The 121,992-nt window shown below is 35.9% G+C and overlaps 16 protein-coding genes, 4 long non-coding RNA genes and 1 other non-coding gene across 41 annotated transcripts in view; 12 read left to right on the top strand and 9 right to left on the bottom strand.

Annotated features, from left to right (window-relative positions):
• Positions 1-1,685: 1,685 nt before the first annotated feature.
• On the top strand, positions 1,686-5,797 carry LOC7458627 (adenylate kinase 1, chloroplastic). 2 transcript variants are annotated; one of them, XM_024609671.2, is made up of 5 exons: positions 1,686-2,116; positions 2,431-2,571; positions 2,803-3,075; positions 4,535-4,705; positions 5,603-5,797. In XM_024609671.2, the coding sequence occupies exons 1-4, from the start codon at positions 1,787-1,789 to the stop codon at positions 4,673-4,675; spliced, it is 885 nt and encodes a 294-aa protein (XP_024465439.1). In that variant the 5' UTR covers positions 1,686-1,786; the 3' UTR covers positions 4,676-4,705; positions 5,603-5,797. The 2 variants fall into 2 exon arrangements, with proteins under 2 accessions (XP_024465439.1, XP_024465438.1); XM_024609670.2 differs by having other exon boundaries at positions 5,545-5,797.
• Positions 5,798-10,221: 4,424 nt separating this feature from the next.
• On the top strand, positions 10,222-18,436 carry LOC7458626 (two-component response regulator-like PRR37). 7 transcript variants are annotated; one of them, XM_024609954.2, is made up of 11 exons: positions 10,222-10,341; positions 11,532-11,579; positions 11,679-12,036; positions 14,262-14,423; positions 14,532-14,665; positions 14,999-15,160; positions 16,012-16,192; positions 16,288-16,732; positions 16,820-17,142; positions 17,287-17,576; positions 17,973-18,436. In XM_024609954.2, the coding sequence occupies exons 3-11, from the start codon at positions 11,694-11,696 to the stop codon at positions 18,078-18,080; spliced, it is 2,148 nt and encodes a 715-aa protein (XP_024465722.2). In that variant the 5' UTR covers positions 10,222-10,341; positions 11,532-11,579; positions 11,679-11,693; the 3' UTR covers positions 18,081-18,436. The 7 variants fall into 7 exon arrangements, with proteins under 7 accessions (XP_024465722.2, XP_002315312.3, XP_002316333.2 ...); XM_024609949.2 differs by adding an exon at positions 10,649-10,684 and having other exon boundaries at positions 10,260-10,341; positions 16,820-17,576; XM_052456847.1 differs by adding an exon at positions 10,649-10,718 and having other exon boundaries at positions 10,265-10,341; positions 16,820-17,576.
• A 4,973-nt stretch (positions 18,437-23,409) lies between these two features.
• On the top strand, positions 23,410-28,301 carry LOC7489617 (probable serine/threonine-protein kinase PBL7). Of its 2 annotated transcripts, none has more exons than XM_002316296.4 (5): positions 23,410-23,618; positions 24,708-24,898; positions 25,955-26,144; positions 26,393-26,784; positions 27,602-28,301. In XM_002316296.4, the coding sequence occupies exons 1-5, from the start codon at positions 23,537-23,539 to the stop codon at positions 27,863-27,865; spliced, it is 1,119 nt and encodes a 372-aa protein (XP_002316332.2). In that variant the 5' UTR covers positions 23,410-23,536; the 3' UTR covers positions 27,866-28,301. The 2 variants fall into 2 exon arrangements, with proteins under 2 accessions (XP_002316332.2, XP_052312806.1); XM_052456846.1 differs by lacking the exon at positions 23,410-23,618 and adding an exon at positions 23,909-24,061.
• Positions 28,302-29,015: 714 nt separating this feature from the next.
• On the bottom strand, positions 29,016-38,177 carry LOC7458625 (uncharacterized). Its single transcript, XM_024609552.2, has 18 exons — positions 37,782-38,177; positions 37,078-37,147; positions 36,162-36,779; positions 35,900-36,076; positions 35,686-35,799; positions 34,905-34,963; positions 34,611-34,677; positions 34,434-34,485; positions 34,262-34,354; positions 34,015-34,098; positions 33,495-33,898; positions 32,610-32,671; positions 31,712-31,781; positions 31,288-31,368; positions 31,074-31,175; positions 30,414-30,538; positions 29,889-30,006; positions 29,016-29,420 (listed from the first exon to the last, which is right to left on the bottom strand). The coding sequence occupies exons 1-18, from the start codon at positions 37,832-37,834 to the stop codon at positions 29,310-29,312; spliced, it is 2,460 nt and encodes an 819-aa protein (XP_024465320.2). The 5' UTR covers positions 37,835-38,177; the 3' UTR covers positions 29,016-29,309.
• Positions 31,894-32,603, bottom strand: LOC112328797 (uncharacterized). The gene is made up of 2 exons (XR_002983973.2): positions 32,361-32,603; positions 31,894-32,281 (listed from the first exon to the last, which is right to left on the bottom strand). It is a non-coding gene; the product is annotated as an uncharacterized LOC112328797 (long non-coding RNA).
• Positions 38,178-38,248: 71 nt separating the features above from the next.
• Positions 38,249-46,633, top strand: LOC7489616 (CDP-diacylglycerol--glycerol-3-phosphate 3-phosphatidyltransferase 2). The gene is made up of 8 exons (XM_002316295.4): positions 38,249-38,293; positions 43,722-44,268; positions 44,670-44,767; positions 44,861-44,911; positions 45,014-45,127; positions 45,602-45,658; positions 45,790-45,875; positions 46,010-46,633. Exons 1-8 carry the CDS (start codon positions 38,249-38,251, stop codon positions 46,128-46,130), a joined length of 1,119 nt encoding a protein of 372 aa, XP_002316331.2. The 3' UTR covers positions 46,131-46,633.
• On the bottom strand, positions 46,543-50,017 carry LOC7489615 (protein IN2-1 homolog B). Its single transcript, XM_024610459.2, has 8 exons — positions 49,845-50,017; positions 49,191-49,265; positions 48,925-49,042; positions 48,752-48,850; positions 48,570-48,669; positions 48,153-48,259; positions 47,802-47,882; positions 46,543-47,259 (listed from the first exon to the last, which is right to left on the bottom strand). Exons 1-6 carry the CDS (start codon positions 49,877-49,879, stop codon positions 48,231-48,233), a joined length of 456 nt encoding a protein of 151 aa, XP_024466227.1. The 5' UTR covers positions 49,880-50,017; the 3' UTR covers positions 46,543-47,259; positions 47,802-47,882; positions 48,153-48,230.
• Positions 50,018-50,791: 774 nt separating this feature from the next.
• LOC7458624 (probable protein phosphatase 2C 38) lies at positions 50,792-54,855 on the bottom strand. 4 transcript variants are annotated; one of them, XM_024610457.2, is made up of 6 exons: positions 54,498-54,855; positions 54,198-54,307; positions 53,226-53,714; positions 51,945-52,327; positions 51,576-51,812; positions 50,792-51,413 (listed from the first exon to the last, which is right to left on the bottom strand). In XM_024610457.2, exons 3-6 carry the CDS (start codon positions 53,548-53,550, stop codon positions 51,183-51,185), a joined length of 1,176 nt encoding a protein of 391 aa, XP_024466225.2. In that variant the 5' UTR covers positions 53,551-53,714; positions 54,198-54,307; positions 54,498-54,855; the 3' UTR covers positions 50,792-51,182. The 4 variants fall into 4 exon arrangements, with proteins under 4 accessions (XP_024466225.2, XP_024466224.2, XP_006378750.3 ...); XM_024610456.2 differs by having other exon boundaries at positions 54,244-54,307; XM_006378688.3 differs by having other exon boundaries at positions 51,945-52,312; positions 54,244-54,307; positions 54,498-54,853.
• Positions 54,856-55,687: 832 nt separating this feature from the next.
• LOC7458623 (deaminated glutathione amidase, chloroplastic/cytosolic) lies at positions 55,688-59,273 on the top strand. Its single transcript, XM_002316294.4, has 9 exons — positions 55,688-56,006; positions 56,132-56,268; positions 56,428-56,556; positions 56,749-56,807; positions 57,240-57,352; positions 57,439-57,531; positions 57,617-57,719; positions 57,970-58,052; positions 58,785-59,273. Exons 1-9 carry the CDS (start codon positions 55,779-55,781, stop codon positions 58,824-58,826), a joined length of 987 nt encoding a protein of 328 aa, XP_002316330.2. The 5' UTR covers positions 55,688-55,778; the 3' UTR covers positions 58,827-59,273.
• A 2,690-nt stretch (positions 59,274-61,963) lies between these two features.
• Positions 61,964-65,045, top strand: LOC7458622 (uncharacterized). The gene is made up of 9 exons (XM_024609754.2): positions 61,964-62,171; positions 62,529-62,610; positions 62,717-62,839; positions 62,928-62,982; positions 63,101-63,232; positions 63,363-63,974; positions 64,081-64,227; positions 64,346-64,396; positions 64,482-65,045. Exons 2-9 carry the CDS (start codon positions 62,531-62,533, stop codon positions 64,941-64,943), a joined length of 1,662 nt encoding a protein of 553 aa, XP_024465522.1. The 5' UTR covers positions 61,964-62,171; positions 62,529-62,530; the 3' UTR covers positions 64,944-65,045.
• Positions 65,046-66,148: 1,103 nt separating this feature from the next.
• Positions 66,149-66,703, top strand: LOC7489614 (embryo-specific protein ATS3A). Its single transcript, XM_002316292.3, has one exon. The coding sequence runs from the start codon at positions 66,149-66,151 to the stop codon at positions 66,701-66,703; it is 555 nt and encodes a 184-aa protein (XP_002316328.1).
• A 1,101-nt stretch (positions 66,704-67,804) lies between these two features.
• On the bottom strand, positions 67,805-74,439 carry LOC7458621 (uncharacterized). Of its 5 annotated transcripts, XM_024611032.2 has the most exons (6): positions 74,218-74,439; positions 73,931-73,994; positions 71,944-72,415; positions 69,821-71,789; positions 69,438-69,644; positions 67,805-68,369 (listed from the first exon to the last, which is right to left on the bottom strand). In XM_024611032.2, the coding sequence occupies exons 3-6, from the start codon at positions 72,312-72,314 to the stop codon at positions 68,052-68,054; spliced, it is 2,865 nt and encodes a 954-aa protein (XP_024466800.1). In that variant the 5' UTR covers positions 72,315-72,415; positions 73,931-73,994; positions 74,218-74,439; the 3' UTR covers positions 67,805-68,051. The 5 variants fall into 5 exon arrangements, with proteins under 5 accessions (XP_024466800.1, XP_002315264.3, XP_024466802.1 ...); XM_002315228.4 differs by lacking the exon at positions 73,931-73,994; XM_024611034.2 differs by lacking the exon at positions 73,931-73,994 and having other exon boundaries at positions 69,821-71,786.
• A 2,601-nt stretch (positions 74,440-77,040) lies between these two features.
• LOC127905908 (uncharacterized) lies at positions 77,041-79,865 on the top strand. Its single transcript, XR_008060445.1, has 3 exons — positions 77,041-78,153; positions 78,526-78,836; positions 79,584-79,865. It is a non-coding gene; the product is annotated as an uncharacterized LOC127905908 (long non-coding RNA).
• On the bottom strand, positions 77,553-80,966 carry LOC127905909 (uncharacterized). The gene is made up of 3 exons (XR_008060446.1): positions 80,857-80,966; positions 79,872-80,242; positions 77,553-77,635 (listed from the first exon to the last, which is right to left on the bottom strand). It is a non-coding gene; the product is annotated as an uncharacterized LOC127905909 (long non-coding RNA).
• Positions 80,967-84,641: 3,675 nt separating this feature from the next.
• Positions 84,642-91,288, bottom strand: LOC127905907 (uncharacterized). The gene is made up of 2 exons (XR_008060444.1): positions 91,139-91,288; positions 84,642-84,810 (listed from the first exon to the last, which is right to left on the bottom strand). It is a non-coding gene; the product is annotated as an uncharacterized LOC127905907 (long non-coding RNA).
• Positions 90,258-91,415, top strand: LOC7458619 (histone H4). 2 transcript variants are annotated; one of them, XM_052456843.1, is made up of 2 exons: positions 90,258-90,403; positions 90,901-91,415. In XM_052456843.1, the coding sequence occupies exon 2, from the start codon at positions 90,924-90,926 to the stop codon at positions 91,233-91,235; it is 312 nt and encodes a 103-aa protein (XP_052312803.1). In that variant the 5' UTR covers positions 90,258-90,403; positions 90,901-90,923; the 3' UTR covers positions 91,236-91,415. The 2 variants fall into 2 exon arrangements, with proteins under 2 accessions (XP_052312803.1, XP_052312804.1); XM_052456844.1 differs by having other exon boundaries at positions 90,261-90,403; positions 90,914-91,415.
• Positions 91,416-92,800: 1,385 nt separating this feature from the next.
• LOC7458618 (uncharacterized) lies at positions 92,801-99,740 on the top strand. The gene is made up of 4 exons (XM_002316289.4): positions 92,801-93,060; positions 93,967-94,028; positions 94,125-96,715; positions 96,820-99,740. The coding sequence occupies exons 2-4, from the start codon at positions 94,005-94,007 to the stop codon at positions 98,156-98,158; spliced, it is 3,954 nt and encodes a 1,317-aa protein (XP_002316325.1). The 5' UTR covers positions 92,801-93,060; positions 93,967-94,004; the 3' UTR covers positions 98,159-99,740.
• A 3,097-nt stretch (positions 99,741-102,837) lies between these two features.
• Positions 102,838-113,713, top strand: LOC7489613 (SAC3 family protein A). Of its 5 annotated transcripts, none has more exons than XM_052456842.1 (15): positions 102,842-103,190; positions 103,291-103,368; positions 103,821-104,244; positions 104,275-104,816; positions 106,727-107,158; positions 108,060-108,161; positions 109,018-109,115; positions 109,268-109,430; positions 109,574-110,065; positions 110,669-110,809; positions 110,900-110,959; positions 111,703-111,833; positions 112,099-112,232; positions 112,312-112,544; positions 113,198-113,713. In XM_052456842.1, exons 2-15 carry the CDS (start codon positions 103,303-103,305, stop codon positions 113,297-113,299), a joined length of 3,120 nt encoding a protein of 1,039 aa, XP_052312802.1. In that variant the 5' UTR covers positions 102,842-103,190; positions 103,291-103,302; the 3' UTR covers positions 113,300-113,713. The 5 variants fall into 5 exon arrangements, with proteins under 5 accessions (XP_024465848.2, XP_052312802.1, XP_024465847.2 ...); XM_024610079.2 differs by having other exon boundaries at positions 103,821-104,816; positions 106,727-106,795; positions 106,919-107,158; XM_002316288.4 differs by having other exon boundaries at positions 103,303-103,368; positions 103,821-104,816.
• A 1,734-nt stretch (positions 113,714-115,447) lies between these two features.
• LOC7489612 (uncharacterized) lies at positions 115,448-116,494 on the bottom strand. The gene has a single exon (XM_024610112.2). The coding sequence runs from the start codon at positions 116,206-116,208 to the stop codon at positions 115,633-115,635; it is 576 nt and encodes a 191-aa protein (XP_024465880.1). The 5' UTR covers positions 116,209-116,494; the 3' UTR covers positions 115,448-115,632.
• A 1,014-nt stretch (positions 116,495-117,508) lies between these two features.
• On the top strand, positions 117,509-117,704 carry LOC112329044 (U2 spliceosomal RNA). The gene has a single exon (XR_002984540.2). It is a non-coding gene; the product is annotated as a U2 spliceosomal RNA (small nuclear RNA).
• Positions 117,705-120,667: 2,963 nt separating this feature from the next.
• Positions 120,668-121,992, bottom strand: part of LOC7489611 (ABC transporter G family member 6) — a 2,958-nt gene continuing 1,633 nt past the window's right edge. The window contains exon 1 of the mRNA XM_024609534.2: positions 120,668-121,992. This exon is cut by the window's right edge and continues 1,633 nt beyond it. Coding sequence (XP_024465302.2) covers positions 121,081-121,992 — 912 coding nt within the window. The 3' untranslated portion in view covers positions 120,668-121,080.

Genomic DNA, 121,992 nt, shown 5'->3' with positions numbered 1-121,992 from the left:
TAGATAATGGCAGAATCATTTGGAAACTTGCGCGGCGTGGCTTGCCTCCTTGATTCGAAAGAAAGAACCTCTGGGATCGTGTTGTTTTGATGGGAAACAAATTTTGTTAGTTTACAAAGCAGAGTGTTTTTTAAAAATTATTTTTTGTTTGAAAAATGTATTAATATTTTTTTATAGAAATATTTTATTTTTTTTATATTAATACATTAAAATTATTTAAAAATATCAATTTTAAATTTTTTTAAAGTACATTTATTTTAAAACAGATTAAAAAAAAACTCACCTATGACCTAAGATTATAACCAAATCTAGAGCAATATTGTTTTCAACAAGCTATTTTTCATGATCATGATCATTAGCATCTAGAATGCCTTTTTCTTCTTTCATGGAAAATAACATGAAAAAATCTTATTTTGTTTTTTTTCTTAATCTGTTTTAAAATAGTTGTAACTCTTGGAAACCAAAATATAATAAAATAATGATCACTTGATATTTATATCGATAATTTCAAGACTCGTGAGATGAATTACGATGAACACAAACTAACTTAAATATCTATATTAATTAAAAAATAAATTGAAAAAGCTATCAGAAGATTGAAGCATTTACTGAATTGAGAACATAAATTCAGAAAAAAAACTAGAAACAGTGTACGTAAAAGCTAAGCTGGAATTATTTTATTTGTTTTCAACAAGCTATTTTTCATGATCATGATCATGATCATTAGCATCTAGAATGCCTTTTTCTTCTTTCATTGAAAATAACATGAAAAAATAGGGCTCATCTCAATTCTCAAGCCACGATATTTCTTTACTACCGAATTTCAAACCTCCATTGATGTATCCTGTCGGAGCTGCCCCCCTTCTTTGTTAAGTTAACACTTTCTCTGTTGACCAGGTGGATTGCTAAGTTATAGCAGAAAATTTAGCAGCATAAAGCTGTCCCTGGGCCACCCTCAGAGTGGATTTCCCTCTCAAGTTCCAAATACTGAAATTTTATGTCTAGAGGAGCAATTATCTATTTCTGTACTGTACTCTGTGCTCTCCCTTTCATATCAATGAGATTCATTTACAAGATTTGCTTGCAAATTTCAGTTGAATTTTAGAGAAGGAAGAACTGTGTGTCTCTGAACCTGGCAAGGTTTGAAACTTCAAACCTGTACGTCCTGAGATGCTCCTTCTTGGCTCTTGCATGCTTGGACACGTTATGGGCTTGTGTTGATTATATGTTTTGTAACCCGATAGGATATTTTAAGAAATTCTTGTTTTTTTTAAAAAAATAAAATTTTATTATTTTTTTAAAATTTTATTATTATTTGTGAATGGATAATAAATAATTTTGTATTAACTAGTTTATATAAATGCCAACCTTAGTGTATCGAGCACATTATTTATCAAGTTCAGGGTATTTTACATGTGATGTAACATAATTAAAACTTGCTATTTAAAACCATATTAAAAAAAAATATTTTAAAAAAATAACCTCACTCCCAACGTGTACATCTTCTAAACTTAAATTAATCTCTACATTGGATTTTAGTCGGATTAAAAGAATAATTAAAAAAAAAAAAAACTAATAAGCATCCCAGCACACTCCTGAACCCCTTCGTGACGGAATTTCAACGTCAACTTTAAAATCACGTGCTGTCTCTCTCTTCACTTCGAGGACAGTATAAAAACCTCAAGTCCCCCGCCCCCAGCCTATCATCAATCAAACACAGAGCCTCCTCCTGCTTTCCACTCGCCCCCTTTCGCTCTCTGTTTCCAAAAAAACAGCCGATCTATCCATGGCAGTTCTTTTAAGAAACCCTAAAACCATAACAAGAACAACAACATGTTCAATAAAACCACTCTCTTCCTGTATTTCTCGAAGTTTTTCCTCAACTACGTTGAATTCCGAAACTGACCTCAAAGTACCTTCTTTTTTTTCTTGCATTTCCCCCCCTCTCCGTCAAGAACCTAAGGACAGAAATGTACAATGGGTGTTTCTTGGCTGTCCTGGTGTAGGTAAAGGCACCTATGCTTCCCGGCTTTCCAATCTTCTCGGTATTCCTCACATCGCCACCGGTGATCTGGTCCGCGAGGAGCTCAATTCCTCTGGCACACTTTCCTCCCAGGTACTCAATCTTGGAGTATTGAATTTCCGTGTCTCTTACTTTTTTCTTGAACTCTGAATCTTTGCAGTTGAAATTTGCATCGTAACTTTATTAATTTTGCCAGAACTGAATTGCATTGTTAAGTTTATTGATTCTGTTAAGGACTGCGTTTTTGTGGAGATTGTGACATCGACTGTGACATCGACTGTTTGATATTTTTGTTCTTAATGGGGAAAAATCCCAGGTACTATCACGGTTGGGCCCCACATGATGGGACTGCATTTGTGTTGAGCTGATAGTGCGGGTGTGGTTTTCTGTTTGTTGTTGTACTGCAGCTTAAGGAGATTGTGAATCAAGGGAAATTGGTTTCTGATGAGATTATTATAAGCTTATTGTCGAAACGTCTTGAAGCTGGAGAAGCTAAGGGTGAGTCTGGTTTCATTCTTGATGGTTTCCCTCGAACTATTAGACAAGCGGTGAGTTAATTGTTATTTTCTATAGTTCTGTTGGCAGTTGTCTATATACTCTCATTAATATTGAAACTGGTAAAACAAGCCTAGTTGTAAATGATTAGCTGGTTGAGCGCTTTGAGGTTTCTCATTTGCATCATTTGAGTTAGTTCGTTATGTTAAGTACTTCATTTCCTTATTCACGTCCCTTTTAGACAATATAATCTATCTGATGTTCATGTTCTGTTCATACTACAGGAAATTTTAGAGGGAGTAACAGACATTGACTTGGTGGTGAACCTAAAGCTTCGAGAAGAAGCTCTGCTTGCAAAATGCCTTGGGAGAAGGATTTGTAGTCAGTGTGGAGGAAATTACAACATTGCTTCCATTGACATCAAGGGTGAGAATGGGAAGCCTGGAATTTACATGGCTCCACTTCCAGCTCCTCCACAATGTGTACCGAACCTTATCCAACGAGCTGATGATACCAAAGAAGTTGTGAAGGAGCGACTTCGTATTTACAATGAAATGGTATTACTCATCTTTCATCTTTCTTATTTGTTTTATTGTTTTAATCTAATCATCATATGAACTTGTGCACATAATTGTGAAGTTCTATGGCAAGCCATCTGCTGACTGGCCACGTGTAATATGTAGGATATCATCTTCTTTTGAAGTTTGTTGTCCCAGATGATTATGCTTTATAACCTTTGTATGATACCTAATTGTGTATTCAGAAAAAAAGTGAAATGTAACTTTCTGTCTACTTGTTTAGACCACTGAAAAATATGCAGATGCTTGATATGTCTATTATGATTTCTTTCTAGGTGCTTTGCTTTTGGAGAGATTATCAGTGCACTTGTATAGAAGTCACAAAAAAATGGTCGTATTATTACAAATGAATTTGTAAGAAATAGTTGACACGTGTTTTCACTAGAAGAACACAAACTTTTTACTGGCATGCAATAAATGAACCCGGTCTACATGCTGATATCCACTCAAAATATATGGCTGACTTACATTCGTAGAAGACATGTCATGCTAGCCCTTGTTTCTCACCTGCAGTCAAATCACTTTACTTGCACTCAAACAACATTGCATCTTTAATTATAGAGTGCCCTACATCTGTCTACTCTTGCACTTCAAAGCGCTCCAGTCTTTCTCTCGTGTTTTATGTTGCTCTGAACAACCTCAAGGCACCTCGTTGCAGCTTCTCTCTTCTACACTTCCATCATCTAAATATCCAAGCAATTAATTTTTTCCATGACTGCAACTGTTATGATTTTTATGTTCTTTCACTGTGACAAACACGAAGGACATGAGTGCAGGAGCAATTTTTATTGGAATTCTATGGTACCGTGTCCAAGTGGAGTTTTCATTTCCATTAATATATACACAGTCATGAACTCTATGGCTAGTCTTGTAGTTAATATTTTTGTAGTTTTTTATTGTTATTGTCCTCATTGTCAGTATAATCCAGATGATCCTAAGGTGTACTTTTTTGCATCTCAGCAGTGGTTTACACTTACGAGAATTAAAAAAAAAAAAAAAAAAAAAAGGAGGGAAAGAAATAGTGGTTTATCTTGATATACCTCGTGGGAGAAGGCAGGGATCACAGTTTGGTGTTCCTGAGATGCATGTACAGTGTAGTTGGGTACATTTGATTTCAAATGCATTGTGTTCTATTTTAAATGTATTTCCATTCTCAACAGATAAATTCGAGAAATTTCTTATCAATACATAGATGCCATGCCGCATGTTTCCTCTATTCCCTCCACCTCCCTTTATCGTTTCTTTTGAAGTGGTAAATAGGAATCCAAATGTTGTCTTGGAATTGGAATATTGGGCGGAGAAGTGCACACTCATAATAATGGGACCATTAACTTCTGGCATAAAGTATTTCTTTTTAATTATTTTGACATAACAGCTGTAATTGTTGTTTGTACAGCAATTACTGACCTGCCATCTGCAAACTGTCTTTTTCCTGCAGAGTCGACCTGTTGAGGAGTTCTACCGCAATCGTGGGAAGTTGTTGGAGTTTGATCTTCCTGGAGGAATTCCAGAATCCTGGCCAAAGCTGCTGGAAGCTCTGAATCTTGACCACGAGGATAAATGCACTGCAGCAGCATGAACTCCTGTAGTTCTGTAAGATATTCTCAAGGTAAGTTAGGTCATTCTTTGCAAGCGGGAGACTGCATGCATATTATTTAGATAAAGGGGGTTAGCAGTTATATTAAATAAACAAGCGCAAACTATTTTCAATATATTTTATTGTTTGGAGAGCAAGGAGGCCTTGTGCACTGCTGGTGATGTTATTTGTTTGTTAGATAGATTGGTTTGTAATGATTAGATAGTGGACAAATGTCAGTGCCATTCAATTTTGCTGTAACATTTGGTTATGAAGTTTGTTTTCTAGGGTTCTTTGAACAGAAAGAGCAAACAATAGAGGGAGTTGAATAAACAGCACTATATGACACGGAAATACTGTGTTCTAGTTTTGTTTAGACTCGAGCACCTTTCCTTCTTGTTGTTACATTAACTATTGTGAGATGCTGCCTGCTATTGCTGTTTCTTGCATGTGTTGAGACCGGATAAGTAGTTGGAGTTCCCATGGTTAACCTTGTCCTTACAATATACTTGTTACACAAAACACCAACACTCTTGTTCACTTTCTGAATGTTTAAGAAATAAAATGCTCACCTAACTCCTTAGCTTCTGATCCATCGACATGCTTTTTTCTCATCTTCTCACAGTTTGTATTTCTCGATATGATGGCTCACTCCTTTCAGGTCAACGTGAAGCATCCTAAATTATGTTCTCTACATGTTTGCTTCTATTCTGTTCGGGGTTTTTTTTTTCCATGTGAATTGTTTTGCCTTTTCTTTACAGATATAATTTCTATAAAACACCCCTTATATGTTAATAATTGTGCCACCAATATGTTCCTACCTGGGGCTTTAAGGATTTCTTTTGACTGATTTAATTTTCGTTAATGTTCAGGTGGTTTCTATGTTGAGGATGAATTATATACAGTATTATGATTTAGTTTCCCGTTTAGGTATTCCAAGTCTCTTCCTCCTTTCTACCACTGGTGGAAGGATGACGCAAAAATAAAGCTGGATGGAGCCAGATTATCGCCATGGTAACGTGTGCTAGGATATTGTAAATGTTCAACAGGAGGATCAAAATCCATTACATCAAATGTTCTGAATCAGATAAAAACTTTATAGAGTCATTTTGGGTTGGATGCCTAGATTTTGCTGTCTTCGTTCGGTGAACCGAGTGTTTTCTCAGTTATCACACCGTTGACCAGATGCCAAATTCTTTGGGGATAGGTTGCCTATCAGAAACTAGGAGATAATTTTTTGTTTGATTCAATTTTTATAAAAAAAAAAAAACTAAACTGGTTTTAAAAAAAAAAACTGAAACCGAACCGGTTCAAACCGATCGGTTTTGGTTTTGGTTCAGTATTTATTAAAAAAAATAATCAAACCGGTTTTTTAAAAAAACAATTGAAACTGAACCGGAACCGGTTCAAACTGATTGGTTTTGATTTGGTTATTTAAGAACAAAAACTGGTTCAAACCGGTTTGATTTGGTTTTTTCTGATTTGGCTCGGGTTTTTTCCTGTTTTGCTCGATTTGTTTTTGGTTTGGCCCGGTTTTTTCTGGTTTTTTCGGTTTTAGGCTTATAAAACCGAATCGGTTGGTTTTTAAAAATTCTAATTGGTTTTTTTTACCGGTTTGATTTTTTTTGTTATTTTTTTCTGATTTTTTTGGTTTTTTAGTTTTTTTTCTTCACCCGTGAGAAACTCATTTTGCAATCAGATTATAAGGCCTCGGTCCATACTCGTTAAAAAGCCCTTGGACCCACGAAAGTTCCCTTCTGCTATCGACCCAATGCCGAAAACAAACTGTGCCCGCACTTTTCTCTCTGGATTGCTTAATCGAAGAGGCCCATTTAGCGTATCCCGTTTTTCACTCCCCTTTGCGGCGTTGCCTCGTCCTAGCTTGAGCGGTCTCGGGAAGGGGAGAGAAAAAAATCAAAAGCCAACGAGAGAAGTGAACAAGGGCATTGGATTAGTGCCAGTGTCAAAAAATTAAAGATGAAGTTTTAGAGTTGTAGAAGTACAGCAAAGCTAAGAATAATAAAAATGGCTACTCTAGTCCCAGCTGGACTGGCGTGAAAGAAAATCTTAGTGTTTTGCAAGGAACGAGCTTGAACTAGACAAATTTAGATTGGATCAAAACATTATAAATTAGAGTTTAATTTTTTTCAAGTATTTATAGGATTTTTTTCACATGATTAATTTGAGGCTCGCGTCATGGTATTGTATTGTTTTTTACATGTTTTTTTTATATATTATATTTATTAAAAATAATATAGATATTAATTTTGAATCGGGTGTAGATAGATTCTAATTTGATTTATTTAATAAATGACTTAATCATATCGAGGTGGTGATTGGTTTCATCTCATTGTAATTTAATCAATTATCATAATTATATCATAATTTGATTGAATTATGCTCAAGAGCCGATCTGTTGACAACCCTGTTAACTAATTAAAAAAAAACTAAAACTCATTGAATTTTTATCATGGACCCTCTCGTATTTTATTATAAATTCACATAATAAAATTACCATTTTATCTTTACCAGTGCAAAATTTATAAATTTGTCAGGGGTGAAACGATATTTTTCATGGGATTAAATTATCAATTTAGGGTTTACATAGTATCTAGGTTTTTTTGCTTAACTTCACAATAAATTTACTAAGCTATGTTTAAAAGCTAAATTAAACGAACCTGATGGCCAGGGGCTTTTCAATATTTTTTTGCACGATAAGATACCAAAATTACCCTTAAAATTAAGTTTTTGTAACGATACGATGAAGTGTTTGATGTTTTCATCCTTTATTGTGAATTTTTCAGCAACTAGCAAATTGATTCGAGAATATTTAAATTTTTTAATTAAAATACAATATTATTTTAGATAAAAAAAAATTATTGACACATGTAGTGCTTCCAACAACTGCAAACCACATTTCAAGATGCCTTTCTAGATGTCTCGCCACCCTTTTTATCATGTTGTGGTGCGTGTTACCATTGCCTACACGGCACGGTGAAGCTCCAACAATATATTTTTCCTTTTTTCTCATTTCATGATCTTGAAAAGCATGTTGTCCTTGTAATGGTTCAAAACAGTGTGGTAATTTGTTAATTTTATTATTTTTTATTCTTATTCTCTTGATTGTATTATATTTGATTCATTTATTTTTAAATTTCATTTCTTGACATTTGATTTTTACATAAAATTTGATCGTTATTTTTTTTATCATTGTTTTTTTATATTGTTTTTTCAATATCACCCCTCTTTTGTTTTTTATACTAGTTTTGGTGTTCTGACTCTTCAATCCTTTTTTTTTAATCCATTTTTGCTTTTTTTTTCAATTTACCCGTCATCATTTGGTTAACTGAGAGCATGACTTTATGGTTTTTTTGAGCTGGTTCAATTTGATTTTATGACTCGTGTTATGGTTTTGTGAGATTAGACTAGGTTGAATTCAGTCCTTTTTAAGTTTTTTTTATAGATTGATTTCTTTTTAATTTTATCATTCAACATTGTGTTGATTAAAATTTGCATTCGTTGTTTTTTCACCTTCCTTTTCATGGTTTTATCTAGAGCTTATGTCACGAGTAATGAATTTGATGAGTTTATAAGATTTGACTCATGTTACGAGTAATGAATTTGATGAGTTTATAAGATTTGACTCATGTTTTTTTTTTTTACATTGCTTTTTCTTAAGTTTTATTTTCTGTTCACTTACACACCCTTAACACCCGATTCACCCGAGAATCAAGCTTTTTGATATTATTCGATTTGTATTATATGGAATTATTTTGATCTCATAACTAAGTTGCAAACTTGTCTTGCTGGCTCGTATAGACTCGAATCGGGTTTTTTTCTTTTTATTTTTAATTTTATCACTCGACATTTTATTTGTTAGAAATTAAAATTCATACTTTTTTAAATTTTCTTTCCATGCAATTATTCTATTCTCATTTATTTTTTTATTTGTTAACGATAAGACCACAAGGATTTTTCAAGAATACTAAAAATATATATTTCCACGGTATTGACAGGAGCCTCTTTTTTTTTTTTTGCATTAAATCATTATCAGTTTTTTTGTTTTATTTATTGTTAATACTTTTTTTTCTAATCATATTATTAAATTAAGACTTCTATCAAACTCATTTAAATCAAATAACTCATACATGGCCTTCACATCTTTTTTATATCAGAAAAAAAAAATTTATCTCAGCGCGCGGTGTAACGCATGCGCACTGATCTATCTAATTCGCTGCAAATTATTTTCGGTCCAGTGATACTGGATTTTGCTGCTCCCCACTAAGTCAACTCCAAAACCAGGGCGAACATTTCAGAGACCAAGTTACAACCTCGGCCCAGCCCCATATTCCTTAAACCCTGAACCCGATAACCCGACACTTTATGATGATGTCATCGAAGATATTTTCTTGCTCGCGTGCCTCCTCCTTTTCTCTCTCCTCGAAAAAATCAGCCGTCACTAAGGATACTTCCGTCAACACGGAACGCTCGCGTCCTCCCAAATGCAAGAACATCTTTAACTCGCTGCACACCGCGCCACGTTTCATCATATGATCTACCAGATCCTGTCAACATCTCATCACCCCCTCCATTCGCAGTCATCAACGCTCCATGTCAGCGAATGAATTCCTCTGCCCAGATACGCGGGCGCATTCGATTTTTATTTCTACACCACAATGGAGCCTCATCCAAATTCTCCACCAGTCACTCTCAGGTGATTGCAAAATATAAATATATATAAATAAATTCTAGTGCTTCCGAGGGTTAAATAACTCAATCCCTATTTTAAATTCTATTATTAGCCTTGTTCGTAGAAACAATTTAAATTGATAGAATACACAGCCGATGTTATATTTCAATATATTGATGTTAGAAATATTTTTTAAAAATAAAAAAATATTATTTTAAAAAACAAATACTTTAAAAAACAACATTTATTAAACTCTAAAAAAAAATCTTAAAATTATAATATAATTTTTTTTAAAAATTAAAACAAAGTCAGCTATGGTCTCAGAATAGATGGAACTCTATCTCCATCAAAATCTATAATATTTAGTTCAATATAACTTAGAAAAACACAGATATTGAACTCTATTTAATTTGTAATTATTAGTCCCCACGTTACTCTCTCAAGTTCGAATAACAAAATGCATGTGAGGATTAATTACGTGGAAACTTGATAAATTAATATTCTTAATTAAATAATATTTTTTCATCCTGATTTAACTTTAAAGTTTAAATAACATATTGATTAATTAATAAATCTTTATGATCCCAGTATATCAATTGTTAGAGATTTAACTGTATTTTATCAATGCAATTATTTCTTTAGTATATGATTTTTATCCACGCCAGCAATTGGCGTACCAATAAAAATGTACACAGAAGGATCACCCTAGATCCCCGTATCGCGAGAAGTTGACTCGCAGCGCGGCTTTTTGATCTCATGCCACCTCAGAAATCAGATTCCCACGTGGTATTAACATGGCAGGGCTGCGAGCCTGCGAGCCTTCATTTTGTCCACGTCATCGAGAGAGAAAACTGGAGTATAATAATATATCTCTTCTAATGTGTTTGCCCCCAGCAATATCTGTGTTTTATTTATCTTTTCTCAACCAGTCAAGCCGTTTCTTCTTCTTTTCAGATTTGGTGAGTGAAACCCTAGAAAGGTAATGTATTCGCTTTATCAGTCTCTAATATGTGTTTTAAACACTTGAATTTTTTAATTCTGATAACTGGACCGAGAGGGAGAATGGATTTTAAAAGGTAAAATCATTATTTTCTTTTATTGTTTGATACGCTGGAGAGCTGTAGCTCAATTTTTCCTGGAAAATGAAATGAACTGTATTGTTTTCTCGAGAAAATCTGGAGTTTAATTGATTTATTTTTTTCAATTTTCATTTTTTTTTGTTGTGAAAATTTTGAAATTGTACTGCCCTGTGAACTTACTAACTTATCGTCTGCTTGGTTGCTTAGAAAACCGAAGAAAGAAGCTTGTTTTGAATTATTGAGGTTTGCTTCGAAGAAATGAAGTACTACTTTTCTTGTAAATTTTTGAATTCATGCTTTTTTTTTGTTTACCTGGTCAGAATTTGGTAGATTTGATCTCTGTTACAATAGTATGTTTGGTTTTTGAGAAAATTGAAATGAAGGAAGAAGAGAAGTATGGAAACTCAGGGACTCAAGAAGTTTGGATAGTAAGGGGCAAAAAACTAGCTTGGATTTTTTGTATATGGTTCGAATTCACAATAAAAACCCAGAGAGAAAAAAAGTAAAGTCACATAGGTTTATTAGAGTTTGTTGGATTATTCTGGAGTAATTGTTCTTGCTTTGATTGGGCCATGTGGATAAAAAATTAAAGATCTAGCTTTGTTTTATTGCTGTATGAAGTAAATTGTATTTCATGTCCATTTCTTGGATTCTTTTATTGCTTTTTATAGTCTGATTTTTTATTTCGAGCGAGCGATGGGAGACATCAATAATTGTTCCATGTTGCAGGTTTGTCTGCTTGCCTTAAAATTATGAAAAACAAAACTTTGACTCTTTATCCTTTTTTTCTTCTTCTCATTTTCAAGAATGAGTTTCAAATCTTATCTTTGATGTATTCAGTGTCTGTAGAAAAATAAAATGTTTTAACTTTGCCAAGCTAAATACTTGGAAACCTTGTGTTCAATTTAATGATTTCACCACTCAAACCATTAAACTTAATTTGTCTTTTTTCCATAATTTCTCTGCCACCGATGTGTAAGATATTGCTAAGCTATCAACATCTTTGAGCATTCAATGCACATCATACTGTATTTCGGGGATTCTGGTTTTGTTTATTACATCTGATGTGTAACTTGTATATCTTGTGTAGGACTTGCTGAGCTATTGTGTTTGCTGTAGTTACCATCTCGGAGATAATGTAATTTGCAATCCATCTTGCAGAATTAGGAATATTTTCTCACCTACTCAGTCCAGTGTGTTTCTCATTAATGTCCTTGAATCTGATTAATGTCAACAGTTCAAATGAATAAGAATGCTCTCAATGAACAACGGGTTTGCGGAGCAAAATCATATTGTAGAAGATGAGCAGAAGAAAATAAGGGACGGGATCATGGGTGAGGACCAGGAGCTCTCAGAGGAAGGTGAGTCCCAGATTAATGAGGATGAAAAAGATGTGAATGATAAGGGCATGGAATCGCTTCAGGTCCTGACCGATGCACAGGTTGTTATTCAGAGCCAACACCAACAGTCTCAAGGGCCTTTGGTTCACTGGGAGAGGTTCCTGCCTCGTCGGTCTCTAAAGGTTCTGCTTGTGGAAAATGATGATTCAACTCGCCATGTTGTCAGTGCGTTGCTTCGAAATTGCGGCTACGAAGGTAAAAAATTATGCTGTCAACTCATTTGCTTAAGAGCTAGCTTGATCTGCGATCTAAAGTAGATACTTTATATCATGTAAAGAGAATGGTGCATGAGCTAGAAAGTATTGTCATTACTTTGATCAGAGAATCAGGACCTAAACTTTATATGAAAAAAAAGAAGATGCATGCGGTAATGATATCTTTTTATATTGTAGAATCCTTTGTGCAATTTCAGTCAAGTGTCTTTTTTTAACTACTCCATTCTATTGAGGTGTGTTAGAATAGGAAGTCTGATGAGTGATGCCCTGAGATGCACAAGAAACTGAAGATCCCTTTTATTTCAAATCAAGAACATGAAAATATGCAAGTGATGGCAATTGTGAAGAAACTGTCTATCTAGCTCTCACTCCTGATTATTAAATATTTGAAGATCATTCGAATATTCAAGATTATTCATTTATATAATATCTCGTTTGTCATTAGGGTTTTCATTTTTCATTTTTTCAGTTAAAATGGCTTTGTTTAGGAACTTATTCTAGTGGTGCTGACTTTCTCCCTGTACCATTTCAAAGAAAAGCAAGTCCACCTTGAGAGGAGTAGAAAGAAGAGTAATGGTTCCAGTTCCTATTCTGTATTAGGTTTGATGATTACTTATGAGAGTCCATATTTTTTCTGGAGTCGCATTTTTTGACGATTGGACTTTAGATTTAGTTACTCCTTATCTTGACTGTTCTATTTTTCTTCCTCTGGTTTTCTCCTCCACTTTCATCTCTGTTCTCTTTCCTTCCCCAATCTCTTCTCATCGTGCCACATCCCCGGGGTAGATCAGCTGTTATCAATCAATCCAGATTAATTTGCATCTCTTGCGCTCCCTCATAATGTACTTTGATTTCTCATATTTTGCAAAATAGAAGTCCCATCCAGGTGCCTAATTTCAAATTTCTTAAGATATGAACAAAAACCTCAAAGCATGCATGGATTGGCTAGCAATGAGAATTGAACTAATCATCCTCATTGCTTCTTCCAAGCTTGTTTTCAGTTCACTGGCAGTTTTAGAAGCCTTTCGTCCTAACTTTTCACTCTCCTAAAAGGAACCAACACAAACTTTCTTTGGGAAATAAAGATGCATTCCTCATCCATCTTGTATGTGTTTGTTTAAGGACAACCAACTAATATGATCATTCTTTCAGAATGATATTCATGCCTCTCTCTTCTTGAGGAGAACAAGATTTTTGCCTATTGTTAGAGAATAATATAAATCATATTTTGGAACTTCACATAACAGCTTAAATTATTGGGCTGAGATGGTTTTTTGACATGGTATCAGAGTCTTGATAACCAAGTGGTCACGAGTTCAAATCTCATCATTCCTATTTATTCGATAAAAATTAAGCATAAGATAGTGTGAGCCTGTGCAACTTTTAAGCCCAAAGGGTGTTCACTTGAGGGGGTGTGTTAGAGAATAAACACCTATTAATGTAAATCATATCTTGAAACCTCACCTAACAGCTTACGTTATTGGGTTGAGATGGTTTTTTGACACCTATTAATAAACACCTCAACTCAAGGACTCATTAATCATGATTCTCAAGCTTCTGATTAGAGATAGGGTTACATAGAGTTTGATAGAGGTCTTTACCTAAAGAATCTTCTTTTTTTTTGGGTTACCCAAGCTTTTTTTTTGGGAGGAGGACTTGGCACCATTGAACCACAAGGCTCAATGGCATCCTTTAAGGATCTAAAATTTGAGAAAGTTGGGTTCTTTTTCTGACATTTCCCCATCATTCCTTTGATTCTATCAAGATGATTTTTATACTATTTCCAAAAAACCTGGTTTTCACTTCGGGATTTAAATGGCAACAGATCTGGTAGTTTATAACTTGGTTTGATACGAGAGTTCGAGACGAGTTGGATTTTTTTCTTTATTTTTTATATATTTATGTGCTGTAAAGTTATCATGCATGATAAAATATAATTATGCAATGGTCAATCTCTCTCTCTCTTCTTTTTTTTCCCTTCATTTATTTAATGTAACTTTTTAGTTATGGCTCTTAGATGTAATATATAAGTAATGATTGGTAATTTGATAAACGCTGTAATTTCTCAGGGAAGTGACAGATAATGTAAATTACTCTCTTTAATTACTCCAACAAATGCCTAGAACTTTCTCCTCTTTGTTTCTGTTCTTCCTATTTATAAAGCTAACAATCACTCTCTCTCTCTCTCTGTATTTTTATTTTTAGCTACTGCTGTAGCAAATGGTCTACAAGCTTGGAAGCTGTTACAAGATCTGACAAATCACATTGATCTTGTTTTAACTGAGGTGGCTATGCCTTGTTTATCAGGCATTGGCCTTTTAAGCAACATTATGAGCCACAAAACTTGCAGGAATATTCCTGTAATTAGTGAGTGTGCTTCTACTATTTTGTTCTTTTGAAACTGACACTGTTTTACGACTTTCAACTTAACAAATTGATGCTTTTAACTGTTACACCTGTTGACCTTCTGTGCAGTGATGTCATCTCATGATTCCATGAATGTAGTCTTTAGGTGTTTGTCAAAGGGTGCAGTTGACTTTTTAGTGAAGCCTATTCGAAAAAATGAGCTTAAAATCCTTTGGCAACATGTTTGGAGGAGGTGCCACAGCGTGAGTTGCTAACTTATGCCATTTTGTGTAACAAACAATAACTTGGACCAATTTTTGGACCTCAACTTCAGGTCTGCCATATATATTTATATATATAGATGCATTTGCATGTCAATTGTTGAGAAATTCAAGCTTGAAAGGAAGATGTCAATTTTGCTAGGAGCACCACCATGGATTCAAATTTCAACTATTTACATCGTGGGAGCTTTGTATGGATTTTTGTTGGCCTTTTCTGTCTTCACCATAATATTTACCACTCCGGTGATATAGGATCACAGAAAAGTGTAAAGTTTTGAAATTCTGTTTTGCTTTTTTTTATTCATCATTCATCAGGCTAGTGGTAGCGGGAGTGAGAGTGCTGTACGGATTCAAAAATCCTTGAAGTCAAAAGGTGCTGATGAGTCCGATAATGATACTGACAGCAATGATGACGATGACATTGGAAGCATTGGTTTGAATGCAAGGGATGGAAGTGACAACGGAAGTGGTACCCAGGTATTTTTTTTTTATGAACAAGCTTATACTTTGATATTTATGAAGGGAAAAAAGAAAAGTACATTGATATTAATAGAGTAGTGGGTAATAATGGTATTCCTTGTACTTTGGGGACCACAATTTTTTTATGCCAGTTAAAAATGGGAATTAATAATTAGAAACTATTAAAGATACCACTGCAAATCCACCTGTCAGCGATTATATAATGGAATGCCGTACCTAGCCATATTCAATACTTTTATTTGCAATCAAGCAAGAGTTAGAATATTCAAGTAAAAAATTTGCCTCCTGTCTTATGCTGAAGAACTTCAGCATTTTCAGTCTTTCCATAATCAAACTTCAGTAACCCTAGAATTGAGGTGCAATATATACAAGTACAAGCTGGGCTTATGATCTTTTCCCAGTGTCTTGTTATCATGTTAATATCTCAGCATTTTGCAACTAACTAAGGGGATAGCCCATAAACTAATGTACAGGGATTAAGATGGCGGGATTGGAAAAGTACATGATGGTGTTATTTGTCAGCATAAGCACTAGATAAATAGTTAAACAAAAAAACCATAGATAAAACAGAATGGCCAAAAAGATTCCATATAGCGAGCACAATTTCATCAAAGACTGCACGATTCTGTATCTTTCCTGTGTTTGTCAGTGGGTTTGTTAATGTGCATGTGCACAGACGAGCATCTGTTTTATGTGTGTATAGACAGATAATGTATGGAAAGGTACTTTTTGGAAAGGTACTTTTTGCTAGGAAAGGTACCTTAACATATTAATGTTAACACATGGCAGATTTCTAACAGAATGCCGCATCCTGTAACAAAGATTCCATATTAACTCTGTCTTTGCAGAGTTCCTGGACAAAGAGGGCCGTTGAAGTTGACAGTCCCAAACCAATGTTACCGTGGGACCAATTAGCTGATCCTCCTGATAGCACATTCGCCCAGGTTATTCACTCAAGGTCTGAGGCATGTGACAACTGGGTGCCCCTGGCTACAACGAAGAAGTTTGGAAAGCAGGATGATGAACTTGGTATGTATGGCTTTTTGAACTTTCATTCATTGATACCCCCTATCTCCCTCCTTTTCTTGACCTTTGGTTGAAATAATACTGCAATGAATTCTTAGATAACTTTGTTATGGGCAAGGACTTGGAGATAGGAGTACCTAGAATTCCAAATTTGCAGCATAAAGATCTAAGCAAAGAGGTACTGACCAACATAGCAGGGAATAATGGAGAGAAATTTCGTGAAATAAAATCAGAACAGGACAGTGGGCATTTAGAGAAAGGACAACTGGAGCTCAACAGTGAAAAACACAATACAGAATTGAGAAACCAAGGCAATGATCTCAAGGGTGTCAGCACAAACATTACTAATCCTCAGATTGAAAGTGAAGTCGTAGACATCTCAAACAGTCTCTCTTCTAACAAAAAGAATGAGGTCATCTATGAGACCAAGGAGATGCCTTCTCTTGAACTGGTTTTGAAAAGGCTGAGAGATACTGGAGATGCTTGGGCCAGTGCCAATGACCGAAATGTGTTGAGACATTCAGACCTTTCAGCATTCTCAAGGTAGGATAAATTTGGATTCTGACCATATCCATTCTTTGGTCCTTCAATGGAGGTACATCCTAAAGTTGAATCTTCATTACTATGCAGGTATAATTCTGCTTCAACCGCTTATCAGGCTCCAACAGGGAATGTAGGTAGCTGTTCTCTGCTTGATAAATGTTCAGAAGCAGCAAAAACAGAATCAATGCAAAATCTTCAATCCAACTCAAATAGCACACCTCGCAATCTATGTTCCAATGGAAGTAGTAATAACAATGATGTGGGCACTACAACTAATAATGCTTTCGCCAAACCTTTGGTAATCAGAGACAAGCCAACACCAAAATCTACAGTTAAATGCCTCCATCCTTCTTCTGCCTTCCAGCCAGTGCAGAATGACCAGACACTTCATGCTCAGCCTGTAATACAGGGTAAGGGTGATGCTCCAATCGCTAACACAATTCTGGCTCAATCAAGAGGCATGAACCAGCAAGGCCAAGTGCAACACCATCGTCACTGTGTTCATAACATGCCCCTCACCATCCGCAATGATTTGTCTTTGAAAAATATGGCAGCTGCAGGTCCCCGATGTGGGTCATCTAACATGTTGAGCACACCCATGGAAGGAAATGCTGGTAATTACAGTATGAATGGGAGCAATGGCCAAAATGAGAGCTGCATTGCTTTGAATCCCAGAGGAATAAACTTGGAGAGCAATAGTGGGGCAGCTGGAAAAGACGAAAATCCTGGTACAGGTGATGAAAGTGGGAGCAGGAGCGGAGGCGGTCAAAATTGCTTTGCACTGAGAGAGGCTGCATTGAACAAATTCCGCCAGAAGAGGAAGGAGAGATGCTTTGAGAAGAAGGTAGAACTGAAATTGCATCATAATTAGATACAAGCTTAGAACTCATTTATTTTCTCTTAAAGGACTTTTGGTGAAAAGAGTCCTAGCATGTAGATAATCTTAGTAAAAGATGGATAATTTGAACTTTGTGAGACATCCAAAGACTAAAAATCTCTCAATTATTTACTTATTTGTGCATGGATAAACACCCAACACCAAGATCAATCACCAAGGACTTGTGACTTATCAAGCATCAGACATTTTCTTTACTAGTATTAGCATTGAAAACATTAATTATCCCAACAGTCATCTAAGTAAATTTGTGAAACTAAGAATAAAGCATCTATTATGATGTTACCTGTTGTTTCTATATTGCAGTATTTAAAGTTTACCTTGTATTTACATAATCTTTTCTAGGTTCGATACCAGAGTAGGAAGAAGCTGGCAGAACACAGACCCCGTGTCCGAGGACAATTTGTGCGACAAGTACCATTTGAACATAAAGATGAGGATGCACAGAGCTAATCTGACCTGTTACCAGCTTGTGCCTTGGGAATTTTGTGCTTGAGATCGGTTGGATTATGCTTGGCAGGAAAAATTACAGAACCACTGTTATCAAAGACAAATTATTAACTGTGTAAAGAGCTGTTCAGAAGGACATCTTGGACTATTCTATGATTGTGGACTAATATACATGTTACTGCCACGGACTACTACAACTAGATAGAAGGTAACCCTTCACAGGGTAGCCTTCTCCAATAAATGAGCTGTTCAATCTGTGTTGTATTGTAGTTTACAGGACTGCCTGAAACTTGAAAGGTTATCATTTGTTCTCCTTGTATGGATTCTGTTCTCTAATTATAACGCCTCTGTTCTCACTTTGTTTCTTCTGTTATCATAAACAAGGAATCCAACGTGATGATTGCTCGGGGTCGGTAGACCATGAATGCTTGAACAGGCCCCGTAATCAAATTATCGGTGACTCCTGGAACTGAATCATCGGCTACCCTAGCAAGGTGGTGAGTAGACCATTGCAAATGAGGCAAAAACTCGTGATGAATTGATGATACCGCAAAAGCACTCCATAAACTATATTTTTTACCGAGGATATTTTCCCTTGAGGCCTACACGTTATGTAAACCCATGAATTCATTAAGCAAGAATTCCAAGACGGTTGTCAAACCTAGACAAGCTCAAGGCTATTAGTTCAACCTCCGAATCAAAGTTTAGTTATAGAAAAAAAAAAGCAAATAAAAATTCGAAGGAAGAGATTTGGCTTCTCTCTTTATGTTAAGATTCTTTTTCTGCCAGTTATCGTTGTCGAGTAAGATTATTGCTGCAAGGTATCATAACAGTACTTTCTTTCAGGGCAAGTTCGAACTTCGAAGCCCCAGCGAGACATCTGCAGGAACATGTCAGTACATAATTTTGTTCTAACGATGATCAAGTACTTCAGTTCTGACTTCTGAGATGAAGATAAAAAACCACTGAACCTGTACATCACAAGTATTCCCAATTCTATTTGTTTTGAGCTGGGTTTTGAAATGCTCATCAAACAAGACGAAAAACGATGGTTGCAAATTGACGCTGAAGATAAATCAGGAAATTCTATTCAGGAAAAAAAAGGAAATCTCTTATCATTCTTTTTGGAAGATCACATTTTTCTTGTAATTTTCATCACTGGACACATGCCTCCTCTCCACATGAAAAAATATGCAGCCTTTGCACAGTTCCGATAACTAGAAATCTTTGCTGCCTTCACAAAAGGTAAGCGTCGATCCAAACACGGCGAGTTTGGCTCCTTAAGTTTGAGTACCGGGATGGAAGTAGTCAACACTATTTTCCTTGGCCATGAAGTGGAAATTGCTTATCTTGTTCTTTGAGCTCCCCCTCTCATTGCACATTCCCCTGTTCAAAACTGTCAACTGCAGCAAAATAAAATTATGATAAAATTTGTGAAACGGGAGCAATTAGTCACAGCATCAGATTTAAGCTTTTAGCTTGCAGTCTCAAAACCATTATGTCAAAGCAAAGGGGAAGTTTTCAGTTTGAGATGATGCTACCCAGTTCCATGACCGTTAGCTCTTTGCAATTTTATTGGTGGAACTAACAAGCCCTTCTTTTCTGTGTGTTGCAGCTATATTTTTTTATGTGCCCAAATTAGAGCCATGAGCCATTTGGCACCAGCTGGCACTCTCATTATCACTCTGGGTCCGTTATTTTAAAAGAAAGTCAAAACTTTAAAAACGACAAAGCCCCCATGCCCCCTCCCAATTTAAATAAATGACACTTTGTTTTCTGCCGTTTGATCAATCATCATGCCATCATCTCAGAACAATCAGTTTTACAAAAACAATATCAATTTTCTTAACGGTATTAAAATTCAAGTTCTCGTTGATTGAGCCCAAACAAATTACTCGCATTGTATCCCTAATAAATAAAAAAAGTGATTTCTTCTTAGATTTCTACTAAAAAATTGTAACTTGAAATGCACGAAAAATCTCATGGTATTTAAGTTGTGGTTACTAAATATTTATAAATATAAAAAGAAAATTTAAAAAAAAAAACATATTCGATCCCATGAAGAAATAAAAAAAATCTTTTTTCTTATTTTCTTTTTTTATCTCTCTATTTTATTAAAAAAATATTATAAATATTCAATAATTACAATATTCACGGTAAAATTCATTCATTAAAGTAAACAAGAAAATCAATTTTAAGACAGTTATTTGATTTGACAAATGGGTAAAGGGGGGTACTTTTAGTGTTGTCTAATACGATGAATTACGGCTTTCACTGTTTATGTTTTTCACGAACTTGGATATTGACATTGTGTTGCCCGTTAATTTTTTTAAATGTTTTTTATTTTAAAATATATTAATATAATATTTTTAAAAAAATTTATTTTTGATATTTAGTATATCAAAACACTTCAACAAGAATATATAAAAAATAATTTTAAGTAAAAAAAAAGTGATTTCTTCTTAAATTTCTACTAAAAAATTGTAACTTGAAATGCATGAAAAGTCTCATGGTATTTAAGTTATAATTACTAAATATTTATAAATACAAAGAGAAGAGAAAAAATCATATTCAATCTCGTAAAACAAATTCTTTTTTTTATTATTATTTTCTCTATTTTATTAAAAAGTATTATAAATATTCAATAATTACAATATTCACGGTAAAATTCATGGGAATACACGTCCATTAAAGTCAACAAGAAAATCAATTTTAAGACAGTTATTTGATTAGACAAATCGGTCAAAGATTATATGTCTGAAACGGAGGCTCACTTTTGATGTTGTATAATACGATGAAGTACAGCTTTTACTGTTTACGTTTTCCATAAACTTAGATACTGTTTAATACTGTTGTATCAATTATTTTTAAAAATGTTTTTTATTTTAAAATATATTAAATTAATATTTTTATATTAACCAATAAAAAAATACAGAAAAAATAATTTAAAAAAAAACATGCTCAGCTGCTGAAACAAACGGGATCCTAGTGTGGAAAAATAATGTAAATAGCTAAGCAAACTAGTTATTTATCAAATATCTGTATGTTTTTTTTTTCCAGCCGGGCAAGTTCATTAACTTAATGAAAAATCCTCCCCTAAAACATGGTTTGCAAAAGTAGCTTTTTCAAACCCTCGATTCTGCCGCCAAAATGCCACTGGCAAAGGATGTTTCAAAAAACCACGCTATTATTTTCCACCTGGAAACATACCGGGTGGAGTAGAGCAGGTGAAGTGGAGTTTTTTTTGTTTTTTCAAAGGAGAGCCCTGAATCCAAGAAGAAAAAACAAGAGAGGAGATGGATATAGAGAGGTCATAGATATGTTGATTTTCAAGTATTTTTTATTTTGAAAAATATTAAAATTATTATTTTATTTTGATATTAAAAGATCAAAATTATAAAAATTATATAAAAATATTAATATTTTAAAAAAACATAAAAAAACAAATTTACCTCACTTCCACACATGTCACCAGTGTATTCAAAATTAGTTGATTTTGGTTGCTGTTTTTTTATAAAGACTACCGGCTTAACTTGGTTGAAAAAAACAAGTTAACCTTGAGAAGGATGTTTTAACTAGTAAGGCCGAGTTAACTTTATAGAGGTCACCAGTTTGAGTCTCACAAACTTCAAAGCCACTGGAAGTTTACATAGTCATTAACTTCATGACCCATGTGATTAATCGAGATGCGTGCAAGTTAACTCGAACATCTACATTAATAATAATAAAAACAAGTTTGGTCCAGAGTTTTGTGAATCCATACCACGATTGACAGGGGCATCCTTGTCTTTCGGCAGGGATTGGTTTCCTTTTGGCAAGGATTAGGTATGGCCCAAAAACAAAACAAAAAAGTGAGTAATTTAGCTCATAGCGATAAAGGAAAAACTAAAAAGGGGGCACAGAACGGGATTTGCGCCGGGAGAAGTATGCTATGGATATTTATAAATTGGTCCAAACAAGTCAAAGGATGATCTTCTAGTGTTATGAGCATCGAGAAGGCAAATGATAATGTTGAATCCTTGAGGTGTTTGCTCATATCATGAGTATTTTTGCCTTTTGCATCATTATTTTTTCATTTCAGATTTGAAAATAATTGCATTTTATTGGTTACTTGATCTGACAAGTTATTTCAAATTTGAAAATTTATGATGATGAGTGAGTAAATAATTGCATCTTGTCAATTTCTTTTTAAACCTATTTTTTTTAAAAAAATTATAAGTTAAGATATTTTTTCACTTTCGATGAATCATGAATTTTATTATTATTTTTTATTTATAACTATTTTTTTATTTATAAACATGAGCCTAAAAATAACCAATAGCGTATCATTAATTATTCCCTTGATGACCATAAAAAATTTCAACTTCCTATACCAGCTTAATAAATTTAGAAAAAGTAATAAATTATTGACTCTTAAAATTTGAATTCAAAGGGGAAAAAAAAATAAAGAAAGAAAAGGAAACAAACAATATTCCAGTGAATCCCTTTAAACTACGATAAGTCTCTCTCAGATCCTAGCATGATTCAAAACTGCAGTTGTCATGTGAGTATATAGTTGTCTTGCTATGTTGCTTGCCCTTGGAATTAATTCCATATGAAGAGGTGGGTATTGTACACTATCTGCACGACACCGTTTAAAGGGAAAGTATTCCTCGCTCGAGCTGGTGCTCACAATACCATTTATCAATCACATGGCAACAACGCACTGAAATCATTGGGTTAGGTGTACAACGTTGGAATTATTGTAAGCAACTCGCAGTTCTGGAAGCTTGAGTTTTGTTTTAAACACCAACAACATGTTACTCGGTTGTGTGGTTTTCTCACGGGGGGTGAGAAATTAAAAAAAGAAAGAAAAAAGGATGAGCATTCCACCGTGCAGCTTGGTATTAGAAATGAGTAAAATTACATCCATGCCCAAGTAGTTAACAGTACGTTTACAAGCCAATAGTAATTTAGTTTTTTCAATAAAAAACAAATCGACGTGGCAACTATTATTTTATAATTTATTAAACATCTAATATTCTTGAAACCTACACGTAACCACTTTCACCTGTCATTAACATATCAGTTTATACGAATCTTTAATATAACTTTATTGTATATAAATAATTTTCCATGTCTAATTTTAAAATATCATGTATTTATGATACAGCCATCAATGCTACACATCCCTATAGCACCCATGATAGTCAATTTCCTCAATTAAAAACAAAATGTAAAATGAGGGAATTTGAGAGAATATAGAAAGTTTGAGTTACCATTCATAAATTGGCAAGACAGAAGGACGCAGCTGCAAAAAGACACAGGAATGAAATGATATATACCAGAATAACCCTCTCTCTGAACTAAAGACATAAGCACACTCTCTCTCTATCCCAAGCGGTGTTTGGTCTGCTTCCGCCCCCCCTCTCTCTCTGCGAGGTAATACTCGTTGCAGTGAGAGAGAAAGAGGGACTAAAATGGGTTGCTTTTCTTGTGCTGGAAAGTCCAGAAAAAATGGCAGTAACAAGAAGCCTGATGATCAGATCCCGTCATCTTCAGGTATTTCAATGAAAGACACCATAAAGCTTGAAAGTTTAGATTATTTTTTTTTGTCATATGCCCAGTATCAAGTTAATAATCTTGGACTGATTTTCATGCATTTTTGTTGCCATGAAAAATGATTTGAATTGATTAAAGGTACGCCGTTTGCATAATTGTGTGAAGCAATCTTTTACGGGTTTGGAATAATGTATTGATCTGGATTGGTCACGGAGGATAAGATTTGAGATTGATGTTTCTCTGTGGCACATGTTTAGCTCTTGTTTAGACTAATGTGGTTTATTTCGAAGCCTAATCGAATGATAATGACTTTGTGGGCATGACGAGTTTCCATAATTACAAGTAGTGTAAACCAGCTTAAAATGATTGTTAGTACTACCGGGATCGATTCAGCAACGATTTACCTTAAACAGTTGCTCGTAGCGTCAAATTCAAGAAATCAGGTAATTAATGAAGCTGAATTTTATTAATACCTCTTGCCTTTGCCACCTTGATTGTAAATTATGTATTAATTAAAGTTTTGTTGGATTTGTAATTTTCCGAGTTGGTTCAATCACTTATCCATGTTTTTTTTTTATATTTTGAAATCCTCATTTTTAAGAAGTTAATCACACTTTTGTTCCATGCTAATTGTAAAAGGTAGGTTAATTAACATTACAGTGGTTGTACAGGTGTATACTTCTTTTTTCTTTTTCTTTTTTATTCCTGCATGCTTGAATAAAAGGCAAGTCATCTTAATGTCGAGGTCAAATTTCCTTAAAAGAACTCGTCAGCATCCACTTAGTTCAGAAACTGTTTACAGTTCCGTTATAGTTGGATAACTGGTGTTGCATACGGAAGCAATGCGCAATACTTGTAATGGAGCTCGATCGTTTTCTTGTCTTGTATGACTGGGAAAATCCAAGCTCAGATCCTTTTTGAATGCCTGTTTTGTCTTTTGCGATTCTTCATTTTCTTTCTAAACTCTTAATGACGCGATGAAATGTTATCAATTGTCAAGAATCCTTTATGTTTGCTGATGTAATAGTATGTACCATATCTTGCTCTTCTACATTCAATAAAAAAAAAATCATATTGATTGCATTCCAGATAAAACAAAGTCAAATATGGCACTGGATGTGAAGGAGGCTTCTAAGGATGGAAGCTCTGAATACATTGCAGCACATACATTCACATTTCGCGAACTGGCAAATGCAACAAAGAACTTCAGGGCAGATTGTCTTTTGGGTGAAGGAGGTTTTGGCAGAGTATATAAAGGGAGATTGGAGAGTACCAATCAGGTTGGTTGAACTTATTGGATTCTAGCAGTCATGAAAATTTTTCCAGTTCTGCCAAAACCAGTGTTATTTTATAGAAAGTTCCTCAGAACATGTTTTAAAAACAATAGTAGTAGTAGACAAAAGGCATTGAGAGTGCATTTTAAGCAATGGAAAAAAAAATACTAAGGGCAAAGAACAAAAAAGGAGAAACAAGCACTGATACTGCTTAGAAGAGAAAGCAAACCATACCTGGCCAAGACTAAAGTTGCAGCTTCACATGTTATTTTGAACTGCCTTGCATCTCATGCCATGATCATTGTTGCCTGGAACGAATAACAGTTCTGCCTTGTCGCTACTTTGTTCATGCCATGATGGTCACCTTACCCCACCAGTGTCCTGCCCCACTGTCACTTTGCCTGTATTGTGATCAATCTCCAGCCACTGTTGTCACCACCATCAGAACTCAAGTACCAGAACCTCACATTACAACCATTGCACAGGGCCCTCAATCACCCAGCAAATCCCCACATGTTCATCTATGTCCGCTTCCACCTTGCCACTGGATCTTGAAAGTCAAAACCTACAGCAGAATCTCTGCTGCCCCTTCCACTAATCTAGGAGATCATTGTTGCAAGCTTATTAAAGGCATTCTAGGTAGCATGCATTGCTTCTTAATGTATACTTGATCTCCACTGGTGGTTTCTTTTTTATCCAAAACATTTATCTATAATGTAAAGCAAACAGGAAGGTAACTGGAAATAAAAGCAACATCTACAGACAAGTTTTTCTTTGTAGTCTTCATTATTTTGGAAGGCATAAAAGTGCCCAAAGAAATATGGGAATTATAAGGTGCATGTTTCACCAAAAGGGAAAGTTTGTGAAGAACTCCCTGCAAAAGCAGCGTGCTTTTAACTGGAGTAAAAGTTAAATATACTTCTTTTCTGCTGTGTTTGTTCTTTGTTTAGCTCAAAATAATCTCTTAACTGTTAGCATTTAATCTCTTTTTAATGCATTCAGTTTTGACCGTTTGCAACAGGGTTGTGGTAAGACCTTAACCATGTCCTTTGGATAGTGTAGGTTGTAGCTATCAAGCAACTTGATCGTAATGGGCTGCAAGGGAATAGAGAGTTCCTTGTTGAAGTATTGATGTTGAGCCTACTCCACCATCCAAATCTCGTTAACTTGATTGGCTATTGTGCTGATGGAGATCAAAGACTTTTGGTTTATGAATACATGCCATTAGGATCCCTGGAAGACCATCTACATGGTATGGTACCAAATCTTTGATTTCTAGATAATTAGGCTGCAAAAAAGTTTAGGGTTTTTGTCTGTCCATTACATATCCTGTTAAACAGTCGAATGAGATTGATGGCAGGTGAGGTGCAGAAACTACATGGTTGCAGCGAAGATATCTGTTCTAGATTCACATTTCTTGTTTAATCACTGCAGTGGCTTGATATAGATTTCATGTAGCAAAGCTTCAGCAATTTTCCTTCTTATATGCTTATATTTCAGACCTGCCACCTGATAAAAAACGACTTGACTGGAATACAAGAATGAAAGTAGCTGCTGGTGCTGCGAAAGGCTTGGAGTATTTGCATGACAGTGCTAACCCCCCTGTTATATACCGTGATTTGAAATGCTCAAACATTTTACTTGGTGAAGGTTATCATCCCAAACTATCTGATTTTGGCTTGGCGAAATTGGGTCCTGTTGGTGACGAGACTCATGTATCCACCAGAGTGATGGGAACCTATGGATATTGTGCACCTGAATATGCAATGACAGGTCAGCTTACTCTGAAATCAGATGTTTATAGCTTTGGTGTTGTTCTCCTTGAGATTATTACTGGGAGGAAAGCTATTGATAATTCAAGAGCCGCTGGGGAGCATAACTTGGTTGCATGGGTAAGAAAGCTATCCATGTCCTCCTGCACTGATATTCTCATCCTTCCTGTATAGATGCCTCACTTAAATAAATACGTGGTGCAGCAACCATGAATCCATGTACCTTTGGTCTTCTTCTTCTTCTTCTCCTTATTTTTTTTTTTTTTGGTTTTTTGAGTCCAGGATTATATGACGAGAACTGCTGCCGAATGCCGATCCTTAGGCTTAGGGCCTAAACCATACCCATACCCAAAACCAATTCTTTACCCATATTTTATCCCTTATAAGAAATTTGAATATCTATACTCTATGATATCCATTCCAATATTCCTCACGCAAATACTATGCATTACTCAACATAAAATAAAAAATAATATATACTTATAGCAATGGGGATCTAATAAATATTATACATGTGTATAATGTTAATATTGGGGTATGTGTATATTATACTGAATTGAAAAACTATAATTATTTTACATTATATATATATTTTGGGCTGGGTTTGATAATATCTATAACCTATCCTTTATCCACATGGAAAGAATTTTAGATATCCATGTCTGATTCAAAATAGCAACTATCCATAAAAATTCTACCCATTTAGATGGGTGGATATCCATCGAATTTGGATGAAATTGTTATCCCTAGGATCCATACGCTTCACACAATAAACTTAGTCAGTGTTTCATATTTAGCTAGTCAGTATTATTTCTGCATTGCAGATTTGCTATGCTGTTGCTGTCACACCAGCTAGTTAGGAACTGATCACCAAGAATACAAGTTCTTGTCATGAAGCTACTTAAGTGTATCCTATCTAATTCGTCCCGTGTTGCAGGCACGACCGTTATTTAAAGATCGGAGAAAATTTGCGCAGATGGCTGACCCATTACTCCAAGGCCACTATCCAATGAGGGGCTTGTATCAAGCTCTTGCTGTTGCTGCAATGTGTGTTCAAGAACAGCCTAATATGCGACCCCTTATAGCTGATGTAGTCACAGCACTTTCTTATCTTGCTTCCCAGAATTATGATCCAGAGACCCAGCCAGTCCAGGGCTCTCGCACAGGCCCTTCTACTCCTGGAACTAGAAGGGAACAATGAAGTGGTAGGGTAGAGATTTAGCAGGAACAGTTGTCTAAGGATGGTTCAAACCTTGGAAACCAATTTTAGACTGCTATCTCCCTGCAAACCGCGGGAACACAGGATGATTCACCCGAACAAATTTCTATCCATGATTCAGATATCAGAGGATTAGATATGCAGTTGTTGGCTGCGTTTGCAATGGCTCTTGTCGATCAAATTCTGCACCAGTCCAGGTGTAGCGGTGCCAGACACAAATGCTGCAATAGAAAATTCTTCTTCCTCCTTTTTGTAAGTTCGTTTCGGCCTTACGATTATCATTATTTTTTCCCAGTCTTCTACCCCTTCCTTTACAAAAATTTTTCATGTCCAATTGAGCTTTGGGCCTTGTATCTAATTCTCATTCTTAATAGAAACTCGTGCAGCCTTGATATAAGTCTGCTCTAGTTGCTTGGAATTGCTCCTTGCCTATGTTTTTTTTATGCATACATCCTCCTGATTTGCCCAAAATCTTTGGAATTGATCCATCTCTCAGGGGTGACTTCTTTTGGATCTGGCACTTTGAGCATGTGGTTTTGGAATATGGGCGTGACGGGCTAACAGGAAAATACAATATGTAAGTCCAACTTAGCAAGGTTCTGATCATATTTTTTGGAGGAATCGCCTCTCCCGCCTGCCATAACTTGAGTTTCCCCGCTCTTCTTTTGAACACAAGCAATCCCCCATGCAATCCGGCTCTTTTTTTTTACTCTTATCAACTCCAGTGTTCCTTCTCTATAACAAAACCGAATCCTAACTCCTAACCTTTCCTCTGGATGTCAGAACACCTCAGTCGTGAAATTGTCCTAAAACGAAAGCTGGACCCTTACCCAACCTTCATTCATTTTCTGTCAATAGCCATGGGCTTGGACCTCTATACTTTATGAAGAACAAACAAAATAAAGCAACAAAAGAAAGTCAGGGAACAAAGATATCTGGATCCAAAGTCTTGTATAAGACATTATCTGATGACTTGGAACTGGCGTGCGAGCTTATTTGGCGCACCTTTTGAGTTTGTTTGTTTATCAGTAAAACATGCCATACACTCGAGTAAACAAGGAATTTTCGGCTTAGCTCAAGAATGCTTTAAAAAATATTGCATAGTTGTAGCAACTGACACGTTTCCTTCATATTTCACCAAAATGAACTTTTTTTACTGCCAGCCAACCAACCAATGTAAGATTTATACAATTGTTTCACCAATGATACCACGTTTCTTCTTACATTCTCTTCGCCTCTAAACTAATGTTATTGTTTAATGAGCAAATAATTAATGGAAATGGGCTCTACAATGGCTGTAAAAACAAAGACAGATACTAATCTACACCCTGCCTGAGAACTTGCATTCGCACACAAAAAATATCTACCAACCCAACAAGCAGGAGATTTCAAGATCTACCTATCATTATAGTAAATCTGCAATTCTCTATTCCTTGTCGTGTGCTGAAATGCCATTAGTTTCCTGCTCAACACTTGGATTCTGCACCTCATTCGAAGGCTTATCATCACTTGCATCCTCAACAGTAGCGGGTTTCCCCTGTTGGGTTCAATTCGAATCAGCAACGTTAACTTTTGTTTCATGAGAAAAAATAGCAACTTTAGTTAAAAACAGCCAACAGATGACTCTCTCAGAAAATAAATACAAGGCCAGGCACTATGGTCCACAACACTAAAACACAAAAAAAAGATGCTGGTAATTAGCTCCACCAGGCAATATTTTAGCCATGGTAAAAAAAGACAGTTGAAACAAATACACAGACGTGGGTAAACCCTCTTGGGGGTATCACACCAGAGATCTAAGAGAGATCCTGCAGGGGCTAGGCAACTAACTCTCCTTTTTACTCCACCATTTGACAAAGAAAACAAAGCAGAGTAACAAATAATCAGAATGACTGAGGGCATTCCCAAACAGACACATTATAATCCTATTTACCTGTACACTGCAATGTGTAGATGATGAAAGCATTCATGAATTTAAGGGAGCAATAAAACAATGAAATTGAACCTTGTTTCGGTCACGCCATCCAAGTCCAAACGGCCGAGCCAGTAAACCAATCTTTCTCGCAGGTATATCTTGTGCAGGCTCTTGATTTCCACGTGTTTGTGAATCTAGATGTGAAGATCTACAAAGAAAATTTATGTTTCTTATAAGCACCAATATCATCCAAGTAGGTAAAATATGCATGTAAAACAGACATTACTTCATGCATGGAATAAGCCACATACAGTGCTGCTCATGAATGCATGCCAAACCCTGGGGATGAACAGGGAGATGATAAGATTCAAATAGAGCTTATTTGTCAGCATTGAAAAAGCACCTCTTTAGCATTAGAACAACCTGCTCATCCCATTATGTTCATTCCACCCCACTCCATTTTAGCATATACCAAACCAAACCCAGTGACAAATCAAAGTAAACATTACCCAATACAATTCAAGGAATGGTGGAGGATTAAACCCTGTAAACAAGAAAACTAGGACAGCACAAAGGTATGAGAAACTTTTGGCACTAGTAAAATTGACTACACACCGTGGAGAAGGTTGTGCTTTAAGTTGACCAGATTGATACTGCAAGGTGGCCTCCAACATTGATTCTGCCATAACCATTCGTTTCTCCATTTCAGCAAGTGACGCAAGGGCCTGTTCATACTTTTCCTGCATATATATAGTTGTTGGAGTGAATAGTGAAAGGAAGAGACATAGAATGTCAAGATGAGAACAGATCAATTAAAGAGTGCATCAAGGGCTCTGGTGCGCTTCTTGGTGGAGAGGGAGCACAACTACTCAATAGGGCAAGGTATTATGGTAGAAAGGATATTCTCAATCATATCAAGAGTGTTCTACATCTATTCTAACATATAGAAAGAGTGATGTTCCTACTTTTATGCAAAATTCTAACTTAAACCTTCATATAAAAGCACTACCTTCCAGAACTGGGGTAGAAAAGGATTCATCACAAGTTCCTAATAGTTGATACAACAATAAATTTGATATAATTGCATTATTTATGAGTTCTAGCTCCAATGAACATAAATGAGTCAAGCATTGACTAGCATAATCGGTATGTTCGACCTGCAAAAATGCAGGTCAGGAACATCACACACATCATCTTAGAACTGTTAAGACTTTTATTTGAATGCAAATTACATATAAAATATGAAATTAAAGAATAGAGCAAGAAATTATAAACCTGAAGCACTTGAGCAGCAAATCTCTGTGCTGATGCATCTTGCTCAGCATATATGCGAGCATCTTCGGTTACCTTTTGCTCTTGTTCCACCCGCATTAAGACCTACATAAGTTGAAAGTGAGCTAGTATCAAGAAAAGAACAATCCAAGATTAGAGAGAAGAGAAGATGCAATCTTCCCAAAATGAATTGATTGACCGCGAAGCAAAAAATAACCTGCAGCATGGCATTTTCTTGTTCCTGCTTATCAGCAAGAGCCCTCCGCAGCTCAGAAACTTCTTGGTCTAACTGCTCAACCTGAAGATCAGAAGAAGATCAGAATGTAATACAACATATAATCAAGGCTAGCCAGAAAGGACTCATCCGGCTTAATAACTGATTAACTGCATATTGCATAAAATTGCAGCCTAATGTCCAATCCAACACTAACCACTGCATGATCATAATTTACCCTATTACTACCATCATTCATGGGGAATAGGCATAAAATGAAGCAGATTCTAACTACAATGTGAAATCGCTTGAGAAGGGAACTAAAAATAATGCAGAATAACTGTGGTTTTTGTGTAATTTCAAGTCCCTGGGCCTTGCAAGAAGATCAACCATTTCTCATTTAAAGAAGAAGAAAGTCTGGACATACCCTAGCACTCAATTGCCGCCGATTATCCTGCTTGACCATCTCCATCAAAGCTGTCTCCAACTCCTCAGCTCTAACAAAGAATTGAAATTAACAGAATTAAATGCAATATTATTGGAAAACAATTTGACTACTTACACAGTGACTCTACATCAAATTCTGCAGACAACTACAGAAAAAAGAAATTCTCAAAAGACTGCCACTGGGAGAATAATTTTGTTATTACTGTTGTTTCCAAAAGAGACTGCCACTTGAAGACAAAAATGTAGCATTTTTCACGCTGCCAGAGACATGGTGCCCATACAAAACTCAGCTTTCTTTTTCTTTATTGGAACGAAAAACTCACCTATTCTAAAGCTTTGCGCTATTTATTTGGGAATGTTTAAAAGATCTAGTCATGTGCGAACTGTGAATTCCATCCACACAAAAGCTATATTTTGGAGATCAAAATAGCTAGTTGATAGTCACAAAGCATGTGCTAGCTTTGAACTAGTGGGATAGTTATGACGCAAGCGCTAGCTTTGAACCTGAGTCCTATGTTCAGACCCTCAGCTCACTCTATGCAAGATTCTCCTGCATAGCTCATAAATTTTAACGTTTCAGAAAAGCAGCCAATTTAATATAACATAAGTAACAGCAGTTTTGCACCTACCCTAGCCAACCATCGTGCATCCTCGTACTAACTTAGGGAATAGACTTGCTATTCTCTCTTACTTGTGAAATGCACATTGAAGAGTGAAGGTGAATCAATGTATCACTTTCGTTACAATCACTAAACAAATATTGCAATGAACGGAATAGTGCAATTATTTCTTAATAGTATAGCACTCAGCAGCCAAAATGGTACTAAGTCACTCAACAGAAAGGCACATTAGCACAATTGAATTGGAAAAGTGCTAACCTGAGTACAATAGATCTTTTCTCCTCTAGCAACTTGCACAGTTCATCCTTCAACCACACTACCTGCATGTAATTCATATATTAGTAATCAAAGAAGCGGCATGACAATAGAACTGCACTTCACAATCTAAAATTTAAAGACTAGATCACCTAAACTTGTATTAATGTCATTAAAGAATGGAATATAAATTCCAAGTTTCATGATGGTTGCCATGAACAAGATAACAAAGGGGAGTGCAAAATAAACCTAGAATGAAAACCCAACCCAGTCCCATCCGTAAATGAAAACACTTGATAATGAAGCAACTGCACCTACAAGTTTAGCACATAATCAGCATGTCCAGTTTGAACTTTGCTGGTTGGAAGCATGATGTTTTAAAGTACAACAAATTGGTTCAAATCAGCTCTGATCAAGAAACTCTAGATCAACAATACACATTTCCCTCCCCGGTAGTTTCTCCAGAGGTTACATTTCAATAGAGAGGAGTCACATGATTGCTCCAAAAGTCTATATGCCAGTGTTTAAATAATTATCTTCCAGCACATCACTCCAATCAGAGCAAAGCCCATAATGTTTTCCCCCCGTATGGCTTAAAAAATATGCCCACTCCATTCCAAGAACAATTTTTGCAATCAAGGTCAAGCTGGAGTAACTAAAAGACTTTAGTAGAGAAGGGTAAATTTAAAAGAAGGATGATCTATATATTTTACATTTCTACAGTTTCTTCTTCACTACAAACAAAAAAATATGCAGTCTTTGACCCAAGGGGATTCTGTTGATAAACATCATATGGACATTTACTGATAGGCAATCATCATTAAATTAGTAAAATTATGCATTGAGGAAAAGATTATGCTCGAGAAAAGGGGGTAAATGTTTACCTACCTGATCTTGAAGATCTGGAACACTATCTATTTCTGTGTCCCCTGTCAAGCTAACAAGAACTTCATCTGCATTGGTGGATCCAGACTCTGAACGAGATAATTCACCACTAGTCTGTTTATTTGTTTCCATCAGTAATGACTTAGGATCATGCTTGAAATTATATAGCTTAGTTGCCAGACCCTGAGAATCCCTCCAAGCTTGAAGCCCCTTTGTTCTTTCCTCAACTGTAGTTATAACAGCTTGCCGATGCTTATTTCTTAGCTCTTGTAATCTGGTTTCATTTACATTTTGGTAACCCATGCAGGCTGTGAAGACAAGTTGACTGCTATCAAATGTTGAGCCTGCCAGTGACTGTAGTAAAGTAACTGCATCTCCAGCATCCTTAGTGGTAACTAATGCAGGGCCTACAAAAAAACTGAACTAAATTAAGTTCCATAAATTATAACAGCATCTCTTCATGATTGAAAAACCAAGTTATTGTCTGCACAGTAAAAAATAACACAACATCATTTTTCAGTACCATATAACTCCATCAAAGCAAGTGCTGTCCTAAATAGCATGACACGGTTTCCTTCATAAAGGAGGACATCCCAGACTCGGAGAACTGAAGTCAGAAGAAAGCTGTCAGATGTCAATCTTGTAACTAGGGCACAATGCCATGAGAATACGAATGAAGAAATTAGGAATACTGCCAATGTGGAAGTGAAAAACTTTATCATGCAATGTTAGACAAACTTAAGTTCATATCTAAAAGTGTAAAACCTGACCACTTTCCCATGGTAGCATATTCATGAATATGGAAAGGAACCATGGCCCCGTAACCCAAGCAACTTGCACTCCCAGGTAATCAAGATGGTTGACTGCACCAAAAGTAAACGGCATAAGAACTCACTGAGGAAGCATCATCAAAGAAAACTTATGATGAGGAATGGAACAAACCCAATTTAGGAAACCTTTCGCGCACCAGCTCCTCAAAAACAAGTTGGTCAACCTGACAAATGGAACAGCTGATCAGATACTTATCAATGTCCGCCCACTGATCTCAGTGTCATTCACATGTCTTGCAAGAGTAAAAGGCACATATATACAGAAAGGCAGATTTATTGCAAGCAATACCTGTGACTCTATCATTTCCTCCGAGTAATAGCCATCAAAATAGTCATCAATAACACCCATCAGTGTCCTGTGAATAAAACCAAAATTTAGAAGCACAGCAATGTCAATACAAAATATAAATCCAAAAACAGTGTTCCCTGTCATGTTCCAATACAAAACTACAGCACTGCTCTTCTAAATACAAGGACTATCAAATTGGAAAAATATATAATGTCAACCACAGCTCAACTCTTCTAAATACAAAGACTATCAAATTGGAAAGATATATAATGTCAACTAAATTTCAAGACCTACCAAAAGGCATTTTCTTCAGGCATCAGAAGTAGTAACAAGGCAGCAAAAAAATTCATGGCCTGCACACATATTGAACCCAACAACACATTAGAATTCAATGGCACATAAAAATACCAGAGTTATTGAAGTTGAATTACTTGTTTCTTTGGGTTAAATTTGTTTGCACTGACAGTATAACGCAGTCAAATCACATTTTTGATGTTGTAAGTTCTGTCTTATCTAATAGTATCTTCTTTATTCGAATATATCTCATAAGTTGAGAGAAAATTGTACTTCAAAGTTATAATAGTTCTTTTAACTTAGCTGAAAGTAACAGCGATAGGCTGTTGCAATTGCAAGCTTATCTTTGCAATTAGTGTACTGCCTGGACTTTAATATCATATATTTGTGATTTTGAGCTTTACATTGATGATAATTTTCACTACATGTATCATATCTCCGGTTAATGATGGCATTATTATTCAAAGTGATTTCATGCTGACAATTATAATAAAAAATTCATCTAGAGCATTCAGGAATTGCTTGATTTTGGCCAATCATCTCATTTGCGTCTGCTGAATTTATAATGAGAAATTTTAAGACGTTGGCCAAAAATTTGTTAGAACGCAAATTGTTCTTATTCACAGCTTTGTTGTAGATTTTTCATCTTCTTCAGGAGCGTCACATAATTCATCACACACCTCCAGATGTAATTTCCTTTCTCTCTTTTTTCAGTGAACTGGCAGGCCAAGCCTTGAATGACAATAGTTGATTTCATTGAGTACCATAAGTTTTCAATTACCTGACAGTACCCAACGGAGGGGTTATGTCGAGCATATGCTGTCAGTAATCGCCTCAGAGCATTTCTACCATCATTGTCCAATGCAGGATGACCTGGGAAAGTTCTAGGCAAATCCTGCATATGAAACCACTAATAGGTTGGTGACTTCGATTGAGAATACCAAAGAGACGAAAGTAGGTCCCACTCTAAATTGAAAGACTCTGCATGTCATTACCTTCTCGATCTGACCTTTCCATTTCTCTTGTACACAAACAGTGTCAGTAGTTGAACCTTTAGTATTACTGTCTGACTGTTGGTCTGCATGATTTCCGGATTTAGTTTCTGAAGCAAGCAGATCATGGTAATACTTCTCCACTCGGCGTGCCCTTGCACCCACGAATGCTTGCCAGAGCTACAATTGTGAGCATAAATCAATTTTGAAGCTTATGCACCATGAAGTGAACTTAATTTGAGGGGGGGGAAGAGTCAGAATATACCTCTCCCCTGAGTGCCATTGGGACTCCTCCGCGTACAAGGACCTCCAGCTCTTCTTTCCAAGGAAATGAAGATTCTAGAGGCAGCGCATCAGGAGCAGTACCTGTGGGAGGGGCACCGTCACTGGCAGGGGCATCTTGAATTAGATCTGATCTTTCCACATCATAAAACTCATCTTCAGAATCCTCTTCAGGTGCTCCTTTTGGTGATTTAGCATCTTCAAAAGGAGGTACCATCCTTTCTCTTTTAGTCTCTTGCTGGTCTTTTGATTGATTGCCTTTCTTCTTGATGCGAAGACTCATCATATCCTCGATGGCATGAAGGGATGGTCTGATCTCGGTCCAAATTTGGATCCTATGAGTTTTTTTACTGGTTGCTGGCTGTTTCTCCTCCTTTTCTGTAACATTTTCCAGTAAAACATCAGAACTAGGTTTCTCACCACGTATATCAACTCCTTCAATGTTCTTCTGCGAGCCATTTCTGGTCTCTTGTTCTTTTGCTTCTGCATGCAATTCCTTGCTATCTTTCTCAGAAGATATCCCATTCATTGGCAATCGAGCTGAATCTGCCTGCTGTTCCAGGAAGGTTTGCCATCTATCCGATCTTTCCTCCTCTTCCTCCTAAAATCACAAGTGCATCAGAAAAGCCCATAAAAAAAAGCTATTGTCCTTGGTAAGAGACTGCTTTCTCTCAAGCTCCATTTGGTTGCTTAAAAAATATTAGGAAACGCAGATAAATTAAATTTTGGATAAAAAAATCCAGATCAATAAGGAATAGAACACGACGAGCCTCATTTTTCAGTCCTAGTAAGGTTCGGAAATTCGCTGCTCTTAATTATCAATATTTTCACTAATCTTATAAATGGCATGGATAGGAATGTTCAAAATTAGAAAGAAAGTATAACAGAAGCAAACAAACCTTGTAGATATTAGCATATTCTCTGTATCTTTGTACATGCTGCGGTCTCACCGCAAATCCATACGCATCCCTGTCCACATTGATATCTATTAACAACATAACACCTCCACAATAAAAATTCAAGCAAATTCACAATGACGAACAAATCACAAAAATACGTACAAACACTTCCGTCAATCAGATACAAAAAATAATTATTATAACTCTAAAATAACAAATCGAAAAACTCAATCAAGCCAAATTTATTTTTTTTAAAAAAAAAAAAGTAGAATTTACCTGCAATAAACCTCGAAATCTAGCTGACTCAAACTAAACAATAACAAATTCCAATCAAAACTCCAAATCTACTCTCCATATCTCTCAAAATTACCTCAATTCACACTCGAGTTTACTGAAAAAATACACCGCATTTCACACTTGATTCCTAAATTAAGCCAAACATCACGCATTACACTGTGACAGTAATCAAAATTCAAACAAATCAAACTCGATCATAAATCAACTCGGTAATAAATCAAGCTAATCAAAGTCAAAGAGCAGTCATGAAATAGTAATTATTAACGCGATCGATCAGGGAAATGTGTCTACTGGTGGAGTTCAATTCAATCACGGCAGCAGAGGGACCGGGATTTGATAGATCATCGCAAGAAAACGAAAGAAAGTGACGCGTGGTGAGAGGAGATAGGAGAGGATTTAAGATGTACCTCTTGTGTTCAAAGCCGGGGAGTGGGTTAATAGATTTAGTTTGGGCCTTCATTTGCTGGATGAATTTGATTGGTCCGTTTTTTAAGATTATCTGTTGAGAGATTGATGCTGGCAGAGAGATCTCACTCCGCAACTGATTTTCAGGGGGGGAGAGAGAGAGAGAGAGTGCGTGTTTGTGTGTATGCGCGTTTGTGCTGAGTAGCGTGGGCTTTGTGAGAGTTTAAGAGAAGGGGGAGAGTAGAGTGATGTGGTGTATATCGAGATTGGCGTTTACATTATTACTGTGAGATCTGTATGGTGTGGGTTGCCGTTTTTTCATTTTCCCTTTCTTTAAGCACGGAGTTGAAAGAGGCGTTTAACGGAGGGGGAGAGAGGGGTAATTTGATGTCTGTACTTTGCTAAATATAAGGGACCCACGATGTGGAGCTGATCGATCAGTCAGGGGCGGGTGGTTTTGGTGTGGATGATGACGACGATATGCCAGATGGGTGCTGGTATGTACCGTGAGCCGGTACTGCTAACTGAGGTTTTGTTTTGAGTGGTGTTGTGTTGGTTGTGTTGATTATGAATCTAATTTTGGGAAATAATAAATATTTTTCCTGTTGATGCTAATGTTTTCCATCAGTGCCAAATTGCAGGGCTGGAATAAATTTTTTATTGATTAAAAAAAAATTTTAAGCTACGCAACATGACTCGGAAATATTTTAATCTAGTAGTAAAAGAGTTTATAATTAAACAAAAAAGAATAAATGGGAATTTATAAAAAAACAATTATTAAAACCAAAAAAAATACAATGAAGCTATGATTTAAGCCAGTCAAATGAAAAAAAAACAACCAATGTAAGCATGCTAAATATGCAAGAAAGAGACGGGGACAAGTTAATGAAAAACAAATAAAGAAAAGTCTAGTTTCAAGTAAATTCAACATGTAGAGATGAAATTGAAAAAAAAATAAAAAATAAAAATAGAAACAACTAGCAAATTAGGCAAGCCAGCAAGATTATATGACCCGAGTTGTGTGAATGAGATAACCAGATAAAACGCAAACCATCAAAGATTATGAAGCTCACTCACGAGATAACTATATGTTGAAAGACAAAATGTAATAGATATTAATTTTTTTAAAAAAATATCCAAATAGATACTAGGTCAAGTTAGGTTGACCCATCAAACTCATAGTTTAAATGATGGAATCATGATACGTGAATAAAAAATAAATTAAAGAAAATCACGAAGCCCGGTATCAAAAACTCCAACCTCGATGTATGAGACTGAAAAATAATATTAATTAATGATCAATCTAATATTGAATGATAAAATTAAAAAAATATATAAATTAAAAAAAATTGTCAAAGTAAATTCAACAAACAACGATAAATGATAATTGAGATGATTTAGGTCTTTTTTTAAATTAGTATAAAAATATATAGAAATCAAATAAATAAAAATAATAGATCCCGATATCTAATTAAACAAATACATGGTGGTAAAAAAGGAAAAAACATGAGTTTTTTTTACAAAAAAACTAGGCAAACCTCATAAACTCTTGTTAATCTATAAAACTCGCAACCCGTGAAATCTCAAACCCTAACCAAATTAAGAGGTTCAATTCCTAATAAATTTAATGTCGATAGATGAAATAAAAAAAATCAATTTTAAAAAGCCACACAAATATATTTCTTTAAAAAAACACAACTCAAATATATTTTAATCAAGTAGTAAAAGAATTGATAATTAAACAAAAAATAATAAATGGGAACTTGTAAAAAAACAACTATTAAAACAAAACAAAAAAGCAATGAATCTATGATTTAAGCTAGACAAATAAAAAAAATAAAAAAACTCATGTAAACACGCTAAATATGCAGGCATGAGATCGAGACAAGTCAATGAAAAACAAATGAAGAAAAATATAGTTCCAAATAAATTTAACGTCGAGGGATGAAAATAAAAAATAAATCAATTAAAAAAAATAAAAATAAGAACAACCAACAAACTAGGCAAATCAACAAAACCACGTGACCCGGGTTATATAAATGAGATAACCCAATAAAACCCAAACCATCAAAGATTACGAGGCTCACTTACGAAACAGCTCAATGCTGAAGGGCAAAATGTAGTAGATATTAAATTTTTTTAAAAAAATTATCCACATATATATCTAGTTAAACCATGTTAACCCATCAAACTTGTAGTCTCAGCGATGGGACCATGATAAATGAATAAAAAATAAATTAAAGAAAATCACGAAACCCGGCATCAAAAACTCCAACCTCGATGGATGATGTTGAAAATAATATTAATTCATAACTAATCTAATATAAAATGATAAAATAAAAAAAATAAAAAAAATTATCAAAGTAATTTCAACAAGGAATGACAAGTAAAAAGAATCAGGATAACTTAGGTCTTTTTTAAAATTAATATAAAAATACATTGAAAGCAAATAAATAAACATAATAGAGCCCGATATCTAATTAAACAAATATATAATGATAAAACTAAAAAAACATGAGTTTTAAAAAACAAAAAAAAAACTAGACGAACTTCCTAAATCCTTGTTAATCTTTAAAGCTCGCAACTCGTGAAATTACAGGCCCGAACTTAATTAAGAGGTTCAACTTCCAATAAATTTAATGTTAAGAGATAAAATAAAAAAATATCAATTTTAAAAATTTGTCAAGGTTTTTAAATAATACCAATCAAGATAATAAATATCAAACTTGCTAAGGAAAAAAAACTTAAGGAGTAAAATTGTTAAAAAAAAATCAATTTAAAAATTTATAAAAAATAGAACAATATCAATAAAAAACTGGAGACCATGCCTGTGAGAGTAAAAAAATAAAGGGGATAAAATTGAAAAGAAATTCCAACCTTGATAAATTATATAAAATAAAACAAATAATATTTGAAAGACCATGAATCATATACGAATAAATGATAAGTTGAAAGACGAGGTTGAGATTTTGAAACGGTAAGTGTTGAAATTGAGGAACAAAGAGAAAGGAATGAAAAAGAAAAAAGAAAAGTTTGTTGGCATCATTGGAGATTTGTTGGCAACACGTGTCACCGCACCATGTAGAGGATGCTAAAAGGATCCAAACACTACCTTGAAAGGTAATTTTTTTATCAGTGAACAAACTTGCACGGGCCACCTATTTGCTGGTGCATGCAAGTTTTTTTCAACAATATTCAATAATTATTTAAATACAAAAATATTTCCGGGTCAAATTGATATTAACAAAAAAAAAACATGATGAAAAAAACCCGAGAAGATAGTTTGTGTATTTTTTCTTTAAATGTAATTAAGTATTTTTACCATGTTAAAAAATAAAATAAAAATACTTTAAAGCACCGAATATAAGTTTATTTTTTATTTATATTAAGGGTAATAAAATGATTCACTGTTAAAAAAGTAAGAAGACTAATATGTCTATCACGATGAAAATATAATATTGCCCCATTCATATTTCAAAGGTTTTATAATTAAAATGGAAATCTATAATTATACTATTACAATGCAAATAGAAACACAATAATTTCCTTAGAAATTTTTTTTTTTCATTGTAAGTCAGTTGAGGTAATGATAGTCTTATTCGGTGAAAATATTATGCTTAAATTCCTTTACAGTATTATTTTTCAAGAAATGTGAGAAAACTGTAAGAAAATAATTAATATTAATACATGAAAAGGTTTGTTTAAAAATATTTTACCCTTTTTAAAACAACATGAAAATGTTGTTTTTAATAGATACTGTAACATATTTTCGAGAGAAAAAATGTTTTTTTCTTAAAAAGTTTTATTTTCCTGAATGAAAAAGTTTTTCGACAGCTTAAAAAAAATAATACACTAGCTCGTTTATAAGTGTTTGGGATTGAGATTTAATTTAATTTTTAGATAATTGATTTTTTTAAAAATTATTTTGTTTAATGTTGCTAAATCATTTTGATGTGATGGTGTTATAAATAAATTTTTAAAAATAAAAAAGCAATATTTTAATATTTTTTTAAATAAAAAATATTTTTAAATATAACTATTATTATATTTCTAAATATCTCTTACTTTGATCGAGAGGTGTGGACCGTCTAGTAGATAATCTCTTCACATGGTAACGGCTGTGTCGGCAACCAAGCCTTTTCCCATTTCGAGATAAACTAAGCATGATGCATAGTGTTCATGTCTTGTCCAGTTTACGAATCATAAGATATTATTTGGAAATTCTAAAGAGTTTTTTTTTTTATAGCATGATAGTAGTTTTTTTTTATTTAGCAAATTAAAATCATAATTTTTTTTTTAAATCAAATTTTTACCCAACAGCATTTAAGCCTGCCACGTTACTAAACAATACCTAAATATCTATATTCTATACCGATTATAGCAATCAGCAGATGAGCAGACATGGATCAGTGTGTTTTCTTCAAACAAGTAGCCCAAAACGCTTTTCACTGGTACCAGCTAGTACGAGAAAAGTTATATTAAATTAATATTTTTCAGTATAATTTTATTAATTTTAATATATTAATATAAAAAATAAATAATTTTTTTTAAAATTCATTTCAATGTATATTCAATGGAAAAACATATGAAAAGTATAATATCAAACGCATAAAATTCTATTCATGAAATATCTAGCATATTTACTATCTTTAAGGATACCAGGCTACCAGCGATAGGATAATACAAAAAGATTACAACTTTATTTTTTTTGCTACAAGAATCAAATAATACTAGAGGATAATATAAATTATATATTAAAATTTTATATAATAGTCTAAATTTTTAGATTGAGATATTTATTAACAAGATATTAAAACCTTATTAACGAAGTGGTCACAGGTTCAAATCTCATTATCCTCGTTTTATTTGATAAAAATTAAATATAAAATAATACGAGTCCATATAAATCGGGTTTTTATTTGAAAAGCCGTGTTGAAAAATAATATAAAATTCTATCAATTAAATATCTAGCGTATTTACGATATTTATGGACATTAGCAATAGAATAATACAAAAAGATTGCAACTTTATTTATTTTTTTGCTACAAGAATCAAATAATATTACAGAATAATATAAATTATATATTAAAATCTTATCTAATAACCTAAATTTTTAGGTTGAGATATTTATTTTACAAGGTATTAAAACCTTGTTGGGTCACGAGTTTGAATTTCATCGTTCTCGTTTTATTTAATAAAAATTAAGTATAAAATAGTGTGAGTCCATGTAAGTTAGATTTTTATTCGAGAAGTCGTGTTGAAAAATAATATAAATTATATATTGATATTTTATCTAATAATAACTTGTTTTAGATTAAAATAATTATTTGATAAATAATTTAGCGTGTTACTGTCACTTGTAGCTTTCCTTTTCATTCTTGCAATTGCATACCAAACAAGTCATTGATGCAGATAGAAATGCTATCATTTCATTGATATGTTACCCCAAGTGAAACCTAATATCTAAAGAATCTTCTAATATATACCCGGCGAACAGATACAATCGTAGGAAATAGAACTCAATCGAATGGGACAAAATTGTCCTCTAATAAATACACGAAACAGATATTTTTGTTATTATTACGATACGAGTGAAGTTATCAAGTGCTTTCCTCTCAGGTGCCATGACTTAAACGACACATCAAGGTGCCTAATTTCGGGACCTGACTGATGCAGTCAGAGTACAGGGACTAAACAGACATACGCTGTACAATACATGGACTAGAAAAAATAAAAATTAAAAGCTAAACGGCATTAAAAAAAGCCGATGAAATACTAGAATCCACCCACCGAATCAGGACCGAGACGAAGCCAACTTCCGAACTGAAAACCCAAAATCCACCCCCTCAAATTAAAATCCCAGCTTAAAAATAAAAGAATTCAAATCCCTTCCCAATTCATCACCACCATCTCCACCACCACCATGCCAACCCGTAAACTAGGCACGGCAGTTTCACTCCTTCACCACAAAAAAAATAGCCCACACAATAACCATCACCTCCGCCACCAACCTCACCACATTTCTCACTCCTTACTCTCTCTCTCTACCCATAAATAGCAATAAAAGTTGGCGCACGTTAACACCCTGCGCACACCTCCCTTCAAATAAGAATAATAATAAAAGTACCCCCTGTTATTACCATTATAACACCACTAGTAATAATAATAGAAGTAATAAAAACTCTCTAGGATTTACGTTTCGTGGATGCCTTTCATTGCCCTCTCGCAACTCTAGTTCCTCCACTCGCTTCTCCAGACCCGATTCGCCGCCTTTAGCTTCTTCTCCCGGGTCGGGTTTCATGTCCGAAATGGGATCCGAGAATAAAATCGACGATGTAGGTTGGTATAACCATGACAGCCAAGATCAACCGCTGTCAACATCACCGTCTATGCAGATTCACAATCAACAACAGCAACATTCTAAATTTCTAACTTTGCCTACCGTTTTAACCCTCGGTCGCGTCGCTGCTGTGCCGCTACTTGTTGCTAGTACGCACCGTTTTGTTTTTTTCCCGCAATGCTTACTTGTGTTTATTATTACTTTAGGTCTTGTGATTTTGTTTATATTGGTTAACGTATTTGAATTTTTTATGGCAATTTGGCGATTTTTGTTGTAAAAAATTAGAAATGTGTATTAATTTAATTGAATTTAATGACAGTTTGAGTAGTAGATTTTATAATGGAAATATCTTTTTGATTTTTTTTTTGCAATTTATTGGAGGCATGAAATTAGTTTATTTTTTTGGTGGATAAAACGCGCATGATTTTTGAATTTATGTTGAATTTTGCTTTCAGTTCTAAATTCCCTTTGAATATTTTTTACTTCCAGAAATAATTTTTAAATGGTACTTCAATTAGAGGGGTCTGACGCTGTAATTTTTGTGCCGTAGCATTTTATGCGGATAGTTGGTGGGGAAGAACTGCTACAACAAGTATTTTTATTGTTGCAGCAATCACTGATTGGCTTGACGGGTACCTTGCACGAAAGGTGTAGTCTTTTGTTTGATTAGAAAGAGAGAGTAAATTTTATTTTGATATTATTATGTAATTGGTTAAAGCTAAACGCTTCGTTGTGTTTCAGATGAAGTTAGGCACAGCTTTTGGTGCTTTTTTGGATCCGGTAGCTGATAAGGTATTGTGTATTTTCAAGCCTAGTGGGATTACTATGCGTGGTTCATGTAACTCGTGAGAATTATTTGAGTTTTCTTATTTGATTCTTCTGTATTAAACGCAGCTTATGGTTGCTGCCGCCTTGATCTTATTATGTTCTAGACCTTTGGAAGTTGCATTGTCAGGAGAAGTACCTTGGCTGTTCACTGTACCCGCAACTTCAATTATTGGCCGGGAGGTAATGCATATATTCTTATTGCCTTTCACCTGTAATTCTTTCATCTCCATAACCAACAATAAGATCATTTTTTGTGTGGCATTTGCTCATTGGAGTTTAATGATTCATTTTCGTATGTTCTTTGGGGTGTGTTGTAAGTCCCTTTGGATTGGGGTTTGTGAGGAACTCAATGGTAGTCTGTTTTTATTGTGATTGTGAATAATGTCAATCATCTTCAACCATAGACAATTGCATCGATGAATCATTGATTTTGTAATTTACTTTATTTTGTTATGTTTCCTAACCCCCTCCACTCCCACATGCCAATAGCATGCCTTAGTTTCCCAAGTGCCTATGTCACAAGCTATTTTATCCAATTTTTATTTTTATTTTTCATTTTCTTTTTTCTTCCTTCAGGTAAACATACATTCTTGTGTGATGTTACGGGGTCATGTATGATTTGATCTGACCAATTGAGTTGCCTTTTGTTTGTAGATAACCATGTCTGCAGTTAGAGAATGGGCTGCTTCACGGAATAGCAAACTTTTAGAGGTTTGTCTGTTATTGTACAAGCTCCTCAACCACCTCATTTCTTTTCAAACTTGTCAAAAAAATTTAGCTGCTAAGAACAAATGCTTTACTATTAACTGTGATTTATATACCAAGAACGATTCCTGTCTCAGGCTGTTGCTGTAAATAACTTAGGGAAGTGGAAAACTGCTACCCAGATGATTTCACTAACTATCCTTTTGGCTGCTCGAGACAGCAGGTCCCACCTATTTTTCTTTCACATTGTTCTTGCTGCTATATGGTCAACTTGGAGATTAGTGTCTCAGAATTTTTTTTGTCATTCCCTGTATCTTACAATTTCTTTGTTTCCTTGTCTTTTTCTTTCTCGTGCAGTCTTGAAGGACCAGGGATTTTAGTACCTTCTGGTGTCATTTTGCTTTATATCTCAGCAGGTCTTTCTATATGGTCTTTAGCTGTATATGTGAGTAAGATATGGAAAGTATTGCTGAAGTAGTATAGCAGCCATGCTCTGCGTTGCTTATGCATGCTCCCGAGGATGCATGTGGATGACACAGACACTTTATACATATCCCGTTTTAATGCTTAATCACTGATTGAGTTCCTCAAGTAGGTGGCGATTAGGGGGGAAGATGTTTCTTTTTTCTTGGGAAGTTCCTCATATTAAGTTTGCATCTGGTGTGGAGGCAGACTCCCTGTTCTTTTAGGGCGTTTTCTAGTGTTTTTAAAATCTCAAAGGCTTCATGTTAGTTTGTTATACCGAAGAATTGTGAGGAGGTAGATGTTGAAAGTTGAAACAGAAAAAGCCTGATCAGAGCCATTGATAGTGTTGATCTGATGCCTCCTGGATCATTGATGCCATGAGTGGATGCTGGTAGTATCACATTGTAATTTATTCGCGATGGAGCTGAAGAAAAAATATCGTCCATTCCAATGTAAACAAGAAACAAGAATTACAGAGAATTAAGAACTTAAATAATTTTCCGATGTTTTTGTCAAGTTTGTTACTTTTATCTGAGATGCTCTTGCGGATAATACTCCAGTGAGATGCAATGTTATGATCACATCATTCTTATGGCCTGTGGCATTTCAGCATAGTGCCAGAATTGAGTCACAGTGATGACTGATCTCAAGTTGTTTTCTAATCTCTATGGAAGTCATTAGACGATGATTTACCCTTGTGATGTAGAACCAAGACAGGATCACCAAATCAAGAGAGTTACCATTACACCGAGAATCAATCTTCGTGTTGCAAGTTCGGAAGTGATAACATTGACAGCCGTACTCGAACCTGATGCATGTGGAGGCTTTTACATGACATTGCAATATGTTGCTTTGTAAACGATAAGAACCTCCTTCAGATCTTCTACTCTAGCATCTGCGGTGCCACATGTTGACGAGGCTGATACTGTAGCTAGCACTCAGCAATATTTGGGTTGTTTTAGGCTGCCTTTGCTTGCTGAAAAAACAAGCAGAAACCATGGTGTATTTTTTCCTGCCGCGGTATGTTTGTGATCTCAGTTAGAGAATGCTCATGCTGATTACGCTGAACACATTACCACGACATGGATATATAAACGAGAAGCATCCCTGGGTATTGTAGTGGGGGTTCATTGAAATATAACCTGCACAAGAAACATTGTTAGAGTAGGGGTTATTAGCTACCATTTTTCTTAAATGCCTTTAGGAACACAAGCCACAGGCTCCGGAAACGTATGTATTCATAGATGCTTATGATCAATATTTCCGTCTTATAATAGCGAACCACTATGATAAAAAAAAAAAAAGGGTAGGTGCTTATAATCCATCAAAAAGAAAATAAAAGAAAAGGAGAGAAGGGTGCTTGTCAACATCAGAAAACACTGATGATCACAAGGGTTCCAGATTTTGCATACTTCAAAACAAAAATATAGAAACACTAGTCCCAGTCTTCTCAGATGATATTCCATCCGCTGCATGATTTGTCATGAAAGAAATACTGGAGCTACTACTGGGAAATCTGCACTTAATTTTTTATATTCTATGATAGAGATGGAATGCCAAGGTTTCAAAGATGAGCTTGCACAAGAAACATGGTAAGAGAGGGGATCCGATACTCTTTTTATCATTTCTTACAATCTTTAACATTTCAGGAAACCAACTTCTGGTCAAAATCTAGTGGCCATACCGTAAAGCGTTTCTTGTAGGTTTCCACGCGCTGCTTTGGATTGCGCCTGGCTTGGTTGTAAGCCTAGATTTTGTTCATCTCCTACACAGGAATAATTTTGATGCTGTTATAAGGGACAAGTCAGTGTATAAGCAACTTGTGTTTTCACAATGTTTCAATTGTTGAACCATGAGGTAATTTTGGTCTTTCGAAACAGGACAAGTACTTCTATTTGTATAAGAAAATTATGACTCGACAGAACTGTCTACTCCATGTAGTAATCACTTAGATGTCACTATGATATGTACCACAGCAGAGTAGACCTTGACAAGATGACATCAGCTAATAGAATAGAAGACAGATTAGGCTTACCTCAATCCAAGTAGCCAGTTTAGGCCTCCAGCAGCGACGGCGTACTTCTTAAATTCCAACAAGTTTGGCTGAAATCTTTCAATAAATGGAGCATAAGCTGTATCCACCTGTACATATCAGAGCATTATTCAGATTTCAGCTGTATACAAAAATAAAATAGATTCGAGTATGAACTTTCACCGAAAGATAAAGCATTATTATACTACACTTGATGGAAAAAAAACTCGAGTTAGCTTGTAGCAGATAGCAGGTATAACTGTCACAGGACACGCAAGACTTTTTTCTTACGAGACTGAACTGGCCAAGGAAAAAGGGCCATTTCAATAAAATCAAATGCAGCACCTGGGGCAATTCACACACTTTATTCGTGTTTGTAGCAGACAAAGGAACATCAAAGGCAGCAAGCATTACACTCACCAGCTTCATCTGCTTCACCTTTGAATGTGGAATTTATGGATTTGCTGAATGAACCAGAGCAGGAAAACAACTCCTCTGCAAATTCTTTCTTTGCAGGATCCTGTGGTTCACAGTCTGAACAACAATTATATATTTCAATGAAGGGATCAAACACGAGATATAGAGAGTGCTCTGAATCTTACATGAGGAAAAAATGATAGACCATCAAAGTGACTGTCGATACATTTAATCAAATCAAGAGACACTCCTTTCACTTCATTATTATGTTCCAGTGAAGGCACCTGCATAACGATCTTGCATAAACAACCCAGGAAAGAAGACAACACCAATAATTGGGATTATCACCCAGCTCTACCTTGATAGTAGGATACTCTTTCTCCTTGCACCAGGCAGGCCTATCTTGTCGAAATAACCTAGCAATTCCGGGCAATCCAAGCACGCGGTGCACAAGGACACACGTACTATATGCACAACTAAAACATAGAAAATGCAACACACCATGGTAAAGATGAATTGCTTGTTAATTTTTACCTTTATAGGAAGAAAATGCATTGACAAAGGATAAAAAAATTCAGCAATTTATTGTAAATTTGTAAGCAAGTGAAGTAAACGAGAACATACCTTGTTATTCCATAAAAAACTGGTGGTGGGTCTGGATTAGAAGTAAGAGCTGGTGAAAGAACTTCTTTCGCACCTCTGTACAGAATTTTGAGAAGGAAAAAAACCCTTAAAATCCGCAAAAAGAATGGAAAAACACTCTGCCCTATTTGATTGCCAAATGGAAAAATTATTTATCTTTCCTTCTCTCAGCAAGAAAGCAGCCAAACAGAAACACTAACCACCAATCTAATTAATGCAAGCATGCACATGTAAGGACAAGTGGCATGCCCTTGTTGCAGATATGGAACTGGTTCTGTTTTTGCTTAGTTTTATGGCATTAGCGTTTAGGAATCTTGCTGTTTTCTTGGAGGTCAGATCGAAAGTTAAACGAAGAGAAGGATGTTTTGAGGATGTCAGCGGTGATGAACTACTGAAATAGTTCATAGGCAGTAATGCGCCATTGTTCGTCGATCGGTTGGTTTTTTGAAAGGTAGTTAGGTTCTTGCATTTAAAACACACGGAAGGAAGCTTGCTTCGGAGAATCCTAAACTGAGTTACAGTCTACAGATATATATTTTTATTTAATCAACGGTAAAATATAATATTTTTAGTGGAAGCTAGTATCAATCGAGATATAGATACATCAAGACACTGCAAAAACATGAACAAACCTACAAGTAAATTTTCTTGTTGCCACCGAATTTACCCATGCGGTTCCTGTACTAGGAGGACCTCATACAGGGGAGATCTTGTCCTCCTTTCCGGTCTACCTCAGATCACTATGCTTTATAACCATGGGCTAGGACCATTATTGATATGGGTGGCACAATTCTGTATCAAGATACAAGCAGCACAGCCATGCTTTTCATTTTAGAAGGTGGTATCCCATGGTTATAAAATCATGTACAAGCCTGAGGTGATTTTTTTTAATTGATTTTTATTTTTTAATATTGAATTAATTAAAAATTAAGTTTTGTAATTTATTTTAGTTTTTTCTACAGAGTTGTCTCAATCATATAAGTCAGGTTGCAGGTTTGGTGTATTGACTTGAGTTGTTTGTTTTTTGATATTTTTTAATTATTTTTATAAATTTTATCCTTTAACATTGGGTTAATTGAAAATTGAATTTTATAATTTCACGATACAAGATATAAGATACGGATTTAACAGGTTAACATTTGATTTGGATTAATTCAATATATTTTTTTTTAATATTTAAAAAATTATTTGCTTGAAATTTTTTTAATAACAATCATGAAGTTATTTTTTTGACATAACTAAGTTAATTTAAATAACACTGAATTAATCTTAATAATAACTGAATATTTCTTTATGCTAGTTAAAAAAAATTGATTTGACGTTATAATTTGAGGTTCGAATGCAAAAGGAGATTGTGACAAGCAAGTGGATTTACTCCCCACTTTATCATATCATTTCGGCAGAATGCAAAAGTAGATTGTGATAAAGTTGATTAAGAAAATTCATACATTAGTCTCCGGGATGTGAAAGCTAGCCCCAGGATTCCCACGGTTAAAAAAAGAGAAGCACAATCAGACGACACGCAATAATTTCCGATTGTAGTGCTAGTCGAGGAAAGCTGAAGGAGAAAATACACGGTAGGCTTGAAAAAGGCCAGATGGCAGACCCAGATTCACACAAAAAACGAAAACTCTGTGAACTAAAACTGAACAATATTGTGAATTTCACTCTAAACGGGGTTATTTTTTCTAGTTCTCAAGGCAGTTGAGGAAGACTATAGATTATCAAGTATCATATGCCAACAACCAGACAGCTACTGACAAAGGCTTTTGCTGAGGTATCTCTCTGTCATGGCATCAACTATACTTACCTAAGGAGGTCTTTCAACAAATTAAAGTAGGTTTCTGAGATGCGTGGCTGTACAATTGAAAAAACAGGGGGGGGGGGGGATTCTTTAAGCTCTCTCCTCTTCAAAGAAAAAATTGTTTCTCAATACAAACGAAGAAATGGGGATAGAGTGCAAGAATTCTCGAGCTAAGTGTTGCCATTTCCAGAGACACCATAACCTCCCTTGATGGAAATTAGGGGCCCGCGGAAGGAGCTGCGACTGACAAGATTCGAATCAAGAAACAAAACTATGACTGTGATATCGTCATGAAAATGTCTCCTGACACCACGATCAATCTTTTTCAAGTCTGAATACCTCATTTCTCTTTTCTTCGCTGCTTCACGAAGCGCAGCTTTGAGAAGTTTCCTTGCAACACCCTGCAAAAACAAGGACAAGTTGAGGTCTCTTCATAAGCAGAGGAAATGATGATTCTGAAAGTTCTAGAAGTCATCGTTCCCTGAACTTGATTACAGACAGCCATAAACACAGCAAGTGACATGAAGGCAAAATAAAGGTGAAATCATAAACAGCAATCCTACATTACGTGGACAGCTGTGGACAAAGTCAACTGCCTCCTGATTGCTTAGGTGCTCCCACAGGCCATCTGATGCAAAGATAAGAAACTGATCTTCAGGGTAGAGTTTCTGCACTAAAATTGTTGGCTCAGCTTTAAGAATCGGTTTATTGAAGGGTTCAGGCAATCTAAATTTAGCTAACAGAGGCTCTCTGTTATACTCCGCCCTTTTCAAATAGGCATCACCTATAGATCTTGAGATCTGTGGAAGAAACAAAGATTTGCCAATAGATTAGATCGTAGTATCATAATCAAGAATATAAAATGCCACCATTTATCATCATAGAAATAATAGGAAAACTCCAGGAACCTAGTGGAACATAGAAAAGGTCACCTGAATCAGACCCTTCACACGCCAAACCTTGTTCTTTAGAACAACAATATGTGGATCATCGGGGTGCAATGAATGCAACTCCTCTCTCACAGATTCTATACTTGCATTATGTTCATATGATAACTGAATTGCTTTGATCTCCTTAATGGCCCTTTCCAATCTTCCCAACACTGCCCGGGAATCTCCTGCATTTGCAATGTAGAGAACACCACTGCATACTACACCTACCAAACAACATGCACCAACAGAAGCAATCTGTGGTTTATGTAGCCACTGGTTCTTCACTAGAGAGAGAAATTCCTCTTCTGTTGCCAAAAATGCTTTGTTGATAACATCTGCTGACATTCCATTGTTTTCTGACGTGAATTCTGCACCATGAATAGCTGTCAAGTCAGTAAACATGTGCATTAGCTATATAAACAGGAAGTAAAACTAGGCAGAAAAGTATTTTTTTGGATAAAAGCAAATTGTATTAAGACATCAACCAAACAAATAGAAAAACTTGAAGAAGAATAAGCTATCCTCCAAAGAAAGGAAACTCAGAAAAGAAAACCAATCATAATAAACCAGCCCAATCCCACTCGATTTCCAATTAGGAAACACCCCTAAAAGCACCTGAAGCCCGACACCACAGGGAAGAAAGAAAAACTATCCAGTCCCATAACAATTGTTTCAGAGAGTATAAATTTCTGAACACTCTGACCAAGTACAACAAAAAACAGCACGGAAGATGCAAAACCATGGGGTCCTAAACTCTTTCCTCCCCCAGAACCAACAGAGATACCCCAAAACCAAGTCAGAGACAATTAGTCTGCCACCTTCTGCACAACCACCCAAGACTCTCCACTGAAATTGAACAATACCCCAAAATCCACAATCCACATATTCTGAAATTCTCTCTGTCCCTGATCGAAATTCAAGTAAAAAGATTCTTTAAAATATCCAAAAATCACTTAGATAATTTGTTTTAACCTGATCATGCAAAAGCAGGTTTTTCAAGAAAATGTGGCCCCAGAAGAATCTTGATGGTGGATGTATAGTACTTGAGGGGGTAAAACACAAAGAGCAATTATCTATCATACTCATGAACTTCCAAATAGCCCAAACATCAAGATGAATGGAAAACAAATCATTACCATACATGGAAAACTAGATTTCACCAATGATAATCACGGACCAATCATAGAAAAATCAACAGACCAGATTGGGATTCCATGAATGACATGATACAATCATTTGAATAAGAATGAAGTTCATCATAGATGAGTAATAAAAACTTACTCTTGATGTTTTCGAAAAGGCGTTCATTTACAAACCGGGCAGCTTCTGGACCTCCATGGCCATCATAGACTCCTACAAATGTTCCTTGAGGACTTGGGTCAACTGAGCTCATTGGCCCCGATTCAAGTTGACTATAGTCTTCCAATAGATTGTTCGCTTGAATTACTGCCATTGAAAATTCCCCATTAACATGCTGACCTGAATCTTTGTACCATAACAAGCCCTCAGCTCTACCAGCAGCATCCCCACCATTACTTGAATTTTCACCCTCGACGGAAGGCTTCCAACAGGGTGAAACAATTCTCATCAATGACGTCGAAACCATCACTCACATATTCTCTCCCAAATAACCCAGAAATCAAACTATTCCTTGAATCAGTATCAATAAGTATATAAGAGACTGTTCTTGGATCTTGTTTCTCAACAATCTCTAATCCCGCAACAGATGTATCAGAAATCAAACCCGCATTGAATGCAGACACCATTAATCTGCAGAGGGTACAATATTATGAAACCAACGAGTATGTCCAAAAACTTGCATTAATGATTTTGTATGTAAATCCACGGGCCATAGATCTGACAAGTATTTCACAATACAACAAATGATGAATTGTGCATAAACTACATAGCATGACATTTAGGGAGGAACCAAAACGCAAGAAGCATTACCTCATCAGAGATTCAAGATACAACAAACTCATTTCTGTGCAGGTCCAGAAACTGCACAATATGGGCTTAACAAAAATTCAAATTTCAACACACCATCAATCTAGTAAACCAAGTGAATTTGCACATCCATAAACTGCATTATGCGGAGTTTAGGACATGCAAAACCAAAATTATGTCATCATGGCATGGCCACGATATTTGAGAGAGAAGTTTCAATTTTGAGACAATTATCAAATGCAAGCACCATCAAATCGAACATTTTAACGATTAAGAGGCATGCGATGAAAAGGACCCAAAACTTACAATCATCGTACGTTATAAACTATCCGACGATAATTCTTTAACACACCTTGGGAATCTATATGTAGTTGCCTTGAGGGATTCTGGTCAATCAAATTGCAGACACCATCACCCTGAAACATAAAACAAAAAGAAAAAAAACAGATAATGGGTACTGTCCAAGCAATTAAAAATTATGTCTCGAGATCAAATACCCTTGAAGGAATCAAATTTGACATGGGTTTGTAGTAAAAATTGGATAAAGGAATTGCAAGCAATTTTTTCTTCTTCTTTTTTGAGAATCAAAAAAGTTCCTGAGCATACCTTGTCATCAATTTCAAAGGGCAAAGAACAAAACTTTATGATCCTTCAATGCAGAAGCCTTAAAATAAAAGCTAAAAGGCCAAAACTTTGAAGGATTTACTAGATGAGAGAATCCAAGGGAAGGGATTTTAGATGTTCTAACAAAAAATAAGGTTGTATTAAAAGTAGATCTAGAGAGAGAAAGACAGAGACAGAGAGATTGTGGAGTTGTGATTGGTTAAGGAAAGAGAGGACTGTAATTATCTATACAGCAAATCTTGGGTTTTAATGGAAATCCATGATAAGAAGGTCTTCTTCTCTGATTTCTTGATGGGCTTATTAGGCTGCGATTTTCAGTTTTTTTTTTTTTCAGTTTTTGTTTCTCTAATTTACTTGCCTCGTGGGAGGGTTTTGACTTTGACCTTGCAACTAACCATCATTTCAGGCAACTTTTGCTCATCTTCTTCTCTCCTTTTATAGTAAAGTTAAAAAAGAAAATGATTAAGGTTGGTTTTCTTTTGTATTTATTTTTATTTTTGTATTTTTATTTTTTTAAAAAATATATTTCAAAGTTGAATCGATGATAATGATTATTATTGGTTTTAAAACATGTTGAAATGGATTGATAAGACGGTTCTTGTATATACTTGATTTAAAAAAAAGTTGAAAGTCACGCGTACTTATAATAAGCCAAGAAATAACATTTCATACATTTGTAAAACAATGAAAATTATTTATTTTGACAGTGAAAGCTACTCAAGCGATTTCACTTGTGTCTGGCTGTTTTTTGAAATAAAAAATATCAAATAAATATATTTTTAGTATATTTCAATAATTTTGAAGTGCTAATATTAAAACTTCAAAAATATTTTAATATATTTTTAAATAAAAAATATTTTTTTCATTTAAAAATATAATATTTAGAGGAGAATTGCTCATTTACAATATAATCAAATCTTGATATTTAGTTTAGTTAGTAAGATAAATGTTCAGTTCTAAGAAGTTTTTACGTATTTTCTCATAAATATTGTAGTCTCGGCCATGGGTGATATGTTTTTTTTTTCTTTTTTTTTAAATGATATTTTTTTTTATCAAATCAAAAGGTGTGAAATAAAAAGGAAATTACAGCATGGCCCAAATAAATATAGCCAAATGCAAAGACTCATCTCCTCGGGGGCCAAGATCAGTAAATAGAACCATTATGAAACAAACCAAAACAACAAGGACAAAAATGTAAAAAGAAAACAAATTCTGTTTTCTCAGCTAACATCACCGAAAGATCTTTTTCTCTCTAACCAAACGATGCCATTTTGTCTTCACAACTACCGCTTTTTCGTCAAGCTAAACAGCAACAGAACTCTTCCCTGTCCGATACGCCACGCGCGCTTCACCTCACTGACCGTTCAATCACGTGCCACCATTTCCAGCGAGCCAGCCATGGCATCCAACTCGGTCCGAGTGGCTGCAGCTCAGATGACGTCAATCAACGACCTGGCTGCCAATTTCGCAACCTGCTCTCGCCTCGTCAAAGTAAACTCGCTTTTGATTTCTCATTAGCACACAGTTTTATTATTATTATACTTATTTTTGTTCCGATTTGCTTAGCATTCCTCTGCTAAATTATTTTTTTTGGGGGGTGGGGTTGTAATGTGAAGGAAGCAGTGGCTGAAGGGGCAAAATTGGTTTGTTTCCCGGAAAGTTTTTCTTTCATTGCGGACAAGGATGGGGAAAGCGTTAACATTGCGGAGCCTTTGGATGGACCGATTATGCAACAGTATTGTTCATTGGCCAGGTAATATATGATTTTGCTTTATTTTACCTGCTTTGTGATTTTATTTTTAGGTGATAGACATTGACCATCATATTCTTTTTTGGCACAATATTAGAATTTTCTTATTGCTTTATGGTTATGGTTATTGAATTGTAAGTGGATTGGTCTTTTGGATTGCAGGGAGTCCGGCATTTGGTTGTCCCTTGGAGGATTCCAAGAGAGAGGATCTGACGACGAACACTTGCGCAACACGCATGTTATCATTGATGACTGTGGGAGTATAAGAAGCAGTTATAGTAAAATACACTTGTAAGATGGTTAACTCTAGGTTTTGTTGTGATGCTTCTCCCCTTATCACTGTAGTTCTTTAGTGTATATGAGTGTGTGAGTATTGCTTGCTCGAAGTTTTTATGTCGATTCTTTCTTTTATATTAATTCGTGCATATCATGGTTTAATTTATCCATCTGGGAGCTAAATAAAAGTTTTCTTTCTAAACTAAGGTTTGATGTGGATGTTCCTGGTGGACGGGTATACAAGGAAAGCAGCTTTACAGAACCTGGTGAGCTCTTCATCCGTGTGTCTGAATTGCATGTTGAATGAACAAATATCTTATCACCTGCCAGCACCTGCATTTGGTTCACTCTACAAATGTTTCTGACAGATATAAAATAGCATTTTATTGGTTCACTTTTGACGTTTGTGCTTCTGTAACCTCATACTTGCAAATCTATGGCAAAACAAGTCACTGCCAGCCAATATGCCTAATGTGGCATGCTTTCTGGATTATCTTGATGAAGACCTTCTAATGCTTTATTTTTCTTTGATCCAAATATTTGGATTCATAGAGTTTTCTAATAAGAATTAGCCATGTGTAATGCATTCGTAAAATTTTCCCGTGCTTCTAGGAGCATTTTCATCTCCCTAGTTCCTAATTAGTGCTTTTTCACACAAGTTTCTGGGACTAACTGATCTATATTACTTATGTATCCAGGGAAGGATATAGTTTCAGTCGACAGTCCTGTTGGACGCCTGGGTTTATCAGTTTGCTATGATCTGAGGTTCCCAGAGTTATACCAGCAGCTCAGGTTCCAGCACGAAGCCCAGGTATAATTCAATTTTTCTACTCTCTGGTATAGCTTGACTTTTATGATTTATCATGTAAAACATGAAGCATTTATTATAATTTGCAGATTTTATTAGTACCTTCTGCTTTTACAAAAATAACTGGTCAGGCGCATTGGGAGATTTTGCTTCGTGCTCGTGCAATTGAGACTCAATGCTATGTATGAATTCATTTTTATCTTAGCTGAATTATGATTTTGGGTCAACCATGCAAGCTTGGTAATAATTCTCTTTCCCCTTTATCAGGTAATAGCTGCTGCACAAGCTGGAGAGCATAATGATAAAAGAGAAAGCTATGGTGACACGTTAATAATTGATCCTTGGGGAACTGTTGTTGGTCGATTGCCTGGTGAGAATTAATGTCTCTCATTCTAGTGCTTCTTCTTATCCAGAATGAAGAGTCTATTGTGAATTCATTTCTATTTGCATTACATGTTTTTTTTTTTCATCCAATGGACTTGTCGATAATTTCCCACTCTCCTTTCTTCTTCTCTAGCTTGTGGTGCTTTTATAGCATGTGCTGTGTACTTTGGTTTATATCCCATTAGCTTGTTTGATGAATTTACTGATTACTAATTTGATTCTCTTTTACTTTGCAGACCGCATTTCAACAGGGATTGCTGTGGCTGATATTGATTTCTCATTGATTGATTCAGTACGAGCAAAAATACCAATCGCTAAGGTAACTTTATCCTGTTCAATTCTAGGATATGAGACTGATTAAAAGTTAACAAGTACTTAAGGCAACTAAATTTGGAGGGGAAGAAATAGCAAACACGGGTGTGTTGAAATAGCAAGACAGCCCTCTAGGTCTCAATAGTAGCCCAAGCCTCAGAGAGATTTGATGTGGAAAGACATGCATATTGCACAGTTGAGCCTGGATTTGATGGGCTATCTGCTTTGGAGGTTAGGGACAAGCACTTAAATTATGGACCAGGTCCACGCTGCTGGTGTTGGTGCTTGTGCTTGTGCTTGATTTATTTGATTCGCCTGAAATTGTGGAATTCTAGATGTGAATTGTGGCATGCCGGGGCTCTGTCTATCAGGCTGGGTTGGTTTGATGTTGAACTATATCCTACTTGGGGTCTAACCTAATGTGCCTGCGCTACATAGTGCCTGGTATCGCCTGTTAATCTAGCAACTGGCCTCCCCCATGTCCATCCTCCACTGCTAGAATTAGAGCTTGTGAGCATCTGTATACTCTAACTCAGCTTGGTATGCATGCATGTGTCCTGCGCTTACATAGATGCAGGTGTCACCGTGTCAGTGTGTGTGGTCTCGCGAGTCTTTTGTATATTAATGCTTTAAAAGTTGTGCATGTGAATCCATGGTACAATGATGTGTGGGTGTGTCCATCATTCTATTTATGCGAGTTTTCCTGTTTGTAAAGAAATGCAATCTCTTATACTTCCAGCAAAGAAAGCCCCTCGACTTCTGGAAAGCTACATCTTTATGATTGTTGAAGATTGTGCCCGTCCATCCATGCTATTATCCAGACAACATGCCAACTCGCATCAAATTCATGCTGTACCGTATGATTCAAGGAACAGTCATCTATATCCTTGCTTGCATATCAAGGATGATACAGTTATTAAGAATAAGTTGGAATTTGGAAATAAGTTCAGATGCCATTTGTCAGTGAGCATGCCTGCTTAAATTATGCTCACCTTTTTAATCACATCTGTGTACTGTCGGGAACTACAAAATATTCATCGAATATTTCGATACTTCATGCAAGGATTTGAATGTAACATTTTCCTTCTGTTATTGTGGATATGTCAAGTAAATGTTGTGGATTATGGTAGCAACTTGCAAGTTTGCAACTCCTGATGTATAAAGGGGTTTGAAGGAGAAAGCATAAAAGGGCTTTCGTTTTGCAATGAAAGGCCTTCGACTTCTGGAATCTGCATCTCTATGATTGTTGAAAATTATGCCCTTCCAAGCGCGTGCACTATTATTCAGATAATCTGACAAGCTGCATCAGATTCCTGCCGTTGTATGTTTCAAGGACCGGTCGTCTCATTTATCAGCGGACATGTCTCTGTAATTTGTTGTCTATCATCCATAGTTTGAACTTTGAAGACGAATTAATCCGAATTCTGACAGCATTGTGGTAGAAGAGACTACTGTAATAAAAGAGACTCCAGAATATAGCGAGGGTGCTAAAGTCACGTTATGCCAAATTGAGTGGATAAACAAGGCGTCTTTGAAACAATAGGCTTGTCTTGAGAGATTGGTAGCGGGTAGGATTGGGTTTTTGCTTTCATCCGGTCGCTTTGGACCGGAACAAGTATAACCCAGCTCAAGTGTAGGTTTTCATCCGACTAGGGATGGGTTGATTTTTTCTAACATGTTAATACAAAGTTTTTGATCCTTCTAGCCCCGTTTTCTATGTGGTACAGAGACAAGTAGTTTTTCGACTTGTGTTAGGCCAAAGATTAAATCATTTTTTTCTAGTCTTAAAAAAAATATAAAGATATTAAGAAGTAAAAAATTTAATGCATGCTAGATAAATAAACACTTCTAAAATACTGAAATATTAATATATTGGATGACATATTATTTAATATATATATTGAGATGGTAACATATTGGATTAACTCGAGTCAACCATGGTTAACCTGTGAAATTTGCGATTTAATGGAGGAAAATGTGATCACCCCATGGAACCTATACCAAGATAAATAAGGAAAGTCAATCATTATGAACCAAATATTGAAGGTCATATAAAAATATTAAATCTAGAAAAAGGATCCAAAAAAGCAACTCAATTAAACCTATATTGGTAATTGGCGCTACACCGCGAGCCGAGAAAATTTTAACCTAACATTAAAAATAGTTAAGGCGACGTAAGTGTTTTCAAATAAATAAAAATTTTGAAACTTGGGTCATTGAGTTGCACGTGTTTTATAATATCATTTAATTCAATAACATGTTAAAAAAAAGACAATCTTAATTTAATAATATGAAAAACCAAGTAATCTTAAGTGAATTTTCTAAGTATATGTTAATTTTTTAAATTCAAAGCCTGTAAAATATTAGACTCAGGTTCAATAAATAAGCCCACTCCCACCTAATTTAACATTGAATAATGAAATAAATAAAAAATATATATAAACTTGGATCATTGAGTCAACTGGTTTAAAAAGCTCAATTATTTTAATAATATGAAAAAGCAAATAAACTTGGCCAAATCATCTATGCCTAGATTAATCTTTTAAATTTACAATGTGTGAAATCATATAACGGGTTCAATAAAGAAATTCAATTCATAATAAATTTAATATTGAGGGATGAAATTAAAAAATTATCAAAGCAAAAAAAAAAACAATAAAAAAAATAAAGATCAAACTTGACAAGAAAAAAAAGATGGAGGATGAAATTGCAACAAAAAATCAACTTGAAAAATCACCTAAAAAATAACAATAAAAATAATGAAGATTTGAAGGATAATGAAATTGAAAACAATTTTTAATATAAAATAATCAATTAAAATAAAAGAATTGTAAATTAAAATAAAAGAGACTAAAAAGAAATAAATAAATTGAAGAGTTGTGATTTTTATAGTGATATCACGTTTATCGAGATACAGAGAGTGGAAAAGAGAAAGATAAAAAAATCAAATCAGTATTGAATCAAATGGAGCTATAATGCACGCGCCGCCCATATAGATAACCAATGCCAAGCCAAAAAACACACTAGAAGGCCATTTTTTGCCACCTTAAACCGTCGCATGAGTCACTTGAATGTGACAAGGCAACCTGCACACACCAACCTTTTTTATTATTTTATATATTGACCCGTGCTGGAATAACTAATTCTTAGGTAATTTATATGATGGCTGGTGTATTACATGATGAACTATAATATATTGGGGAATTTGGAGTTATGAAGGGGTGCTTTTAACATGAAACAAAATATAGTATATTGATTTAATATACATATAACAATGAAAAATAAAAACTGTTATTTAATTGTTTGAAAAATAAGAAAATATTACTAAAATGCTCGAACCAGGAATAATAATAAAATAGATAAAAAACTATATATTTAGCTCGACAGGGAATACAGATGGGAGTTCGAGGCTCCATCGATATTCCTTTTAATTATTTAAAAAACGACTATTCAACCGTTGAAATTAGGAACCATAAAAAACATTAGATAAATATCCAAGTCTTATTCATGGATTGCTACTTGTCAACCACCGAAGCAAAAGCAAGACCTATAAAAATCACCTAAAAGCAATTTATTTTTGTCGAACGGGGAGCAGAGGTGGTGGCCCGAGGCCCCATCAATGGCCCACTACTGATAAAACTAAAAAGATTTGTTTGGGCTGGGATGTGGCTCGTATGGGTCTGGGCACACGAACTTGTTTTCCTGACGGATCGGAGCGGTTACCTGATGGGCCGGGACAAATTGGCATTCCTGAGGGCTAAGATTGTGATTCCCGATGACGTGTCATTCAAGAGTAATCTGTTTGGTAGTATATTTTATATTAACTATAATTTTAAAAATACTTATTTAATCAAAAAAATCATCTAAATCTTAATTAAAAAAAATACAATTTATATTTTTTTTTTATTATCAAATCCACCTTTTCAAACTAAACTGTAAAAACTAGCGCAATGACGAACGACAAATGGCCTTCGGGTAGTGTAACTCACGAATGTATCAGCAGAGGGCTTTCGTTTTGGCAAAAACACTGAAACTGAGATTCATTCGATTGGACTCTCACTTTTGTTTTCAGATACTTTCGCTGTCTCTTCTTCACCGTGCGCCACCTTCTCCTCTAACATACCAGGTGCGTGTTTTCTTATATAGCAAATTGGCTGCTCAATTATCATTTAGGTTCTTCTCATGTCACGTTTCCTTTCTGGATACATGTTCAATCACTTTAATTTCGCTAAATAAACATGGATTTGATAGTTAATTACGTTTTGGTTTGCGGGTTTTTCTTTTGAGGGATTTTTTGTTCATGCTTTAATGCAGAGTGTAATTCAAATTGTGGATTTCTTATTGTTTTTTGAATTGCATTAACGTCGCCTTCAGCTGTTTTTTGTCAGAAATAACTGAATTTATGAGAATAAATGCATGAAACTGAAATGAGATAAGCTTTTTATTTGAAAAATTATTTCAACGGTGATCTTAATCATCACAGTGATGGATGGTGGTGAAGATTCCCAAGAAAGTCCAAGTGTTAATGCAGCGGCTGCATCAAGTTCCGATAATGCAGAGCCAAGGTTTGTTAAAATCTATTGAATAGTTGGTTGTTTCACTTAAAACCGGTGCTTTGAGGTGTTTCTAACAATGATTACTTGGCATATTTTTGGGTTTACTTTATCCCAGTGCCTCGCAGACTGGAGCACAACGCAATTCCCTTGAGAAATGCAAGCAGAATGCAAATGAAATAGAGGTGGACGAATCCTGCACATCAAAAAAGCGGCCTCACAACAGCTTCATTGAATATTAGTGAGTTTGGAAAGAATAAAAAGTTGATCCCTTTATTAGGCAACTTGTATTTTGTTTGTGTTAACTAGATGAGTGTTTGTGATTCTAGCTTGAGCAAAGGATTGGATGGAGAGAGGGAAAATAGGGGGAAGAAGAAATTGAAGGTACAAGAAGTTTGAAGTAAGCTTTTCTGCGTGAAATTTAGATGTCACGACTGCTTCAACAGAATATTTCAATTGTGTTTACTGGTTTATCGGTTGGGGGTGGGGGATTTGGATTCAGGCTCCAAAGAATGTCGCAAAGCAATGGAAGTCACTCCCAGAGGAGGAGAAGAGACCATTCCAAGATGCAGTGAAAGATGCTTGGAAAAATCATGTAAAAGAGAGAGGTGAGCGCCCTGAAGCACCAAAGAAGGTAATTTGGGTTGGGGCTTGCCTGCTGAAAATTATGAAGATTTAACTAGTTATCCAAATATGATTTTTAATTTTGATCTTGGGCAAAGCCTAAGTGCCATAACTTTTTAATGGTTCCTTTGACCATCCAGGCATATCTTGATTCCCGGTGTTCGTTGAGAAAGTTTGCAGCAGTTGTCAAAATGTTTGATCAAGATCAGATTCAAGCAGTTAATGCTCTTGGACTTGCTGGGCTCTTGCATATTAAAAAGCAAAAAAGGAAGTTCCAAGTGATTGAAGATCTTGCTGCCAGGTTTGACATACAATCTTGTGAGTTAGAGGTTCATGGAGGGAGATTGAAATTAACTCCTGGTGGAGTCGAGTGGCTGTTGGGTCTGCCATCGTCTGGGCTTAGCGTGGAGCAATTTATTGGAAATGACGAGGATGTCCGCATGATGTACAACCTTGGTTCAGATCGAATTCATGCTGGTCAGCTAGGGGATGGTTTGGCTTCAATCCCTGCCAGTCCTGAGTTTCAAGCAAAATTCCTTCTGTATGCCATCTCTACTGTGATACGGCCTAGCACATCTGTATATGTCAGTCCATCATGCTTTGGCATCTTGAAAAATCTCTCAATTGTTTGCGCTCTCAATTGGGCAAAATATGCATTGGAGGGCCTTGTTAGTGGAATTAAGAAATATCGCGAGACCGATTTTGCGCCTAGCAAAGCTAAGCGGCTGACTGGGTGTCTTCTCATTTTAGAGGTATGATTGTATTGGTTGGTGGATTCGTTTATAGACTTCTGATGCGCACAACTTCAAATTAGTTGTGATCTTGCTTCTCTATAGTTACACTTGCATTTTTGTGCAGATCTTTTACTTGGAGCATGTCAATGTTGGCCAAATTAAATTACCAAGAGCAAGTGGACTAGCACCTCGGATTTGTGATTGGGATGAAGATGCCAAAAGTCTCGTGTTTGAGAAGGTATACAAGCTTGGAGGTATGGACAGTGATAAGGTAGGCATTAGAGCACCTTTCTCAAATTCATGCTTTCCATTTACCCTACTAAACATCTTACAAGCTCTGGAATTTCTTTAATAAACAACCTCTTTTTTTTTTTTTTTCTGACAAATAGGTTGAACTGGTTACGAGAGGTGTTTCCGCTATGGCATCACACAGTGTTACGGTGAGTTGTAAGATGCTCCCTTCTATGATGCATCATCTACCAATATAAACAAGCATTGACAATTGGGATTTGTTTCGTGCTGCAGGTTGCAAAGAATAAAGAACTTGCCGAATTGCGTAAAGATATGGTGAAACTTCGAGAGGATGTGATGTTTTACATGGAGAAAATGAGTGCTGACATGGCCAGATTTAAGGAGACTGTTCTGTCTGCAATAGCTGGGAAGCAAGTGTGCCTACTTGTACCATCAGAACATATTCAACCTTCACATCCCAATGATGATAGTCGAGAGGCTGAGCAGGAGGACGCCACTGAAGTTCCTACTGAAGCGGTACCTGAGCAAACTGTCCAGACTCCGCCTGGTCAAACGCCTACCGATGAACACTCGCACAAGGATAAGTTAGGGGTTGTTTTGTGTTCAGGACAGCCTCGCCTCGGTGCTTTGAAGGATTCTGTTGATTCCCATGCCAAAGGGAATATTGCATCACATGGAGCTGGGGAAAAAACGGTTTTGACCTTTGATTTATCAGTAGGGAGGATTGATTGTTAACATGGCATGATTTATGATACAACTGTGGGTGGAATTGATATTGTCATGCAGGGGCCTTAGATGCAATAATGGATGGGATTGCTATTTGCAATGCTTCACGTTGCTTCATTGTTGGCAAAGGTGGGATCTGAACTCAAAAGTCGCTCTCTTGCTTTGCAAGAATCGACCACTCACCACTGAGCTCGGTATGGCTGATATACCAGCCCGAGGTTTTTTTCTTTTATTTTTTGATAGAAGTAACAACTAATTCTACGTGTATGAAAGAGAGAGAGAGAGATGTGATTTGAGGCCGCCAAGGCGCCAACCATTAATTTAGAGGGAAAGAAATATCTACTATGGGTAGTCATGGGTCTGAAGCCTCTTCAGGCCCAAGACTAGCCTGAGCCCGAGACGGATGTGCTTATATAGGCCTGTCTTCTTTGCAAACCAGGACCAGGTGCTAACTCTCTTTCTGTTTTCAGGGTTAAAGCGTATAACCAACCTAATTTTTTATTCAACAGCTAATTGGAGAACTCGATGATGAACATGGACACTTTCCCGTGACTAATTATAGGCAGTAATATGTGCTTTAGTGCCAGAGCTGGATCATTGAAAAATATCACTAATTCTCCTACTTTAGAAGCTTAAATCGTGTTGTTAAAAAAGAAGAAAAAGTGAGCGCAATATTGTGGTATATGTCCGAGAAAAAGAATAGAAGAGGTTTTTTTTTTATTATTATTAATACGGGTGTTTGGGCAACTTATGTGTCTCTCGACTAATTCTATGGGTCTTGAAGTTAATGATTATATAAGTCTTCAATGACTACCATATTATTAGTAATCACCTATCTCGAAGCTAATACTATTTTCATATGGTTTAATAACTGAGATGTAATATCATTGTTAACTCGTAGGACAAGAGGCATCTAAAATAGTCCCATATTAAAATTATGCTCCATCTTTGGAAAGGGATGCCACCGAATTTTTTTTCAAGTCTCGGAATCTGTAACAGTTAGAAGATAGCGTTTCACGACTGAAAGTGAAAGGGATCCCCTCTTCTTTCTCAAAGTAGCCCACTTACACTGCCACAAACGCCTGCCTTTATCGAAAGCAAAGCCATTTTTAGTGATCCTTTATGTCCCCTCTTCTTTATATCCTAGCAAAACCAATAATATATATGCATGACCTCGACACGAAGACTAGCTAGAACCAAGATAACAATTTTCGATGAGGAGAACAAGCTCTCCGATCCTTTTCATCGTAGCCATTACAATTTCTTCTCTGGGCATTTTAAACCAAGCCACGAATGTCACCTTCCAAGGATCATCATCAAAAAACTGTTCATATTCAATTGAGATTGAAACAACTTGTGCTCCATCTGCTGAAACTAAAGATCACATCAGTGTTAGGTTCAGTGATTCTGCAGGGAACTTGATCATAGTGAAGCATCTAAAGAACCCCAAGCTGTTATATGCTCCAAAGGGTTTTAAGAAACAAGGTGGTGCGTATGGAGGATTTGAAAGATGTGCCATAGACTTGTTTGAGGCAAGTGGAACGTGCATGAAGCAAAGTGTGTGCTCATTGTACCTTAAGAAAGTTGGTACTGATGATTGGAGACCAGGATGGGTCAAGGTGCTTCATCAAGAAAGCAGCGGTGCTTTAGTACCAGTTTCTTATGTGTTCTATTTTAGAACATTTGTGCCTGAAAATGTCTGGTATGGCTTGGATTATTGTCATTCTAAAGAAGGTTTTATGCCTCACTTTGCAACCTTCGAAACCTAATGCACTCTGGCGTAGCTTTTATCTTTTATTGTATGTAATATAATTTTTCTATAAATATGACCTTATAAGACTAACTCGTTGCTTGATTTAAAAAATGAAAAACATTTCTAATTAATTTTTCTAGCACTAACTGGAAGTTCTAGTGACTACCTCACGAAGATGGAAGATGAGAGTATTTTTCAAAATCACACACGTATACTTAATGTATTTCCTTGAGCTTAAAGCACGTATGTGTTTGATGTTGGTGTTATGATATTTTTTAAAATGTTTTTTGCTTGAAATATATTAAAATAATATTTTTTTTTATTTTTAATATTAATACATTAAAATAATTTAAAAATATCTAAAAAAATAGTAATTTAAAATAAATTTTTTTTTAAAACTTTCTTAAAAATATTTTTAAAACGTAGAATCATGCAAGCTTTTACCTCCAAAGCCAGTCCGTGTTACTTTTTGAGAAAAATACAATTAAGTTCTGGCCCGTTGAACTCTTTTTCTATAGAATCTCGGAGCATTTGCTTAGCCTCTGTTTTACATAATGTCTGCCTCTATCCTCCCGCAGAAGGACGGTGTGGAATCCAGCCAGAGATGCAGCAAACTTAACAAACCCTTTTAGCCATTTCTAGGTGGTGCGCCACATTCATCAAAGTTTAAAATATAATGCTATCCAATTAATGGCAGGGACACCAACAATTACACAACGTCGGCTCCTAACGAATTCCATTACAAGCAACAACACGATTGTGTCAACAATTAAACAAAGGTCCAGTGTCTTAGGGATATGTCATTAATGAAAAGATGCTACCATCGTCAGACCTGTGACTTGCTGATTCTAGGTTGGATCCTGAGGTCCCAATGTATTTGCCAGCAAATTTTTAGCAAGGGAATCGAGATTAAATAATTAGTTCAAGATGAGATCAGAACATCTTGAAGCTTAAAACCAAACACCAGACAATATGAAGTATACTGTACTCTTACAAAAACTTGGAAACAAATTGGCAAGATAGAAAATCGACCATGGAATCAGAACCCATTCCTCCTGCTCCTGCCATTACACAGTGAACAAGCTGGACCACGCACAGACACACTGGTACAGAGAGAGAATTAAAATTGCAAAGATCTATTCATAGTTATAAGGGAACGAGGAAACCAACTACGTATACACAATGAATCATGGTGTGTAGATTTTTCGAAGCTTTAACATCTTTACCCATCAAAGCTTGCAGTAAGGAAATGACGTAAAGGAAAGTATAAGAAATGTAAAGAAACCCCAAGAACACAATTTCAAACTATAAACAGTACGTGCCTGCACACCCTACCCAAGAAAAAAAAAGTTGTTCCCACGCAATCATTCTAGCAAGAATTCTCGTGTACAACTAGGACTGCCAAGGAGATCAAAAGGCCTGCTACCTAGGGTGTCTTTCAAGATTGTGATCTGACCTTCTTTAAGAAGACTATCTTCATCTAGGGCCTCTATCTTCTTCTTCAATACATTAATCTCTGAATTCAATAGCATATCCTGCTCTTTGTACTGCTTCACTTCCTCCCACATCATATCTCTCTCCTGTGAAACTTTGGCCAATACCCCCCTAATCATTGTTAATTCCTTCACGGATGCTTGGAGGTCACTTCGTAGCCGATCTACATTCTCATCCTTCTTCAGCATCTGTTAAAAAAGACAAAAACATTACTTACACTATAGGACTGCAAAAAGCCAAGACAAAAAAAAATAATAAGACAGCTGTAGTTACCGACAAGCTCTATTTCTTATGAGAAATAATTATTAAGGAAAAAACAAAAAAATTCAAATGTTCTAACTGTACACTGGTAACCAAATCTTAAGGCCTAACAATAGCTCCCAAGTAATGAAGTTACAAAGAGACATCATACAGCAAATCGGGTACAACACTTCATTATACTTCTTTGCTGATTTCTCCAAACTTAAAATACAAGTAAAAAAATGCAAAATTATCACTGGTCTGACAAACTGCTGTGCCAAAAGATCATATGTTGTTGGCTTTTGGTATCCTAAAAAAGGAAAAAATTTTAAATTGTTTTAGTGGCAATTGTTTTCATGCAATATGACAAAAAAATGCAAAGCCGATCACAATATGGACCAAAGAATAAAAAGGAGTGAACAAGTCAGTGAAGTCAAAGATGTCCATCATAACAAAGTTAGTTTTCAATGTACATTAACATTGAATCATGTCATAGCAAAGAAACTAAACTGAAAGAAAAAACAACAAAAAGCAGGCATTTAAAATAACAATTTTTATATTGTTTTAAAATTAAAGGATAATGATCGACACCAAACTGGTTTTAAGAATGGCAATAAAAAACAATCGTGGAAAAATGAGGGCAGAAAATGACCTCATGCCAGTTTCACCATTCATCGAAAATGAAGGAAATTGCTTTATAAGAACTTTCAATCATCACAGGCTACACAGGGCCAGCACATCACTTCACCTCCACAACAGAGATTTCAGCTTACAGAAGCCCATCTCACCAAAATCACAGGTTAGGCAATCATGCACAGAAAAGAGCTTAGGGAACATTACGAGCTGATCAAATCAACCCAGAATTCAACCCGTCAAGTTGAAGCATCATCTTACAATTAAGTGTTTTTGTACATGCATTTCACACAAGCAATGTTGGCAAAGCACGCTGTGTAAATGAACATATAAAGTGATATGTAACGTAAGATTTTTGCTGCAGAGTTGGTATCTAGGAATACCTGAAGGTCAAGATTTTTCAGCTGATGAGAGACACAAGCAAGGTTATCCAGTGCATTCCCGACTTCACATCGGAGGATGTCGTTGCCTCTCACTGCTGCTGCTATTTCAGCTTGCAACTGCTCGACCTCCGACTCTTTGAAGTACAGCTTCTCTCTTAACAGACTTGTAAGCAAAGCTTCAGCTTTAAGCTCGAATCTCAACGATTCCTGTGAAGATGAAAGAGAACATCAATGATAGCACTAAGGGTTGAAAGCAAGTTTATGAACAGTAAACTTTTTAATACCCAAATTAAAGATCAAATGAAAATATTTGCATCATGACCATCACCCACAGAAATCAAAAGAAACACATGCTACAAGAACAGATTTAAACAGCAACCTACCTCTGGAGTATGATTAAGTTTCTCAGAGCCATCGAAATTACTGCTTGGGGAATGAGATTTTGAAGCACCAGGATTGGACTTCTCCTGAAGTAAAGAAGATATTGTCTGCAAACTCCTTGTTAGGCTTTCAGTTCCACGCTTAAAGCCCTGAACTTTCATATCAGATTCAACAATAAACTGCCCATCTAAACCATTCCCCAAAACTTCCATACCCTGCTTAAATTCTTGAAAGTGGCCCATTTTCCCTTTGATGTATTCCATTAACTTAGCAGAAAGCTGGATGCTCTCATTTAACAAAGACAATCCTTGATTTTGCAGGCAGCAAACACGTGTCCACATTTCCTTATCTAGCTTGAAAGTTAAAGCACCAACCTCTTCACCATTACCCTTTAAGCGCTTCAGTAAGTTTATATTCTCATGTCGAAGGGAATCAATTTCATGCCTACAAGATTCCACCTCCCTCCTGAGAGTCAGTTCAACTCCTGTCAACCTCATTTGCTCCATTTGCATTTGTGTCACATGCTTATCAAACTTGTCAAATGATGTCTTCTTCTCAATATCCTCACTAAATTTTTCCCGCAACCCCCCAATCGTCCTCTCTTGATCGCTGCAGGTTCTTAATAATCTTGTTATGGATTTATGCAAATCCTTGCACTCCTTGTTCTTCTCTTCAAAATTCCTTTTAATACAATCTAAATCTTCTTCTGCCACTGCATACTTGTTTTGCAGCTCAGAAAGATTGTGTTTCAGATCTTGATTCTCATCACTCACTTCCTCCACCTTTGAAGTCAGGTGCCTGAGTTGTTGCTCGGAATATGTTATCACACTTTTGTTTTCCGCTTCCCGCTCACTAAAAGAAGATACTTCCCTCTGGAGTGAAACGTTATGCTCTGCAAGCTCCCTAACCCGTTCACGAAGCCTTTGCTCTTCTAGCTGGTATTTCTCAAGCTTTGATGACCAGTCACTCGACCTTCTGTCTAATTCTTTCTCCAGAGCTGTCTGCAATTCACTCTTCTCCTTCTCTAATCTTCGGTTCCTTGCCTCCCATTCTGCCTTTGCTAATCGAAAACCTTCCTTGGCAGAATCCCTGTCAGCAATTCGAGATTTCAGAAGACCTGAAACTTCAATTGCCAAGCTTATCTTATCCTCTATTAAGCTTTGAATAGTTTGCATCAATGGTGGAACATCAAATCCACTATCTTGGAGAAAGCTTTCCTGCTCAAGCTCTTCAGAAAGAAGGGCAATCCTCTCCTCAGCTTCTTTAGATCTTCGTTGTAGTTCAACATCTACCATGTCATCACTACCAACAGAGTTCATATCCCCAAAATCATCTCCAAGGAAGTAATTTTGCTTCTGAAAGCCTGAGAAATCATCACCATTGTAACCGTTAATGGTTTCACAAGGTTCCTCCAATGAGTAGCTTTTTCGGGCAGGAACATCCATGTATGAATTCGTTGATCCACCGTAGACATCTTCAATTGTGATAGGAATGTCACGGTCATACTTCTTAGAACTTGATTTTGGATAAGCACGAGCCTGGGAGAGCCTCTCCATGACATTCCTTGCAAGTTTCTGTGGAGATTCATGGCCAAATCCCTTATCCACCCAATTTCTTGAAGAAAACTTCTGTCGAGCCCCTCTAAATTCCCGAAATGAGTGAGACCTGGGCTTATCTTTGATGTTATCTGCTGGTGAAGCAGGGGCTGTGTATTGAACTCGTGGAGGAAGTCTTCCACCAGCATTTCCACTTCCAGTAAAATTTCTCTGTGAACAGTGTTTGGGCTTGCTCATTTCCTGCTCCTGTTCTCCATCAATGTAGCGATCCACAATTTTACTTGAGACATTACTAGAAGAAGAATTTCCTGACGAATCATAATGAGATTTGGAATGACCAGATCTCTCTAGTCCAGTAGCTGCCACTTCAAATCGCTTTGTCTTGGCTCGCCTCTCAGGAGTAAGATTGCGCCTACTGTCATAAATCAGAAAAAAGTTTGAATTAATCTCAAGAAGCAATTCAAATAAAAAGTGCACAGAAGAGCTATGCAAACAAGCTTGTATTCAAGATCATTAAATGGTGTCAATGAATCCTTATAACTTGATGTTAATGAGATCAAAAGTCTCACCGAGATGAGTGATCACGTTGCTGATGAGCACCACTGGAACTGCTAGAAGAAGATATTGTTTCATCATTTGTACAAGAAAAATTCATCTGGCCCATCCCATCATCAAGAAAGGCAGCTGATGACAACGAGCGGCTCCTTCTAAGACCCGAACTGTTGCTTGGGATCTGGCTATCATATGTTTGCTTTCCAGATTTTGAAAATAGTCCCCTGGGGCTCCAAAAATTACACTGAGCATTATCATTATCTTGATTGTTTGGTTTGCCTTCCAATGGTGCCTCCCAATAAACTTGCTTATCTGCTGACAGTGGAGAACTGGTATTGTTGTTTCCATCATTGGAGGAAGAAGATCTAAAAAAGAATAGTTTCTTCATCTGTCTATCTCAAACTAGAACTGCTATTTGTAGCTCATGAAAAATGGTAGCTCACAATCCTGTGCTTTATCAGTCTTCAGACAGAAGGGATCTCACTGAACCTGAAATTACATTATGTAAGAAATTAGAAGGGGAAACCTGGATTAAAATCTTACAAAGAAATATCTGAAAAGGAATGCAGCAACTCATACACAAATAATGATCATTGATATTACTCGATACACACATAATGATCATTGAGATTACTCAAGAGTGTGGACGAGTATAAAGCAAATAAAAGGACAATGGTCATTAGTCCACAAACTACACAGTACCCACACCTCATGGCACATTCACTAAGCTAGGATTCCAGTCCCCCACCCACACACACAAGCCACCACATCAAGATTAAGATATCTAAAAAAGTGAAAAGAAAGCACACAACAAGGTGGTCTAATTATGAATTCGTACCGGAAAACCCTAAAAGCATAAATAAACAGGTTTGGTACTCCAAACCATCACGTTAACAGGTACAAAACCCAATTAACAATTTGAGAAACCTGAGATACATATAGCCAAAAAAAACATGACAGTCCTATACCAAAAATACATAACTGAAACTAATTTCAAACCCAAGATCCAAAAGATGGTCAGATTCAATTGCTATAATAAATACTTGAATTAAAACAATAAGTTTAGAGTACTTCTTTGCCCTTCATTCAAAATCAAACGGGCAAACATGAACAAAATAAAAATAAAAATAAAATAAAAAAACAGAGAACCTAGAGCATTCATGAATAAATAACTTTCTCGGATAATTATTCATCAAGAGCCAACGGATTTCACATAGCAACACAATATAGACACCCACACGCACAAGCAGAAAATAAATGAATACCTAGAGAAAAAAACATGTCAGTTATTTAATGTAGAAGAAGCAATAAACACGAAAGCAGACATCAAATTCAGCAATATAAATTTGCATTAATTAATAAAAAAAAACAGAGAACAGAAAAAAAACGATTATCAAATGCACGTGTCAGGGCTTGTGATCCAATCCTTAGCACTGAGCTATGCCTTAAAAATACCAGACTACCCTCACCATTTTCAATTCTCAAAAACCCTAAAAAAAACCTCGTCTCCAATCTAACCACCACCCTTTAAAAAATTACACAAATCTGACACGAAGAATCTAATATTATACAAGCCTTTAATAATCAAACAACATCGTGATTAACGAAAAAGAAGATTCAATTACAATTCCAGAGAAAGTAAAGTACAGAAGAAAAGAACAGAGAAAGAGATGACACTGTTTAGAGACTGAGAAACAGATGGCAAAAGAAAAGAAAAATGGTTAAATCTTAAATCACCTATTTAAAGAAAAAGGAAAAAACGCTTTTTGGCTGCTGAGAAGCTAATGAAAAAAGGGAAGAAAGGGACAAATTAAAATTGAAAAATCACACAGTTGCCGGTACTTGAAAATTTAACGAAAATATCAACACATGCACCTGAACAATTTTCTTGCTCTATCCTTTCCCATTCCTTTGTTTTCTAAGGAACCAAACAGAATCAAGAAACAAAGAAAAGAAATTAAAAAGCGAAGCGAAGCGAAGAAAGGAAAAGAAAGCTTCACTTACAAAAAAGTTCACTGTTCTCACTTTCCTCTCTCGCTCTGCTAACGGTCAAAAACATCTAATGACACTTCGGTCCATTAAAAAGAAACCAAAAGCAAATTAAATGATTGAATTCTATTTTTGAAATTGTCATCTACGAATTAATTAACTTGCCATTAAGACAGAAACTACAGTGATTAGTGAATAATAAATCAGGTTCCTCGGACGGATTTCAAAATTCAAAAGTATTTAAGAAAAAGTCCAACCACGAAACCGAAATTTAAGGGAGGTTTTGTATAACGGAATCTTACAGGGCCGCCTGTGTGTGACGGTGTCAAAGGCCGGCTTTGAGGGACTGAGAGAACTGATAGTGACGGGGAGTGTGATTTTTTTTAGTGTCAAGAATCAGAATGGAGATAATAGAGGGAGAAAGGGGTTGCTGTTTGGGGCCAGTGAGAAAGTGAAGTGATATTGATTTTGACTCTGAGAGGAACTTGTGAGAAAAAGAGAGGTGCTACCAGGGGAAAGAGAGGTTGAGTGAGGGGAGCAAGACAGAAATTGAGGGAGATACGGAGGGGTAATTTGGTCATAAAATAAAGAAATTTAAAATATTTGTCTGCCGCGGATAGAGCGGAAGAGGAGCGGGGGGGTTGTGGAATTTGGGATCCAGTGGACCCTTGGACAAGGTAGTTAAAGTGTGGACCCTTCGTATGCACAATTTGGATTTGTAGAAAGAGGATAGTTTATGTTGTTTTTTTTTTTATGATCGTCACGTATTCTCAAATTTATGTTGATATTAGGTTTTATAGTTTTAAATCGGCTAAGAATTTAACCTAGCTTAAAATTTGAATTTTAGATTGATTAAATTAATTTAAATCAACTCTAAATGGACATTGTTTTAGATTAAAAAAATATATAAAAAAAAACATTAAATTCAACCTAGTTTTTTTTATTAGATTATAACTCCTGTATAAGTTTAAAAATAAATAGCAGCCACGTAGGAAAGAAAAACCTTTGTTGTTTAAGTCAACGTGTGAAATAGGGCAGATAAAACGACTTCGTTGGTTGTTTGATTTGAATTCGAGTATTGAAAAAAATTGATAATGTTGAAGACTGATTTTTAAAGGGTGTTTGGTCATCTAATTGACCCGGAGTGTTTTTTTTTTCTTTCAAATTATTATTATTATTATTTACTTCTGTGTAATTCTGCTATATTAATACCTAAAATTAATTTTTAAAAATAAAAAATATATTTTATTTTAATATATATATTTTTTAAAAAAAAACAACTTTCACCATTATTTTACTGTTTGAGACACCCTCCTGGGGATTGGAAAAGGCGCATTGAAAAGTAAAAGTTTAAGCTTGGATCATGGGTTTGTGCATCTTCTTTTATGGCACATCATGACACGCATCATTAGTCTTTTTAACCACTGCAGGTATGATCACCTTCCTTCTCCATGTCGCGGTGTCCATAATGATGATTGGTTTGAAAACTGGAATATAACCAACATGAAATAGCGACTAGAAAACATTATTTTATTGACATCTTTTTTTTTAAATTAACAAAACATTATTTTATTGACATCTTTTTTTTTTTAATTAACAAAACATTATTTTGTTAACCAGCTCGAGAAAACAGTTCAATTGGTTTCGTGACTGTGACAGGTGGACATGACGTGGGTGATAATTACTCCACCAGACAGTAAGAGACTAAAAATTTACTCATTTTCATTGTTACATGAGAATTGAATTCCGTGCTTTATTAATTAGTTTATAGACAAATAAAAGTAATTTTTATTTTAAAAACTATTAATTTCATGTTTTTCCAAATGATTTTAAAAATTCTTGACGTGGGAACGTAAAACACATTGTAAATTATTTAAAAAATGATTTTTTTTCAAATGAAATATCCATTTAGAAAAATAATTTCAACTACATTACTAAATATATGCCAAGAAAACCGTTGGAAAAGGAAAGACATCAACACTAACCTAGCCCAGGGTCATTAGCTATTGATGCATGTATTTGAATGAAAGCAATTTCATTTTTTAGCCCTCCATACAGATAATAGAGGCTCAGACCCAGGTTGTTTTCGTTTGGACCTATGCAGCTGAGTGGATCGGATCACCTTGTACAGGGAGACTTCAAGGCCTAGAAAATCCGGGCCTAGAATGGATTGATACACAAAGACCTGATTTTAAGTTAGCGTAAAATCATTGCCAGCGTAAACATCACGTGAAAAACACCAAATATGACCTGGCATATCACGGAAATCTCCTCTCTCCTCTCCTCTCTCCTCTTCCTCCTCTTCTCCCTTTTCCTTCGGTTTCTTTTATGGCAGTTTCTAGGATCAGGGTTTCAGCTCCGTCATGGGAAATTCTGGTCCCAGAATACGAGCGGGCTCTAGTCGAATTAATTACGCCTGCGAAAAATCAAAGCCTTCCACCTCTCTCTCTTAACGCCTACCAAACGGTATTCATTCATCTCTTTGCTACCCCTTTTTTTTATGTTTCTGTTGTAATTAAAGACCAGGGTTAGGGTTTTGAAATTTTGATTTCGTGGATTTGTTTTAATATTAGCAGCAATTCAATTTGTATGATTACGGGTCCTTCGCACCCAAACAGAAACCAGAGAGAAATGCCGAAAATTTCTCTCTTCTTGCAATACTTTCCACCCTAATCATACAGTTAGGGTTTATGTAATGTCATTGTTTTGTAATTGTCTTTTTCTTTATTTTCCTACAAAACAAAAGGCAATGCAACGAGGCTAGGATGATAATTTCGGATGGAAAATTTCATACATATTGTTTTAAGGAACAGATTGATTGGTTATTTGGCAAGGCAATGAGGTGTTCTGTGCAAAAAGAATTGATGGCGTATATAGTCCCTCTGTTTTCTGATTTTTCTTGTTCTGGTCCCTTTAGATGATTGTTTTGCACAGAATGCCTTTTATTGCAGCCATGACTTCTCATGTTCTTTACCTATGATCGTATGACAAAAAGGGAATCCTAGCCTCACCGTGTTCCTTTTTTTGAAATGCGTTGGAAATTAAGGATATGGTCAAGGTTTCTTTACTGCTATTGTTTTGTCATGATCTTCCTCTCTTTTTTTCCTATAAAACGAAAGGTAATGCTCTAAGGCTAAGATGATATTTTTCATGGAAAATTCTCGTACATATTGTTTTAAGGAACAGATTGATTGGTTATTTGGCAAGGCAATGAGGTGTTCTGTGCAAAAAGAATTGATGGCTTATATAGTCCCTCTGTTTTCTGATTTTTCTTGTTCTGGTCCCTTTAGATAATTGTTTTGCACAGAATGCCTTTTATTGCAGCCATGACTTCTCATGTTCTTTACCTATGATCGTATGGTAAAAAGGGAATCCTAGCCTCACCGTGTTCCTTTTATTGAAATGCGTTGGAAATTAAGGATATGGTCAAGGTTTCTTTACTGTTATTGTTTTGTCATGATCTTCCTCTCTTTTTTTCCTATAAAATGAAAGGTACTGCACTGAGGCTAAGATGATATTTTTCATGGAAAATTCTCGTACATATTGTTTTAAGGAACAGATTGATTGGTTATTTGGCAAGGCAATGAGGTGTTCTGTGCAAAAAGAATTGATGGCTTATATAGTCCCTCTGTTTTCTGATTTTTCTTGTTCTGGTCCCTTTAGATAATTGTTTTGCACAGAATGCCTTTTATTGCAGCCATGACTTCTCATGTTCTTTACCTATGATCGTATGGTAAAAAGGGAATCCTAGCCTCACCGTGTTCTTTTTATTGAAATGCGTTGGAAATTAAGGATATGGTCACGGTTTCTTTACTGTTATTGTTTTGTCATGATCTTCCTCTCTTTTTTTCCTATAAAACGAAAGGTACTGCACTGAGGCTAAGATGATATTTTTGATGGAAAATTTTCGTACATATTGTTTTAAGGAACAAATTGATTGGTTATTTGGCAAGGCAATGAGGTGTTCTGTGCAAAAAGAATTGATGGCGTATATAGTCCCTCTGTTTTCTGATTTTTCTTGTTCTGGTCCCTTTAGATGATTGTTTTGCACAGAATGCCTTTTATTGCAGCCATGACTTCTCATGTTCTTTACCTATGATCGTATGGTAAAAAGGGAATCCTAGCCTCACCGTGTTCCTTTTATTGAAATGCGTTGGAAATTAAGGATATGGTCAAGGTTTCTTTACTGTTATTGTTTTGTCATGATCTTCCTCTCTTTTTTTCCTATAAAATGAAAGGTACTGCACTGAGGCTAAGATGATATTTTTCATGGAAAATTCTCGTACATATTGTTTTAAGGAACAGATTGATTGGTTATTTGGCAAGGCAATGAGGTGTTCTGTGCAAAAAGAATTGATGGCTTATATAGTCCCTCTGTTTTCTGATTTTTCTTGTTCTGGTCCCTTTAGATAATTGTTTTGCACAGAATGCCTTTTATTGCAGCCATGACTTCTCATGTTCTTTACCTATGATCGTGTGGTAAAAAGGGAATCCTAGCCTCACCGTGTTCCTTTTATTGAAATGCGTTGGAAATTAAGGATATGGTCAAGGTTTTTACTGTTAATTGTTTTGTCATGATCTTCCTCTCTTTTTTTCCTATAAAATGAAAGGTAGTTCATGGAGGCTAAGATGATATTTTTGATGGAAAATTCCGTACATATTGTTTTAAGGAACAGATTGATTGGTTATTTGGCAAGGCAATGAGGTGTTCTGTGCAAAAAGAATTGATGGCGTATATAGTCCCTCTGTTTTCTGATTTTTCTTGTTCTGGTCCCTTTAGATAATTGTTTTGCACAGAATGCCTTTTATTGCAGCCATGACTTCTCATGTTCTTTACCTATGATCGTGTGGTAAAAAGGGAATCCTAGCCTCACCGTGTTCCTTTTATTGAAATGCGTTGGAAATTAAGGATATGGTCAAGGTTTCTTTACTGTTATTGTTTTGTCATGATCTTCCTCTCTTTTTTTCCTATAAAACTGAAAGGTAATGCTCTGAGGCTAAGATGATATTTTTGATGGAAAATTCCGTACATATTGTTTTAAGGAACAGATTGATTGGTTATTTGGCAAGGCAATGAGGTGTTCTGTGCAAAAAGAATTGATGGCGTATATAGTCCCTCTGTTTTCTGATTTTTCTTGTTCTGGTCCCTTTAGATAATTGTTTTGCACAGAATGCCTTTTATTGCAGCCATGACTTCTCATGTTCTTTACCTATGATCGTGTGGTAAAAAGGGAATCCTAGCCTCACCGTGTTCCTTTTATTGAAATGCGTTGGAAATTAAGGATATGGTCAAGGTTTCTTTACTGTTAATTGTTTTGTCATGATCTTCCTCTCTTTTTTTCCTATAAAATGAAAGGTAATGCTCTGAGGCTAAGATGATATTTTTGATGGAAAATTCCGTACATATTGTTTTAAGGAACAGATTGATTGGTTATTTGGCAAGGCAATGAGGTGTTCTGTGCAAAAAGAATTGATGGCGTATATAGTCCCTCTGTTTTCTGATTTTTCTTGTTCTTGTCCCTTTAGATAATTGTTTTGCACAGAATGCCTTTTATTGCAGCCATGACTTCTCATGTTCTTTACCTATGATCGTGTGGTAAAAAGGGAAATCCTAGCCTCACCGTGTTCCTTTTATTGAAATGCGTTGGAAATTAAGGATATGGTCAAGTTTTCTTTACTGTTAATGTTTTGTCATGATCTTCCTCTCTTTTTTTCCTATAAAATGAAAGGTAATGCTCTGAGGCTAAGATGATATTTTTGATGGAAAATTCCGTACATATTGTTTTAAGGAACAGATTGATTGGTTATTTGGCAAGGCAATGAGGTGTTCTGTGCAAAAAGAATTGATGGCGTATATAGTCCCTCTGTTTTCTGATTTTTCTTGTTCTTGTCCCTTTAGATAATTGTTTTGCACAGAATGCCATTTATTGCAGCCATGACTTCTCATGTTCTTTACCTATGATCGTGTGGTAAAAAGGGAATCCTAGCCTCACCGTGTTCCTTTTATTGAAATGCGTTGGAAATTAAGGATATGGTCAAGTTTTCTTACTGTTAATGTTTTGTCATGATCTTCCTCTCTTTTTTTCCTATAAAATGAAAGGTAGTTCATGGAGGCTAAGATGATATTTTTGATGGAAAATTCCGTACATATTGTTTTAAGGAACAGATTGATTGGTTATTTGGCAAGGCAATGAGGTGTTCTGTGCAAAAAGAATTGATGGCGTATATAGTCCCTCTATTTTCTGATTTTTCTTGTTCTGGTCCCTTTAGATAATTGTTTTGCACAGAATGCCTTTTATTGCAGCCATGACTTCTCATGTTCTTTACCTATGATCGTGTGGTAAAAAGGGAATCCTAGCCTCACCGTGTTCCTTTTATTGAAATGCGTTGGAAATTAAGGATATGGTCAAGTTTTCTTTACTGTTATTGTTTTGTCATGATCTTCCTCTCTTTTTTTCCTATAAAATGAAAGGTAGTTCATGGAGGCTAAGATGATATTTTTGATGGAAAATTCCGTACATATTGTTTTAAGGAACAGATTGATTGGTTATTTGGCAAGGCAATGAGGTGTTCTGTGCAAAAAGAATTGATGGCGTATATAGTCCCTCTATTTTCTGATTTTTCTTGTTCTGGTCCCTTTAGATAATTGTTTTGCACAGAATGCCTTTTATTGCAACCATGACTTCTCATGTTCTTTACCTATGATCGTACGGTAAAAAGGGAATCTTGGAAGATGATATTTTTTACAGAAAATTTCACACATATTGTCTTAAGGAACAAATTGATTGGTTATTTGGCAAGGCAATAAGGTGTTCTGTGCAAAAAGAATTGATGGCGTATATAGTCCCTCTGTTTTCTGATTTTTCTTGTTCTGGTCCTTGTAGATAATTGTTTTGCACAGAATGCCTTTTATTGCAGCCATGACTTCTCATGTTCTTTACTTATGATCGTATGGTAAAAAGGGAATCCTAGCCTCACCGTGTTCCTTTTATTGAAATGCGTTGGAAATTAAGAATATGGTCAGGGTTTCTTTACTGTTATTGTTTTGTCATGATCTTCCTCTTTCTTTTCCTATAAAACGAAAGGTAATGCATTGAGGCTAAGATGATATTTTTTATAGAAAATTCCATACATATTGTATTAAGGAACAAATTGATCGGTTATTTGGCAAGGCAATGAGGTGTTATGTGCAAAAAGGTTTAATGGTGTATCTAGTCCCGCTGTTTGATTTCTGAAGTTTCTTCAATAGTTATGGTATACCTTCATGTGAATGAATGTCATGCTATATAATCTGATTTTATATTATGAATTGAATTGTGAATTCTTTTCAGTTGTTATTCCCAAGGGAAGTTCTAGTTAATTGGGTGGTGTGAATTAACTAATAATTTGGAAGATTTGCCTGCATTTCTTGCTTGTTATATCTGTCAGATGACCTTCTTGATTGGAGAATAAACTACAACAAATATACAAGTTTCAAGAGGAAAATAGATGATCATGTGCATGATCTCAAAGTATTTGCAATGGCCAATTACCTCTAGATAATTGAGTTTACATTGTTTGTTTTTTTGATAGAAGAGATAATGCAAGATAATGCTACCCAAGAAAGCATATCCAACACTGATACTGTCAATGCGATTGGAAAATCAGGTTTGAAAATCTTCTCCTACCAGAACTTTTAAGCTAATCAATGAATTTGATCATAAATAAAATAATCCAGCACCAAGAATAGAAATGACGTTGTCAGTACATTTTTTCAACACCAAGTGGCTTGTATTTTTACCACTAGGACTACACATTTTTGAGTTATTATGTAATTAGGAATAAGAAGTTTCTTCTCTGAGATGCTGGCATTTATCTTTCATTTTCTATCAAAACATTGTGGAATATTCTTTGGGGTGATAAAATGCCTGCCGTTTTCAAGCTAATTTAGAGTTCTATTAGGTATACATCATATGATACCTGGGGATTTGACTAGGTTCTCATTGAGGTCTCTAACTTAACATGAGACAATTATTAAACACTAGCATGAATACACTTTTCATGGAGTTGGGATATTTTGAGAGTATAATTGGTAGAACTCTGCTCTTGAAATTTACTATGGTATTCCACTGATCTTCTGGTATGATTAAGGAGCTTGACGCCTCTTTATTTTTTGGATTAGTCTTCATTTTCTGTGTGTTATTATATCCTTTCTGGCTTTTCTAGATGCAGTAGTGATTTGTGGTTCAAAGCCAAGGAAACTCCCTTCGCAGATGGCTTGATACATGCTTGTGTTATTTTTGTGATGGTTTTAAAGACAATCAAATTCTCAATGTAGTTTGTTTAGAGGCTTGGATCTATTCATGGAAAGGGGAACTACTGTTTGGAAAAAGTGTATGATCTTCCTATTTATGATCTCATCAATTTGATTTTTTGAGTTTCAAAAATGTATTTCTTAGTCATTTGGAATTGCCGCATGTTATTATAATAAAAGCTGATGATTCTAGTATATTGTCATGATGGAAGAATTTGGTTGTTTCCTTGATTATAGAATGGTCCTATCCGAGTGATGATGCAGCTCATTAAAATCGATGCTTATTTATACATTGGTTTCTTTATGTTACATTCATTTCATTTGGCAATTCTTTCCTGACTGCTGGTACTTTATTTCGAGATGTCCCCTGTCTATTTTGTTGATAGATTTCTTGATCCTGTATTCTATTCAATGCCCTGATCGGGTGCTGAAGTCCTCGATTAAATAGAGATTAAGAGTCTGTCATGGAGAAACGATGGGAAACTCAAGTTGATCGAACATGTATGGATTACACTTCGTGAATGCGACAAAGCAAAACTTTTACCTCCCTCTCTTATCTGCGATTTAAATTACCAAGCTCAATTATTTCATCTCCCAATCACCACTCTCTTTTATAAAGCTTCTTGTTCGATGAGGATTGATGATTGAAAATACGGTATGTTTCATAACTTTTTAATGATTTATCAGAGGATTAAGGATAATTCAATCGCCCCTCTCTAATTTATTGGCCTAGAGTGAGGTGTTTTTTTGGGGTGTGAATATTGGGATGATCGGCTTAGCAGCTCTTTTGAAGCCTTTTCTGTGATATAATCTCTCCCTGCTTCTTTGGGGTTTGATTAGTGAATGAGCATGAACTATATTTTGTTAAGGTCTTCAATAAAATGATGAAAAGTAAAAATAAAAATAAAAATATATGAAAATAATAATTTGGTCCCCGTACTCTTTGAATTGTTTTGATTGAAGTCTATACTCTTTGAAACCCGTTCCACCAGCATCCAGTCACTCGTTGAAAACGGACCCTGCAATAGCTTAAATTTAAATTGTAAACGTTCAATAGTTCACTCAATCTCATGAACAAATATTCGAACAGCAATTGTACCATTTGAATTTGAATTAAAACTATATTGACGTGATTCTACGTAATACATCGAACTATTTCGAGGAGAGATCTTGTTTCCGAGTCCTGGACACTGAGAAAAAACCTCCGCACATAAAAACAATCTTATTGTTTTATTATTATTGGAAAATACCAATAACTACAATGCCACGGTGAATTACAACATACAATATTAAGTTTACTTAGAAACAACAAAGAACTTGTCCAGAAAAAAAATTATATATTTTTTAATTATTGAAAACAATATATAATCAATACACGATAAGAGAAAATACCAACTAGTAATATCTATTCTGACTTGTTTGTTTAACCTCTAATTTCCGAATACATGATATTCAAACCTCGAAATTGATTTTCAATCCAGATATATCACCTTCTTCACGGACAAAATCAATTGAAATTCAAACAAAATCTCAAAAAGCTTACTTGGATTCGGATCCAAACCAAGCACGAGAAAACACAAATCATCTTTCTCCCCTAGTAATTCAAGCCCCAGCACCATTTCAAGCGAGCAAGTATTTTTTCTAAGAAAAGAAAACGCATGCCATGTCATCGATCCGCTTCATTACAAACATCGTAATCTTGACCAACCATTCAAAAACAAATGGCCCAAAGTTCTCTTCAAAACACTTGTCTCGGATCGACCACGACGGACAATCCCTTGCGTGTCCCTATAAATATAACCTGTACCGTCTTTTACCGTCACACAAAATCCCACACATCTTTCTTTCTCGATCTCGATTCCCACCTGGACATTCAATTCCAAGTCTGCACTTTCGGTATGTCTCTCTCTCATTATTGTTCACCTCTGTTTTTTGTACTCGTTTTTGGGTGTAATTTGATTTTCACTGTGTTATTTGGCTTGCAAAATTCGTTCTAGTTGATCTCTGCTTAAAACGAAAGCTAGGGTTTCATTTGATTTTGGACATCTAAAATCAAGATTCGAATCAGCACCTGAATATATTAATTATGGTGAAGTGTGTTTTGATTCCTCCGTTCTCAGCTGGTGTTTTTGTTTATTTTTTATTAACGCTGCTTGTTTGGTCACTAGGAAAACGCGAGAAAATATTAATGTCCGAGAAATGTATTTTCTATTCCTTTAGTAATCTTGAAAATTTTAGTTTTCCCAAGCTGATACGTGTTTGTTTGCTGAGTTTTTCGTGCTTGGTCTCAATTTCTTGAGTTTTGTTTTTTTATTTCAATCGCTATCATGTGGTAACGATTCTCATGTCGAATCTTTTCCACAGATCTTCTCATCAGCTAGATAAACATGTCTGGACGTGGAAAGGGAGGCAAGGGCCTGGGAAAGGGAGGAGCCAAGCGTCATCGCAAGGTCCTTCGTGATAACATTCAAGGTATCACAAAGCCTGCAATCCGCCGTCTTGCTCGGAGGGGTGGGGTCAAGCGTATCAGTGGCTTGATCTATGAAGAGACTCGTGGTGTGCTCAAGATCTTCCTGGAGAATGTTATCAGAGATGCCGTGACCTACACTGAGCATGCCCGCCGCAAGACCGTTACTGCCATGGATGTGGTGTATGCCCTCAAGAGGCAGGGAAGGACTCTGTATGGGTTCGGTGGTTAGGGCTTTTAATTTTAAAATAAAAGTCTTGCTGTCAAGAAAAGGGCTTTTGAGGGATCGGGTTTAGATTTGCTAATCAGGTTTTTTTAGGTACTGTTTTGTAAGTATAAGTGCGTGATGGGTTAATGTTGATTTTTCGGGCTCGAATTTCTTTGCTTGATTTGACTGAAACCTAAATTAAAGATACGTGGTTAATATAAAATCTGAGATGTGTCAATTTAAGTTTCTGTGGACAATGCTTCCCTCGATAGCCGGTGTGTTTGGTTTGTGGTTGTAGGCGGGTTATTGATGTTGCTCGGCGGGAATAGGCAGATACAGCAAAATAATACAAAATGGAAAACGTTCTGAAAGGAAAGTCCATTAACATGTGCTTCGTCACTTGTTTTCCTGCCTTGGGCCCCATTTATTAAGGCATTGCTCTGTTGATATTATGTTTTAAAAGTGGCTTTTAAATTTTTTTTTTTTAAATTAATATGTTTTTTTTTTATATATTATTTTGATACTAACATTAAAAATAATTTTTAAAACATAAAAAAATATTATTTTAAAAATGTATCTGTTTTTGAGGTAGTTTTTATGGTGTAATTTAAAAAAAAATAAGTTTTTTAAAAAATATGATTAGTTGGATTTAAATATATATTTGTTAAAAATTATGGTTAAGGTTTATGTGTAGCAAAAAACATGTATAAAATGTTTGGTAATTGTGTTTGAAAGTGTAGTTGTGGTTACTTTTCAAAGTATTTTTTTAATTTAAAAATACATCAAAATAATTTTTTTTATTTTTTCAAAAGCGTTTTTAAAACATAAAAATAAATAGAATTTTATGAAATTTAGTTAAAAATATATATAAAAACTACTTTTCAAAAACTAGATTTTATGTTTATGTGTAGCAAAAAACATGTATAAAATGTTTGGTAATTGTGTTTGAAAGTGTAGTTGTGGTTACTTTTCAAAGTATTTTTTTAATTTAAAAATACATCAAAATAATTTTTTTTATTTTTTCAAAAGCGTTTTTAAAACATAAAAATAAATAGAATTTTATGAAATTTAGTTAAAAATATATATAAAAACTACTTTTCAAAAACTAGATTTTAAACTTAATTTTTTAATAAATCCCAATTTATTGTGTTTGTTATATCACAATCAAAATAATAGCTGCAAAACAAACGTAGCCAACTGTTGTAACATTGTAACATGTTGCTAACACCTCTCCCTCTCTGTCTCTCTTGCGCACAAACAACCTGTCTTATTTGGTACATTATATTTTACGGTGGCGAATTACTTCAAAAACTAAAAGTAAGGGAAAGCGAGGTTTGGAGTTTTAAGTCTATAAAGGAGATGATGATCTAACAGTTTTCCTCGTTTTTCTCGTGGCATTATGTCTTGTATCTCTCTCACAGACCACAAGGCTATGCGGTCATTGCTTGATATGTTATCCAAGTGTTTGTTTTTTGCCTTGACCTTTTTAAGATACTGTTATGAAGATGATTGCACCAAGGAAGATCCACTGTCACAGGAGAGCTTCAGGAAGTTGGCAATTCCGTTGCCTTAAAGCAGCACCATCTAAGATTGTTTGTTACGTAGCTAAAGAACTAATGGACACAGAGAACCCACCCCTAGTGTTGCCCAATGGCTACGTTTACAGCACTAAAGTTCAATTTTCTCATGTGATATAAAGATACCTCTTAACCACATTGTTGCCACTAATTTAATTAGTTTGAATTCTTTTTTTTGGCTTTGCAGGCGCTCGAAGAAATGGCCAAGAGAAACGATGGTAAAGTAACCTGTCCAAGGACAAGTTTGGTCTGCAATTATTCAGAGTTGGTTAAGGCATATATATCATAATTTGCTTCTTGAAGCAAACTCGGTGATTCATGAGAAATATCCTTTGTGCTGGGCACTGAAATTGTTTTGAGTTCCAGCATCTTCAGTAAATACTAGAAACAGGATGTTGTTCGTCAAACTTTCAAGGACAATGTGATGGTATTCATTAAACACTTAAATAACTTGGGGCAATTTCTCACGCAACTTGATCTGATCTAAGTTTTGGAGACTTCCCACTTGTATAGCAAAAAGAATCTTCCTTTTCTGTTTTTTCTTTTGGTTGAGTTTGGTGTCGGCCACTTTTTCTTTGCAATTCACAATAGACTTGAGTTGATCTGCAATTGCGATTTTGAAGCTTTGCAATTTCTGTATGATGCTCTGATCCAGAATGTAGGTAGTAGCGCTAACGAGTTAAAATTTCCCACGTAAACGTGTGTGCAACATGTGGTTGTGCCCTTATGAATAGAGCAAGTTGTATGTCCTAACTCCTAACTATGATGTTTAGCTATGTTTGCTTGTTGTATTCCAGACGTACTCTTTCTCTCGAGCAATTAATTTCGCTCTGAAGGGCATGTCTCCTCAGTACAAGAAAGAGGTGTTGGGTTTGAGAATCTACAAAGAGCAATTGTCAGCAATCCCGGTGAGGCTGGAGCTGGCGGCATTCTTAGAGATTGGCGTGGTAGATGTCTTGTGTAATTGGTATTTATATGTCCACGAAGGTAGAGCTCTGGAAATGAGTAAAATACCCTTGGATATGAAGAAGGATATGATATTTCTCCAAATCGATGGATCTCCTTATCCAAATTTATATATCTAAAATAATTTACTATGTCTATAATTTTTTTCAATATATGACAAATAATTTGTTTAGTTTTTTTCAATAAAAAAAACTTACTTTTGTTTGATAAATATTAAATATATACTAGATAAAAATTGATCATGAAAGAAACCATATCGATCTCCATTTAAATGGAGGACTGAAACTTACCTCCGAATTGAGATGGAATTGAAATCGAGGCATCTATTAAGGTTAGAAGGCTCCCGTGAAGATGGAGATGAAAATAGAGAGTACATCCTCTGTCTTTATAAACCTCCAATGCCATTTCTACTTGAGCTAACTAGGGAAAAATGTTATTTTGGAAGGCTGAAGATTCCAACCCACCCCTTCTTTGCAAAATACATCATTTGGGTGAAAGATCATGGGAGGTTATCTACAAGCGTACAGAAAGGTTAATACTACCTTATTTCCTGCCCACCTAGATATAAAGCAAAGAAGGACCTGTTATGACCTGTGCTCACTGCCTAGTGCCCCATGCTCTCTCTCACTGCCAGACTATAATTGTCAGCCCGACCCGGGATTGACCTGGTCAAGGAATCAGGTTTCAGGTTATATGGATTGACCTGTGTCAACTCGAAAAATTAAAAAAAAATTAATATTTTATATGAAAAAATTAAAAAACAATCCATGTGAATATAGATTATACATGTTATAAATAATGATGTTTCAAAAATTATTTCAAAACATTTTTTTATCTCATTTTAAAAATATACTATGTTAGTATGTTATCATTTTAAGTTGAAGTATTTAAACAAAAAAGATTTTTTATCCCCCGTTAAAAAATATAACTTTTTTCTTATGAACATAAAGTATATATACTAAAAGACTTCAAATTCTAATTTGAAAAAATAAATCATTCTTCTAGTATTTATATAGTGAACTTTGAAAAGGGTTAATAATCAAATAGAAAATAGAAAATATAAAAAAGGAGGGGTCTTTAGTTAGGAGAAAAAACATATTTAAAAAAAAAAGTCTCAATCGGGTTTTGCCGGATTGGCCGGGTCACGGGTCAACCCAACGGGTCAACCGAGTTTTTACTCATTCCGGTCTTTTGATTTATCAGGACCGGTCCAGCTACCAGGTCGACCAGATCCCGAGTCAACCTACTAGGCCGGTCCAGATTTAATAGTTACGTGAGTACGGGGGCATCTAACCTCCCATGAACATTCTGCTCTTATTTTACATTTTCATTCCTGAACACTTCCAAAGGCACTGGCATCATCGTTGATGGTGGAATGCTGTAACAAGGCAGCACAGTAATCATAATAACGAAAATGTAGAAAGTGATAGTGCAAATTACCGTGCTATGCACTTCTCCGAGCTGAGGTAGGCAGCTGATGCAAGGGTCCCTCTCAGATTCCGGCAGGAAATACAGATATAGGCCATCATCAATTTTGTTATATTTCCTCAAATTTTAGCATAGAAGTCGGAAATAGCAATGCCGGTAAAAGCAAATCTATGCAGCTTCACAAAACTGTTCCTTGCAGCCTGCTTTCTACCAGAAGAATAAAGTAACATAATTGATTTTACCTGCCCTCTTTTCTGCTCAATCAAAATGACAATAACAAGCTTTGCAGCATTCCCAACTTCAAAATATCAAACAAACAATCAGCACCGTTTTTTAGAAACATCTCTTGTCAGGCAAGGGATCGGTATCATGAGGATTTGAACAGAAAAAATTATAATAACACACTAAAAAAAAGAAAGTCATTAAGGTGTTTTACTATTCATGTCAACAATTAATTACCTTAATATGTTATTTAAGTCGGCTAGCAACAACTACCTGCCCTGATGAGTTGGCTAGCGTGCGGATAAACATTGGGGTCGTCTGTTTGAGAGCTAATAGGCGCACCAATTTTCTCAATTCTGATAGGCGACTCGAGTTTGGCATGCTGTTTGTCTCTCCAGTATAAAAAAATAAATAACAGGCGCACGGGGCTGACCCTTTGCTCTTTTTTTTTTCATTTTTTTTTATATTAAGAGAATTTACAAGATACACTTGTTTTTTATTCAGTACATGTTTCTCAGATACCATTATAAATTTTTATTTTAGTTTTAATAAATTTTTTTCAATTATTATGTTTATGATTTGAAAATAATAATATTAATAATAAATTTTTTGGATTGCTTGTTCACTTGATTTAACAATTATAAAAAGTTTGTTCTAAACAAAATAATGATTTTAATTAAAAATATTATGCTAACTAAGATAAATAATAAAAATATTAATATATTTTTAGATTTAATGGCAATAACGGCATATTTTCCAAGTTCTCTGTATTTTCTTTTACTTTAAAGAAATTTAGATCTCTCTGCATAGTAAGGTGAACATGCAAACCAGTAACATCTAGATTGACTTGTTCATTTAACCTCTAATTTTTGAATACATGATGTTCAAACCTCGAAATTGATTTTCAATCCAGATTTATCACCTTCTTCACGGACAAAATCAATTGAAACTCAACAAAAATCTCAAAAAGCTTACTTGGATTCGGATCCAAACCCAGCACGAGAAAACACAAATCATCTTTCTCCCTGGTAATTCAAGACCCAGCACCATTTCCAGCGAGCAAGTATTTTTTCTATAAAAAAAAATGGATGCCATGTCATCGATCCGCTCCATTACAAACATCATAATCTTGACCGTCCATTCAAAGCCAAATGGCCCAAAGTTATCTTCAAAACACTTGTCTCGGATCGACCGCGATGGACAATCCCTTGCGTGTCCCTTATAAATATAACCTGTACCGTCTTTTACCGTCACACAAAATCCCACGTATCTTTCTCTCTCCATCTCGATTCCATCCTGGAGATTCAATTACAAGTCTGCTCTATCGGTATTTCTCTCTCTCATTATTTTACACCTCTGTTTTTTGTACTCGTTTTTGGGTGTAATTTGATTTTCACTGCGTGATTTGGCTTGCAAAATTCGTTCTAGTTGATCTCTGCTTAAAACGAAGGCTAGGGTTTCATTTGATTTTGGACATCTAAAATCAAGATTCGAATCAGCACCTGAATATATTAATTATGCTGAAGTGTGTTTTGATTCCTCCGTTCTCAGCTGGTGTTTTTGTTTATTTTTCATTAAAGCTGCTTGTCTGGTCACAAATAAAACGCGAGAAAATATTAATGTTCGAGAAATGTGTTTTGATTTTCTTTTCCTTTTGTTAATCGTGAAAATTTTACTTTTCCCAATTTGATACGTGTTTGTTTGCTGAGAAAATGCGGGAGTTTATTGAAATTTTTCGTGCTTGGTCTCAATTTCTTGAGTTTTGTTTATTTATTTCAATCGCTATCATGTGGTAACGATTCTCATGTCGAATCTTTTCCACATATCTTCTCATCAGCTAGATAAACATGTCTGGACGTGGAAAGGGAGGCAAGGGCCTGGGAAAGGGAGGAGCCAAGCGTCATCGCAAGGTCCTTCGTGATAACATTCAAGGTATCACAAAGCCTGCAATCCGCCGTCTTGCTCGGAGGGGTGGGGTCAAGCGTATCAGTGGCTTGATCTATGAAGAGACTCGTGGTGTGCTCAAGATCTTCCTGGAGAATGTCATCAGAGATGCCGTGACCTACACTGAGCATGCTCGCCGCAAGACCGTTACTGCCATGGATGTGGTGTATGCCCTCAAGAGGCAGGGAAGGACTCTGTATGGGTTCGGTGGTTAGGGCTTTTAATTTTAAAATAAAAGTCTTGCTGTCAAGAAAAGGGCTTTTGAGGGATCGGGTTTAGATTTGCTAATCAGGTTTTTTTAGGTACTGTTTTGTAAGTATAAGTGCGTGATGGGTTAATGTTGAATTTTTTTTTTTTTAATTTTTGGAATGGAAATGGTTCTGTTTCGAATTCAACTTTTGATGGGCTCGTGTTTTTTATTTTTCGGGCTCGACTTTCTTTGCTTGATTTGACTGAAACCTAAATTAAAGATAATACGTGATTAATATAAAATCTGAGATGTGGCAAAAACGTAAGTTTGTGTGGACCATGCTTCCCTCGATTGCCGGTGTGTGGTTGTAGGCGGGTTTTATCGATGTTGCTTGGCGGGAATAGACGGTGACAGCAACACAAAACAGAATGGAAAACGTTCTTCATGGGAAATCCAATAACACATGCTGCCGCCTACTTCTCCTCCTGCCTTGGGCTCCATTCATTAGGGGAATCACTTTCATTTAAACTGTTGTAACAGAATAATCAATGGCATCTTTACTTTTCCTTTTTTTTTTCTTTTCATATTATAGAATCCATTGAAAGAGCCAAGTGAAAGTCTAAAACAGTTTTTTTTTTTTTTTGCCAAAGAAAAATCATTCTTATTTATCTATTAAATGATCCAAAACAATAAAATAAATTATTTTAAAAAATATTTCTTTCATCAAATCAAGTTTTTTCTATGGTGTTTTTTCAAAAATATTAATATTAAATATATTAAACTACAAATGAGGTGTTAGAATGAATTTTTTATTGAAGTACACGTAATAAAAAAAACCTTTTTTATATTATTAAAAAATTATATTATTAATTTGGCTTTTTAAATGATTTTTGCCATTGAAAATGTTCCATGAGGATGTTCCTTCGTGCCTTAATCTTGCAAGCAATCTTGTCATGACGTGGAAAGCAAGGATCAAGGAAGTGTTATCAAGTAGTGTTAGATGTTACGATTGTGGTTGTTTTTAAATATAATTTTTATTTATAAATATATTAAGATTATATTTTTATTTTTTAAATTTATTTTTAACACTCATACATAAAAAAAAACATTATTTTTTTTAATTGTACGGCTGTGAAAGCAAATAGTATCTATCAATAATTAAAAAGGCAGTGTAATGTGGTCCTCCCTAATATTATCACGTCTTTTAGGAGGTAGATTGAAATTGATAGAACTGCCAAAGGAATGATGAGAGTTAAAAGGGTACAAAATGTATAATTAAAAGCTTCTTTAATCGTTTCTTGCAAATGGGTATTGGCATCTTTATTCACTCCGAGTTCTGCCCACCAACCAATGCCAAACAGCATCCAAAAAAACACTACAAAATAATTGAGGCTTGAAAGTCAGCAGTAACAATCATAAAAATGTCCGGAAAAAAACATTGTAAGTGGGAAGTCAATAATGGCTGGCAAAGGTGTGGTTGTGGGATCCACTCACATTGAAGATTTCCAAAATTTGCAACACGTGTCAATAATCCGTTTAGGTGTGGTTGTAGGATCCAACTCACATTGAAGATTTCCAAGATTGGCAACACGTGTCAATAATCCGTTTAGTCTCGGGTCCCCTTAGCGTGTTCAATACACTAACAGCCACAGCAAAAACGAAAAAGTCAAATGACAAGAAAGACCGCGGTTACTTTATTAGCCCTAACCCTGAGCAACAACGTATCAAAGCAATCTTTGATTCCTCTGCTCTCGCTCTCTCTCTCTCTGTTTTTTCCAAGAAGTTGCATAGAAACATCTTGAACTCTCTCTCTCTCTCTCTAAAATCACTCACACTCGTTCTCAAATCAGGTAATAATCTGTTTGTGTTTTTATTTTGATTAATCAAAACCCTCGTATTCTCCGATTCCTATTTGGAGGGTTGATTTTTCTCCTTTTCTGTTATCTTCCCCGAAATGGTCTTCACTCTTTTTTGTTTTTTTCAATCCTGGTTTCAAATACTTCTGTCCATTGAGTATAGATTATCTAATCAAATGTTCAAAAGGACGTTTTAAGGAGACCGCTGTCCTTTTTTTTGAATAATGATTAATTTATTTGTGGATTTGAAAAGTGAAATGTTTGCATCTGTGCTAATCTCTGATTTTAATATGTAATTAATTCAGTTTTTTTTTCTTTCGGCTTATAATCTGACGTGGCTGTTTCAATAGTAGTAGTTAGTCATCGACGATTGTAATTTTAGGTCAACTTGTTATTGTGTAACTCACAGTCTAATTGATGGATTTGGGCTTCAGTTACTTTTATTGATTGCTGCGTTAGCTATCGTTTATATAGTTTTTTTTTTTTAGATTTGGATATTAATGACAGTATTAAGATGAGAGTGTTGAGGCTTAGCTTTCTAGATTATTTTGATTATGAAATTCTTACTGGGTTTTATGATAACCCACCCATGACATGGATCTAGTTTGATATTTTCATGATCAATTAGTGCACTTCCTTTTGTATTTTTTTTCTGCTTTTCTTGAATTTATTGAGGACTAATTAAGGAGATGGGTAGTTTTGTCGTGTTGTGCTGTCTGAAGGTGCTAACTACCCGTAGCAATAACTTTTCTTGGTGCTAAAAGACTATGAGAAACTGACTGATTTTAGTCATTGAAAATAATAAATTTGCTAACTTGGTTTCAGTAATTATTGGGGTTGGATTTGAAGGCAACTCAGGATATTTTGTTGGGGATTAATCCATGAATTATTTTTGTTAAGGTATTGAAAAGGGTTGTGAACGTGCAAACTTTGAAGTGATGCCGGTGTCAGGAAATGAAGAGGTGTTTATTTTCTTTCTGAGTTACTGTTAAGTAACATTAGAGAACATTTAAAATGTTTTCCCCCTTGATATTGATTCATTAATCTCTTGTTGGCAGGCTGGGGCTAAACCCCTTGCATGGCAGTCCAGTCTTAACATTGCAGGTGTTCCTATTAAGAAAAGGAGGTTCATTCGGCCTCCTTCGCCTCCACAAGAAGAACAATCTGTGCCACTGGTGGAAAAAGATTCTGTGCAGAAAGAACCTGGCAGAACATTTGTGGAGTCAACTCTGTCCAATGCTAGTGTTACAGCAAGTTCTGATTTATGCAATCCATGTGAGGATTCTGTACCTGAAGAAAATAAGAACAGGTTGGACGGCATTGTGCTGATGAACATTGCTAACTGCTCGGTAGTTAAAGTTCAAGAACTGAACCAAACAATCCAGTCTGATTCTTTGGCTGAATTTGGAAAAGAAGAGAAGCTTGTGGTGGCAGAAAAGTCTGGCAAAGCGCAGCTGATTTCAGCAAAAAATGAGTTGAATATAGAAGACAGTAAAGGTAAAGAGATACACAGCCAACAAATATCAGAAGGAAAGTGTAAGTCAGAGACACCTATAGTTTCAGAAACTTCTCAGTTTTCTTTAGGTTTAAAGGAACATGATGTTTTGTCATTCGAATGTTATAGCAATGTTGGTAGTCAAAATCATGAAAATGTAGGAGCTGTTTCATCGAATTTGTCTTTAAGCAAGGGCGAGACCGGTATTCAGCACAAAATGTACAATATTCTGGCTACTGGCAGCACTGATCTACGGACTAACAGATCAAACTGGGACTTGAATACTACTGCGGATACATGGGATGGTTCTACCAGTGATGAACATGCAGCTCAAGTAACTGCTGATGCGTGGAACAGAGTTGGTGTTATACATGATATTACTACAGGAGTAATTGGAACTGGTATTGCTAAAGAAAGGCAACTCCTTGATGGGAGTGAGTGCAGATCTAGTTTTCCCCAAACATTCTCAGAGTGTGCCAAGGAGTGTACTTCTGAGGATTCTCTTCATCTACGTCTCAGTCCATCATTTCCTTCAATTAACTTAAGCAAGGAATCTTCCAGCTCTTCTGCTAACAAAGAAAGCCGGGTTATTCCTAATACTAGCTTGCCTGGTGTCTTGTTGTCAGCAGGCAATGCAACCATGGATAGCTCTAGGACCATAAAATCAGAACCTTTTGATGGGAGCCTCGAACATGATCTTAGAGGAGCTAAAGTCAATCCATTTGATTTTTTTGTGAAGCGTGAGTTGGTTGAGAAGGGTAGTCCAGAAACATCAAAGTCCTCAGCGTTTATTTCTCTGAAATTAGCTGGTCAGGGTTTCATAAAACCCGAACCATTTCCTGATGGTAAACCAGAAATTCCCAGGATGATAGAGGGGGTGTCAATCCAACCTGATAAACAAGTGCTACAAGGCCAGGATACTGGAGGGCAAGCTCCTTGCTCGACTAGTAAACAAGTGCTGCAAGGCCAGGATACTGGAGAACCTTCCTGTTCAACAAATGACTGGGCGAGGGAAGGTCAAGATATCTTAGCAAAACCTACTTGTTCAACAGGTTTGTCTATAAGTGGCAATGCGTCAGAATGTTTAGAGCATACCACATGTGCTGAAGGTGTGCTTCTTAGGAAGGAGATTGTAAAGGAAGCATGTGAAAGTGCTGGGCAGGTTTCTTCAGAAATGGTTTGTATACCTGTGGGTCACAGTGGCAATGAATTAAATGCTTCTGTTATGATAGATACTGCAATTACCGAGGGCAGAAATGTGGATATTCCTGAGCAGTGCGAACTGAATTTTACAGAGGAAGTCTCTGCACGTTCACATGGAAATGGTGAGGGTTCAGTAACTGATGAGGAAAAGATCAACTTGTCTGGTGATATGCTAGAAGAAGATACGTATGGCTCTGGCTATGAGTCTGACGGTCATTCTATGGCTATGGATATTGAAGAAGAGCATCGAGAACACGAGTATGAAGATGGTGAGGTTCGAGATCTGCACCTGCAGGCTGTGACAGAGTGTCAGAAATTTGAGGGAAAAGATGTTAGTCATGGTAATTGTGGTAATTCTGAGCATGAAAAGGTAAACTCTGAACTTGCTGGTGATGATCATCATATTTCATCCCATGTCGAGGAAAATGACTCTAAAATAAAAGTTTCTGAAAACAATGAAGATACTGTGAAAGAATGTATCACTACAACCACTGAAGATGCTGATAATGCTATTATGAAAAAATCATCAACAGTTGAGATTCCATCTTGTGGGGAAGATCAAGAGAGGGCCACCACAATCATTCAAATAAAATCACTCGACACATCTGGACAGAAAGATGATCTGATGGGCCAGGGGGCAGATTTGTCACCTGGACAAGACATTACTGGAGGTCAAGAAACTTTAGTTTCTATTGAGCAAGGTTCAGACAAGAACATTAAAACAATTGATGTGGAAAAGAATGAGTTGCCTGAGGTAGAAGCATCTTTAAATGGTCGTGATATGGCTAAGGATGTCAGCAGTGGCCGGAGTAGGATTATTAACTTGTCTCGAGCTTCTAATTCATCATCTCCTGGCAAGACAAGATCTATATCAGGCAGGACTTTGCCATCACATCGAGAAAGATTACCTGATGAGCTGCTTGAGGGTGGTAAATTGCATCCCCGAGGGAGGTGATTATTTGTTATTTTATTTGTCTCTCTTATGTTCCATATTTTTTTTGACGGTCTAGTATATGTGTTATAGTCTGATTTTCTTCCATGGCAATTTATCTCAGGGATGAAAATTATATTGATGGCCCTCGCAGATTCTCAAGAGAGAGGCATCAAGAGCATTTCCCCAGAAACTCTAGAATGAATTTTGTCTGTGGTAGAGGGAGGATGTCCAGTCGGATTGACACTCTACGTGGTGACAGGGATTCTGAACGTGACTATGCTTCAGAATTTTATGGTTCATCAGATTTTGCTGTTCGCAGACATAAATATGCGTCTGCTGTTGGCGAGGCAGATTCTTCTGTTAATTATAATACTGGACCAGATGGTGCATTTGTAGGTACTGCTCGGGGAGGGAGAAAATTATTGGATGATGAGACACCAGTTTTCCGCCATGTACCCTCAAGGAGGCGGTCTCCTAGAGGGAGATATGGACCCGCTGTTCGGGGCACTCAAATGCTGCATAGAGTTCCTCGAAATGTTGGGGAAGATGGTTCTGAAGTTACTGGAGTAAGGCATGCTGAGAACATGAGGGGATTCCCTGATGATAGTACAGATCAGGCATTTACACGTCCCCAACCTTCATATGAAGGGTTAGATGGTCATTTTGTCCAAGGGACTAGGAACTATTCATCTGTTCAGAGAAGGACTCCTCCCCAAATTCGTTCAAAATCTCCAATTAGATCTCGTTCTCCTTGTCCATGGTCATCTGCCAGAAGAAGATCTCCAGATGGGTTTGGTGCAACCTCAGAATTTTCTAGTCGGAGATCACCAATTTACAGGATAGGGAGGGTCAGATCACCTGACCATCCTGGTTTTCCCAGGGAAATGGTTGTCAGGAGGAATGGTTCCCCACCATTTTTATCTCGACCTAATGATACAAGGGAAATGGATCTTGGTCGTGATCACGGCCATCCAAGGTCTATCATCTCTAATAGGGACCAAACAGGAAGGGTTTTGCTCAGAAACGGTAGGAGATTTGGTATTACAGATCTTCGAGAAAGGAGGGATGGAGATGAGTTCTTTGGAGGCCCCATGCACTCTGGCCGATTTCAAGAGCTTGGTGGTGATGGAAATGTCGAAGATAGAAGAAGGTTTAGTGAGAGGCGGGGACCTGTCAGGACATTTAAGCCTTTTAACGGTGCTGATGGTGAAAATTTTCGTCTTAATCCGGTGGATGGCCCTAGACCTCTTAGGTTCTTTCCAGAAGATGATCCAGAGTTCCATGAGAGAGCTAATTTGAGGGAAAGAGAGTTTGATGGACGGATTAAGAACTGTCCTGGAAATGCACCTAGAAGACCCAGAAGCATTGAAGAGCGGGCAGGAAATTACAGGCATGGTGGTCATGTGTTGTGTGATGATGGGTTTGATGATATTTCACGAATGAAGAGGAAAAGGTTTTAATGGTCAATAGACCAGGGCCCAGGGCTTGTTATTTTAGATTATATAGGAGACTAGAGGCAGAATTGCTTGTGGTTACTTACACAGCTGGATTGATAAATGTCAGATGCCACCTTCATTTAACACTGATACTATTAGCCATCAGATGACTGTTCTGTCATGTACATAGCTTGTCTCTTTCAGAACTCTATCCACTGGTTTCTTGTTCTCAAATTCTGGATGTTAGGCCACTTTTCGTTTTTCACCTTAGCAAGTTTTATAGTGTCATAATTTTGGCTGCACTTTATGTATGGGCGGGATCATTGCAGTTAAAATCAGTGTTCGCATATTCTCCAGTGGATGCCCAAGTTTCTCAAAAGTATTTTCAGCTTGGCATGCTGATTATGTTTGGTGGGTTGGAGTAGGTATGCAGCAAGGCGTTGTTGGAACTTGGTCTGATTCTGAAGCCATCAAAGAAGCTTTAATAAAATCAGTAACTTTCTGTTCTTTGCTTTGCTTCACATTCCCTTTGTTATGTTGCCCAAATATGAATATTCCAATCATGTTACCAAATTTGTGCAGTCATCTCGTACAGTTACTGCACAGTGCTCAAGTTTTTAGAAGGTAGTATTTGTTGCGATCTACTTTACTGAATAGAGAAATTTTCAGGCGTGCAATTGCTTTTAACTCAACAGTATCAACTGTTGGAAGCTGAAATGTCTGGTGGACTGAGGTAATTCAACTGTTGGAATCTTAGACTTTGCAGAGTTCATGGTTTATTGTGCTGCAAGTACTCTTACGGGCTCAAGTTTGACTGAACTTTGGTTAAGCTTTTGTCATTTTTCTCATAGGAAGTCTTGAATGCTTTCAAGAGACAGCGGGTGAATACTAGCTAGCTACTTGGAGTAGGCTTTCATAGCTGTGCTTTTATTTGTTACTTGAGTAGGCCATGTTGGTGGCCTGTCTAATCTCTCATGCATTTGCCAACCATTGAGTTCTGCCCTGATGTCTTGTCTTCAGTGGATTAGATTAAACTACCACCTCCTAAGCCTTTGCTTGAAAGGGAGCATATCTGGGAATCTTAGCTTTTGGGGTTGTAATTTCGTGGTTCTCTTTGGAAGGCAGCAAATGACTGCTATGTTGGATGGTGGCTTACTGTGTTACTGGTAGCTTTATCTGTTCTTTTCGGGAAAACAGCTACCTAGGAATGCTGGGGATAATCTATTTCATTGTTTACACTGAATAGGGTGATTCAGCCACTGCACTGCGATACACTGCTTGTGGTGTGGTTTCTACTACTGCATGATTACTGAAACAAAGTACGGTGAGTTTTTTAGAACATATGTTGAATGTGGGTACAGGACACGGGGGTTTGTGGTTCTGAAGGTGGTGGTGCAAAACCTCAGGTAAGGCTGTTCCCTTGATTGAACACACACCTTTTACCCGATGTAGATTAATTGGTCCATGAGGATCGGCAACCAGGTTGAATCAGGTCCCGTGATCGCACTGACATCACCTTTGTCATCGTTTCTGTTCTTTTTTAACAATGATAAAATAATATATTAATATTAAGCAGAATAAGAATGTTGAGTTTTAGCTCCAAGAAGCTCGTATTAAACAGTATAATGAAGAGTCAAGACGAGAATGGATCATGGATGTTGGGGGACCATGATTTGGTATTTATTAACCATCACTTTTGGGCAATATGTTGACTATTACAAGTCAGCTTATGGATTGCATGTGGATTGAAAGCTGGACTTTCCGAAATTTGACCATCTCAATTTCCAATAGATGTTTTTTTTTAAAAAAAGGGCAGGAAATATTTGTGGAGAATCTCTGTCAGCTACCAAAAGAGGAATGCTTTTTGCTAGCAGCCTTGGCCTTGGTGATTTCTTCAATTCTTTTTCCCGTGACTTTTTATTTGGATTGTCATTGTGCAAACAGAATCACTGTCAGGAAACCATGGCTTAGTGTAGGGGGGCAATGATGTTGGCAAGAGCCATGAAGATGAGAATAGAGATTGACTCTGAATCTCAGAATTGCACGCAGTTGCAACCTTGACATCTGCTGGCAAAAGTTTGTTGCCTGCTCGATAGAAGTTGAATCTTCTGCACGTCAACAACTGTATGATAAATATTAGAATTTGTGCCCGTTCTTAATGGTTGGACCAAGCATTTTCCGCCCATTTATCCTGAATGTTCAAGTCCTGTCTGGTGATTTCTTAAAAGAATGCCAGTGATGGACTCTTTAAACGTGGGAACCAGGGAAAGCTGCAGTCACGAAATACAGCAGTGCTTATATTTCCCTGAGAATAATTTCACCAATTTTTAATGTTTTCTCAATCAAGTATGCATACCTTTTCAAAACAGCTAATCAATTATTTTCTATTTAATTTTTGTAAATTGCTTTGATAACAGTAATTTGGAAGGGAAAGTTCCATGAAAGGGTCGGGTAACCCACGTACCATTTACCCCACGAAAATATTTAGAAAAAGTCCCGAGTCAAACAAAAATAACTGAAGTTCCTGTACTCAATAAAAAAAAATTGTGTGCGTGTACTGCAATCATCCCTATTTCCCCGTATCATCTGTATTCTTGCATTTTATAGGCCAGCAATTGTAGCGTCTTGAGACTGATTGGGTGGTTTTCTTTAAAGGCGTCAACCACTGCTGCCCTGGGGAACGCATTACAATGCTCCTTTTTCCAGGGCTGTTAGGGAGTCTGCGGTTTCTTCCAATTTAGAATTCGGTAGGGCTGACTCTAAAACCAGTGACCTGATTATTTTATAAAGGCGTGTTTAGACAATTCTGAACTTACGTACACGTTCAGACTTGACGAAGGTTTATGAAGTTTCACTTGTTCCTTCTTTTGAACTCTTTTGACGCCAATAAACCCAAACTAATGGGTTGAAAATTTTGCTCGACTGTTAGCTAGGAGTGGCGTGTGGCAGGAATCTTCAGTTTTTGCATTATTATTTTTCAAACTTTGGACATTGCTTACCCCAACCATAAGAGTCTTGTGTGGTTGTGTTGCGACTTTTGTTTGCAACTTTTGTTGCTTTGCCGTGCCATTGCATGCAATTGGTAAACGATTCGCATTCGGTTTCAGGGCAATATATATAACAATGGAATAATGCTCCAATGCTACGGGCTGGTGCCATTCCAATTTAACAAAAGAAAACTCTCCCATTTTCTCGAGACACTTTCTAAAATTAGACGTGTGTAAACTTATCATTCTACGTCTCAGTGATGCTGTGCTTTTAATATAAATGCCAGAAATTAAGACCCACCTGCCTAACTCCTGAGTGCAAATGCTGTCGCTAGCGTGCCCAGATGAAGTAAAGCGACGAGGCAAAAGAAAAATATAATCGTCGTGGTAGTAGTAGAAAGATAAATCAATCACTTGAGTTACTGATACAACGTTGTGGGAGCATACCAGTCAAGAAATGTCAACTTGTAACAATTTATAGATGCAAAAATATTTAACTAGTTAATGGCTTTGAATTTCTAGGTACGAAATCCCAAGTTCCCAGCTTTGCATCCAAGAACAAGAACAGCATGGGTAATGAAAGTAAGTTGAAAAGTAGCACAATGTGTAGCATGATTACAATATATCTTAAAGATGATTCCTGTTACTATTCTGTATGCATGATATCTTTTTTCGAGCGAGGAACACCGGTGCCGTAGTTGGCTGTGTGATTTCTATAATTTATATTCTCTGGCTAAAAGTCCAAGAGAGTACAGGAAAGCAACATTTTCGAGTGGATTTTCTAATGGGCCATCTCGAACCCCCTTTATGGGCCTTGAGTAGGCCTGGGCTTCGTGCTCGGTAGGATTTGGTCAGATCATGGCCGAAACGTGCGCTCTCGTTTATTAACCTCCGCAGTCCGCACGCGTTGTTCGATTAGGGTCCCTGCCCTCCATTCTCTCTCAGCTTCCTCTGTTGTTTGTGCTGAATAATTCAATTGAATTCTTGAAATGGAAAATGCTTTTCAGCATTCGAAAAATTCTACTCCCGTGAGAAAGTGGAGTTGATGAATAATTATTACAATAAATCCTATTAAGTTATTTTAGGAGGGAAAGAATACAATTTGAAATATATAATAATTTCTCATAATATATAGAGATCCACGTGCATAAATTTGATTGCTCTTATGTGTCTATTTCGATCAAATTTCACACAAGTGTGTGATATTGTTGTAAACTGTAATACACTGATTTTTATATCTTGAAAACATCAAAATTGATATATTTAAAATAAAAAAAAATAAAAAAAAAAGAAGGAAAAAAGGTGTCTTAACATAGATAAATGCATAAAATAATGCAGCATGTTGTTATCCGTCCACAAAAGGCAATACACACAAAATAAATGTTTAAAATCCATTTTATTTTTTTGTTTTAAAAACCTTTTTAAAATAATTTATTTATTTTTTATTTTTTTCTTTACTTCAAATTAATATTTTTTTTATATTTTCAAATCATTTTAATGTGTTAATATTAAAAATAATTTTTAAAAAATAAAAAAATATTATTTTAATATATTTCTAAATAAAAAATATTTAAAAAAATAACTATTAGAACATTCAACCCTAATCAATAAAGTAAAAACTATACTAACGTTCTCTCGAATAAAAATTAAAAAAAAAAAAGGGGGGGAAAACTAATGTCAAGTTGCAATTCTTATAATTGACATAGCACTAAATAAATTATAATCCGACTTAACCTCAGAAAATCCAAAAGGATTATAACTTCCTGTACCGCCATCAACTACATTACGCACGGACCCAAACACGGCCTATCATTGACACCTCCTTACTTGAATCCGCCTCTCTCCCAGTCCCTCTCTAATATATATATATAATTCTTTTTATCTCCTCCTATATCCAACTTATCGAACGTTTTTTTCTCCTACTAATTTTCGTTGTAATATTTACACATACAGAATTATTTTTATTTTTTTTGCTATTTTTGATTCTGCTGATCTCAATTGATTTTCTGTTACTTCCCTCTCGCTTTCTCTATCTCTTCAATCGCTTTCTTTGTGTTAATCTATCGAAGGTTAGATTATTCTCTTAATTTACTGTTACTAAATTAGGGTTTTGTGGAATTCTAAATTTTGTTTTTCAAGCTTAATTTGATCCTAATACGTTTAATTTAGGATGCTGAGTAGATGATGATGATGAATCAAGGAGTCAATGCGCAAACCATAGCTTCGGTGGACCCTAATTTACTCGAGGTAAGTTTCACAGATTTGGATTCTCTGGCATTAGCTTTAGTTTATACTTAATGAAGTAATGTCCGACGTTGATTTGACTTTTTTTTGTATTAAATTGATAAATATTACTGGCAAATTTTTGAGTTAATTTTTGAACTTATTTGATATGAATTATTGTTAATGGTGGACCAGAGTAAATTATATTTATTCCAATGAATTAGGTTTAGCGTTACCATGTTGTTTAGAGGAAATTTAGTGTCAGTTGGGAGTTTTTTGTTAATCTTTGTTTTTTAGTAGCACATTAGTAGAAGATTGAACAAAAGTGTACATGCGATCCTGATGTTGATATGATTGTGTGTATGGAAAGCTAGTTTAGTTCAAATTTCCAAACTGGTGTGTTTCGATGATTCTTGTAAAATTTGTGATTTATGACGTCTTTGTCAGAGCATAATTTTTATTTGCTGCTGTTTTAGGGTCGATATGTTGTTGATGCGAACCAAGGGAAGAAATCTTATATTCCCTCAGTTAATGGATCTGAAACTGCACCATGGACCACGCATAGAGTGGATAATCACTCCACAGAGAATGGAATCCTTTCAAATTCCAGTTATCACCATGATCAGCAAACACAGCAGCCTGCAAGAAATGCTCAAGATAGTTTGAGCACGACATCCCTTTCTAGTTCATCGACTCAAGGAACAACAAATGGAGTGCAACAAGATTACAGTAGTTATGCAGCATACAACCCTACAGATCCATATGGAAGCACTGGATATTCAACAAGTTACTATAATAATGGTTATCAGCAGCAAACCAACCATTCATACTCTCAGCAACAACCAAACCATTCATACTCTCAGCAGCAACCTAGCCATTCATACTCTCAGCAGCAACAACCTAGCCATTCATACTCTCAGCAGCAGCAACCTAGCCATTCATACTCTCAGCAGCAACAACCTAGCCATTCTTACTCGTCGACTGTAGGAGCATATCAAAACACAGGTGCTCCTTATCAGCCTCTTTCCTCATTTCAGAATACAGGGTCTTATACTGGGACAACAAGTTATTCAACCACTTACTACAATCCTGGTGATTATCAGACAGCCGGAGGTTACCCAAGCAGTGGATACAATAATCATACTACCTTGTGGAACGATCCCAATTATGCAAATTATACATCTCAACAGTATTCAACCTATGCTCCAGACACAACAAGTGCTTATAGTTCCGGTACTGCAGCTTCAACATCAATGAACAATGAGCAGCGCTACAAGCAATGGGCTGATTATTACAGTCAAACAGAAGTTATTTGTGCTCCCGGGACAGAACACCTGTCTGCTGCTAGCACATCTAACCAGGGAAGTGCCGTGTCTGGTGTGTATCCTACTTCCAGCACCCAGCCTCCCTCATCTTTCACCCCGACATCTCAGAGGACTGAATCTGCGTCTTCTGATTTGCCTTCTTTGCAGGTACATTATCTCGGAGCTAGCAAGAGCAAATTGCTACCATGAAGATATCTATGCATGTCCCTGTTCTTATTTTTCTCCTTACTCCTACCATTATTTCATGATCAGCTTTTGATTTGACCTTTTCTTTGCTTAAGCTTAATTACTTTTCTATTATTGAAATTGTGATCTGAGGTCCTGCCTGGTGGGTGGGGAGGGGGTCCTTGAGATAAGGGACCATGGACTAGATTGAAGAATATCAGGGAGGGGTTGGTTTATAATTTCCTGGGTTTGATTTGATTAGAATCTGATATTTGAGTATTTAGGATGCTGTTGTTGCATGAGAATTGTTGTCTTATGGGTAAGGTCACATTTAACATCTGTTTGGTGATCTTGTGATCTATGCATACCCCATCCTTGGCACGATCAATTTATGTTATTTAAATTTGTTTATGAACCAATAGGAATGATTTTTCCACTTGAATATTTAAAGAAAAGCCTCCTGTAGGTTCTCAAATTACAGAGTGGGCTGGAAAAAAAGTTTTGAAGTGCTCTATTCAAACACAACTATTGCTTCCCTTGTAATGTAAAATGATACGTGCATAATTAAGATTCTTCTGTTATAAGATGATGCATGTGATGTGGACTGGTGGACATGTTCTAGACATCTGTCTTTTCTCTCTCTCCGCAAATAACTGCAGCATGTTATCTTTTGATGTTTTTAAAGAAACTGGTGAAAAGAGAGCATGAAAGTTTTATGAAAGTGAAATTTGTCATTCTTGAGAAATGTTGGGGTTTTAAGGGATGCTGAATTGCGAGAGACTGGAGTTTTAAGGGATGCTGAACTGCAAGAGACTTGTGAAGTTTCATTATTCTATGTTTTTTTTTTCCTCAATTTAAAATGTATTTTAAAATTATGTCCTGATTTGGTTTTAATTCAGAAGGCGTAGGAAAACATTTTTGTGACAGATTCTTTCAGGATTCTGTCATAACATGATACTGCGATTGTGATATTTTCAGGAACTGCAAATTTCACTTTCATAATACTTTCAAGCTCTCTCTTCATCAGTTTCTTTAAATACATCAATAGTTAACATGCCACAATTATTTGAGAGAGAAAAAAAACAGATATCGAAAATGTCCACCAGTCTAGCTGCATCATAATTCATATGCATCATCTTAAAACAGGAAAGACTTGTAGAGTTTTGTTATTCTATGGTGTGTTTTTTTTTTACTTTTATCAATTTAAAATATGTATTTTAAAATTATGTCCAAAGTTGATGTTAATTCACAAGGCATGGGTATTAAAGGAAAAGGTATTTTCAGGTTTCTGTCATAACATGATACTATGATTGTGATAAGGATTCATAACTGGTTTCTGGACTGTAATCATATGCTTAATTGATTCTGATATTATTTCCTATCAATAATAGCATGGATGCTTTTAATTTGTCAATATGATGCATCTGCTAGAGATTACTTGTCCAGACATGTTACAGCTCTTGTTACTATGTGGCTCGTTTCTATATATGTGTTCCTTCTCATTCTCGAGAATGTTTTAATGTTTGATCCCCAATTGCTTGTCCAGATTTGGGATTATAGTTCCAATATATATATGTGAGATCCTCATTTGACTTTGTTGGGGTTTGCAGCATATTTGACTATACATGAGATCTTCATTTGATTTTATTGGGATTTACTATGTGGCTCATTTCTATATATGTGTTCTATTTCTCGAAAATGTTTTAATGTTTGATCCTCAATTGCTTGTCCAGTTTTGTGATTATAGCTGCGATATATATGTGAGATCCTCGTTTGACTTTGTTGGGGTTTGCAGCATATTACATGTATTAATTGTGCTGGATTAGTTAATCATTTCACAACAAAAGCTTAGTTACTCAAGTTAATGTTGGCTTTTCTGGTTTTCTTGTCAGACCAGTGCAACTATCAGTAGTGCTCATGATGGCTGGAAACAAGGGGCTCCAAGTTTTCAAATTCACCATGCTAGTCCTACGCAACCACACTTTCAATATTCTCTTGATTCAAAAGCTTCATATGATAATTTTCAGGAACAACAACAGACTGCTCATCAAGGTCCTAATTCACAATTTCCTGCTGCTCATCAGGTGACCCAGAGTTATCAATCACCTCTGCCAAATGCTCCATCTTTAGATACTCGAAGGGTAAACATGATGCAGATTCCAACAAATCCTAGAATTGCTTCAAATTTAGCTTTGGGCTTATCGAAAACCGATAAGGATGGCTCTGTGACCAATGCAGCAGCAAAACCTGCTTATATTAGTGTGTCAATGCCAAAGCCAAACAACAAAGTGTTGTCCAATGACACAACTATTTCCATGCTTAAGGTGATATTGGTTTCTTATCGACTTGTCCTTCTAAAAGTTAATGTTTCCACACATAATTTGTCTTTGAGGTAACCACCAAAAAGTCTTTCAAAGTCTGAAGTTGTTTTAATTTACTTATAATCTCTAGTTCCTTTTGGCAGAACAATTTCGAATTATGACCCTGGTATTCTAGATGTTAGAAGATTTGCCAGATCCCTTTTGTTTTGATAGCATGTAACTTAGTGTGGAGGGTTTTACCAATTCTTTTGTTGTTTCTAAGCTAAAGACTTAGGTTATGTGAAAAGGTTGGGCTGTATTCATAGATGTGATGTTTAAAAAGAATCCTTGAATATCTATGCAAGCAGCATTGATGAGAAAGAAGTGATGGGTGGTTTTTGACCTGAAGTTGTAGATGAGTAGGGTTGATTGAAGAGGGGGTTGTGGGTTGGAGTGGCATATGGCTATATGCTTCTATACAGATAACAGAAAAATTCATGCCTTAATTGCTCTAATCATTTTTTGTCTAGCATGGAGGAAGTATAGGACTTTTGAGGGAGAGAAGTTCCCTTTCTCTGTTTACATTCCATAGTCAGGCTAAATCTATATGCTTTTGGTATAAAGCATGATATTTTGATGTTGTTCAAGTTTTTTTTTTTTGTCTGTAGGTGGTGACAGATTTTTTTTTTTATTAATTATTTTTTGGGGGGGTTAGGGGGGCGGACAATTTCCAACTTCTGGATTGTACCACATCGGTGTTCCTTAGATGAGGTTTTGCTTATCCCAAAAAGAAAAGAAAAAAGAGGAACTCTTACAAGAAAGTTTTCTTTTTTCACAAATTGTCTTTTATCTTTCACTGTTTCATTAAAAATATCATCTGAATTTTGTTTTTATGCAGCATTAATAACTTTCTTGCTTCTTGCAGCCTGGAATGTTCCCCAAGTCACTGTGTCATTATGTTGAAAGGGCTTTCGATCTCTGTAAAGATGACACACAAAGGGTAGCTTGTCAGGCTATCATGAAGGAGGTGAGTTGCAGTCTATAAGCTATTCTGGCATCATTTGTTGCCTTCAAAGTGTGCAACATCATATGCTCATTTTCCTTTTTTCGCTTTATTTTTTCCCCTTTTGCATGGTTTTAAGCTTGGAATTGATTATAACTTCTAGAATCCATTTGTTCTGACATGTAACAAATAGATTGTCAACATCCTGTTTAACATGGTCTAAAAATATGTTATTTAATGCATATGGGCAGCAACAAAGAAGTTATCATTCTTGATGCTAAAACTAGAATTGATATATTAAGATGAACTAGAGCGGCTACATCTTGTTGCAAGGTAGAAATTTGATAGAATTTTCATATTTTAGTGGGCTGCCTCTTCTTCTATGATCTGCCCATGTCTTGGCTGATGAGTGTTGTGATAAGTGAGATAGCAGCAAGAGATTCAAAGAAATCACTGAAATCTAGTAAATATAAAGAATTCATAAGATTTTGGAATAGTGAAACTAAATGTAGGTGCCTTTTCTTATCCATCTAAGACTCTGGCATGAAGTCTGATACACTATTTTGGGAGTCTCTGCAACTAACTCCCGAAGTCTTAAACTATTTCTGCCAATTACCTTGCATCTCTGTCAATTGTTTGTTCAGTTCAGTTTTGTTCTAATCATCCAAATTCAGAAAGGCACCACAGGATTTGATCTCTAAGCTATTTGAGGCTATATCTGCTGAGATTGAGATTTCATGTTCTGTATGGTCTTCTTTCTTATTGAGATTTAGTAACATGGTGTTCCTGGAGTTTTTTAAATTGCCATGGTTTCACTTATGTTAATTTGTTCTGATTTTTGGTAGCATGTATATCAAGTTTTTTTCTCCTTTTTTTCCAGATCATCACGAAGGCAACTGCCAATGGTACACTTAACACTCTAGACTGGGATGCGGAGCCTCTTTTTGCAATACCAAATTCTGAGGCTGTCAATGTGGAGTATGTAACCTTTCAGCCACTCTCTCCTCTTACTATCATGGCTCAAATAATTCTTGTAATCTAGCTTATATTTGACCTTTTAGCAACTATAGGTGGATATAAAATTTCTTTGAATCCAACAATAAACATTTGTTGAACTTTTATGGTTGCAGGAGTTCACAATATTCCACTCCTGTTTCTTCAGTACCGAAGTATAAAAGGAGTCCAAGCAGACGATCTAAAAGTAGGTGGGAGCCTTTACCAGAAGAGAAATCAGTAGACAAATCTGTTTCCACCAGTAATGATATTGTAAAATATGGTGGTTGGGACAGAAAGGTATATCTTGTTGCTCTCATCTTTTCTCCCTCCTCTCATTACATATTAATTTCTTGGGAGTCATTGTTGGCTCCTGTATTTTGAGTTTGGAAGTGCTCTCTGCATCTTGTTTAGATCATTTATTAACCTGTTTAACTATACAGGCTCCTAGTGTGAATTCCGAGAGCAAGGAGAATGCTGTGAATAATGTGAAGTTTTCTTTATCGGAGCAGAAACGTCCAAGCAAAAATAATCAGAGGCCAGTTAAGAGGCAACATCTTGCTGATGGTTTGGATGCTGCTTATAACGATGCATCAAGTGACAGTGATAAGGAGCAAGGTTTAACTGCTTATTATTCTAGTGCAATATCAATTGCCAATACACCAGAGGAAAAAAAGAGACGTGAGAGTCGCTCTAAGAGATTTGAAAAGGGACAAGGATATCGAACTGAAGTTAATTATTTCAAACCAAAAAATGCTGGTGCTGGGAACTTGTACAGTCGGCGGGCGAGTGCATCGATGCTTAGCAAAAGCTTTGATGACAGTGGAAGCAAAGCTGTTGAAGACATTGATTGGGATGCACTAACTGTCAAGGGTACCTGCCAAGAAATTGAGAAACGTTATCTGCGCCTTACTTCTGCACCTGATCCCTCCACTGTAACTATCTAACATCTTAATGTCATTTTTATCATTTTGCATCCATAAATGAACAAAAGTTGACTTTTTAATTTTTTTAGAGAGGAAGGAAAATAATGGAAAAGACAATAGATGAGGAAAATATTTTGATCTCGTTTTTTTTGGAAGAGAGGACAATAGGACGGATGAAAGGGAGAATTTATTTTCCCTTGTTTGGTAAGAAGAAGAAAGGGAAGGAGATTTTTTTTTTTGGTGTTTTGGGTGGGAATGCTGCTGTTTACTTTTTTTTTTTTTTCATAAGATGCTACTTTAAATTCAAAATCAAGGTTAAAATTAGAAATTTAATTTTTCTGCCATTTACTTCCCTTTTTTTATGAGATGCTGTTTTAAATTCAAAATCAAGGGTAAAATTGGAAATTTAATTTTGGTGTTTTGGGTGGATTACTTTGCTGCTGTTACTTTTTTTTTCATGAGATGCTACTTCTCCCCATCTTATTTCCTAATTGGAAGACTTTTCTCACATTTTTCCTTTCATTTATTTTCCTCTCACTTCCCAAGCAAAAGATGAGTTATACACAAATATATAATGTGATTTGTTTGGTCTGAATCTGTACTGCTTTGCAGGTGAGACCAGAAGAAGTGCTAGAAAAGGCTCTGCTTATGGTTCAGAATTCTCAAAAGAACTACCTTTATAAATGCGATCAATTAAAATCTATTCGTCAAGATCTAACTGTACAACGAATACAGAATCAGCTGACAGTTAAGGTGTGTGTGATACCTATTTTACCATGCGACATGAAAATTTCTTGTTCTTTTGTTTTGAGTCTATGTAGTTTTGTTGTTGTGTATATTCAGGTGTATGAAACGCATGCTCGATTAGCACTGGAAGCAGGGGACTTGCCCGAGTATAATCAGGTTGGTGGGGCTATTAACATGACCATAAACCATGTTATTTTTCTCTAGTTCATTGTGTTGGCTGGACTTTAGTCAAACTCCTTTTGAAAATTTGTTGCATTGCTCATTCATCCAGGTTTTTCTTCCTGAGACTAGAAGTGATTTTCCATTCACACATTCTTATTCTGAGTAATCAGTTGAACCATTTCCAATAAGACATTGCAACTGGCAGAACAGTCTGCATGCTAATAATTGTGCTGATGCATTATATCTGAGGCCATAAAAATTCTGTAGCTGGAAAAATGATGTTTAGTCACATTAGTTGTGGCTGGATGATTTGAAAACTCGTAGGAAAATGGAGCCTTAAAGCTTTTATCTAGCATGCAGCCTTTTGTTGTATATGTTCTGTCATCATCAATGTAATGTACCATTGTGGACATATTCAGACTCCTTTGCCTTAATTTATTCTCGGTTACAAGTATTGTTTTGGAACTTCTACTCTGACATGGTATCCATGTATTAGTGCTTTCTTTCTTGCCAGTGCATGTCAAGTTTCCTACATTGTAGAAGCTTGTGCTTTATTGGAGTTTGAATCTGAAGTAATGTGTATTTCATTGCTTGAAATTCAAATTTCAAAAAACAGAAAGATATCAGAATCAATGAAGCAGTTGCCTCTTCAATATTGTGATAAATTATTTATAGAATATGATGATTGTGATTATTGTAGCTGCTTATAATTTTTTGCTTTCTCTATTTTGTTTCAGTGTCAATCCCAGTTGAAAACCCTCTATGCTGAAGGAATTGAAGGACGTCATATGGAGTTTGCAGCTTATAACTTACTGTGTGTTATATTGCACTCGAATAACAATAGAGATCTTGTATCATCGATGTCAAGGTTAGTGACATTCACTCAATTAGAGTTTGGTTATGCTGATGCTCGATATTGGACATTTGCTGTATTAGAGTTTGATTACACTGATGCTCTACGTATTGAATTGTCTTTTTGTTGCATACTTTGGGTTTTTAATGTGTAAAGTGCATGCAAGGTTTAATTTTCACCTGCTGACTCCTAGGATAATCAATGTAGATCAGTCTGCATTCATTTGTTACGATACAAAATGATTTTGCTACAATTTAACACTAGTGTTTTGATTTTCCAGATTAACCGAGGGAACAAAGAAGGATAAAGCTGTTAAACATGCTCTTGCAGTTCGTGCAGCTGTCACTTCAGGAAACTATGTAATGTTCTTCAGACTTTATAAGGAGGCACCTAACTTGAACACTTGCCTTATGGGTGGGCATTAGAAACTCTCCTCTTTTTGAAATTTCACTTTGGCAATCCATTATTGACAAGAATGTTTGTCCTCTCACAGATCTCTATGTTGAAAAGATGCGGTACAAGGCTGTGAGTTGCATGTCCTGGTCATATCGCCCTACAATACCAGTTTCTTACATTGCACAGGTTCTGGGCTTCTCTAGTGCGAGTGATGGGAATGATGAGAAGGACTCAGATGGGTCAGGATTAGAGGAGTGTGTGGAATGGATGAAGGCCCACGGTGCTTGCCTTACCACAGATAACAATGGAGAGATGCAGCTTGATACAAAGGTATCTTCAATTTAACTATAAATTTTCACAAGAACATATAACACTTACTTTGTGCCTAAGTATTGCTATGGCACTGAGCCTTAGATGCTACTGGATTTCCATCCCTTGTCCAGTGGAAAAACAGTTAAATTCCAGGATTCCCTTGGGTTTAAGCAATGACATATTTCTACTCTGTCTGGGAGCCATTTGTAGGAATAGATTAGGTCTTGATCTGCATCAATGGAACCCTTCTGGATCAATGGAACCTATCTGGAACCCTATTACATCACAGCATTGCAGACTGCTATTTTTTAAACTGTAATCTCATTAATCTTCAAGTAATATTATGAAATTTACCCTAAAAAAATAATCCAGTGCATTCCCTTTTGCATTTTTTCTGTTTAGCTGTCTCTGGTTTGCAACTAAATGAACCAAACACAATACAAGCTTAGACTAATGTTTTGTATAACAAAATTTTTTAAACGAATTCAACAGAACACGCAAAATAAATGGCCAAAAAGTTGCATTAAATTACCACCAATGCCATTGTTTGCATTCGTGCTGAATTCATTAAGAATAATTCATTATACGAAGCATTACTCACAAGCTTATGGATGCTTGTTTTATGTATTTTTGGTTTCATTATGACTAAATGTTGGGTGCTTGATGTGCAGGCTTCATCTTCCAGTCTATATATGCCAGAACCTGAAGATGCTGTGGCCCATGGAGACGCTAACCTGGCTGTTAATGATTTTCTGACACGGACATCCTTGTAGCCAAGGTGATTTACATTGATAACATAGTAAGGAAAAACTTGTGCCGCCCTCAACAATATATTCGTACAACCAGGAACGCGGGGTATTATCTGGGCCGAGGAGTTTAGTTCAAGCCTGTGGAGGTTGGCTGTAACATTAGAGAGGGTAGATCATAGGTGTATAGAGTTGGAACAGACGATGAAATAGGGCGCACAAATTCCCCTTAGAAATGATTTGCCTAGGGTTGCTGAGTGCTCTGAGCTGGCACGATAACTTGTGACTAGATTGTTTGCTTTTTGTAACAATGATTCATTCTTTATTGGGGAAGAAAGACATGGCATGGCATGTTAAAAGTACTCGAAGAGGAAGGAAATAAGAAACATGAGTTTTGTTGTGTGTTATATTAATGAAAGTTAATGATTTTTTGAGCATTAACATGCAATTGTTGCTTGATTTGCTGCTTCTGTGAGGTGAATTTTAGAGAGTGACGGAGTGAATCTCAGGTTTAGGGAAGGCCACTTCTACAGTTGAAAAGCAACGTATTTGATTGCGGTAGCTTTGGTTTCTGGACATGTTTGTTTTCCGGAATTCACTTTCCGGGAAACCACTTTCCAAACTTTCTTGTGTTTGTTTGTCATTAGGAAAGCTGGTCAACAGAAAACATTTTCTGGTCAACGGAAAACACTTTCCAGTCACCGGAAATACTTTCCGGTCAACGGAAAACACTTTCCAGTCAAAGAAAAATTTGGTTTGGTTTCCAGGAAAATATTTTCCCTTTTGGCTGTGTTTGTTTTCCGGAAAGTGGTTTCTGGGAAACCACTTTCCAAACTTTCCTGTGTTTGTTTGCCATTAGAAAAGTTGGTCAACGGAAAACATTTTCCAGTCAAAGGAAAATTTGGCTTGGTTTTCAGGAAAGTGTTTTCCTGAAAAATTTGGGCAGAAAACACTTTCCGGAAGTTCTGAAAAATTTAGAAATATCATTATTTGCTGATTATATCAAATTTGATCCTCAAACTTTTGATTGCTATATATAATTTGTTTTGAATATTTATTTTTCAATTCCATCTCTTAAAATTTAATTTTTATATTAATTTTGGTTCTTATTTTTATAATTGTTATTTGCTTTTTTCTTATCATTTTTTATTGAAATTTTTTATCTATCAAATTTGGTCCTCATTTTTTTTATTGTTACTTATTTTATTTGAAATAATTTATGAAATGTTAATTATTATTATTTTAATTTATTCAGTTTCATTTTTTTTAATTTTTTAGATTTGATCTCTATTATTTTGATTATTATTTATATTATTTGAGATAATTTATGAAATTATATTTTTTTTCAATTTCATTCTCATTCAACTTTTTAATTTGTAAGATTTGTTCATCATTATTTTAATAAACTTGAGAAAAATAAAACATTAATAAGTTATTTTCCAGCTCATTTTCCATGACAAACCAAACACTGGAAAGTGTTTTCCAACTTATTTTCCATTACACTACCAAACATCGAAAAATACTTTTCCGAAATTCACTTTCCCGGAATTCACTTTCCCTGGAATTCACTTTCCAAAAAGAAACTACTTTCCAGCAAACAAACGGGACCTATATACTTTAAAATTGTGTTTCACTTTAAATATATTAAATTAATATTTTTTTTATGTATTTTTAATAGTTTTGATGTGCTATTTTAATTTATTTTCAATTGAAAAGGAATTTTGCATCATATATCAATGATAATATTCTCGTCCAAGACAACCGGTCAAAAATTTTCATGTTCAAAACGGAATAAGAAAAAACGTGTATGGGATGTGCGAAAATCCTTGCAGAAAACACAGTGAAAGGCCACTAGAAGCATTAGGAAGATAATTTTGTAAGGGAATCTTCAGGATGCATGCTGTGGTGGAGGTTACTTGAATCTGATTGCCTGGTGGATGATTAAAAATTGGGTTTATGGCCCTATTCTTTGTTAATTGTCATTATTACTCGTAATAAAAACAACGAATCCAAAAGCACCTAAGAAATCTGTTACTAGACTTTCCTTACTTTAAGCCTTTAAGGCCCTAAAGCATGCCAAATGTCGGTTAATCTTTCTGGCAGCATTCCTCCCGATCTTGCCCATGTCTTTTCATTTGATGAACAGATGAAACAAATTTAACCGATAAAACACACTAGGAAATGTCTATCTGCCTCATCCATAAATAAATGAATGAACGGATAAACAAGCGTATTACCACAACCAACCTTAACAACGTCACAAATAAAAACCTAAATTTGGCTCCAAAACAACAAACTAGTATTACAAAACAAGTGTTAAGACATTAATTTTTGTTTTTGTTTACAAATTACTCATTTATTCAATCCTTACTAGGGGCGGATTCAGGCCAGATGCTAACTTTCTCTTTCTCGTACTTAACATACAAAGCAGTAGCCGCGGTTACAAAATAAACCTGAATCAACACAATTGCTGGTGTGTGATAGTTGATTACACTTTTACCCGTTGCAAGCTCTACTAATAACAAAGCTGATAACCCCAGAATTGCGATCCTCCCGTTTACCCGTTCACTATACGGGCTAAACCCGAGTTCCACTTTTAATCCACCAGAAACCGATTCTTTTAAAGGAACTGGAGGAAGGTACATTCCTGACCCAGACCCGGATGAGGATTTCCCTTTCTTAGCTTTCCGGAGCTCTGCTTTCTTGCCGGTCCCGCTTCGGTATCGGAGTCGAACCTGGGACAGGCGGCTCTCAAATTGATCATCAGATGCGGACCCGGGTTTGGAATCGGGTTCTTGGGTTGTGCCTGGTTTGTTGTCATCTGTGGTCGCACGGGTGGTGAAGGAGTGTTTGGGCACGTGGGATCTGATCGGGAAATGAGTTGCTGCTGCCGTTGTTGAGAGTTGCAGAGAGGGTGAAGATGGTGGTGTAGCCATTGTTAGATTTCTGGTGAAGTTGTTCTCTTTTAGTGCGTGTTATTTTGTTTGGATAAGGCACAAAAACTCTCCGCCTTTCAGGTATTTCTTTTCTTCTTTTTTGTGGCGGGAGTTGTTAGTTAGCGATTGGCGCAGTGAGTGCTACGTGTATTTTATTAATGGGTAGTTTTGTCATTGTAAAATTCTTTCATGTGGATGGGCCTACCACTCTCACAAATGTATTTAAATGGACTTACTAAAAAGTTCAATGTGATTGATATTGGGCTAATATCGGCCCAGTTTTAGATTTAAACTACAGATAGGATTTGGGCCCATGATAAAATTCTAACCCGGCCATAGCAGAGTGAGTGGGGGAATTATTAGGTACTCTTGGGGTAGTATTCTTCCATTGAACTATCATGGACTCTCATTGTTATGTGAGTGAGAAAACATTATTTCATCTATCGAGATGAGTATATTAAGCAAGGTGTCGAGCTACTGTTGGCATCTACATCAATAAGAGGAGTGATCTTAGAACTTGAAACAGTGAAAGAAATTTGTTATCGAACAATATTTATGAGCTGTATCATTTCAAAAATTATACGTAAAAGATAAATTGTCAGATGGACTTGGTATATCATGTTATTCATAGATTAGGCCAGTAAATGTGAGATATATGGATAAACTTTTAGTGATCCCTGTCTAACGATATGATTATTTTACATAATTTCATCTACTTATTGTATTTATTGGTCTAATGTGATACACCGTCATGCTCTTAAATATTTAATTCAAGTTTCTTTCTTCTAAAATGTTGAATAGAATAATATCACCATTGGAGCAGCTTTGAAGAAAAGTGGGAAAAAAAATACAAAGATTAATTTTAAAAAATATTAAATTGAAAAATTAAACAGGACCTAACAAACTATAATCAATCTTTGAAACTTGTTATTCTGATCATAACACTAATTTTATAAAAGACAAACAAAAAAATAAAGCAAAATTTCTAATTAAAAAATTTAAAAAAATAGACATCCACAATATTTTCCCCATATTTTTTAATTTTTTTATATAATTTATGTGGCCCTATATATATAAAGTGTACAGTTCCACATATTTTAATTTATCTGGGCTTAAAAGCAATCTATCAAAGTGATCAATACCGAAGCCAGATCACATCTCTTGTGCAATTATACTATTTTTTTTATACGAACGCATGCAGCAGAACAGGATGTTAGGCGCTTACATCCCACATCGACAAAGCAGAAGATAATGTTGAGAGCTGCACCTATAAAAAGCAATTGAAGATTATGTACAATTCATACCTTTCTCGGCCTTTTGGCTAAGATCAAGTGTAGTATCTGTTCTTATCAGTTTAATATCTGATACGTGGGCCATAGGTCCACACGATATTAAATTAATTTTTTAAAGGGGAGGATCCACCGCAGTAGCTTGCTACTGGGATCTTCACGCGTCGCCCATGCGTTGCACTACTGCAAGGGCCAGGCGCACCCTCCAAGTCAAGTCTAAGGGTTTCGAGTGTCAGAACAAGTGTAATTCTCATCTATGTCTATAGAGCGTGGTTTCCTAATGGAAGGATCCAGTTTTTCTTTCTGTCTAGAATTGGGAGATTAGTTAAAGGTGCCCTGGATATTTTAAGGGAAATTTAGTCTTAGACGCTTTTATCAAGAATGTAACCAAGTAAATATTGATTAATATTACAATTATTTATTTTCTTAATCCTTCATTTTTTATGCTTAACTGGTGAAAGAAGTTTTAACATTGGCCACCTGAGTGGTACTCCAACAGACAAGAAATGAAACTGCATACTGTAGTTCTTAATTCTTATATCCAATGAGACCAATGTGAAGCAATCGCAATAGTAGAAGCAACTGAAAAAAGCTAGATTGAGTATTTATACAATGATAAAGCCTGACTTGCTTGCTTGCCTTTCCAAAACTTTGAAGGAAAGGTTCACTTCGGCTTAGATTCCGATTCCGGGTACTTCAGATAGAATTGAATTTTTTATTGATCCAGGTACTTGGGATCCTATGAATGAGGAGATGTTCTATCTGGATTTCATTGACTTTCATAGGAGGAGGAACTTGTAAATATCATATTAATTATTATCAAGGTTCGGGAAGACTTACTAACAAAATATCGCATTTGAAAGCTTATTTACTCTAAAATTTAGACAAAAACAGAATTGTAATGCTGAGATATTGGGTAGAGACGGGCAATACTTTAATAGGCAAATTAACGCCTCAATTGGCGAAAGCAACAAACCAGACTTGGAAAGAACAGCAAGAGTAGAGACAAGAAAGAGAACCAATGAACAAAGGGGATACGAATCCCACATCGCTCAAACAAGGAGCATGGGAAGCTGCACGTATAAAGTCTAATTGAAGCCCCAATTTTCCACTCACCTTTCATTGATATATGGGCCTTAGGCCCATATGTTATCATGTTAATATTTTTAGTGGGTGCTCATAACGGTAGATTGCTAATGGGGGTCCTTGAGCGTTGCCTCCGTTGCGCTATTGGCGTGGATTACACCTCCATTCATTGTTGACACCTAGAATTCCAATCATTGTTGAAGCCCAGAATCGATTCATGCTGAATAACTGACAATTTTCTTATTTGATTATATCAGATAAGATTTTCTAATATTGTGAGGAATATTGAAAAAAAATCAAATATTAGGATCCAGCTAAATATTGCTTATCCCCGGGCTCATGTTAATTTTGAATATGCACATGCATGGCGTAATAGTATGCACGTCGGCAGACACTTGCTTATATATTTGTGTGGGGGCGAGTATTTAAATGATAAGAACTTGCAAATATATTAGTACCTAATTAATATATAATATAGGAATAATTAATTGAATACAATAACAATTAACAATATAGGTGTCCAAAAAACATAATTTAACTTTTATATGTATTAGTGTAAGAGAATAATATATAAATATTTTAAATTTCATTTAATAATTTAAATTATTAAATTAAAATAATTATTTAATATAGTATATATCGATCAAAATACAGCAGAGTTCGTGAAAAATGACTTGAGCCACAACCCGGATATAAATGTCACGACAGAACTTTCAGCCCAAAACGCAGCAGAGCTCATCAAAAAGTAAAACAAGAATCCTGGAAGACCTCTATCAAGCCCAACAGCCCAAAATATGGTCACAGAGAGCGCGAATGTCAAGCAAAACAAAGACGGTAGTGAAACAAGTGCGTGAGTTATTATCACATACGATGATCTTCTGCATGTGTTAATTATGAGCAGTTTCTCTCATGAAAATATTCCTTTCTTGGAGGAACACCGAAGAGCATCACCACAGAGGAAGAAAGCAGTTGCCATGCCAAAAGAGATAAACCCTACCAAGTCCTACCAAGTCTGGTTGTTAGAATTCGAGTAATGGGCTAATTTATTGCACATGTGATCTCCAAGCTGTACAGAAGGATCCTCTAACATACATGTATGTTCGTTTTCCAACCAAAAGGGAATACCAATTGGCAACCATATATATATATTGATTTTCGTAAGCTTTAGCATTTAATGCTCGCATGCAAGCGTTAATACTTAATGCCTGCCCTTTGCAACCGAACCCACTCCCTTTGCCAGGAGTGCAAAATTAATGAACCATACCAAAAGATACAGCCTTTCAGGTGGGTGTTTATGGTTTAGGGTACCTTACCATAATGCTACGGCACTCCTCTTGACGGGTCGGCCTTGTGAAAGCTGCCAGTGTTCCTTTGTAGGGTATACTGCCATATGTGTTGCTGAAAACATTATTAAGATTACGTCATACACAACTAACCCCTGGGAAAAAGATAGACGAATGGAAGAGGAAACTGAAGTGGCAGCAAATGATTTTCTACTGTTCATAAAAATAACACAGAGAGGCAAACTTGTAGTCCCCGAATTTCCTGCGATTGTTTCGTTCCCATGATTATTTTGTGTCAAAAGCAGAGGATTAACTAGGCCACCAACCTAGAAAAAGGGCTCGGGAGAATCATGTTTATCGTCCCATGACTACAGTACTCAAACTGGCAAGCAACTCGGTTTCTTAGGTAACCGGCCGCCCTGAAAATCTTCAGGCTTCATCCATGTGAATAGGCATATATATGACACATCAAACATCCCATCTGAAACGAACGACTTGATCTGAGATAATCTGATCTTTTCTGATAATATAATAGTCTAAGTAGATGCTGGGATGTTGATCATAAACACGTTCTCAAGTTAATAGATGAAAAAAAAGGAGTCTGTAATATATCTAATGTAATTAAGGAAATGATAAAACCTACTTTAAGGAAACTTAATTAGTTTTAATGAACTCTCAAGCTATTATATTAATATAAATCCATACCCTCTTTTATGTATTTCTGTATGCAAGCCCCTTTGAACCTTCACAGCTATGGCTCGGGGACCAAGTTCATACCATATATCACTAATCCTTGCCTGATGAAATTAAATACAAAACTTAAGAATTGGATTTTCAAGTCTTTAACAATCACACACACAAGTGTACTGCTAGTTAGGTTGTCTCTCCTCCTAACACTACCTTACCAGCACTAACTAAAATATAATAATTAACAATCACAAAAGACTCGTGGAAAGCAACAGCCACTCCCCCTAGATTATGAAAACTGAATTAATGAATTGAATGTAAGAGTACTGTTTTTTTTTTAATCTAAATGAGCATTAATATTGAACTATATTATATGTAGCAGTTTTACACCAGAAGGCTCCAACGGTCGAGTAATTCCAACAGTACAAATTCAGGAAACAAAGAAAAAAAAAAACCCACACAAAATACGATCCTCCCGCCGAACACGACCCTTGTACCCACCATCTAAACATTACCCTCGGGCCTCATCACCTTCTCTTGTTCTTGCTTCCAAACAACAAAGATATGTAAAAGAGAATCCTAAACAGGAACCCCCACGCCACGGTGACCCACAGGCAATTCCACTTGCTCAAATCTGTAATCCCTTGTTGCAGCAATATGTCGGCCCCAGTAGTCAAGCATGTGGAGCTAGTGATCTTCGTTCCCAGTGTATTGCTCATTGATTCCAGCAGTTGAAGTTTCAGTGATGTGGATACTTCCCCAAGTGGACTTTGGTCGAAAATCTGAACACCCCTCACAAAACACTTGGCTGGATCTTGAAATTCATTTAGCAAAACAGCTTCATAAGGGTATTTCACCAGTGACAAGTAGTGAAACCATATCCAGTAGGCAGGGATTCGATCACGATTGATAAAGAACCCACTGAAAAGCAGGAAGTATGCCAAAATAGCCACAACTATGGTATAACCAAGCATGACATGAGGCACCACACCAGACAGAAATGTCACGAATGAACTTCCAGCCCAAAATGAAGCAAAGATTATCAAAAAGTAAAACAAGAACCCTGAAAGACCACCATCTAGCCCAACAGCCCAAAACGTCGTCGCAGAAAATGCCAACGACAAGAAAATCAACGATGGTAAAACAACAAGCCCATGAGATAACACATAAGATGATCTTCTATAAGCATTATACGCAGTTTCTCTCATGAAAATATACCTTTCTTGAAGAAAAACTGGAAGAGCATCAGCACAAGTGTAGAAAGTTGTCGACATGGCAAAAGCGAAAAACCCTAATCGCTCTTGCACTCCTTTTGGTGAATTGTCAAGCTGCCAAAACATCGTAGCTAAAATAAACCCAGTAACCATGACAGCACCCAATCGAATCCCGAACAATTCCGGCATTCTTCGTGAATTTAAGAACGACCTTTTCGACAACAC

Source organism: Populus trichocarpa, chromosome 10, assembly GCF_000002775.5.
Source record: "Populus trichocarpa isolate Nisqually-1 chromosome 10, P.trichocarpa_v4.1, whole genome shotgun sequence".
Lineage (NCBI taxonomy): Eukaryota > Viridiplantae > Streptophyta > Magnoliopsida > Malpighiales > Salicaceae > Populus > Populus trichocarpa.
Note: the sequence above shows the minus strand (reverse complement) of the source record. Positions and strands in the feature narration are given on the sequence as shown.

Coding starts and splice junctions, on each gene's coding strand:
- LOC7458627 (XM_024609671.2), top strand. CDS start 1,787: ATGGCAGTTCTTTTAAGAAACCCTAAAACCATAACAAGAACAACAACA. Junction 2,117..2,430: donor CTGGCACACTTTCCTCCCAG/GTACTCAATCTT, acceptor GTTGTACTGCAG/CTTAAGGAGATTGTGAATCA. Junction 3,076..4,534: donor TTCGTATTTACAATGAAATG/GTATTACTCATC, acceptor TTTTTCCTGCAG/AGTCGACCTGTTGAGGAGTT.
- LOC7458626 (XM_002315276.4), top strand. CDS start 11,694: ATGCTCTCAATGAACAACGGGTTTGCGGAGCAAAATCATATTGTAGAA. Junction 12,037..14,261: donor TCGAAATTGCGGCTACGAAG/GTAAAAAATTAT, acceptor TTTTATTTTTAG/CTACTGCTGTAGCAAATGGT. Junction 15,161..16,011: donor ACAACGGAAGTGGTACCCAG/GTATTTTTTTTT, acceptor CTGTCTTTGCAG/AGTTCCTGGACAAAGAGGGC.
- LOC7489617 (XM_002316296.4), top strand. CDS start 23,537: ATGGGTTGCTTTTCTTGTGCTGGAAAGTCCAGAAAAAATGGCAGTAAC. Junction 24,899..25,954: donor GATTGGAGAGTACCAATCAG/GTTGGTTGAACT, acceptor TGGATAGTGTAG/GTTGTAGCTATCAAGCAACT. Junction 26,145..26,392: donor CCTGGAAGACCATCTACATG/GTATGGTACCAA, acceptor CTTATATTTCAG/ACCTGCCACCTGATAAAAAA.
- LOC7458625 (XM_024609552.2), bottom strand. CDS start 37,834: ATGAAGGCCCAAACTAAATCTATTAACCCACTCCCCGGCTTTGAACAC. Junction 34,355..34,433: donor CGAAAGGTTTCCTAAATTGG/GTTTGTTCCATT, acceptor CTTTTGGTGCAG/TCAACCATCTTGATTACCTG. Junction 31,369..31,711: donor GGCGGCAATTGAGTGCTAGG/GTATGTCCAGAC, acceptor TCTGATCTTCAG/GTTGAGCAGTTAGACCAAGA.
- LOC7489616 (XM_002316295.4), top strand. CDS start 38,249: ATGACGACGATATGCCAGATGGGTGCTGGTATGTACCGTGAGCCG. Junction 44,912..45,013: donor TGGATCCGGTAGCTGATAAG/GTATTGTGTATT, acceptor TATTAAACGCAG/CTTATGGTTGCTGCCGCCTT. Junction 45,128..45,601: donor CTTCAATTATTGGCCGGGAG/GTAATGCATATA, acceptor TTTTGTTTGTAG/ATAACCATGTCTGCAGTTAG.
- LOC7489615 (XM_024610459.2), bottom strand. CDS start 49,879: ATGGGTAAATTCGGTGGCAACAAGAAAATTTACTT. Junction 48,851..48,924: donor AAGAGTATCCTACTATCAAG/GTAGAGCTGGGT, acceptor ATCGTTATGCAG/GTGCCTTCACTGGAACATAA. Junction 48,670..48,751: donor GTCTATCATTTTTTCCTCAT/GTAAGATTCAGA, acceptor TGTGAACCACAG/GATCCTGCAAAGAAAGAATT.
- LOC7458624 (XM_024610457.2), bottom strand. CDS start 53,550: ATGGTTTCGACGTCATTGATGAGAATTGTTTCACCCTGTTGGAAGCCT. Junction 52,328..53,225: donor CCTTTTCGAAAACATCAAGA/GTAAGTTTTTAT, acceptor CTGACTTGACAG/CTATTCATGGTGCAGAATTC. Junction 51,813..51,944: donor GTGTGAAGGGTCTGATTCAG/GTGACCTTTTCT, acceptor TTTCTTCCACAG/ATCTCAAGATCTATAGGTGA.
- LOC7458623 (XM_002316294.4), top strand. CDS start 55,779: ATGCCATTTTGTCTTCACAACTACCGCTTTTTCGTCAAGCTAAACAGC. Junction 56,808..57,239: donor AAGCAGCTTTACAGAACCTG/GTGAGCTCTTCA, acceptor TTATGTATCCAG/GGAAGGATATAGTTTCAGTC. Junction 57,532..57,616: donor CAATTGAGACTCAATGCTAT/GTATGAATTCAT, acceptor CCCCTTTATCAG/GTAATAGCTGCTGCACAAGC.
- LOC7458622 (XM_024609754.2), top strand. CDS start 62,531: ATGGATGGTGGTGAAGATTCCCAAGAAAGTCCAAGTGTTAATGCAGCG. Junction 62,611..62,716: donor TCCGATAATGCAGAGCCAAG/GTTTGTTAAAAT, acceptor ACTTTATCCCAG/TGCCTCGCAGACTGGAGCAC. Junction 62,983..63,100: donor GGGGGAAGAAGAAATTGAAG/GTACAAGAAGTT, acceptor ATTTGGATTCAG/GCTCCAAAGAATGTCGCAAA.
- LOC7489614 (XM_002316292.3), top strand. CDS start 66,149: ATGAGGAGAACAAGCTCTCCGATCCTTTTCATCGTAGCCATTACAATT.
- LOC7458621 (XM_024611032.2), bottom strand. CDS start 72,314: ATGAAGAAACTATTCTTTTTTAGATCTTCTTCCTCCAATGATGGAAAC. Junction 71,790..71,943: donor CAACGTGATCACTCATCTCG/GTGAGACTTTTG, acceptor GATTTATGACAG/TAGGCGCAATCTTACTCCTG. Junction 69,645..69,820: donor AACTTAATCATACTCCAGAG/GTAGGTTGCTGT, acceptor TCATCTTCACAG/GAATCGTTGAGATTCGAGCT.
- LOC7458619 (XM_052456843.1), top strand. CDS start 90,924: ATGTCTGGACGTGGAAAGGGAGGCAAGGGCCTGGGAAAGGGAGGAGCC.
- LOC7458618 (XM_002316289.4), top strand. CDS start 94,005: ATGCCGGTGTCAGGAAATGAAGAG. Junction 94,029..94,124: donor CGGTGTCAGGAAATGAAGAG/GTGTTTATTTTC, acceptor TCTTGTTGGCAG/GCTGGGGCTAAACCCCTTGC. Junction 96,716..96,819: donor AAATTGCATCCCCGAGGGAG/GTGATTATTTGT, acceptor AATTTATCTCAG/GGATGAAAATTATATTGATG.
- LOC7489613 (XM_002316288.4), top strand. CDS start 103,303: ATGATGATGATGAATCAAGGAGTCAATGCGCAAACCATAGCTTCGGTG. Junction 109,431..109,573: donor ATGGTGGTTGGGACAGAAAG/GTATATCTTGTT, acceptor TTAACTATACAG/GCTCCTAGTGTGAATTCCGA. Junction 110,810..110,899: donor AGAATCAGCTGACAGTTAAG/GTGTGTGTGATA, acceptor GTGTATATTCAG/GTGTATGAAACGCATGCTCG.
- LOC7489612 (XM_024610112.2), bottom strand. CDS start 116,208: ATGGCTACACCACCATCTTCACCCTCTCTGCAACTCTCAACAACGGCA.